Here is a 121,896-nt window from a genome sequence, read left to right on the forward strand (position 1 = left end):
TTTTCCCACTTGCCTCCATAGCAGCCGGATGCACTCAGAAGAGCCACAACCCCTCTGAATTGTATTATCAGGGGCTGGCAAAGCTTGTTTCCAGTTGCATGTGGCTAGATTTGGTTCCAATGGAAGAAATGGCAAGGGAACCTACTGGGCCACCAGAGTTTCTGCAAGGGGCCTTTCCCAGTCCCAGCACTGCTGGCCCCATGTTGATGCTTCAAATAATCAAGGAGAAAAAAGGCCCAGGCTTAAGAGTGTTTACTCTCACATTTCCCGTTGCTTGGTTAACTTGACTCCTGAAGCTGCCCAACCGATCTACAGTGGTTCAGTCGTTTAGTTGAACGTTTGGACAAGTAGAGACCTGAATACATTTTTAGATTTATTTCTTTGCATGTAATTCTCTCCCTTCCCGTTTCACTCCCTTGCACTTTCCCCCTTTGCTTCTGTTGATTATAATGCATTTTGTTTGATGTAATACACTATATTTAGTTTGGCGCTCGTAGGACCTTTTAAGTTATACAGTAAATGCTGTCCTGTTCACTCTTTCATTCAAGCAACACTTCTGTTACCTTGATTTCCTACTTTCGTGATGCTTATTAGATTTGGTGATCAGCTGGCAAAACTATTAACTGTTATTTCCCTGTATATTTACATCTAAACAGGGATAAATAATGAGTGGGTTTTTAATCTCCCACCTCCCTTTGTCCCAGAAATAACATTGATGAGACCTCTCAAACAGAAGCCCATAAAACAGGCAAGCCTAAGCCCTTTCAGGAGCTGCTGAACTACAACTCCCAGCAGTCGTAGCTTGGCAAAATTGGAGGAAGGCCTCAAGTTCTGCCATAAATACAAGGGATTTTTGATCAGGATTGTACCCTGTCCCTCACCATCCACGAACAATACTACATTCTGCTTGGACCTATGTAATGGTGAATTTTATCCTGTTGGTTTCTCTTGTCAATAATATTCCCCAACGCTAAAATAATGTGTAAGTATGCTGAACTTTGATAATGCCTGGAAGCTATTATTCCCTAACCTAGGGGTGCTGAGGGTGAGCTGTGATGATTGAAAGCATTCTGCACATGGTCAGGGACACTCTTATTTTTACGACGCCTGTCTTTTTAGACTGAAGCCTCAGTGCATTCTGTTTATCTAGGCTCAACTCCTCATATGCCCCACCTGGCTGGCAGTTAATATTTGGCAAACCAAGGCTCCCTTCTTTTGCAGCTGCTGCCTACAGGGCCTTTCCCATGGAGCAGAGCATGGAGATAACAAAATCAGCCAACTGCAGGCATGTTCTTACCCCGCAGGAGCTCCACTCCTACTTCCTCTGTTGCTGCTGCCACATATACAACCATTTCCTCATTCCAAATTGCAGGAGCTCCTGCCATCCACAGGAGATCTGGTCTCTCATTGTTCTGCCAAGGGCCTGACGGGGACACAGGACCCCGTGGCTCTGCAGGCATCAATGGCCTGATGCTGCTTCATCTTTCCACACTGCCCTTACAGGAAATCCTGGTTCTGGGAGACACCGTGTGAGGAGCTTCCTTGAGCAGATTCAAGTGCCCTTGGCCCAAGAGTGGTGTGTACCAGACCTTGATTGTAATGGGCTTAGACTTACCAGGACTGCCCCTTTGACATGTGGAAAGAGAGAAGAATCTTAGAATTCCTCTGAGCATAGGCAGAGTGTGTTTAATGACACTCAGGTACCGCAGACCACCCTTACATCCTGCCCCAAAGCTTTCAGGCCAACAGAAGATCCAGCGCCTTTCCTTTGGCAAATGAACCACAAATTAAATTCAAGATGATAATTTGAAAGAGGGACACTGGCCAGGCACACAAACAAGGTCTTGAAGTCTTTCCCTGAAACCAGCCTGATTTACCAGGCCAAGGTGAATTGGAAAAGTGAGGCAGTTTGCAGAACTTAACATTCTTGAAAATGCCACCAGAGAGCCTAATATTGATTTTAATTAGCCCAAGCTGGCTGGCCCAGCTCTCCTCACTTGGTCTCTTGGAATTATCAGCTCGTTTTCTGTGAATTGGAAAATTTCTAGGGAACATCTTTTAGAGCCAGAAGACGCAGCAGCAGAATTGCTGACTGATCCTTTCTCAAGCTGCTAGTTGAGTGAAGGTTCAGATCAAGAAGGTTGAAGAATACAGTTTTTTATTGTGCCCACCTTTCAAGGCCGAGGCCTCCTTAGTTTCTAGAGCTGAAACCTGATTAGGCTCCACTCCCATTCTGCTCTACCTGGTGGGCAGTCAATATTTGGCAAACCAAGGCTCCCTTCCCAAGCCACACAAATAAACCCCCTTCACACATCACACCAAGCCATGGTTTGTTTCGAGATTTCTTGAATGAATCACAGTTGCTTGAGTTAACAGGACATACGAAAGCAACATTATGAACTTAGTAGAGAGGTGTGAATCTAGCAAGGCTCATAAAACGTAGTGAGCATATTCAGAGCAGCCTGACGTTAGAACATCATCTCTGGGAATTCCAGGAGCAACAGTCCCATCCTGGCACATCTGAAAGTTGCCACATTGGGGAAAACCATCTGAGCTTTTCTTCCTGGGATGGATACAGTACCAAAGAGTGGGCCAATGGGGAAGAATCCGTCTAGTAGACTCACAGCTTCTACTGCCTGCAAGGCAGAAATGATATGAGGCCTCCAAATAAGCAGCTCCTTTCCAAAGTGGAAAATGCTAAAGTTGACGCTTGCCTTGGGAGTCCAGCCCTCCTCCCTTCTGGGGAGATGCCAGATGTTTAAGGACAAGGCCTGTGGCTGTTCAGTGACGTGAGCAAAGAACTGCACATGGCACAGGCTTAGCCCCCCCCCCTTTCTCCCTGATGGCAATTATACAATCTTTTTCACGAGGATGCGGCCTAAGCCTTGTCTTTAAACTGAGGGGATTGCGGGGGGGCTGAATTTAGCTGAAGTCTGGAATCAACTCCAAGAAAAGCTCCAAGAAAACTGAGTAGTGAGTTATGTGCTGGAGGAAGCAGATCCAATTTTCTGTATCCCAGTCTTTGGAGGAAAATTAATAGTTTAGGAAGGCTCATCCAGTCCTTTCCCTGGACGAGACAGAAGTGCTATTTAAGGTGAATCAGGGCTGGAGAAAGCCCATTAAGGCTTCCCCCCCCCCCCGAAAAACTCTTTTTAAAAAAAGAACTCTGAGTTTCTTTTAAGAAGCATATGACAGATTCTGAAGGCTTCTAGTCTTAAACAGTATCTCCTTTTGGGGAACTCTCAAACAAAAGGAGGGTTAGATACTGGAAGGCAATTCAGGGATCTCCATGCTATGGACCAGTGTTTCTCAACCTCAGCAGCTTTAAACTGTGTGGACTTCAACTCCCAGAATTCCCCAGCCAGCCATGCTGGCTGGAGAATTCTGGGAGTTGAAGTCCACACAGCTTAACATTGCTGAGGTTGAGAAATACTGCTACGGAGAATTTAAAGGAGGAGTCTGAGATCCCAGTTCTGAAAGACAAATGAGATCTCTCTGGACCTTATTTTATTTTAACCTGCTTGCCCAGTTATCTTGAATATTAATATGATCAGCAGCTACTTTTTTATGGGCAGGTATAAATAAGCTGCTTAGAGTCACTTGAATTGAAACAGCATAAGCATATTTTGCAAACATTTGCAAACAAACAAATAAACAAACCTGGCTATTTAGCTTGAAAACCTATATATGTATATGCTTACCTGAGAGAACATCCAATTGAACTCAATAGGGTTTCCTTTTCCTTATCTCCCCCTTGAATTGGCCTTTACTGAGAGAGAGGGAGAGAGAGGGAGGGAGGAAGAAAAAAGGAAAGGCTGTACTTGAACTTAATAGGGTTTCCTTTTCCTTATCTCCCCCTTGAATTGGGGAGCTGTAAGCAGCATTCAGGTGCCCTGTCTCATGGATGTCATGAGGTTCTTCTAACTAGAGAAAGAGCCATCGTGCCAGTTTGATTTAACTTACTTCCTGACCCATCCACAGTCATGTAGTTCCACTTAGAACAGTGGCCCAGTGCCATTCAGCCAGGGGAAACTGTCATGAGAGGAGGCATAAGGATCCTTGGATCCGGGGGCAAGGCCCTCTCTGGAGGGCTTATCTTGGAAGACACAAGGCACGCAGATCTCCTGCCCCAGTTTCAGAGCTCCTTGCCTGCTTTGTGCTGCCTGAGACAGCCAAGCTCTTTGGGCAATGCTAAAAGGACAGGTTTGCAAAACAAAAACACCACTGGCTTTGTGTCATGTGCTTTTATATTAAGCAATACTGACAATCCTTTATTAATGTTCAAGCCCAGGTGAACATTCATATGGCAATCCTAACAACTCAATAGTGCTCACAAGAAACAGTTGCAGTATTGTAATGCAATGTCTGTTGTTTGTAAGCCACCCATAGAATGATTGGGTGGTATAGAAATGCAAGAAATAAATACATAAATCTCCACATTTTTAACAAGTTTAGTTTCCCTGAGATGTTGACACACATATCAGGAAAAGGTAATTGGTTGCTCTTCTGCCTATCATAGTCTTCAGGGATTTGCCCTCTCCTTGCGGATGCCAATTGGCTTCCTATACACTGCTTGTCAGGCAGATACTGCAAATACATGATTGATTGATTGATTGATGCTCTCTAATCCAAACAAAACCAATTCCTGCCTTTGCACTTTCTGCTGCTTGACTGTGGAGGGTGTGTGCAATAATATCAGATCAGAAAATTGGTGCAATGTAGACTAGCCTCCTCGTGGTGCACCCCAGACGTGACTTGTCACAGCTCAATACTCTACACATCTGGCTGCTGGACCTCACAAGGATTTCCCAGCAAGGGAAAAAAAGCAGCATGAACACCAAACTGCTATGCCATATGATTTAAAAAAAAAAACAGAAAATGTTTGAATTAGACACAGGCAGGATCTGTTCTATCTCAAACAGTTGAGCTGGTCCTCACTCTTCCAGGAATTATTATTTTTTAATTGCTGAGCATTCTTGGGCCATAACCTCTCCATACACAGCACAAAAGTCAAGGATAGGGAGGGCGATTAATTCTGCTTCTGCTTCTCCTTCTCCTTTGGCAGCTTCTCTGTCTGGTGAGAAGTGGGGTACTTTCAGCTCTGCGAACTTCTTGGTGTCTTGTCATTTGGCAAATGTTCCCCTTACCAAGCTGCAGCCAGGTCAGTTTTGCCTGCTCGAAACTGACAAGTAACAGCATGAAAACTAGAAACAGAAGGTGTGAAGAGGAAAACTCATCCTGATAGCTCGAGGGATAAACAAGAAAAGGATGCAATAACCATTTAATTTATTGATGGAAATTTCAGTTCTGTAGCTTCTCACGTTTAACCGTCCTTTGAATTCTTTGTTTGCTTTCAGTATTACAACATTAAGGTCAGACATAGAAGAGTTCTATGCCCTTGTATATTTGGCAACACTCCTGTTGTTTTTCTGTTTTAATGGTTGATTTCTGAAAAGGAGGGCACCAGTGCTTACATCTGCCTAGAAGTTTTACCTTCTTCAGTTAAAAATCTACCCTTAATCTGCAGTGTGCACTCTGCTTCAGGTTACTTAGAAGCTGCAGAGAAGTGACTTTGCACATGTTGTTTTCAATACATTATATGATTAACCCATGTAGTCATCATGAAGTTGAACCCTGGTTCAAATTCTGACTTTCTCCTCACATTCCACCAAAACAAGGTTAGAGTGTCAAGGCAGCAGTTCACACTGAAACTGATTCAGATTTTTGTACAATACTCAATATTACCACAATATACAGAGAGAAAGGAAGCCAGTCGCAACTCCAGGATGTGTAGCATGCCTTATATTTGCAATCTTAGATTATGCTTTTCTTCTGAGTGTCTTGCTCCATCTTGTGTCGAGCTAGGAAACAACAAATAACCATAGGATGCAGCACTCTAGGATATCCCTGTTGACCCCTTGGAATTGGGATGGCAGTACAACTTTTGAACTTGCTTGTCGTTTGTCTGCTCCTTGGGCTATTGTATGTACTCTTCCATTTGAATAATGAGTCCTATATTGAACTTAATAGGGTTTCCTTTTCCTTATCTCCCCCTCGAATTGGCCTGTACTGAGAGAGAGGGGGAGAGAGGGAGGGAGGAAGAAAAAAGGAAAGGCTGTACTTGCACTAAAATGGATTCCACTAACCTAATGGTGAGTGTACCAAATCCCAGTCCCAAGGGATTCACAAAGCTGAGGTTGGAGAGGGAGCTGTAAGCAGCATTCAGGTGCCCTGTCTCATGGATGTCATGAGGTTCTTCTAACTAGAGAAAGAGCCATCATGCCAGTTTGATTTAACTTACTTCCTGACCCATCCACAGTCATGTAGTTCCACTTAGAACGGTGACATCAAGAGAGAGCCAGTTTGGTGTAGTGGATGTGGTGCTGGATTAGAAACCAGGAGACCATGAGTTCTAGTCCCACCTCAGGCATGAAAGCTGGCTGGGAGACTTTGGGCCAGTCCCCCTCTCAGCCCAACTCACCTCACAGGGTGGTTGTTGTGTGGAAAATGGGAAGCAGGATTATGATCTACACTGGGTTGACTTGTGCAAGATAAAGGAGGGATGTAAATCAGATCAACCAATAAATATCAAAGCTGTGTTTTGATTGGTCTTGTAGAACCCTTTAAGCCTGCCTTCTCTGACCTTGTACCCTCCAGATATGGATTGCCACACCCAGAATTCCCAAGTAATGCAATCTCTCATCTGGAAAACACTAACTGAAGGCTATCCTTTCTACTGTACATCTGCTATGAAATTCTGTCATACTCAGTTTTGTCTTGTTTTGTCCTACCTTGTTCTGTGACCTTTTTTGCTTTTGTTAAGCACCAAACATGTTGTACGAGCAGTTTTTTGCACAGGCTTGAATTGTGCCAAAGTGTTCTCCAGTGCCTAATAAATCTAAATACCTTCTCCTATCATTTTAATTCAGGATTATGCAGATTAATTATTACAAAGCCATTTGGGTATACTGGCAAAAAAATCGGGAGTCTGGTAGCACCTTTTCCAACTAACACATTTTATTAAAAGGCAGAAGCTTTTGTCAGTCTTTTAATAAAATGTTAGTTGGAAAAGGTGCTACCAGACTGCTTTTTTGTCACTGTAGACTAACAAGGCTCTCCTCCTATAATGACTACAACAAGAAGCACCAAATTCAGCCAGCTGGGGTATACTGAAATTACTTCATCATTATGGGAACATAATTTGTATATGGACTTTCTGATGCAAATTGAAGTGGCCCCTTACTGGGAATGAATATTTGCTTCCAAAGGATCAGGTATTATAGTAATATGTACAATTACACTTTTTCCTTTGAATGCCTCACAAAAATCACCTCAAGAATTTGTACTAGGAGATTACAGGTATTAGATTTCCTCAGCTTCAAATTAATTTGGAGGCTTGGTATGGTATTCCACAACAATCCTGGGAAAAAAACTACTTTCTTCGACATTATTCCCTCTTCCACCTACAGAGTAACTATCCAGAAAGTCTCTCCTGATTGTTGTCATACATTTTGTTGATTGTTATGCTAGATTTATGACCTCTTCTCCCTTAAAACAAAGTATTCCAGATCCTCACTGGACGCAGAGACTTTCACTATTTGCACAGAAATTATCCACATAATTGCTGCAGGTCCATTTGATCAACACACGGGTTCACATGCTCTGGCAAAAACAGTCACACATTATAACATGCAGTGAAAAACTGTTAATTCTGCATTACCTCTGTTGGGATACAATTTGATAGTTCTTATATCATTGGACTTTGTTGCTGCACTATCTGTCAACATCTGCCTTCCTATCTTCCTTGCCAAGCAGCATGGATGTGCAAAAATGCCAAGCAGCATGGATGTGCAACACTGTCACTTTGAAACATTCCAACCTCAAAACAGGTCTTTTTTTACTGTTCTGGGTTCAATTTAAAAGAAGTGACGTTTGGTAATTTTGTTCAGAGATCAAAACAAGACCTACATGCAGCAAAACAAATGGTATAGTTTGCAATGGCTTCAAGGAAGATAGGAAGGCAGATGTTGACAGATAGTGCTGTTGCTGCTCCACAAGAACAAGACTTTCTGGATCAGAGCCTTTATGAAATACTTGAGACAGAATCCAGTGGTGCATTTGCATAAAAAAATAGTTTTCATGCATGATGCAGAAGAGACAAATCCCCCTGCCAAAACCTCCCCCAACCTTTGAGAAAAGATTGTTAAAGATCTATAGAGGGAGAGATAGAAATATTGTTGTATGAATGGAGGTCCATAATGCTCAATTTAATTCTTTCCTGATAAACTTTCAAAATACTTGAAAAATGCCAAGCAGCATGGATGTGCAACACTGTCACTTTGAAACATTCCAACCTCAAAACAGGTCTTTTTTGACTGTTCTGGGTTCAATTTAAAAGAAGTGACGTTTGGTAATTTTGTTCAGAGATCAAAACAAGATCTACATGCAGCAAAACAAATGGTATTGTTTGCAATGGCTTCAAGGAAGACAGGAAGGCAGATGTTGACAGATAGTGCTGTTAAAATTAGAGAGAATGAACTGAACTGAAAAACAAAACCTGGCTTTTAGCGCTGTGCTATGATTAGGTGGTTTTGGTTTTTTGTTTTAGCTTGTAATCAGATTGCTTTCTTCCAAACTTTAGAAAATACAGCCAAAAGTGGCCGTTGTTGACTAGCCACTACAACAGCAAGATTCAGGGAGAAACCTATCATGCCAGCTTGTCATGTAAATGCTGTTTGAAAAAAATAATTTCGTGAAGTTCATAGAAATAAGGTGAACAGATTGTGTTATGCTTTATTTTGTAGGCAGATAGCCAACCCTGGCTAATCCCTCCTGCCCCAAATACACAAAATCAAATCTGGTTGCTGCTTAAGTGTGAGACCACCACATTGCTGCTAAGAGCACTGTTGTGTTTCAGTAGTCACAGGGTGAGTTTGAGTCTTTACCTTAATGTAAAGATCTGTGCATGCATGTGCAGTATTGTGCCTCACATACAAATGTTGCCAACAGTGTTCAGGTAATGTAAATGCAATGACTATTACATATTGGTTTGATTTCTAGAGATCTGATGTACATGTATGTCTGTGCATGCGCATACACACTCTGTGCATGTACTCATGCCCTCTGCTCTTTGCATTACTTTGGGTGGTTGTTGAGCTATGGAAGGTGCTATCTGCAAATGTTCTTCAGTCCTGGTGAGTTTCCAAAGGTCATTTTAAAATGCCCAAACTGAAGAACTGATATTGCTTTGGGACTGTTGGTGAGCCGGTTCTGTTTTCTTCTGTGCTGTGCAGAGTTCATTTAATTTTTCATGACTGAGCTCTCCGCATGTGCAATTGTTTGTTTTCTCTTGTGAGCTCCATCATGTGTTTCGCTTGCTGACTGTAGCAGTAGTCTGTATGTTATTTCTACTGTGCTATAGTGCCACAAAGATATATTCATTAACACCGAAATTAAATGTAAGGTGAGGTAAGGTAAAGATTCTGTGTCTCTCTCGTTGAATTCCCAGCAGCTTAAATCATTGGCTGTGTAGGCTGACATTAGAATCTGATAATACAGGACATGTTACCTGCCTTAGCGAAGAACAATGCTGGGCTGGCCCACTCCTGTAATTCACAAACCAAATCAACAAGCAACAGTTCTTTATTAAGACTTTCATACCTTTATCATATTGGCTTTTAAGCAAGAGTAACAAAAGTGTCTTGAGGCCCAGAAGGAAAAATGACCATCTGAGTTTAATGATAATACATTAAGAGGAGGTAAAATTGGAAAATAGTTACACTAGTATATGAGCCAAAAAAAAAAACGTTTACATGAGAATGGCACTGTCTAGCATGCAACAGTATAAATGCCTTGTCCTGAGGAGGTAGGGTGAAGGCTGGAAAAAGAAAATGAACTCTAAAGGTCATACAGCCTTTCTCTGGTCACTTCCTTAGGCCTGCTTGCGATGACCAATCCCTGATCCACTGAACCCCAGAAACTGAAATCATCCTATCCCAGTGGAATGAACCTCAGGGACTAGGTTATCAAGAATATAGGTTAGAGGTTTCTATCTTCTCAGCCCGTTGTAACAACTTTAAACCCTAACGTTACTAAAATTCCAGGGCTATATACAGCCAAAATATTTGGATGCCTGAGGCAGGAACTCCATGTACCACCCTTCTTCTCATTTATAGAGGGCAGGATGCACTGGGAATACTCTGGTGCAAACCGCAAAGGAGTGAACTGAAGAGTTCCTCTGTACTCCCATTCATTTCACAGGTGCCTGAACTGGGGAACTTCCCAAAACTTTAGGTACAATGGGTCAGTTGTTTCCCCCAGCTCTTTATGGCACTGAAGCACCTCTGCCTGAGCTGGCCCTCCTTTATATACCTTTGGCTACACACTATATTTGGCTGCCTTCTGCCTTTTCACTGGGAACCTAATTTTCAGAAGGGTTTTCCTCAACTTCTCTAATTTGAACAAACTCACTATCTTTTTAAGACTCCATGTAATGCTATAAAGATATTAGGCCAAGCATGCGAGCACTGGGCTTCTGGCACTCACAAAACTTCCCTTTAAAGCCTTGGTGCTGTCCACAAGTCCCTGTTACAAATGTAAAGCACCACCACCACCACAACAAAAAAAACCTTGGGTAAATAAATAGCACAAAAAGAATACAAAGGCAGGGTAAAAATAAACAGATATAAATATAACACAGAATAACAAACTTTAATAAATTAAAAGTCTTCTCTCAGGCATGGGAACAGAAGTGGAGGAAGGAAATCCAACAGAATTTGGCCACCAGCTTTCAAGTACCATAGGAGGCTCCAAAGATGGAGTCACGCAAAATAGAGTTTACATTTACATTATACACAGGGACTGGCTGACTATGTTACAGTTGAAACATAGTTCTAAGGTTATCAAATGGGGGGAAAACGAATTTGGAACTCTGTAATAAACCCCTAAGTTGTATCTAGCAGGACTCCCTCTTGGTGGATATCAAGAAGCAGAAATAAGGCCACACGGATGGCTTCCCTATTATCACCGCTCTTTCTGCTATTAAAGGGTCATGAGAAAACTCTCTTATGCAAACCGCAATGAAACCAACAAAGAGCACAAGAGAATTCTTGTTCATTTCACTCAAACTGCCAGCTGTTTCAATGAACTTTAATAGCTAGATCAGATCCATCTCCACGTGGTAGCTGCCTGATAGTCAGATTCTCTGCCTGAGAAACAAATGGGAGAATCTGAATTAAAAATTTTGTGTTAGTGATAACAGTAGAGGGAAGGAAACCCAGAGCAGCAGGTAAGGGATTACAAGGCAAGGAAAGTTCAGGGATATCTCAACAGTACAGAGAGGGCCTATTAAGGTATCTTCTCCTCCTCCCACTGATAAAACCAATTATTTTTGCAATATAGTGTTAGTCAATTGCATTATTTGTTTCAGAAAACTGGTTCAGCACAATAAAGGAAGTAGGAGTGATGAATAAACAAGAAGAATGATATAGAGATTTGGAGAAGCAATATATTTTAGGCTTAAACTTTAGATGGTCACTGAAGTCAAGCAATTATTTAAAAGGAGCTGAAAATTATACAAACACAGCATCACTGCCATTGCATGGAGATTTGTTTGTTCTGTTCCTAAGCATTTCTGGTTAAGAAGAAGGTCTTGCATGATTTTGAAATAAAGCAAAGATTTCTTTGATCAAAAACAGTATGGTGTATCCTCAATTTCACAGATTCCCATTTAGCAGACTTTGGATGCAAGAAACCAAATTTCAGTCTGGACATCGCTCTGAAATAAGAGACAAGTCTGTTGCATCTCAGGTAGTCTGGAGGAGGAACTTAAATTCAGGTTAATTTTACATAACTCACAGTGATTTTCCTCATAAGAGATAAATCATGGTGTAGTATATAATTTGTGATTTAATTGACATCTGAGAAAAAATGGACACCTCCAGCTCCCAATCAGTCCATTATACCAAGATTTAAAACAAGTGTACACATACAAGCTATTATGATTGCATCTTACCTCTGTATTCAAACTTGGTGGCAGGTCCAGATCTAATGCTAAAGAAAGTTTTCTGAGCATGGGAAAAGGCAGAGGTCAAGCCCATCCTGTCCTCATAAGGAGGGGAAACACTTAAAAAACTATCCTGATTGTATACCAGCTGTCAGGAAGTTAAACAAATAACCAAGAGAACCTGGCTGAGACACAGCGACTCCAACAGCACCATGGGGAAGCAAATCACCAAGGGGGGTCTGTGATCCACCCTCCACAAGTCAGACGAAAGGTTCCATATGTTGCCTGCAATGTGCTTACTGATGAAAATCAGACAGTGAAAACTAACGCAACAGATGTGGTTCCAACAGTCACTGTTTTGCACTGAGAGCCCTGTCAGCAATTTCATCTTAACTGATTAAAAAGAGGCGGGCTAGAAAGAGAAGGGGTTCCTATCTGAAAAAATGACATAGGCTTGAACACAACAATATTAGCCCCTTACCTACACATCAAGAATTAAAAGCGCAAAGGTTGGCTTGGGCCAAATAAACTCAACTAAAATGCCTCAGTATTTGTGTTGATTAAAATGTATGCCCAAGCCAAATTAAAATAGAAAATTAATCTCACACATTGGAGGTTTATGCAGTAGCTACTACAGATCCTTTGAGGAAGTCCATGACCTTTGTCTATGTAAAAGTATTCCACTCACACACAATACTCCACACCACTCAGTATCACCTGCAAGATATGAAATTTTCATTGTTAGGGAAGCAGTAAGATGTACCCACCTCTCAGTGATACTTTGAAATGTGCAGATAAATATGGCTAGAGGCTTCATATCTGGTCTCAAGTCAATCTGGAGCATCTAAGGACTAGCACAATATAATATCATTTGACTGCTCTTAAATGCTCAAATGTCATGTGAGAAGGTTAACGTATGGCTTCAAATTCCAGCCTCAACTAATTATAGGTTATTACATGCATGTCTTCATGTAAACTCCTGGTAATGCAACTCTTACTGCTTTCCTAATGGCAAATCATATTATGGAAATACCAATTGATTCTTAGGCAGGACTCTTCTCCAGAAGAAACAAAAAATTCATGGAGAAGCATTGTTATAAACTGTATCCACTAGATAGGAAGCTAGCTTAGGCAACATGGAATGCAAGGAAAGGTGGTCTTGATATTTTGGTATTCCCACAGCCAGCCTGGTTCTCTCCAACTTCACGAGCTATTGCTACCCAAGTTGGAGCATCATCGACAACTTACATCATGAGACTTGAACTAGCGGTCTGAATGGATTTAAGGTTTCAAGACCACTAAAACTAATGCAAGAGAGAAGTTTGGTTGGAGAAAGACACAGAACTCTATAGAAAAATAGGATATAATAAATGTGTGCAATGAGATGGTCCCAGATCATACTATTACACAAAAGAGAGGGGAAAGTGGTAAGAAACTCATAATTAGGAACGTTAATTGCAATCCATAATATCTGATTCACTTATGACCTCCAAATGTTGTGTCCATAACTCATATTGTTCACCCAGAAAACAGCTTAGTAAATCAAGAACGTGATTGCCTTAAAAGCAAGAGATGCTGTTTTCTGCGTTGTGGTGGATGCACCTCATTAATGTCTCAAAGATCGTAAGGCACCATTTGCAGGCCATGAAACAGCAATAGCACACTATGAGCAATTCAAATGCCCTTCTCTTGGCGTCTGCTCTCCAAAAGGCTTGGAGCTTAAACCTTTTGATTAAATGTCATATCTGCAATTACTCCAACTTCGTAAATGCTATCAATCAAAACAGATAAAGAATACTCTGCAGCAAGGGCTGAAGTCTTCCAGATGTTACAAAATCTCTTTTGCTCTGGCTAGGAAGGCCAGTGGCAAGGGATTGTGGATGTGGCCCAGAACATCTGGAAGACGACAGGTTGCCCGTCCCTGCTTTACAGACCTGTTTCGCTGTTGCTTCATAGTTTAGCTTAAACTACATTACAGCTCCTTCTAGTGGCCATTTAATTAAAATGTTTTTAAAAAACTGCATGCCAGCTAATCTATAAACAAAGGCTGAGACCAAGGGAAGAAGTCAACAGCCGTGTGCTCACATCTCCAGCATTACTAAAGGGAGACAATTCCTTCTCCCTGTATCCCAAAATAATGTATTAATGGATCCAGAAAGTGCCTAACTTAAAACGAGAACTGAACCAAACATGTGGATTCAAACTGCCTGATGATGTTACAGGTAGAAAACTGACCTTAAGGAACACAGCTGGTTGATACCAGAGAATTTCCCTTTCTGTTCAACTGATGAAAGCAGAATGGGGAATAGGTGTTCTAGGCAAGATGACTTTGGACCTAAAAAGAAAGGATGCAACCAATATACCTCTGATTTGACATAATTCAGCATAGTCTAATTTCAAGCTTTTATGACCTCTCTCATCTAGTTTGTCCCTAGACAAAACACAAGAGCAGGTATCTATTTTCAGCTTAACCCTAAAATAGCCAGAGAGGAGATTCAGGGATTCAAAAACCCCTTTTGTCTCTGGCAGGAAATCAAATGACATGTTCCTCCTTGGTGTCATGTTAGCAAATAACACTGGAAATGACTTCTCTCTCTAGCTGTATGATACAGAATTTCCTGCTACATATTCTAGAGCTATTATGACAACCGGCCACTTTGAGCAAGGATCTGAATTTCAATAGGAAGGCCAGCTAAAGAGCCTGAAAATGGAACTCACCTATCCAGACATGGTTATATTTACAGAGAGTCAATCTTGGATAATGTATCATTGGGAAGACAACTAATTAAAAGGCACGTGCAAGTACAGTGTAAAGTACTGCACACCTCAAATTTGTTCTGTAAGGGCACTTTGGCATTTACTCTCTCTGTCCAACCCCTTGTTAAACTGTTGACTCCCCCTCAGATAGTTTGTTCATTTTTTTTTTTTAGATGGCCTTGTTGGAAAAGAGAATGTTTAAAAAAAAATTCTGCCTGTAAGGGCAATGGGAAGTTGCCAGTTTGTTTTCAAACACATCCAGTGTGTTTTGTTTTTGTTTTTACCTGCTTATGGATATTAGGGTGTTTTTTTTTAATGATCAAAAACTGTACAAGTGGAACAAAAGCCCCAGAGAAAATAAAGTGCTTTTAAGAAACCAGAACTTAGGCCAAAAACACTGGAATAACTTAGCATAAGAGGCAAATTTTTAAGCCAAAGCATCTTTGTAGAACTTCTGACAAGCTCAAACTGCCACATTCTGCAGAAAATAAAAATACACCATGATGGAGCATTAGAAATGCTTTTGGCAAGGCTACGTAGAAGAAAAGATCCTGGTTCCAGAAGGATTACAAATCAGTCTGGGTCTCTTAGCAACCAACGTCCTAAGAAATGAAGTGGACAGGTAGATAAAGGGAGAAATACCTGGGAAATATTGATTAGGGAGGGGAAATGGGCAGAACCTGGCTGCTCCAGGGCAGATCTTCCTAGAAAGATTATTAGCACTTGGAAGGAAAGGGGGCACCGAAATGGATGGGATATTTGCACAAATAGTTAAAAACAGAGTACATTGGATACAGAAGGTGTATTGAGTGTGGCAACCCAACTTAGTTGCTCCAGACCATCTTCCAAAAGGACTGCTGAATGACTGAGCCTAAATTGGATTACTCCACTGACCACTCTTCCACATCGATGCTTGCACCATAATGACTGCAGGGAACCTGTCCCCACATGTCAGGATGAAAAGGGGAATCATGAGACGGCAGGAGATTCAGCAGCTGCCTCATCCCCCTCTTCAGAATCCCAGACTTCTGACTGCAGGTAGTTAGCAAAGAGGGCCTTGGCACGGTGAAGGATCTTGTTAAGGTTGTGCCGGCGGACCAAGCGATCAAAATGCATGGCTAGTTCATTGTAGTCCATGTTGTTTTTGATTATATGGTCTCGATGCTCCAAGAGAATGGCAAGGCATAGGAAGAGCACAAAGGGGTTGCCTTTGCCAAATTCCTGCGGAGGTGGGAGGCTGACTAGAGCAGGAGGAGTAGGAGAAGCAGCAAGTCCATGGGAGGGAGAAGAAGGGGTATTAACTACCGAGTCTCCCTTCTCCTCGTCTGATTGACTTTCCTCATTGCCATTAGTTGAGGAAGAGACAGATTCTCGAGAGGGTGGTGTCAAGGCCCGAAGAGATGGAGCAGAGAAGGATTTAGCCATGTTAGTTGTCTGAATCAATGGATCCTGCTCACTGCTGCAATCCTCCTCCTCATCCACTGAGTGCTGAGATCTGGGTGATGGGTCATCCTCCGAACTGTCCTCATTATGAGTAATGTAGTACTTGAATTCCCCAAAACTAGACTGTTTCACTAATACCTTCTCTTCAGCAACTGCTCCCTGGCATGGCTGATCCCCAGCTGCCTCAAAACTACAAGCTGGCCGTAGCATGTGTCTCCTTCGAACAGACTGGCTGCTGTCTCCGGGCCTGGCTGGTGGGCCCACCAATTCCACTTCCTTTTCTGGAGGATCAGGAGGAAAGGAGCTCCATGTGATCTCCAGCATGCGCAAGGCATCCTCAAATGCAAACTCTCGTTTCAGCTCCAACAGCAGCCAACGATAGCAAAAGAAGAGGTCATCAGCACCCCGAGACAGGAGGTAGGAGTAGAAATCTGGATCTGAATGGCGGAGGAGAAGCTTGAGATGGGCAAATTTAACTGACATGACTTCACCATCTACCTGGAAATTACCTTCCAGGCGTTTCATGATGCCACAGAAACAGATGAAGGCATGTGCCTCACTGTCCATTACAGCCAGGATGGGAGAGGCAATGTCACTCATACCCTGACAGTAGGAAATCTGTGGGTGGGTTACAGCATAGGTGGTCAGCAGATCATGCAGGGCTGTCAGGTGAGGATTATCATCTGAACCAGCATAGTAGGGATGGGTGCGATCTGTTCGCAGAACATCCTTCAGCACGTTACTACGGATGAAATCCAGGTCTTCAGGGTTGGTCCGTGCTTCCCATTCCCCCTTCAGCTGCTCATACTCACGTGTCTTCTGCTTCATGTAATCCATACGCTCCTGTCCAGTCAACCCATCAGGATAGACATTTAGCAAGTATCTCCAAACAACCTGCAGAGATAGGGTGGATTCAGCTTTAAAAGCAGCTTTCTTCATCAAGCGTGACTAGCTGGTGGATCAGCTACAGGGATAAATCCTTCCCCTTTAAGAAGGGGCTTACAACTACTTGATAGGATTCCCATCACTACTAGCACTTAGGAAGGCCAAGAGACTATTGCTTCAGAGTGAAAGCAAAGGAAAAGAAGGTTCTCCTCTTACTCATTAAATCTCACATCCCTCTCTCAAGATGAATCTTGGTTCCCCAAAAGCCCATTCTCACCTTGCGCAATGAGGGCTCAACTCCACCATGGAAGATCCGGAGGCGCAGTTCTGCTGGTCTTGTCAACTGGCCTTCATGATTCAGATATGTATGGAATTCTGAGTCACTCAATGGGGGTTTGAAAGGTTTGACATCCTCCCCATAGGACCAGCTGAGTGCCTGCTGGACCTTTGACAATGTCCGTCCCACCTGACAAAAAGCAAAAAGAAAGCTGAGGTCAACAACAACAACAACCCTCAGTGACTTAAAGCTGGAAGGAAAGAAGCCAAACCATCCTTCTCAAATAGTTCCATATTTTACCCTGTAGCTACTTCAAGATTTCAGGCTAACTCTCCTTAGAAATTGGGGGTAGGGTGGGGGAAGGGTAATTTAAATTTTAATTGGCCAACCCTTTCTCCCAAGGGCTCTCTGGTAAAAGATATTTTTGACAGACTGCCATCAGTTAGGTTGGTGTCATGACTGATGGCAGTCTGTCATAAATACCTTTTACAGTCTGTCTGTCCATCTTGAGTTTTTAACTCTTCTGCTAAGGACTTCTCCCTTCAGCTCAGTTCTGGAAAAAAAATAGAAAAGAAGATGCTTTAGCTTTTCCTTTCCAAGGCTTGAAAGACAAAAATTAACAAACCTTGTGCCAATCCCAAGACACAAGGGGGTTCAGAGTGCATTTCAGAGAGGGTGATTGAAAAGAGATCATCTGGGCCTCTGCTTAGATGTTGATAGGCAGGCCTTTGATTCTCCTCCTCTCTTTGCACAGTAGGCTCATTTTATATAATACAGAGGATAAATATAAACCAGCTGCTATGGGGAAGCTGAGTGTTGCTCTGGCCAATCAAGCAAAATCTTCCACCACTTACCTCCTGACCTAGCTAGCAGATTAGAAATTACTAGTGGCTAAGCACACCCTCCAGTGTGACCAGTGCTGAAATCATAAAGGTGCAGTTTAGTTTTCACCTGGGTCCCACTGTATAAATGGGATTACATGAAAAACTAAAACAAAAAAAGAGCTGAATTCCATCTATTCAAGCCTCCCAGCATGGCATCAATTTATAAGATACTTGAGGGGGTGCTGCTGTGCCATACCAATAATTTGGTTCTTGTCACGCTGTTAGAAACAGCAGCCTGGGAAGAGAAACTAGTCTTCGGGATTTATAAACTTCTGAAAATAAATGGACTCTTATCATCACCCATACTATTTATTTTTATTTTGTTTATTTATTAGACAAATTTATATGGCCGCCCAACTCACACACTGTGACTCCAGGCGGCCTACAAGATATCTGCCTGGCCAGTTAGATCTGGCAGGATTGGCACGCTCTGGGTTCCACTGATTAAACAGTGTCATCTTTCAGGACCCTCTGGAATGAGTTTCCCCCCGAGATTCAAATGGCCCCATCTTAGTGGTACAGTAGACTCTCAGTTAACCAGCACCCATGGGGATTGGTAGATGCCAGATAAATGTAGTTTCTGGTTGCTTGAGAGTTACTATTAAACTCTAATACCCACTAGATGGCAGCAGAGAGATACAGATTTTTATCTGCCAGTTGCTTGAGAATGCCCAGTTTTTTGGGGGTTCGATTTTTGTGCTGGTTGCTTGAGAGTGCCAGTTGCTTGAGTTCTGGTTAACTGAGAGTCTACTGTATTTCAAAGGTCCCTAAAGATGTGGCTGTTTGCCCAGGCCTTTGGTAAGGACAAATGATGCCCCTTTTCTTCCTTTCCCTTGTTCCCACCTGGGTTTGTTTTCTCTGCCATCTTTGTTCCTTTGTTTTGTATTTCTTGTACTGTTACTTGCTTTTAAATATTTTTAACAATTTGTAAACCACCCAGAGTAGCATAATAAATAAAAATAATTATTATTATTACTGCCACTACTATTATTGCTGTGGTTTATGGGTACTGTTAAACTGGAGGATAATAAATGGTAGTTACAATTGATGGTTTATCCCTTTAGAACCTAAATTCTTATTTATTTATGACATTTACACACTTCCTCAATCTGGCTGTACTCTAAGTAGTTAATATAGTAACACAGAATAATAATGCAACAATAAAAAAGTAGAAAACAGTATTTTCATAAAATAAAGCTTATATTGAGGGGTTTGAAGATGGTGACCAACTAGCAGCTCCTGAACAAAGGTCCTGACCTGTGACTGGCCTCACCCCCTCTGGCTTAGCCCTGTGGCCTAAAAATGCCATCCGGAGGCAAGAAAAGAACCCAGACCAGCCCCAGGAATGATACTGGAACCTATAAATCCAACAAAGCAGAGAAACAGATGAGGATTGACTCCTACCTTCCCACCGCAGAGACAACACAAAGCGTAACAGACCTACAGCTTCAGGACCCCCTTCACTCCCAAAGAACGCCACAATAACAAGCTGGCCTCCTCCCCAACCTTCCAAAGCTTCAGCCCAAGTCACTCCCCAGAGCAGGGAGGCAGCGGAGATAACCTCTTGGAACAAGCCTCCCGCACTTCCCCCTGAACTACATTATTCAACCCTCCCATGAGATCTGCCTTTTGTCTGCAGAAATTCTGATCTTTATACTGAAAGGGCTAAATAACATTGCATTCAAGGTGGACACGTTCTTGATCTGCAGATCCTCCATGGCAATCAGGGGGTTAAAATGGATGGCCACGTTGGCATTCTGGTAGCCCATCCCTCAATGTCCATAAGGCATCTGGAAGCAGTTGCTACAGCCAACCACCATTGTATGCTACAGAAAACACAACTCCTCTTAGAAATCCATCAGAACTCCCGCAATGAAACAACCACAAACTTAGCGTCTCCTTCCTATCTCAGCTCCTAAACTGCCAAAATAGAATTGATTTGAAAGATTTTCATCATTTACCAAGCCAAAAAAAAGTTAAGCATATACTCCTGACTAAGCTTATATTGAAGGCTTCAGAATCAATTCTGAAAGGCCCTCTGGAAAAGATAGCTCCTTTACAATTTTCCAGGTGGCCATAACAGCAGGGTCCATCCTCGCCTTAGAGCGTAAGCTGTTCCACAGGACAAGAGTCCTACAGAGAATGCTGTTGTCAGGCCCCTCCCACTGCACCTCCTCATAGATGGGGACCCTGAGCAGACTTTCTTTGACTGTTTGGGGCAGGTAGGCAGATTTTTACCAGAGAAAGGCTAACTCTTAGTTACCCGGGCCCCAAGTCATTAAGGGCTTTAACGGAAGCAACCAGAATCTTGTGCACAGAAACACATGGCCTCCACAGCAAGATAATAATATAGCAATATTGAGAATGACTTGTAAGAATGCGGGCCACTGCATTTTGCATTATTAAATCTTGCAAATACCACCCAATGAAAATTTAAACTAGCAAAATTCTTCCACTCCCTGAAGGCCCACCTGGGAAATGATGGACTGGGTGAAGGGCAGGGCTGCAGCCGCTAGAGACCTCTTCTCCACTAGCAGCAAGTCCGTACTGATAACATCCTTAGGACTGATAATATCCCAATCTTCTAGCAGGGGGCCTGAAAGAATATGACATTGTGAGCACATTCCTCAAAGCAGTTCTGCCAATCCTTCTCCCCACTCCCTGTTCACTTTCACAGGGACAAAGATGTTGAGAAGGGCTACCAAAAGGAATCAGACTACAGTGGATATATCTCATTACAAGAAGAAAATAATTTAGGACAAAGTTAGTGCAACTACTATGACTTACTAAATCATGCATTCACTTGCTTTGGGTCTTCTGAGAAAAATAATATAGGGAGGGTAAGCAACAGGAAATCACTGCTGACACTTTCAAGCTTACATTTCAGTCTAACATTCTAAGTGCATTCTAAGTCAGCTTACTCTTCACCCCATTCCAGAACTCTGAACTTGTCTTTGGCAATTAGAATGCACAATGTTCTTAACTGCTTTGATTTTTGTGTGCTACGCGCTGGAAAGAGGTGCTGATAAACTACACTGGTCAAAAAGGGCCTGGTAACACAAGCAATGGGTGGGATGTACCAAAAAAACACAGTTTTACCCCTTCAACCCTATCACTGTTTCCCCCATCCATGACTATGCCTAACAGTGTTGTATCTGTCACTACTGTGATTTATACCTTCTCTTCTACAACGGCTATCAGCCACCATCCCCACAAGAACAATATTAATGGAGAAGCTAAAGATAACTAGGAACATAGGAATGTAGGAACTAGGTTGATGGAACATGCCCCCTGCAGTAAAGTGTACAGAATGAGAACAAGGTGTGAGGGAATAGAACCATTATTGTTTGCTCTCTAGTTAACAACAACAAGTAGAAATTACTCACTGTCTTCCAAGGGCTTGATGTCTATTTTTAGCTGTAAAAAAGGCTTAGAGGCTCCAGCAAAGGCCATCCCCAGATCCCAGTCTGACATCAACGACACGTACATTTCTTGGTTTTGCTTGTCTCGACTTAAATAGCTGATGGTAAAATTCTTCTTCCTGAGGTAGGCAAAAGGTTTAGAGTTCTTTTCACTGAAGCTGAATACCGTTTTTGCAACATGGTACATAAGTAGATATTTATGTAGAAAATGAGATGCATGCAATCCCGCAACATGTGTACTGTGAAATAAGGCCTGGTTTTTAAGTAGGACTTCAGGGCAAAGTTCCAGCCAGATCAAATCCTCATCAGAGAATAATACAAGACTAGACAACATTGCAAGGGCTGTAGGAGATCATCCAAAGAAAGGAGAAAGGGCTGATTTTTTCCCAGCCGGTTATATTCAGTTTTTCTGGAGATAAAACACTGGAGAGAGGAAGCCGTTAGGAAGAAAACTACCCCCATCCCATGATTAAAAATAACCAAAACCTGAAAAATGTTCACCACTTAGGTTGATTTGGGAGGCTAGTGAGCCATAAGGATGAGGATGGGTTAGGAGAGAATGCCTCTCAGGGTCATCCCACCATTAATTTTGATTATAAAAACACTGCAGTACCAATATTTGGTCACTGTCTTGCTGAACTCCAGCTGTTCCGTTTGGGATCCTGGGAAGCCACAACTGATTATTGGGAGTGGGGTGCATAGAGAAAATCTGCTTTCATTAATTGGTGAAATCGCAATGGGAGCTGAAAGACAGACCACCCATTTCCATCCTCCCTCACTGCACTCGCTTCCCAGAACTCACCCATTGAGGTCAAAAGCCCTGATAAGAATGTGCTGCAATACATCCAATGAAGTGATTTGTGGGTCCACAGCAAAAGTACGGAACTCAGGTTGCAAGAAGCCTTCACATTTCTGCAGAAATTGCATAGAGTAGGTAGGATTAAAAAAAACAGTGCTAACTGGATAGTTAGCATTTCCTGAGAAGAACAAAGAAATCTTATTCCAGTGCTTACTGTTTTACCATACAAGGAAGATTATGACCACACTTGATCCCATATCTGTCAACAAAGTTCCATTAAATTATCTTGTTACTATTTCATTTCCTCTCCCTGTTTACAGGCATGCCTTCTGAAGAAGAATCACTATGAAAAGGGAAGGGGAAATAAATCAGAAATAGCTTGCTATTGACTCTGACTCTAACCAACTTTGAGTGATAAGTAAACAAATTGGACGCTATACATTTCCCAAAGCAACAGATAAACATCTATCATTAAACTACACTGGTTAAGAATTCTGGGAACTGACAGCCAATAAATTTAGAAGAAATCAGATTATAATCTATAAATATTGAGGCTATAAATATTGACAGCTATAAATATTGAGGGCCAGGCTCAAATGTAGGTAACTATTACTTAAGGTTGTGTTCTACATATATCTAAAAGTTAGGCAAAAAACCTTCAACAGAGAGAAGAACTAAAGAGGACAAAATGGCTTTTGGCTTCATGTAACAAGAATATAATTGCCATGTCTTAATGGAATCTAGAATATCCAGGTTATTATATTTATTGATCAAAGTCATGATTCTGGCTTGAATCAGAACAATAGTGTCCAATTCAAAAACCAAGAGCACAAATCCCACCAACTCAATGGACGCATTTCTAAATAAGGAAGATTGTAGTTGCCAGTCCACATTTTTTAAATAGTTTAAATAGTTCCATATAACATGGAAGAGTCTACTGGAGTGGGCAGCTATATTAAATCTAATAAATCATAAGAACAACATAGTTAGACTTATTTCTAAATTATTTATAATCAGAATGCCAGAATAATAACTCTAATATTAAATTGAGTATTAGTTAAATTTAGAAAAGTTTAGGGTTGGAAAACAAAAGCACATAATACCAATCTGGAAGTTCAAGTATAGTCTTGTTTCCAAGCTACAGTTATAAGCCAAAGCTTAGCATGATGTCTGAACAGTCAGTGAGTTGTTAGCATATTTTATGGGGCAGTGAGAATTTGAATCTATGCTTTCCTGAATAAAAGAGCAATGCCCCAGCCACCACAACAGGCTACATATTTTACAAGGTTACCTTGGAAATAAACAGATTCCCATGCCAACTCCATGTCCAATTTCACAGCTAACTACTCTGCACAATTAAATCTACTGTGTGCGCATTTGACAGTATTTTTGAAGCAGGCTTCCTTGCCCTGCTTTCCTCTGTTGTTCAACCATTCAATAATTTCTTTCCAAATTATTATCCATCCGCATTCCATCCTGCTGAAGGTTCAGCTCCAACAACCATGTGGTTACCCTCCAAGCCCCCCATTTTCCAGACAGCATTCTAGTCTCAGCAATCTGGAGACCCCAGGTTAGGGAAGGATGCCCTGTGACATCACCACGAGGAAAGGTCGTTTCGTTTGGCCACTAGACCCACCCTCCTTGGGAGACCCCTGGGACGCACCTCCACCTGTGGCTTCTTCCTCCCTCCCCCAGCCGGAACCCCGCCACTTCTGGCCTCTTCGCCTCCGGTCGCTCACCTTGACCCGCACACGAACCACTTCGTGTTCTTCCTCTTCTTGGGGCTGCAGCCGTGGCCCTGGTCCGGCGCCGGCCCCACCCCCTCCGGGAGCTGGCAGCGGGGATGCCTCTGTTCCCCCCGGGGCCGCCACCGCTGCCATCCCAACCCCGCCACCTTCGCTCTGGGGCGGAGGCACCGCGCGCCGGGGCAGTTACAGCCCCCGCCCCCGTTACGTCACCCACCCCGGGGGCGCCTCTCGTGCCGTCAGCCGCTCAGTTCGCGGGTGCTCTCGCGCAAAGGGAAGGAGCGGGGAGAAAGCACCGCTTCCATCACGTTCCCCCGCCCACGATTTCCGCTTTCTCCGGCGTGTAGCCTCTGCGCTGACTTCATCAACTTCATCTTAAAGGCGCAGGGCAGAAAAGCGGAAGCGCTGCATCGTGCGTAGGAAGGATTTGAGCCAAAGCTCTCGGCAGCTCATGGGTTAAGCGGCAGGATTTTGCCGGACGGAACAAAGGGCGGGGAAAATGACGACCAGGAGTCCTTAAAAAAACACTTCCGACTGAGACGGAAATAAGCGGCAGAACAACGGGAGCTGAGCCCCGTGGAATGGTAATCGGGTGGTGCTCCTCCATAATACCCAAGCATAAAGAAGTATTCCCTTTGACGTCATGATCTCCCTCGTGTTACTATATTGCCATAATATAGTCCCAGTGGGAAAAAAAGCGGAAATATGTAACCAGGCTATCCGATCTGGGGGGCAGACGATCACAAAAAGGTGCAGAAAACTGTATTGCTATCTAGCGCGGAAGTCCGGGTATTTGCAGGCCAGATCGGATAGCCCCGCTTCTGACTACCAGCTGCCGGAGGAGATGAATGACCTCCCAGGCTTCTCAGAGGCATCTAACTGGTCCCTGGGAGAACCAGTTGCTTACGAGGCGAGGCACTAGCGATCTACGTGGACGCTAATCGCGCACAGCTTTCGTTTTATGCCATTATCATCCGGGTCACGGCATAGTTCCGTGACAGTGCCTGCCGACTGCGTTGGGCGGAGAGGCGAATTCAAAGCCAGATAGAAAAAGGCGAGAATGATGGAGTTGCTGGTTTGGATTATGACGTATGGCAGAAGTATACAGTATTGCAGTAAAGGAAGACGCTCCCTGTAACCAAGCGTGGCGCTTGATAAAAGCCAGGGTCACCGGGGGGAAGGGGAGAGAGACACTTGATGTTTTTGGGGCATCACAGTCATATGATAATGAGGTATTTGGGCTAACAGACTCTTTACCAAACTAAGCCTTTTTTCCTGATGTCACTATGCCAAATTATGTGTTTCTCACGAGCAGTAGCAATGATCCCGCATCCGTTTTCTGCTGCAAGGCTTTCGCTAACTGGTTAGCTCGGATCAGGAAGCGTTTGTTTCTGAGGGGCCTTCTCCAACCTGGTGCCCTCCAGGTCTTTGAGATTTCCCAGCGGCTGTGACTTCTTGGAATTGAAGGGTCAACAAATCTGGATGGGGAAGACTGGCATACGGGTTATTTACACATGATAAACAACAGGCCTGTCCTTCAATACATTATTACCATATACCCAAGATCAAACCACAATACAAATCTGTAGAATTCTTTAAATAGCTAAAAGTGTGTTTGAGCAAACTGGATACCACACATACAGCCATCTTTCCCAATCTTTCCCAATCAAGAATTTTTACTGACACACAGAGGATTGAAATTATTTATTTTGGGAATAGCAAAAATACAACACATTTTAATCTCTTTAGCTGTGGGAGTTCAGTAAGTCAGTGGCATGCAGAATCAAAAGCAGAAACAACAAGCACACGCACTCCAAGAACATTGAAGTGAACGTACCTGACAATCTTGGGTTGCTTTGGCAGCTTGGGGGGGGGGCTTCAGTAAGGGAGAGTGAAAACCCTCACTTCATTGTGCTTGCTGTATTTTTTTAATGTTTTATGAGAAATTTATTTGTTGTGAGCTGCCCAAAGTTGAGAGTTGGGCAGCATACAAGTGTTATTATTATATGATCTCAAAGGCATATTATCATCTGGGCTATTTCTTAATTTCTTTGTTTCTCATGTTTGCAAAGGAGATTGCCAAAGTGTCAAAATTCTACAAAGTCAGGAATCAGTATGGAGCTCAGCAGAGGAGATGCTGCTCTCTTGCCATCCTTCCCAGGGGCTTCAGATTGTCTAACTTTTCTAAGGGTCCTCTTGCAACTATCTAAAGCAGTGTTTCTCAACCTTGGCGACTGGAAGATGTGTGGGCTTCAACTCCCAGAATTCCCCAGCCAGCATAGCTTTATGGGAGTTGAAGTCCACACATCTTAAAAGTTGCCAAGGTTGAGAAACACTGATCTAGAGAGTAGCTAGGAAGCACAGGCCACAAAATAATAGTGGGCTCAAATGGATGACCACAGCACTATAAAGCTCTGGGATTCTTTTTCCTGCCCTTCCTTGGCTAGGATCTCACTAGAACATGCTTGTAGTAATTGTACACTGTAGCCCTTCAGAAACTTCCCCCATTTTGTCTCAGCAGCCCCGCTTGGTCCTTCAGACAAGAGACAGAGACTAGTGTCTTGGAGCAGAAGGTAGCTGTGGTTCTATCTTGGAAAAATGGGAAATTCTCTCTGGCGTACAGGAATCTCAGTTGTGCCATGGCTTCCAAGAAACCAGTAGTCTGCGGCTTCTCTCAGTTTCTCTGAAAAGAGCTTTGGGATCCTGGGCCATTTACTTTCGCTTGGCAAAAGAATGGTATGTGTGGGGGGTCACCTAAAGAGGATAAATAACAACCTGCTAGGACAGTGCAGTTATATATGTGCTCCATAACTCTGGGTGGATCACAATACCCTCCCCCCAAAATAAAAACAATAAAACCCAAACCTGGCACCTTAACCACACTCTTCAATACATCCAGCAGGACAATCCCCAGGCTCCAACCTCACCCCATCCCAGCACTTGGGGGAAGCGCCAGCTCTTTATATCTTTCCAGAAGACTAGAAGGATGGGGCCTGCCAGATCCCAGGGGAAGGGTGTTCAATGGAAAGTCACACTTCCCAAGTCCCACCAGATGGTAACATCTGAGGGAAGGGAGCTAGAGTAACCCGATAGAACAAGCAGATACCCTCAGGGAGAGGCAGTCCCACAAATAACCTGGCTCCATGCCATGTAGGGTTTTAAGGGTATAACCAGCACCTTAAATTGCACCCAAAGAGACCGGGAGCCAGTGCAGCTTGTGCAACAACAGAGTAATATGGGCAAATTGAGGGGCACCAAACACTGCGGACACTGCCACACGCTGGGCCAGTTGTAACTTCCAAGGGCAGCCCCATAAAGAGCACGTTGAAGTTTTCCAACCAGAAAGTGACCAAGGCATGAGTGATCATGCATAAGGCTTCCCAGTCCAGGAATAGATGCAATTGGCACACAAGATGAATCTGTGCCCTCCCTGCTATGGCTGCCACCTGCTCCTTGAACAGGAGGCATGAGTTCAGGAGGACCCCCAAACTGCACACCAGCTATCTGGGGAATTGCTACTCCATCAAGAATCAAAGATAAAAATACATCACCAGATCCAGGGGAGGCAAATACCCAAAGCCATTGCAAGGTCTGAGTTGGAGCCTGTTCCTCCCCATCCAGGCTCTCTCAGCCTCCAGATACTGGGTCAACACCAAAATAGCATCACCTGCCTAGCCAGTATTGATACTGCACTGCCTGCTGTCAAATGACCTCACCCAGCGGTTTCATGTAGATGTTAAAGAGGAGTGGGAGAGCTCTGAGCCATGCCATCACAGTTATAAAGCTCAAGGATTAGCACATGATCAAGATAACTGATAAGGCTGAAGGCCAGGTGTCTCCGGAGAAGTATGCTTGTCGTACCTAGGTATTCAGCGATGCATAAAAATAAACTGGGGGTTGTTATTTCCTTTTCTAGAAGTAGCAATTTAACATTAATTTGGAAAGCACGAAACTTTTTCATTAAGTACTTCTTTTAATTCTTAGAGCTTAGACAAAGTGACCTTATCACCTCTTCAGTGCTCTTTTCCAGAAGCAGGATGGAGGAAATTTTAAAAATCCAAGGCTTTTACTTAAGCCCGGTTGTGTTTTGTACATATACATTACATTTTCAGAAAGGACGTACCCTTCACCAACTCTTTTCCTGATCACTCCAATGACATCTACTCAGCCTACTTTGCAGTCTCAGATTTTATAAATTGGTCTTCTAACACTTCCAGTGTCTGCCCAGTTGCCTTCTATTCTCGCAAGCCAGTGCCAACAAGCATAGCACAAGGAGATCTGGAATATTACAGTCACGACAGCAAAATGCAAACCCAACATTTACTACTTTAGACTTCTCTACTCCAGCCAAAAAGGAGTTCAGTTGGTCTTCTATGCCTTATACATCACTGCTTCTCTTTCACCAGAAAATTATTGAAATAAATTTTTTGTAGGATAATACAATGAAACTCTACAGTTAAAATCACATCCTAGTATTACAGTTTGATTACATTTTTCAAAAGATCAAATTATTTACCCATTTAATGTATCTTTTAAACAGTTCAGAGGAAACACAATGTTCTATGCAATTTGGAGAGAAAATTTCCACCAAGATTTTCTTGTCTTTGAAGCCTTACCCAACTCATACAACATGGAGATTGTTTATTAAAATGTCACACCTCAGTTTACAAATAAGGGAGTATAGCACTGTACAGATGGTACTCAAGGGGGTGGAACTTGGGATACAGTAAACTGGAACATTGTTTAGAAAATATTTGTCCCTAAAGCAAATATCTGTCTGCTTATATATAAAACTTTATGCTGGATTTTCTGCTGCAGACACATGCTGATGTCTGAACATCCCAAAGCAGTTGAAAAAATTAAGTGGAAAAGGAAAGAAAAGGAAAAGGAAAAAGTGGTGATGTAATGGTTGCCTATTCTAACAGACTCAGTCTCACAAGCAGGTGCTTGAGGATAACTGTTTTACTGAAAGAATAGTGTGCAAATACAAAGAAAGCTGAGAATGAGCAACAGCGCGCCAAATACAAACTAAAAACCCTCGCTTCAAACCTGATCCTGCCCAAGCTCCCCCTTAGCAACCACCCCCTCCCAGGTGTTGGCAACCATCGCACATCAGCCTGAGAAAGTAACCTTGAACACATACAATAACCCAAACATACATTCCTCAGTTACAGTAAGGAGATTACAGCCTGGCATGGCTGAAAATCCCCTCCCAGCAAACGTGAGACACGGATCAAAAAAATGACATGCGAAACGTTACGATGTATTCAGTACATTGGAACGATGAACATGACAGGTGATGTCAAAGTATTTTCTACTATTCTTCCACTACACCCTTAAGGACTTACTCCAGCAGTTCCCTAGGGACAGAGCTCAGGTGTGGAGATCTAATAGCTTCTTTGTCCTACCTCAAAGCATTTGTAATTCTTGAGTGACAGTTCCCAGTTCAAGCCAGTCGCTAGCTATTTGTTCCACATGGGAAGAAAAAATCTTCACGGCAAGTAGTTGAATCCCTTTATATGGACAGGAACAAGTTGTGAACTCCTGTAACGCTACCTTCTGCTTGGTCCTACGCTGAGAACAGGAAAGAGACTGAATGTTTCCTGCATAGCCTCCATATTCCAGTTGTATGAATACTAGATGTGGGGCTCTCACTGCAGGCTTAAGCGATCATAGCTCCAGGTATCAAGGGAAACAAAGCTACGTGGTCTGTAGCAGTGCTCTGTTCAACACTGACTTATACTATGAAGACAGTATTAGCTGAGCCACCTGACCCTAATGACATTTATTTAGAAGTAAAACCTCCTGACCACAAAGTCACATGAAGACAAAATTGCAATCTTAACCTTAGAGCTATGAACACTTAAAGAAGTGGAAGAGAATGGCCACCATCAATGGTGCTGTTTGTCTATCAATTCAATATAAAACCTGAACGGGGGAGAAACCACAGGAAATATCTAGACAAGTGCAGAGGGACAGGAGGAGGAGCATAACGTATGAGATCAACCTCTGAATGGCTGGAAGTACCAATATGACCTTCTGTGCAAGAGATCAATGTTCCTTGAACTTGCTGGCATCCACTACTCTCTGGCAAGCGCTGAGATGTTTCCAGGCATCCCAGATGAGAAGAGAGGGAATGATAATCCACAGGCCATTCATGAAGACAAAATAAAACCAGAAATAGAGCGGGTGCCACATCTCACTATGGCAAAAGCCATCACGGTATTCAGTGTAGAAGTACAGAATGTCTCCATATAGTTGACCTATGGTTAAAGATACAGACGCAAAATGACCAATTAAAGTAGGATGAAAAGAAAACATCAGAAGTAGCCCAGCCAAATAGGAAATGCAGTCAGGTGCATGGAAAGTTATGAGAGAATAAAAATGTTAAATTAATTGCTTTTGAAAGATTGGATAAGCATTTATATACCCTAACATATTCTCCCACAAAAGAGAGTGTCTTAGGAGGAAGAGCAATATGATCATAAAACTGATCATCATACATGCTCTTCTTATACCAAATTGTGACACAAGGACATAAGTAGCAGCATTTGCATGTTGACTTCCATTACATGCATCATCCTTTGCTTCTCCTTGCCTCCTTATAGACACCCAAGAGAACCACAGGCTTATTACTAGAGCGTGTTGAGGGGTAACTAAGAGTCAGAATACTTAGGGATTTGGGCTTGCATTTGCCTTGCGTACCTACCCAGTGACACCACTAGCTGCAGCACATATCGATGGGACTGGCCTGAAAGAAATGCTACTGCAGTCCAAAGACTGAGGGGACCCCAAAGATAGGCAGTGACGGTCTCCATACAAACTATGGAATTGTCAGCTCTGCAGATACAAAAATGAAATTAAAGTCATTGGATGTCCCAAAACATCCCAACTTTCTTACGGTTCACTACTTTCAAACCTGGATGGAGGGAGAGAAAGAGCATGGAGGGAGGGAGGGATGCCAATAGGAGAATGCTTCATTTTATTTGATGAAGTAGGCAATGGAATGCACATTATCTTAAGCCATGAATCAAAACTTACAAACTGTACATCATGCTGAGCTAAACCAAGTTAAGTGACATTCTGGTTACCCTGAAACATTAAACTACACAAGGCAATAAACACATCATCAGGCCAAACTGCAGAATCTGCTCATAATAGGAAAGTGAGCTGATGCAAGTTCTTCCTGTTCAAGCCTTCCCATTTTATTTCCCTAGGCTCAGCTACTTCAGCTGAGGGGGAAAGAGAAAAAAAGAATGGGAAAAAATGGGGAAAAAACAGGATTTAGCCAACCCTTGCCAATAAAATAGCCATGCTCACCCACCAGATCTTCCACTGAGATGGGGGAACCCCACTGATAATGCTCATCCCAAATGTTTATGAACATGAGACTGGAAAACAAATTTCATTCTCCTATTTGCTCTTTTAGAGCATCAGTAGAATTCAAACCATTATTTTTTTCTAAAATACTTTAGAAATCTAGAAGATTAGAATCCTTAAAAAGCAATGCAGGGGCCCTTATAATTTTGTTGTGCTGTATTGTACTCAGCCTGTTAAAGAATTGCCTTAGCAACTGGAAATATATTACAGAACGCATGCAAACATTTGGACATCTCAGCTATACTTATGATTGTATTATGTCAAGTCATCCTTTCCCTCCCCACCACACTGAGGCCAGGTACCTGTGTTCAAAATTGCTTAGTGCTGGGCCTTTGCAGAAATATGTCCTTACTCATCCATTTAACAAAGACCAATGCCCCTTGCCTGTCATTTCAAAGCTGATACTTACATGATATATCTGCTGTCACCTTTGGCGTATTCCTTCCCTGGAATATAGCAAGAAGATACAAAATAAGGGGAAGCATTGCTGGGTAGAGAAATGAAGAATTCCTAAGAACTGTGGTGGGAAGGGTTTGTGAATTTCCCTGTATTTTTCTTAAATATTCATTAATTAACTAACTATAATTAACTAACAGGGTTGTGCAGCACTTTAGATACAAAGGCAAATAGGTGCTTTGGAGCACCCAGAGGTGCAAAAAAAGACACCTGTCTGCAACTCCTTAAATCAAACACATCTTTTCTGAAGCTTCCAAGCACTTCCTATCCTAGAAGACCAAACAAATAATTAATGAGTGATTGTTTAGACCACATGAATGTTATGCCAATACAATTTTTCTAAATACATGAGGAGTTACTTTAGACCTGCCTAAAATCATACTTGTTTGTTAACAAATGCAAATGTTTGTTCTTAGGAAATGCAAATTTTCAGCTCTTGCAGTTTTGGTGATACTGGCAGGATTCAAACTCTCTGTTAAATTCAGATGTAGTCACTGGATTTGAAGGAGGTGGTTTTAGTTTAGTGTTGTATATGAACCCATTCATTATGGCTTATTTAGCAAACCATGGCTTAGCTTGATGTGTGAAGCAGGTCACTGTGACTAACGAAGAACATAAAGCTTATCAGTCTGATTTCTGCTTGCCTTATCATTACACTTCCAAAGCATAACACTATATCTAAAGTATTTTTACCTAGATTTTATGGGGTGAAGAGTTTTGACCTGCAGATACTGTATTGCTGGCTAAAACTCCCAGCAGCCCTTATCAGTAACGGCAATGGGACAGGATGCTGGGATTTATAATTCAAAAAGATCTGAAAGTTTGATGGCCTTTCAGCTGATGTCGTTATCAGCTATTATCACTCCTGCAAAAATGACAGCTTTCTAGGTATATATGTTAATGTAAATATATAAACCAAACTTGTCCAGTCTGGTAACTTTCAGGTGTGTGCTGGATTTCAGTTCTCATTCCCTCCCTCTTATCTGGAGAACATCAGGTGGAAGATGCTGCATGGATTAATCTCAAATAAGCGGTAATCTGTCTCCAAGTAGACTTACTCTATCTACAAGAGATAGTGTTAGATCTTGTTGGTGATATACATGATATATCTAATTGGACTGTATTCTACATGCTGGCTAATTCTGAGTTTAGATAAGGCAAAGGAAATAATTAGGGAACAGATTGGTTAAGGTGTTGGTGTAGAAACCAGGAGACGATGAGTTATAGGTCTCCCTTAGGCATGAAAGCCGGCTGGGTGGCTTTGGGCCGGTCACTCTCTCAGCCCAACCCACCTCACAGGGTTGTTCTTATGGAGAAAATGGGAGGCAGTGCTGAACGAGGGGGATTTACAATGGGTCCTTGCAGTGGTCACGTGAGCGTGATTCATGTGCTTGGCAACTAGCTCACAGTTATGACATCACAGCATCCCACAGTCACACAATTGCCATTTGTGACCTTCACTGCTGGCTTCCAACAAGCAAAGTCAACGGGGAAGCCAGCAGCAGGTCGCAAATGGCAATCACATGACTGCGGGATACTGCGACCATGCAGGATTCGCCTAACGATGGCAACTGGGACTGCTGTTCTAAGTTGGTGTTGTCGCATGACATTGCGCCTTACGACCATGTTGCTTAGCGACAAAGTTGCTGGTCCCAATTACCATTTGTAAGCAAGGACTACCTGTACAAGGATGTTGTCACACAAATGCCACAATCACATACTTGTGTCCTGAAGTCTGACCCAAGTACATAATAGAGGTATTGACAGGATTGACAAACATGTGTCATTTGCCCCTATTTGTGCCTCCTGCAGATGTTCCTGCCTACCCCCCAATTTCCTCCATGTTAACCTGCTGCATCATTTTTTCCAAAGTCAGAGACCAAACCCAGACAGACACACATCTTACAGAGCTGTGAGAGAAAAGATAGATCCCCTGGGATTTCCATGTAGTAGAGGCAAAACCAGCCTTCAATGACACCATGAATAAAACCACAGATGGTAAACCAGCAAATGACCAAGGAGCGCCAGGTTCCAAAAAGGCCTGATCTCTTGTTCTGCCAGCCTGCTATGAACCAAGCCAGTATCAGGAGAGTTCCTGAAGCAGAGAATAAGAATGTCAGCATATGCCATAAGGGTCGATCATTTGGGACGTAATTTTGGAGCTCCAAATTCCGAGGCCAGTACGGGTGGTGGACAACAACAGGCTTTGCTTCCATAGCACTCGAGAAAGCTTGTGTTAAGCCAGTGAAAAAGCAAGGGCGTCCTCTTCTTCTGGAAGAAAATGATCCACCTGCATTGAATACAGAGAACCAGCTAAACACAACCTATTGTCAGATTCATTTGGCTGGCAGCCCAAAAAATAAAAACAGAACTTATCCTAAAATCCAAAATATACAGAGTGTCCCAAAAGTCTTTGTCAGTGCCACAATTGGGGGGGGGGGCAAGCAGGGCATGTGCCACAGGCACCATGCTGGGGGAATGCCAAAATTAGCGCTGGGGGGGTGCCAAAATGGGTGTGGAATCCATGTTTGCCCCGGGTGACACAGACCCTAGTTGCAGGCCTGGTCTTCATGCAGTTTTAAGCTTTTAGAAGTGTCCTTATAAAAGCTTGCCTGCCACTGGTTTTAAATACATTTACATCTAGACCATTGTTTCTCAAACTTGGCAACTTTAAGACGTGTGGACTTCAACTCCCAGAATTCCCCAGCAAGCATGGCTGCCTGGGGAATTCTGGGAGTTGATGTCCACATGTCCTAAAGCTGCCAAGCTTGAAAAACACTGATCTAGACTACTTTCTTACTCCAGAATATTTTCCCCTTCAAAGCTTTGTTGCTCAACTTATTTATTTATATAACTTATACAGTAGTTCCTTTCACACAAATGACTCCAATGGATGAGTTGATTCCAATGGGTCAGTGATTCCTAGAACAAGCATGTTCCTTGAGGAAGCAAGAAATGAGCTCCAGGCAGAGGCTTCTCTAGTCTACCATCCTAAAATGCGACAGTTCCACTCAGAGGGAGAGTTATCTTTCAGCCTCCAAAGAGCTTCAAAGCAAGACCGTACTTCCCAATATTCAGTGCCATCCCTACACCCAAAGTGGACATTTCCTGAGGGCTCCATAACTGGTTTTCAGAACTGGGAGCAACCTACTTGTTAAGACAACATCCACAGACAATTTCACAGCAGTGAGATTTCTCATTCGCTGATAGCAACTTAACAGCTACTACTACAAGCTGGAAGTTACTTTATGTTACTTATCCTTTACCAGCTGACAAACTTTTTTTTTCAGAATTATCCTTCAGTTCCAGCTTGAAGAAGAAAAATGGCCAGTACTTTTCATTTCACGATTTGGCAATCGTCTGTCCTCGCACAAAAGCAAATCAGCAGGACGGTCTTACCAGCACCTGGTGCAGAAACTCCTAACACCGTGTGCTGCAGTGAGGCACTCTGCAAATACAGTACACACTAAAACAGTTCTGCCCCATAGCATACAATTACCCCATATACTCTTTGATCATAGGGGAAACATCAAAAAACCTATCAGTCATCCAGGAAATCTTACACTCAAGTCAAGTTTCAAACCTTACCCAACGTTTCACTCGCAAAAGCTTTTCTTCTGTTTTCTAAATCCTAGCACTAAATCCCGTAAAACCCTCGGTGGGTATGGAAGACGGCAGATACGTCAGCCAATCACCGTCCCCTAAGATAAAAGGCGGGGCTCCTACTAGAGCCTTTTGCTTTACGCGCACAACTAATGGGAGAGTAAACTCTGACGTCACAAAGTATTCTAGCAAACCGATTGGTGGAAGATGGCTGAGGCCATATCGGACGATGGGTGCTGTTCTCCGCCTTCTCCCGTCTGTTCTTGTACATCGTTTATTAATTCTCTAACAGATAGATAATAAACAAATGATACCCGCCCATCTACCCAAGGAATTATAATAAGTCATGGTTTGAGTTGCCATGGTTTATTGAATAAGCCACTATGGCTGGGCACCCAATACATTTAAACATCACCCTCCTGCATATCCACAAAGTGCTAAATCACAACAAATTTTGCTTCAACGTAGATAAACATTGTGTCTAACTAAACCATGGCTTAGCATCTTGTATGCTTTCAGCTAGTGTGGTAAAAAAACTGCAGTTAGCCAAATCGTGGGTTAGTGTATTGTATGTTTTCTGAGCGTTTTCTCTCAGGCTGTATTACCTGCCAATAGAAATTGATGAAACGGAGTGTGGAAGAGTCACCCCCTCTCCATTATTTCACGGCGCTCGAACTACACGTGAACGAGGACGGGAGATTGCAAGCCAAGCCGTTGGTTTGAGAGGCTAGGGACAAATTCACCTTTTCCTTAACAGAAATTGCTGGGAGAAAAATAATCGTGTTCTCACTCATTGGGGAAAAGAGAAGGTGGATGATTTTAATTATCAGAGTGCCTGCAATCACACTTCCTTCTTGCTGTAGCTTCTGCAATCAATGCGTTTACCTCCTAGCTGGAGTCACACCTCATTGGCTATATTAACTGGAATGCAGTGCAGCCTTCCTTTCTCCGAGATCTCTCCTAGCTCAGTTCTATTAAGTCATCTTAATCACAGGTTAATTTTGGCAGCTGAAGTCCACACATCTTAGAGTTCTCAAGGTTGAGAAACACTGAATTGGGGTGATCTGAACATTAGGGTTAAGGCCAGTACCTTAAACTGTATCTGATAGGGAATTTTCAGTGCAGAATGATTGCTGTACCTAGCTGCCATATTTTGCACCAACTGCAATTTCCAATGATTCTGCGAGGACAGGCTCCATGGAAAGCATGTGACAGCAATCAAGATGGAACGTAAGCAAGGTGCTGGTAACTATCACTAAGGGTCAGAGTTTGTATACTAGCAGTAATTGTACAAATATGCTCCTCACCTCTCAATTCCCATTCAGCAGCTCACAAACAAGAACGTAAGAGTTTCACACAGATTCTGAGTAGGCAAGTTTATTGCAAAAGTGTTAGGTTACAGAATCTTGGACCCTAGATACATGTACCTTGGTCCTCATTTAACAGGAGGATGTTTAGGCAGAGCTTTTCTTTTGCCTTTGATCCTTTTTCTGCCTGAGTCTTGGTCTAATGGGGAGGATGCATTTCACTTCTTCGACATCATTAAAAAAAAGTCTGTCTGTTCTTCTCCTGCAATATTTTGGAAGGACCTATTTTTATTCCCAGGCTCAGAGAATTCCATCACATCTCCATAGCCATTATCTGCAAATCTAGTGATGGGAGTTGTGGTGTTGGTGTGCATGTGCAGCAATGATCACACTGAAACTTTGAACTTGCTCTTTTGGAGAGCATGCAGTGAACTCAAAGCAGGCTTCTGAAGGACTGCCAAATATTAACTCACACTGATATCCCAACATGTTGATATAACCTGATTTGTAAGAGGTTAGAGGCTCTAGTAAGAAATCAGTTGGCCAGCCATGGATTATGTAATATCCAACCCAAAAACTGATTGGGACATTAGTCCACTTACAACCCCCCCCCAATTTGGGATAACATCTGGGGATTTGGGGAGAAGATAAGGGAAGAGGGAAACTGTTTTGTATTAAGGGAAGAGGGAAATGTTTGCCTGGGCAAATAGAACCTAAGGTAAGATTTATAGTTTGAACCATGATTAGTGGCTCCTATCATTTGTGAAAGTAAAATAACTTCAGGAAGACAAATTATATGTCCTGTGTGAAAAGTATTAGATGATAAATTAATATCCCAACAGAATGAATGACAAATAGATGTAACGAAAGAAGATGTGGAAATTGCTTGGAACAGAGCAAAAACAATTATGTTAGAAAATGCCCCATAAGTGTGTGAAGTTATGCCAATGAGAAGTATGAAAAAAGATGCTTGGCAGAATAATGGGAATAAACTGTGGATAAGGAAAAAAAAGGCATATTAGAGAATGATTTCTGAAAAAACAAGGATCAGAGAAATAACTTTTATCTGCCGCCTCGCTTGGGTTAGGAGGAGCACCAGTTCATCTTGGGGTGGCTAGTATCATAGATCTCTCCCCAACAAATACAATCTTCACTGCTTGGATTTTATATCTATTTTATTTTTATTTATTGGTCTATTTATATTGTAATTTATATGTTTTAATTCTGATTTTATTGTAAACCGCCCAGAGTCCCCTTTTGGGAAAAATGGGCAGTGATAGAAATTTGAAGAATAAATAAATAAAGTTAGCAGAGAGAAGAAAGATAGTTGCAGACAATATACTCTAAAGAGTAAGAAGTAGATAAGCAGTTAAGGAGGCAGAGAAAACGCAGAATAATTTTGAATGAAATAAAAAAAATTCAAAGTAGGGGAAGAGGGCTAACCAAGGAGCTTCTGCCAGAGTGAATAAATAGAATTTAAAATGAAAGTGAGGAAAGGATTTGGAATGAAACTAAAGTAAGGGAATGCTGAAAAGGATAGAGATTTGTATGGGAATTACAGTGATATGTGAAAGCGTAGAACTGAAATGTTATAAATGTTAGTTTCCAAGAAAAAAATGGTGAAAAGGAAATCAAAGATCCTGTGAATGTTAAAAAAATGGCAAGGCTGAAGGATTAGAGAGTGTAACTGGAAAAATGCTAAAAAAATGGGATGCTTATGGAATAGTGTAACTTGTTTAATGTGTGTGAGGAATACATGATGATTAGGGGAAAGGTAGCAACAATGAATGCAGAAAAAACAGAGGGATTAGTTTTTTAATCTAAAAACTAATAGAAAAGGGGTTGAGCCAAATTCTGAATGGGTACAAGATGTGATAAGGAACAAAATTTGGGAGTGTATCGTACCAGGGGTGGGGGAAACCAGATTTTTTCAATGGGCCATTGAGAAATGTGTGAACGTGAAACAATTTATTGTATGTTTGTTTAGAGGAAGTGTATGATAAAGTGAATAGGCCTGGATTATGGAAGGCTTTGCATAAACATAGAGGTTAATTGCTGAATGCAGGAAAAGTAGTGTATGATGGAAGCAAAACACGTATGAGAATGTTTTGTGAATGGTTCAACTTTGAGCAGGTAGCAGACAAGTGATGTCTGTCCCTTTGGTTGCTTAACATATTTTAGATATATGTATAAAAAATGTTTGTAGTGATATTAGAGGTTTGTTGGTTGGTGATGTAAATGTATGCATAATTTTGTATGCCCAGAACCTGAATGGTTTGCCACAAATGATAGGCTCACTGTATGATGCATCAAGGAACATGGATCTGAAAATTCATGTATCAAAGACTAAGGTAGTTGTATCTGTTAAGGAAAACTGGGCAAATAATTGCAAGTTTTATACATAAATGATGAAAAATAGAGCAAATAGGTGAATGCACATATACTGGTCATTGAACAGAGATGGAAAAAGAGCTAGAGACTTTTTAAGACATGAAAATGTTGGAATGCAAGTAGTGGATAATACATGTTCTGTTATGAGAAATGAAAATTGAAAGAACCAACAATGGCTGTATATCAGTATGTGTTCCTGTTCAATTTGTTACGAGAAAGTGAGAGCTGCGTTACTCTACATTAAGAGAAACAGAAAAAGAAGATGAATGCCATGAGAACAGATGACTTAAGTGTGCACACTGCAGTAAAACAAGAAGAGCCGGGATCAGGAATGAAGAAGTGCTGAATAAATGTGCACGAAGCGACTGACCAGTATGCTCTTACTAAGCAACTCGGAATCAGACACCTTGCCAATCTAAAGTACTGCAAATCCTCGGCCAGCAACACAGGCCTACCCTATGTGCTACCCCTAATTGAAAGAGCTGACTCGAGATTCCCCACCCAAGCTCCCCTCTCACACCCCTTGTATTTCTGTGGGGGAGGTGGGAAAGCCTACTGGTCAGGATTTCTCCAGAGCAGGGTTTCTCAACCTTGGCAACTTTAAGGTGTGTGGACTTCTGAAGTCCACACTTCTTAAAGTTGCCAAGGTTGAGAAACACTGCTCCAGAGGATGCTGTTGTTTATTCGTTTAGTCGCTTCCGACTCTTCGTGACTTCATGGACCAGCCCACGCCAGAGCTTCCTGTCGGTCGTCAACACCCCCAGCTCCCCCAGGGACGAGTCCGTCACCTCTAGAATATCATCCATCCATCTTGCCCTTGGTCGACCCCTCTTCCTTTTGCCTTCCACTCTCCCTAGCATCAGCATCTTCTCCAGGGTGTCCTGTCTTCTCATTATGTGGCCAAAGTATTTCAGTTTTGCCTTTAATATCATTCCCTCAAGTGAGCAGTCTGGCTTTATTTCCTGGAGGATGGACTGGTTGGATCTTCTTGCAGTCCAAGGCACTCTCAGAATTTTCCTCCAACACCACAGTTCAAAAGCATCGATCTTCCTTCGCTCAGCCTTCCTTATGGTCCAGCTCTCGCAGCCATATGTTACTACAGGGAACACCATTGCTTTAACTATGCAGGCCTTTGTTGTCAGTGTGATGTCTCTGCTCTTAACTATTTTATCGAGATTTGTCATTGCTCTTCTTCCAAGGATTAAGTGTCTTCTGATTTCCTGACTGCAGTCAGCATCTGCAGTAATCTTTGCACCTAGGAATACAAAGTCTTTCACTGCTTCTACATTTTCTCCCTCTATTTGCCAGTTATCAATCAAGCTGGTTGCCATAATCTTGGTTTTTTTGAGGTTTAGCTGCAAGCCAGCTTTTGCACTTTCTTCTTTCACCTTCATCATAAGGCTCCTCAGTTCCTCTTCACTTTCAGCCATCAAAGTGGTATCATCTGCATATCTGAGATTGTTAATGTTTCTTCCAGAGATTTTAACTCCAGCCTTGGATTCCTCAAGGCCAGCTTGTCGCATGATGTGTTCTGCATACAAGTTGAATAGGTAGGGTGAGAGTATACAGCCCTGCCGTACTCCTTTCCCAATCTTAAACCAGTCTGTTGTTCCGTGGTCTGTTCTTACTGTTGCTACTTGGTCGTTATACAGATTCTTCAGGAGGCATACAAGATGACTTGGTATCCCCATACCACTAAGAACTTGCCACAATTTGTTATGGTCCACACAGTCAAAGGCTTTAGAATAGTCAATAAAACAGAAATAGATGTTTTTCTGAAACTCCCTGGCTTTTTCCATTATCCAGCGGATATTGGCAATTTGGTCTCTAGTTCCTCTGCCTTTTCTAAACCCAGCTTGTACATCTGGCAATTCTCGCTCCATGAACTGCTGAAGTCTACCTTGCAGGATCTTGAGCATTACCTTACTGGCATGTGAAATGAGTGCCACTGTTCGATAGTTTGAACATTCTTTAGTGTTTCCCTTTTTTGGTATGGGGATATAAGTTGATTTTTTCCAGTCTGATGGCCATTCTTGTGTTTTCCAAATTTGCTGGCATATAGCATGCATTACCTTGACAGCATCATCTTGCAAGATTTTGAACAGTTCAGCTGGGATGCCGTCGTCTCCTGTTGCCTTGTTATTAGCAATGCTTCTTAAGGCCCACTCAACCTCACTCTTCAGGATGTCTGGCTCTAGCTCACTGACCACACCGTCAAAGCTATCCCCGATATTGTTATCCTTCCTATACAGGTTTTCTGTATATTCTTGCCACCTTTTCTTGATCTCTTCTTCTTCTGTTAGGTCCTTGCCATCTTTGTTTTGGCAATATTCTGTAACACTCACTCTCCTTCTAGAGAAGGTTTTCAAAATAAAAAACTGGAAATAGCAGCTATTGTTGCTGGCCGCTCTCGCGGTTTCCTTTTCCACGGATTTTTGCGCATCGTGACCTTTATCACTGAAGCTTTTCCTGGGAGACAAAAGGAACTGCCGATTGCACGCAGGGGGGATTCGGAACATTCCTTTCTTCTCTCGCCCCGCCCTTTCCCATTGGCTGCCCTTTTGGGCCTACCCCCCCCATCTTTTCCATCCGATTGGCCGTTCAGCAGCTTTAACTATTCCTCTCCGGCCTTCTCATTGGTATTTCCAGTCGATCCACCTCCAACTTTAAACAGGAGAATCGCACCCCTTCCCCACCGCCTACCCCTCCTTCCTTTTTTCCAGCCGTTGTGGGGGCGGGGACAGAGAAGACCGGTACCCCCGCAGCCCCGGATTGCTGGGGAAAGAGTGGTGCAAATAGAGACGCATCGGTGAGTTAGCAATAACGCTGCGCCTGCCTCTTTAAGGCATGCCGCTGGAACAGCTGGCCTAAGAGGAGCTAGAGGGCCGGAGCTGGGGATGGATCCGAGGCATTAAGGCCAGTTCTGCGAGGGAAAATCAGAGCAAAGCTAAGCAAGGGGACGCCGAGTTTTGGTTTCCTGCAATGCAGCGTAAGGGACAGGCTCTCCAGATCTACGTCTCCGAATGGCGGGATTTCCCTTTTCTCTCTCTGGCATGGCGCGATCGCCGCTGTTTCCGTGGGATGCCCAGCATGAGCTCTTTCCCTTTTAAGAATAGCGCTGTTAGGAAAACGGGCTAGCATCCCGTGGGGTGCAGTGAGGAAGAGAAATTAGCTTTCGGGGGGGGGCGTTATTCCAGAAAGGAAACGAGAAGCGGCGGGGTCCTTGGCTCCGCAGGACGGCGCTCGCTAGATTTTCCTTTCGGATCCTTTTGTCTGAAGGCAGGTTCCCCTCCTCCACTCTGTGCTCCAGCGTTTCCTTCCTGTCTCCGTACCTGCCTGTTATGCCACTGACCAGCAAATCCGAAGGCATCTAAACGGTTCCCACTTGATGCTAAGCCATAACATGCTTTGATTGGTCTTGGCTTCCTGTACTGGGTGGCCCTGGATTACTATGGTGGACCAAATCATGGTGAAATAATCCGGTTTAGTGCAACATGCTGTTCCAGCCACCTCTTCCTCCCTATGCAGTGCTCCATCAGTTCATCAGCTGTGTATTACTACCAGCCATTTCTCTACCACTGTATGTAACCATGAATTTACCTAGTCTTCCATCAGCATCCTTCCATCTGTCTGAAGGCTTAGTGTTAATTCATTCTCAGAAAATTAAAGTAGAATAGAATTTATGCTATTATTGTGGGACTGGTAACTGGTCTTCAGTTAATGATGATGCTTTTTTCCCCCTGAAGGATCTGTTTTGGAATAAGATATGCTGTTATTTTTATTCCTAAATCTGGCCTACAAAATAGTCAATTAAGAATTACTTCCAGATAACAAGGTAGAGAAAGAATTTGTGTCAATGTAGAAGTTGTAGTTTGCTCGGCTGTACTGCAGAAACAATCACATTCTGTGGGTTTTAGCAGAATTTACTTCCAAACAGTAATGTTGGTGGGTTTATTTAGTAGATTTATACTTGTGTCTCTTCTTTCATAGAACTTGAGGCAGCAGGGATGGACTGTATTCCCACAATACGCTGAACTTACCAATCACATTTTAGTCCAGTACGTTCTATGATCTCAGCTTGCATTGTTAACGGTTCAGCATGTTTGGTGTACTCACAAAATGGGACTGATTGAACAAACCATAGTTAAGTTAATCATGAGAAGCACAATCCTGCTATAGTTATGTGGTTTCCATACTCATATCTGCTAAGCTACTTTATTTATTTTCTATCCTGCCTTTATTACTTTTATAAATAACTCAAGGCGGGGAACATACCTAATACTCCTTCCTCCTCCTCTTTTCCCCACAACAGCAACCCTGTGAGGTGGGTTGGGCTGAGAGAGAGTGACTGGCCCAAGGTCACCCAGCCGGCTTTCAGGCCTCAGGTGGGACTAGAACTCTCAGTCTCCTGCTTTCTAGCCCAGCACCTTAACCATTAGACCAAACTGGCTTTCAAACCAAGATAATGCTTAGATTGACTTTTCATGCTGCTATTTCAAGTTATAGTTCTAAAATCAAAGGGAAGTAATAGTGATAAAAGGGAACATTGGGTTACATTGTACCATTTGGGTGGCAGGTGTGTCTGTGAGATGATGGACATGGTTACATAGGGTCTATGTCAATGGCTACTGGACCTGTTGACTGGCTGACTTTGGCATGCCACAACTGGGCTCACACCATACACTGAACCACAAATGGCCTAGCCATGCTGTAGGCAGTAAGTTGTGTCAATCTAGCATGTGTGATTGGTTGATTTACAGTTCAGTGTGTTGTATGAGCCCAGAAAAGTGGGCTGTAAGGAAATTATGGTTAAATAAAACATGAATAAGTGCTGTATAAACACAACTAATATCTTTGTGTAAGCATGCCCTGGAACTACAATCTTTCTCCCGGTAGCGGGAAGTTCTTCCAACTAGAATAACCCCAGTTTAGGAGCAGGGCTGGGTGTAGCTTATGATTCCAAAGTTTACTGAATTCTTTGGGTTTGTATATGATTCAGAATACAGAAGAATCTTGCCTTGCCTCCAGAGCTAACCATATCAGCTTGCTCCACATCTCTTTCTTTCTTCTGCCAGGCTGGGGCCATGGCCACCTTTACCCGGGAAGAGTTCTACCAGCAGCTGTTGAGCAGTTGTGTGTTGCCGACTGCTCAGCAGGGTTTTGAGCAGGTTTGGACTCTGCTGCTCTTGTGTCTAGCTTGCCGTCTCCTATGGAGGTTAGGTAAGTAGAGGCTGAGTCTCCACACACGCAAGGTAAAATTAAATTAGCTAGTTTCCCGCTCAGTGATTGTTTGCAGACATTTCATTACCCAACTAGGTAGCATCATCAGTGTGAGTGAGTGTAGGGTTTGCTGCCAGTTTATATACAGTAGCTTGCCCTGCAAGCTTTGGTGGGAATGTGGTTTCCTCTTTGGTGGTTCCTTGATTAGGGTATTGTTTTCTGCCTGATTGTTTGTCTGGTGTTGATCCCCACTTATCTGAATGGTGGCTGCTAGAGGGGATGTAGTCTAGTCCTTCTGTTTCCTTCCTAGGTTTTTTTATTGTCTCTTTTGAATGGTATATAAATGTGGTTTATCTTGATGTGTCTATTGATGGCTGATTTACCTGAATGCCAAGCTTCCAGGAATTCCCTAGCCTTTTTGGATTTGACTTGATCTAAAATGCTTATTTTAATTAAGAGCCTTGTGTGGTGCAGAGTGGTAGGCGGCAGTAGTGCAACTAAACTCTAAATAAATAAACTCTAATTTTAGCTATTGTTTGGTAAGATAAACCACAGTTTGTCAGGTTCATACAGCACAACCAGCCATCGAAACTCCAGATTCTTCTTTGTAGCTATATTGCCAGGAAGAAATGGGAACATATGAGCATGGGGCTGCTATGGCTTGTTCTTGTAATACTGAACTATATTTTAGACTTAGAAACTTCTCTCTCTTAAGTTCACACACTTTACTTTTCTTTTAACTTATCTATGAATCCTGGTATTGTTTATGAATTAAACTCTGATTTGAACAAATCCTAGCTAAGACAAATCATAATTTAGTGTAAGCCTCATGTGGCACATAGTGGTAGGTGGCAGTATTGCAACCGAAACTCTTCCCACGACCTGAGTTCGATCCCAGCGGAAGCTGGATTCTCGGGTAGCCGGCTCAGATCGACTCAGCCTGCCATCCTTCCAAGGTCAGTATGATGAGGACCCAGCTTGCTGGGGAAGGTGACGACTGGGGAAGGCAATGGCAAACCACCCCGCTATAGTCTGCCAAGAAAATGTCGTGAAAATGGCCTCCCCCCAAAGGATCAGACATGACTCGGTGCTTGCACAGGGGACCTTTCACCTTTTCACAAAATGCTAATAGTTTTCCAGGAGTTTTTGTCATGTTTTCTGACTACTAGTTGGTGTTCGGCAATGCACCCTGCTAGTTTCTGCCTGCCAATCCTACATAGTGGCTTTTGCAGTCCTTGAACTGTGTGTTGTGGATGATATGAAGGAAATAATCCAGGCAAAAAATTACCATTTGCATTACTTCAGAAATGCCCCCAGAGAACTAGGGCAGTTGTCAAGTTTCAAGTTATTCCTGGTGTTCTTGTTCCCTCGGCCTGCCTTGCCTTCTGCTGCAAAGTTATGGTGGCTTTCTCACAATCCAGTGAGGCTGAAGAGGTTCTGGATAAGTTAGGGATAAGGGCAGAGAGTGAGTGGGGAAGGAGAAGCCATGGCCTCATTTGCTCAGCTTAAAGTCCACACTCTCAGGAGGGGTCTGCGCATCACAATAAGCTGTGATTTATTGAATAAGTTATAAATGGCTGGGTTTGCATAACACAGTAAGTGATAAACTGGGGTGGACAGCTTGTTTCCTCGCCCCCGCTGAAATCCCTCTGTCAGATTGTCTGATTTCCAGCTGAACTGTTTTTCCAGCCCCCCCCCCTTCCCAGCAGGAGTGGGAATGACAGCAAGAGGCTTCTAGGAGACAAAATACTTCCATTTCCATTTTCAGTTCCCCCAGTGATTTGAAGTGTGCTGCTTGAATGCTTTTTTTTTCAAGGTCTAAAGGATCATTTAAGGGTGAAAATGTAAATTGTTTGCCTCTCAAAGGCCACCACCACTCCTTTTTCACCCTTCCCAAAACAGCATAAAAAGAGAACAGTTTCCAGTGACAGCATTTTGCTATAATCAGAAGACCTCCTGTGGCCTCCAGCTGGTTGGAGAGCCTCCAACTCTGGAGAAGTTGCCCACCCCTGCCATAAGCTATGGTTTACAAACTACATTGGCTGAGATCGTATGGCATGCTAACACCTCCCCGCCCCCCACAATCCATATTATGGCTAATAGTGTGGGGTGAATCCAGCCATGGTGGGCTTCTCTTTCTCTCATCTAAGCTCCCTGCCTCTTCCTTTCCAGCTCTGCCATCCTATGCCAAACACCTGAGCACTGTTGCTAGCGGCTTCTACGCCCTCTACCACTTTTTCCAGCTGCAGATGGTATGGGTTGTGCTTCTCAGCCTCTTGTGCTACCTGGTTTTGTTCCTATGTCGCCACTCAACCCAACGTGGAGTTCTGCTCTCCATCACCATCCTCATCTATTTGCTCATGGGGTAAGTGAGGAATGTGGGAGGCTTACTCGAGAGGCTGCTACAGCGGTGAGTAATCCTATGGGGAAGGGCTTAGCAAATAGCATGTTGCCCCAACAGGAAGCCAAGTCAAGGAGGAGGACACCTTTCATAAGGGAGCACGAAAGTAAACAAGCAGGTGTATAGTATAGATCAACCTTCTGACCCTGGAGGAACCCTTGAAATATTTTTCAGGCCTCGGGGACCCCCTGCACAGTCAGACTCAAATATAGGCCAGAAGTTTCAAAATTATTCATTTCATGCGTAGGCCTGTATTACAGGCATTAACAATGTTCTTAGACTAAAAGTAAAGAATAAAGCTTACTCCCTAATGTGTAGTTGCCTGAATTGGAAATATTTTTTTAAATAAATCATGATCTCCCAGGGAAACTCTAGTGACCCCTCCCGGAACCCTAGCAGAGAAACCCTGTGATAGAAACATTAAGCATTGGAGGCTGGTTACAAGAATGCAGGTATTGCTGTGCTGTATTAATCCTGTTCCGGCCAGCCCTGTAACCATTGTCTGAAGCTTACCTAAAGCTTAGTTCAGGGGTGGAAGCCTCCCCAACCACCCAAGTTTGTCCCAATGAAAGTAAGTTGAAAAACCCTTAGGGTTTAACAACACATTTTAATTTTTTTTAATTCAAAATGAAGGGTCACATTTGCAAACTTAACCCATCCAAACCACAAAATGGTCTCAAATCAGTCCCCATAATGGTGATTTCCAGAGGTGGGGCAGAGTTGAATATGTTGCTTTTCAGATACTGTGTGTGTGTGTGTGTATACACACACACACACATACAGTATATTTAGGTTTATATTCCTTTGGCCAGGCTGATGAGAATTGTAGGTTAAGTTGCCTGTCCCTGTGCCAGCTATTGTCCTCCAGATGTGTTATCATTGGTTATGCTGTCTGGGAATTACAGAATTATAATTCAAAGTATCTGAAGACCGCTAAATTGGGGAAAGCGGGGCTAATCTAAATAAGAATTTTTTTTTAAAGGTGGCTGAGGCATACTAAGCTAAAACTCTTTGCTAATATCCATACATGAACTGCCATTTTAGCTCCTCCCAACTTTGCAAGCTGCATTTTAATCAAGGTTTGTGATTTAGTCTGTTTCCAAACCTGAAATGCCCAACATTTGCAAGTTTCCTGAAACCAGTATTCATGCGAAACGTTGTTGGTTGCAAGTCCTGATTTCTGGCTCTTTGGGGTTTGGATGGCAGAGTAAGCCACCAAGTTTGGTTAAAATGCAGCATGAAGTGGAGGGGGAGGGGTTAAGTATCAGTATAGGTGCCCTTGTTGATGAATGGTTTTGGCTTGTACTGTAGAAATAGAGCCAGGGAGAGGTTAAACCAAGGGGCCAAGAAATCAGACAAATTGCTGTGAAAGAATAGGAACAGAGAAATGCAGGAAGGAGGGCATCTGGGTCAACAATTGGAGACAAGTATGGACAAGAATGGATCACTGGATGATTCCATAAATGTTGGAGTGGAACAGTTACATCACTAGGAAGAGGAGCCAGAGAACAGGGAAAGCAAACTAACAAGATGTAGTAGCAGAATTCCTGGGGTCAGGTGCATCTCTAGCCACCCAGCCCTTTGACATGAATGTGCTCCTTTTTATTGGAAAGCCCAGCAAAAAGGGGATCTTGAAACTTGTCTGGACCCAAGAGAGGAGAAAGATAGCAAACAAAGGACTGATACACGGAGATAATGGTTATTTTTGTTTTCTGCTTCCCCCTCCCCCTTTATAGAGAGATGCATATGGTAGACACTGTGAGTTGGCACAAGATGAGAGGTAAGTGACAAGCCTCCTTCTGCACCTGTCTTCTGGTTTTAGTGTGACAAGATGTATCAGAAAATCTACGCATGGAAGAAAGTGCTTTCAGTTTCAGTTGCAAAGTCTTTCCAACAGCAGAAAGTGCTTCTGCTCAGCGTGCGTGGAGCATTCACTGCTTTGCTGCTAGCAGACAATAGAGACCTAAGGAGTTTGGATCCAGGATGCTTATGGCTAGGCTAAGCAATGGTTTCCTTAGCCATGTTTTGCTAAATAAACCCTGATTGGCTAGGTTCCTGTTACATGCTAAGCCAGTCAAAGAAACCATATTAAGCGGAGATATAACGAACAATGTACACCTAACAGTGGCATGGGCAGTTATGAGCACACCTTCATGCGCCCATGTTATTACACTGCTCTGTGAACTGCACTGGCTCCCAGTAGGCTTCCGGTGCTGGTTATCACCTAGAAAGTTCTTTGTGGCTTGGGTTATTTACAGGACTGCCTGTCTCCACTTGTTTCTGCTTGGTCCACTAGGTCCCATCAGTTACGCAGTGCCATCTGGTGGGCCTTTTCGTTTGTAATGCCTACCCTTTGGAACATCATACCCTCCAAGAGGTCCTCACCCTGTTGGTGTTTCATAAATCCTTGAAGATCTGGATGTTCCCCTAGGCATGGGGATTTTATTTAGTTTCTCTGACGTGACTGTGGTCATGTGGCTTGAGTTTGGCCTTGGGTGCCGCTGTGCTATTATTGTGTCTTGTTATATCTTGCTATCGTTTATTATGTTTCTTCTGGTGGTTTTAATCCTGTGTTTGCTGCTCAGAGTTGCAATTGCGAGATGAGCGGCTATATAAATTGATATAAATAAAGAGAATGGAGCCTACTGTGAAATGTCTCCCAGGGTTTCTGTGAAGAAGCTTGGCTCTCAAAAGTGAACAAGTTAAATAAAGAGGCTAAGCTAAGTGCCAGGACCACTAAGTCTCATCATCAGGACATAGGAAAAGCCCAGGTCCTGTGGTTGTGTCAAGCATGGGGGGTAGCTAAAAGAATCATACTGAGAAATTGGAAATGTGGTATTATTCCAGATGGCAAGGAATAGTTGTTGAAACATTGTGATCTATCTGTTTTGGAAAACGCAATATTTTCTACTAATCAAAGGATGCAGCAATATGTGTTACTATGGCAGAGATTTTGTGAGATTTCACACTAATATTCTGTACTGTTTGTATTATAGAAGTAATTGGTGACTATTGAGAAACATAAAATATAAGGTAGATTTTTTCTCTTTTTTGTTTTTTAGTTTGTTTAGAATTATCTCTTTTCAATGAGAGCCAGTTTGGTGTAGGGATTAAGGCACCAGGCTAGAAACTGGGAGGCTGTGAGTTCTAGTCCCACCTTAGGCACGAAGCCGGCTGGTGACCTTGGGCCAGTCATTCTCAGCCCTAGGAAGGAGGCAAGGGCAAACTACTTCTGAAAAACCTGCCAAGAAAACTGCAGGGACTTGTCCAGGCAATTGCCAAGAATCGGACATGATTGAACAGATTAAAAAAAATAATCTTTTCTATTTGTTAAAAAGTTTAAGGATTGTTTTGTTAACTGTGTATGCATTAAATAAATAAATAATTAAAAAGGAAAAAACCCCAGGCCAGATGCCCTTCCATTTCGTTTTTTCAATAATTATTTAACAGATAACTTAGGGGAGGTCTCAAGCAGGGCATTAAGTTGCCATCTTTCTCCTGGCATTTGTCTTAATCCTCTGCTATTCAAATTTACAGGGGAACTGTAAAAACATGTTGCGGTATTTCTTTTCCCTCTTTTTCTTTCTAAAGTGGCACAGATACTGGCCAGCCACAACCTCCAGATAGGCCCCCTTCTTCCTCCTCATGTTTCCTTTCCCTTTCCTGCCTTCTGTACCCATAGAGCAAATCTGCTGGTCCTTGGTGCATGGAACTTTTTAAGATACGCCTCTTAGCAAATTTTGCCTATTAGCAGTTACTATTTGCACTTCTGCAAATGTTGGCATTCTCCCATCCCTTTCCTGTTGTTTCTGAGGGATTCTGCTTTGGCTGTAATTCTATCAAGGCTTATAAACTGAGTTGCTATTAGAAGGAATGATACTTTTCCTATATATGGAGGTTCAATTCATAAATCTCCTTGGATTTGAGTATCTTTGCTGGACCAAAAAAAAATATGTGCCAGTAACCCTACTTTTAGACAGTTAATTCTTTGAGTTGCTTGTTAAGAATGTAAGCACTGACCCTCTCACATTTCTGTCTCCTCTCACTAGGTGCCCAGATGATTGTGGCAATGAAGGCTGTGTCATTGGGCTTTGATCTGGATCGGGGTGAGGTGCCAACCATCCCATCCCCAGTTGAGTTCATGGGGTATATCTACTTTGTTGGAACGGTTATATTTGGACCCTGGTTCCGCTTTCGCACCTATCTGCAGGCTGTGGAGAGCAGGAAAATAGTGAGTGTCCTCTAATGTCTTTTACTGGCAAAGCATGGCAGGCAAGATCTGGTTGGTAGGCAAGGAGTAGGCCACGTTTCAAGTTTGAAGATCCCTTAAAAATGACACCTTCAGTGGAACTTTGGATTTTTTCTCCAAGCTTCCTACAGTTGCAAGTGATCAAGCCACAGCAAAGTTCTTTAATTTTTCCACTCAGACTCATAGCCATAGCCAAGTTTGGTCCATGGAGAATGAAGGGCCTCTGTATTTTACAGAAATCATACTACCTTTATGTTTACATGAAAGCATTTTTAAATAACTATTATGAATTAGCTGATCATTTGTTTTCTTTCATTGGCCAGAATACAGGAAGCAGTCATATTTTTTACTGAGGGGTTAGATAGAATTCTGCCTACATATTTTAGCCTTTCTTACAGAGATGTAAGGGGGAGACATTTTTTTTTCCTAAAGTGGAATGTTGAGCAATATTCCAAACCTCCAAAGATACATTCATGAAGTATCCCTCTACAATGCAACCCACCCTCTACCAACTTGATGTCCCCCGTTCCGTTAAGACAGGATTGTGCCAACTTTGGGGGGAGGGATGAGGGATGTACTTGGCCTTTGAGTGACATGCTAAGGGCCCCATTCCAAAAAGCAGGTGGGCTGGGACAAAGAGGTAAGTAGGGACATGCCCAAAATTAAATGTAAGTGAACTTAATTAAAATGTAATTAAATCTTATTTACATATTTATTTATATGCGACCTCCACCACTAGAATAGCTCTAGGCAGTACTCAATTTTTATGTAATTTATATAAATAGTTTATATAATTTTGCAATTGTATTTAATTTTAACTCGAAAATGGTCCTCCCATGTGTTCAGTAATATCCCCCTTCTGCCAATGTTTAATTCTGGGAGGGATTTTATGAATCAGATCAAGGTTTTTGTATGTGTGTGTGGGTGTGGGGTTGCATGTACAACTGTGGGGCCTGCTTTACGGCTGATGGAGATGTGTGTGAATGAGGAAGACCTGTCCTGCCTTTCTGTTTGGATAGTGACTGGAATCCATGAAGAGGACGCTCCTAAAATAATGCTTGGTTTTGACTCTTTCTTTCCATATAGAGTTTCTCCTGGTTTCAGAAGGTCTGTCTGAGCTTCTTCCTCTGCCTTGTGTGCCTCATCATGTCCACTTGTGTGGCTCCCTATCTTTTCTCATACTTCATACCTCTCTACAGCTACAAGCTACTCAGGAAGTAAGTGCCTTGCTTTGAACTGATGCTCTAAGGCTCAAATTCCCATACATTCCCACAGCTGGAAATGAGTTTGTTAAGGAAACTTGCTGGCAGAGCTAAAGGAGTTTTCTAACACCAAACTGAGTAAAACTCAAGTAGAACTTTAGAAAAAAAATGAGAAATATAAAAATGAGTTTTTTAAAGCTCCTTGTTCTTTGCCTAAGTTAATGCCTCCATCAATCCTCTTCTGGCCATACCTCTGCATTTTTAGCTGTTGCAAGAAACATCTTGGGTTTAATACTTTTAAAAGGACTTTTAGTATTCCCTTGACTTATTTTTGGGTTTGCCTTATGATGCCATCAGCACCGGTAAAAGGAAGTAGAGTAGAATGAACTGTACAGCTATGCCCTTGAGACAAACTTCAGTTCATTTTAATGCAGATCAGTAGCCATACATGGCTAGTTTGGAGGCAATGACCCATTTTAATCCTAGTTTCAGTCTTTCACTCTAAAAAGTTCTGTTTGTGGTTATGCCAGTATGTTCTGAAAGACATCTGACTGTCAGAATGTTTTTAATAGGATGTCCATCACGGACTTGAAGATTTGCAATTAGACAGTTTGGGGTGGTGGTGTTGGGCTGATGTTGGGTCTCATGAAAAAAGAAAACAACAGATTGTTAGCTGTTTAATTTACCATTTCTCTTTACCATCAGGTAGAGATCCTTGCAGGATTTTATGTCTCAGAAGTAAAAAATGACTTGAGGGAAGCACCATTTATCACTGTTCTTCCTCAGGCAAAAAAATACATTAAGTTGGTTAGGACAGAGAAAATCTTTGTTTCCTGCTGAGGGTTCTTACACTAAACAGCTTAGATTGTACTTTTGTCATCACACTAAATATAGTTCTGTAGTAGAGGGCTGAGCATTTGTCTGTGTTAACCTTTAGACTGCAGCAAATCCACTTGGAATTTCCTACAATTGAATTGTAGGGCTTAGATTTTGTCTACGCCGATTGTGTGTTTCTAAACCACTTCTTGCTTATCTAGTCCTGAGAAAAAGAGGATAAGAACCATACCTTACTGAAGCTTGTAGTTCTGTTACCCAGTAGTTGTGTAATCCTACAGAGCATGGAGCAGAAAACCCAAGGAATACCAAAACATTTTAATGCAGGAGTAAGGAATCTGTGGCTGTTCAGAAGTGGCTGAACTTCAATTCCCATCAATGCCGGCCAGCAACAGGGAGAGATTCTGGAAGTTGTAGCTCACCCACCTCTGTAGGCCTCTAGTTTGGTGACTCCACATTTTGAATTTAACAGCTGAGAGGTCAAAAGAAGCTCAGCAGTTGCACCATCTTCCAACAGCACTGGGAGAAGTTGTGCATGCCATACTTTTCCCTCACATAGTTATCTTTCTCAGGAGGTGCTTTTTCAGAACAGGTATTTTAAAAACACAGTTCAGAATGTACAGTGACTTAATGAACTTTTTTCTCTCTTTCTACCAACTTCTACTTTAACTTCCTTTAATCCTTCCTCTCTCGTCCCTTGCTTTCTCTCATTGGGATCACATCCCTCATGACAGGAAGCGCAGAAGCAGGTAATATGGCTTAGGTGACAGCATTTGGGTTCTCGCTGTCCCAGTCAGACATCTCATTCACCATTCCTTACATCTACATGACTGTTGTCCACATCTCACTGCCAGACCATTTGTTCTGTTGCTTTATTGGGCACACTGTGATACGGGATTTCTTTCAAGCCTTCAGCCTCATGTCAGAGCTATTTGTGGCCCAGCAACTGTGGTCTTGTAGCTCATTGGCATCATTCCATTATGGCTCATGTCTGCAGAGGTCTCTAAATTTGCCTTGTGGCACGTATTGCTGCATTAGTACCTTCTGTGGTAGCTTTGTTCTATCAGCACGTATAGAATCCCCTTTTTAGGAGAGATGGGTGGTGATAGAAATTTGAAAAATGGATGGACGGACGGACGGATGGACAGACAGTTCTGCCTTATTACCTTGGAGTCATTCAGGGGCTCTATTAATCCGTTGCCAAGGTGTTATCTAAATTACACAACAGCCAGCTTTAACACTTCATCATGTTGGATAGTGGGGTGACAAAGATCTGAGCTACAATCAGTGGACACAAAAAATTACTCTTTTATTCTTAGTGTGCTACCACACTTCCTCTGACATTAGAGAAATTTGAAAGACATTCTTACTGAGAAGATGGCTGAAAAACAGATAACTCTTTAGCAGAAGAAAACTGCTGAGAAGTTGTTAGGCAAATTTTTGGAACAACCACTAGTTGTTAGAGAAGAAGAATGGCTATGAAAGGACAACAGGTTTCAGCAGCAAATAGATTCCTAGCTGGCTATAGGAAATGTTTGGAAGCTGTTATTTCAGCCAAAGGAGATATTACAAATTCTAAATGTGACTTTTGCACCTACCATGTTTGCTGTTTTCTTATTTTGTACCTGTAAACAATGTCATATAAATAGTAATTTTTTGCAGAAAGCCGTTATCTTTAACTTTGTTCCATGCAGAGGGTGTGCAGTTTCTGTTCACTTAGAGATTCATTGAAACATACAATTTGACCAGGGGTAACTAAACTTTTGCATGCAATTCTGCATGTTGAAGAACAGGCCTATTTATAGAACAGGGCTATATTTTTAGAGACCTATATGACTTATGACAAAAAGAGCATCAGCATGCAAATTTGTTCTAATGTTTCATGCTGTGTAGCCTATGAAGGGAAAATTGGGGGCCATAAAAGTTATGCTCAAATCCATCTGTTTTTCCTGTGAGATTGCATCATCCATTATTTCAAAATATTGGGGAGGGGGGGTACAACCAGAACCTTGCTTTACTTCCTTTCTAAATTCTGCACTTAGGCACATTAGCATACTGTAATTATGTGGAAGAGTCTACGCCGCATATTGATTTATTTCTTTATTTTCTGTTTGACTTCTCTCCTTTTCCTTCCTTTCTTGTGCATGCCAGAAGTACTTTGATGAGGTAAGTCTACATGGGGCTTTCAACTTCTTCTCTTGGAAAAGCGGGTGTGCAAATGTTTCACCTGTTTTTAAATGTTCGTCTCTGGTTACATGCAGGTGGCTCCGGGCTTATGAGAGTGCCAGCTCCTTCCATTTCAGCAATTTCTTTGTGGGCTTTCTGTCTGAGACTACAGCCACCTTGGCAGGATCAGGTTTTACGGAGGAAAAGGAGAATTTGAAATGGTGAGTGCTGTGGAAGAAGGTGCCTGGAATCCTTTGCTTAAAATCTTAAAATTCCCAAAGCCCAGTTGGGAACAAGCTAGGCAAATCGGAAACATATTATTAAAATATATGTGCCTAGCCTGGTCTCCTGGAGAAGTTTTTAATATGATATATTTTAGGGATGAAGTAACCCTCCCCTAACCCCTCCCCCCAGCATGGACACCAGCAAAACCTCACTAGAGTTGAAAGCCCAGTGAAATAAATTACAAATCTTCTAAGAGAATAGACGCAAATTTATCTGTTTCCTTTTGATCTTGCCAGCAACAGTGAAACTAACAGGAGCATCTGCTCCCACCAGCGTCATTACTCTCCAAGTTACTGAAGCTGCTGAAAAATCCTGCCATGTTAATTTAATTAGGAAAATCAGCCAGGGCAATGACTGGCAGTAAAAACTTAATTTTAAGAGAGAGAAGGAGGAAGTATTATAATAATATCAATAATATTGCCTGCTTAATTATAAAAATATTATTGTTCTTTAGTGCATATTTAATTAATTGTGAGTAATACATTATTTGTATTTCATAAATTGTAAATAAATTGAATATAAAGTTAACTGCAGTGTAGTGGGAGAAAGCACTGAATTGATCCTGGTGCCCTCACATAAGCATTGCCACTCAGTGGCTTCAGGAGACTGACCATAGTCCGTGACAGGAAAAAGGCTGCCCACCCCTATCTCTTACCTATTCTTCATGATCTTTGGGGGAGATCTCCATGGGGACCAGAAAGCTGGGTTCTTTCACTCCTATTTTTAAGACAAATGTCTTGTTGCTCCAGATTCTGTAGCATATGACTTTTTATACTGAACCCATTTTCCTGGGATAGCCATCTTCAGACAATTTCTGGAGTCCTGCTGAGGTAGAAAAGACCCCAGGGGCTTCAGGTCTTTCCAAACTTGCCAGCTGGATAGTTCTACACTTCTAGCTCAATGGATCCTGGATATCAGAGAGACCTTCCTTGCATCATGCCCCAAGTAATTGTTCATTCATTTCTCCTTTCCAGGGACCTGACAGTGTCTCGTCCTCTGAGGGTGGAGCTGCCCCGTTCTATGGTGGAGGTGGTAACCAGCTGGAACCTGCCCATGTCACAATGGCTAAACTCCTGTGAGAATGCTTAGATCTGTCTTCTCTTTAGAACACTCTGTGGAACACTTAAGGTGTTCTGGGTGTTGCTCTTGGCTTTAAATGCCTGTGCCTAAATCCCATCAATGACTCATCAAGAAGGGAGTCATATTTCCCTTGAAATTTCTGGCTCTTCTTTTATTTTTATTCCCCTTCCTATTACTAAGGGAAGGTTTCAGATCAGTCTTTTTCCAGTTGTTCCCCAGATATGTACCCATAACTGGTTGCATTGGCTGAGGGTGGTTGGAATATATCTAAAAAAACCAAGGTGGAGAAAAGCTAAGCTAGATGCTTACTATTCTTTATGTATCTTTCTGTGGGTACAGAGGTAGACTGGGGGTTGTTTTAACTTAGAAGTATAGACTTTCACATGCTTCTAAGTGAATTGCACTTAGATGGTTTATTCAGCCATGGTTAGGCCAGGATCATATACACTCTCTGCTATCACTATGGTTGAGTTCATAACATGTTAAGTCAAAATTAAACAAAGGACATTATATCTCAGTGCAATAGGTAAGCCCTGTCTTTGAGTGGTGACAATTTGGAGTTGTGAGTTATGGAACGGATAAAAAAAAATTATTTGTCTGACAGAAGATGGAAAATGGGCTGCGCTTGCTAGCCCTGCCCCTACTGATGCGTTGCGGTCATTGGATTTTGCCCCTCACTTACATGGTTTGAAGCTATGGGGCTGCCCTTTCTGGATGTCACATGTGATTTAGAATGACTTCTGGGAAGCCTGCTTCTGTAGGGCAGTGTCTCTGTTCCAGCATGTGGGGAACTGTGAAATTGCATGACATAGATACCCCCCCAACACACACACACACACACACACACACGCACATCCCTGGTTTTGTGATTCTAATCCCATAGCTGGTAAATAACAAACAGCCTAAAAGTAATAATTTTTGACAAATCCCAAATAATATTGCCTGTCCTGCTAATTTGTGTCAAGAGATGCAGGGCCTCCTGTTAAGTCTGATCTTTGATCAGCAACATCTTCAGGTCAGAGACAGGGAATAATTTTTACAAGGCATAATTAACCTTGAGGATTCATTACCATGAAATGTGATGGCCATCAGCATAGATGCTTTTAAACAGCTTGAACAAGGTCATGAAGGCCATGTCTACAAACTACTACTCCATGAAATAAAACTCTGAATTCAGAGGCAGTATTTTTTTATGAATACCTGATGGTTTGAGAGATAGCAATAGCTTCCAAAAAGATGCTGTCTAGTTCACTCTCATATAGGAGCTGGATATATAATTTCTTGGTTGGAATGGTGGCCAGGGGTTTTTGGAGAGAGCAAGAAAAACTACTCAGCTGACCAATTCCATCTGTTTTCAGATGTCTTTAAGAACTCCCTGAAATTGGGGACCTTCTCAGCAATCATTGTAACCTACGCAGCCAGTGCCCTCTTACATGTAAGTATCCCTATATAAACCCACCCCCAGATTCCATCTTTGCATCTTTTGTGGCATGAACAAATTTTTAAACTCAACTTCTGAGTGACACTCTTTAAATGCTGCCAAATTAGTACTGTGAAGAGATCTCAGTGCAGCATGTATATAATGACCTACAAATTCTGCCGATGATGGAGGTCCCTGTTTTATTGATTTATTTAATTAAATTTGTTCTATTTACTCATCCCATCTCCCCATATGTGCAGTAAGAGTAGGGTCAGGTGATATTTAGGTGAGATGGAGCAAGATAGAATGATTGGAAATATACAAATCCCTTTTTAAAGTAAAGGCCACTATTTTCTTCTTTTACTCCCTCTGGAATTTTTAACCAAATTCTTTCCTTAAAGGCAAATTCTTTCCTTCTAGCTTAGACTTCACCCCATTTGTACATGCCAACTATGTGAAGGTTGGATTTCTGGGAGCTTCTGGGTACAGCAGATTTATTTCTTCAGAGGAACAATAGTGTACATCCACTAAAATTTCCTCACTGCCTCACAACTGCAAGAGGAGGTTTCTGTAGACCATCTCCTCAGTGCTCTGGCCCAGCTCACTGTAGTGGGTCTTAACCTTTCCTCAGACCATATTGCTTTGCACTGGGCTCTTGGTATCAATGGGGCAGATGGGCGGTGATACAAATTTAAATAAATAAAATAAATAAATCAGCATGGACTTCACCTTTAATCTCCCAGGACCTCCTCTTCCTGCCTGTTTCTTCTTTCTCTAAATCTGCTGAGTAAATCTCCTGGTGATCTATTCCTTGAAGTGCCCTCAGATGCTGGTCCCTATATTCAGTTTTCTCACCAAACCCAACTCCATGCTGATCAGTGGCACCACCTTGGATTCAGCTATTTAACTGGTTCTGAGCACGGCTATTCAAGTTGACCGAGATGCCATTGTCCATATAGCCTTGCTTTTCTGAAACATCTTCTCCTTGGCTGCCATTTTGGATGTCTGTAAACCGCACTGTGTAATCTGTGTTTCCAGAGTTTATAAAGTCTGGCTTCTAGACATCCAGATGGTTACTGTTTTGGATTCACAAAACTGCTGGCATTATCTGCTGACATTACAGCCAGTTTGGTCTAGTGGTTAAGGTGCTGGGCTAGAAACCAGGAGACTGAGAGTTCTAGTCCCACCTGAGGCACGAAAGCTGGCTGGGTGACCTTGGGCCAGTCACCCTCTCTTAGCCCAACTCACCTTGCAGGGTGGTTGCTGTGGGGAAAATAGGAGGAGGAAGGAGTATTAGGTGTGTTCCCCTCCTGGAGTTATTTATAAAAATAATAAAGACAGGATAAAAAATCTAAAAAAATATTAAGGTTTATACTTACACATAATAAGGGTATAGCATGGTAATGCACATGTATTCATTAACAGAGATAATGTGTTGTGAAAATAGCCAAAGATTTACTGCCTGGGAACAGATTCCTGTCACTAGCAGACTTAGTGAGATAGGACTGTTTTGGTTTTTTTTGTGGGGGGGGGTGATGTGGGGGAGCCAGAAGTCTGGCTCTACATACTGTAGATGTGAATTGCTTTCATTCATAATGATTCCTATTCAGTTCTGCGCAGTGAAGTAAAACTTCCTGTGATTAGCAAGAATTGGTAGGGTGGGGGATGCTCATTAGGAAAATTATGGCCTTCCCTTGCATTTTAAAGCTTCTTCAAGGGGAAACTCCTAGAGAAACACTGCCGAGGTTGTTTGGAAACTAGACCTAAACTAGTCCTGCCCACTATAAATGAGGAGCTCTCTGTATGGATTATGTTTAGCGGGTCTGCTTTATTTATTGGTGCTTTGATTTATTTAAAAGCATTTTTGTCCCACCTCTCTGACACCACATTGGGTGCTCAGAGCGGCTCTGGTTGCCTTTGCATCTTTTTGTATCATTTATTGATCAGCCAAATGGAGAACAAAAACAATAAACCAAAGGGATGGCAAATTGTAACAAGCCGAAGGAGCAAAATAGGCTATTGCTTGTATTAGTCTGGCTGGCCTTAACCTGTATTTCCATCCCCTGTTTTTCCTGGCTATTTCCTCTTGGGGAGACCTGCTCGTACATGAAGAGTTGCTGCCACGTTTCCATGGGGCATCCTTGGAAAGCAGTACATTTAGGAACAGTCTGCTTGGTGGCTGTTCTGTGCACTCTACCTTTAAAGGTGGCCTGGTGCAAAGGGGGTTAGATGTGGCTGTCTTAACTATATATCCATTTCTTCCAGGGGCTGAGCTTCCATTTGGCTGCTGTGCTATTGTCACTCGGCTTCATCACTTACATTGAACATGGTGAGTAATTCACAGGTCCCTCTCTCCTGCTGAGATGTTCTGGTTCCCTTCCCTTCCTTTCCCTTCCCTTCCCTTCCCTATATTCTGATTTCTCAGCCAAAGCAAGTCAAATAAAATACCATTTTATGTATTCTATTGCTGCTTTTATTATAAATAATAAAAGCCACAATAAAATATATAATAAATAAGAATTAAGATAGCATCCAATGAAACATACTCCTTAAAAAGATGGAGAAAAGCATTCTTCCAATATTCATACTAGGAAGGTACCAATCAAAGTGAATATTTGTAGCTCAGGGTTGAACTGTGGAGTCCTTGGTGCTCTCTCAGCTTTGTTGTTTTCTTGCAGACGTTTCATTGCCAGACTAGGCAACGTCTTCAGTGCGAAGAGGGAGTGGGCCTTGCTCTCTGTTTATATACTGTGGTTTGTCCAGCTTGTGTCGGTGGAGGTGTTGTTCTCTTCTTCAAAAAGTGCCTCACCACCCAACCCACTACAACCCAACCAATAGAAGCTATGAAAAGGATAACACTACCATACATCAGAAATATCTCAGAAACCACCAACAGACTGTTACAACCACACGGCGTCACCGTAGCACATAAACCAACTAAAACTCTTCAAAACATCCTAAGTAACCCAAAAGACCCAGTAGCCCAAGAAGAAAAATCAGGAGTCATCTACAACATACAGTGTAAGGACTGTAGCAGCCACTATGTAGGACAGACAGGCAGAAGACTAGCAGAGCGCATCCACGAACACCAACTGGCAGTCAGAAGACACAATGAGAACTCCTTAATCTCACAACACATGGACAGACTCAACCACAGTTTCAGCTGGGAAACTGTAAGCATCCTAGACCAAGCCAAATCCAAAAAAGGCTATGGAATTCCTGGAAGTCTGGCACTCAAGTCAGCCATCAACAGGCACATAGAGGTAAACAACATTTACATACCATTCAAAAGAGACAAGAGAAAAGCCAAAAGACCAGAACACCTCCTCGCCAACAATCAACACCCAGATAAGCAAAGATTAACACCAGGATTAACACCAGAGGAACAATCAAGCAGCACAATATACCCTTAACTCAGTCAATCAACCAAGCAGCAAACAACAGCCCAATCAAGGAACTCCCAAGAAGAGAACAACAACAACACAAGCTGGACAAACCACAGTATACAAACAGAGAGCAAGGCCCATTCCCTCTTCACACTGAAGATGTTGCCTAGTCTGGCAATGAAATGTCTGCAAGAAAACAACAAGGCTCAGAGAGCACCAAGGACTCCATACTAGGAAGGCTTGTGACAATAAGTCAGTTTTCAACCAGGACCTAAAAGGTGTGATGATAATGCCCCACTCCTCCCCTTCCATGCAATTTCAGTGGGAAGAACATTCCAGAGTTTGGACACCACCACCACAAAAACCTCTGTGAGTAGTTACCAGATGGCGTGTAGCACCTTTTGGTGTCTGTAGCAGGACCTCCCACTGTCATCAGATTTTTATCCCATCTTTCTCATACACACACGAGTATATATAAATATAAATAATGCAAGGCAACGAACCTAATACCCCTGCCTCTTATTTCCCCACAACAACAACCCTGTGAGGAGGGTTGGGCTGAGAGAGAGGAACTGGCCCAAGGTCACCCAGCCGGCTTTCATGCCTGAGGGAGGCCTAGAACTCACCATCTCCTGGTTTCTGGGCCAGCACCTTCACCACTACACCATACTGGCTCACTGACCAACCGGATCTATAGCTAATTATCCTGAAATGACATAATGACAAATGTCATTTTGCAGTTCTGTGTACAATCTGTGGCCAACCTTGGGTTTCTGCATTTTTCCCTCCTCCATTTGGGAGGGAAAGGATATTCAAAGTTTCGGTCGCAGCAGGTAACAGGTCGGAATGCTGCACTGAATCCTAATGTAGGAAAGTTGTTTGACGCAAACATTCCTCAGTTAAACAAACCAAGATATCAGAGCCAAATCTTGAACAGCTTTGAGCACAACTTTGCTTGCCTTATCCATGCTGGTTTCCGTCTAGTTCTCAGAAAGCGGTTGTCCATCATCTTTGATGCCTGTATACTCTCCAAGAAGTGTCAGCCAGGATGCTCACATTGCCACAGCACGGTAAGTGTGCTTAAAACCCAAGGGAGCAAAGCCCCCCTTGTTTACTCCCAGAGCAGTGTTCTAGCATGAGGTTGGCATCTTAGGGGTTGTAGGGCTGCATATGGCACTTGGCTTCGTTTTACAACCATCTCAGGCTGCTGTTGCACGTTCTCTCTCCTTCCAATACAGCAGAGAGGAAAAGCAGAGCTTCTGTCCTAATAGTCAGGAACCACGCTGAGACAAGGAATAGGCCTCTAGTGTTTTATTACTGCTACATTAGACAGAAAATCCTAACAAACTGAAGAAGCGTGGGAAAAACCCAGACAGATGAACCCCAAAGGTTGAGGCGGGTCTGATCTGTGTCTCTTTGAATGGCTGCTTAACTCCTTAGTACTACGCATGCGTTTTCCCCCTGGATAGGGGCCCCCTCCTGCTCACCATCAGTGTTCATGACAGCTTCAGTGAAAGGGTAAGTATTCCCACCCACTTTTGACTCTGGCCCGGTCTGCTCCCTGCTTCAGCCCCGTCCCCCACAGCCTCCTACCGATGGTGCCACAGTTTGCCTTCTGCATCCTCGGGGTCTAGCAAGTGTACTCAGCCTTCCTGGCCCTGAAATCCCTTTTAACTCTTGGGTCTGGAGACCATACGCCTGATGCAGCTTGTTGCTTTTTACTATGAAGCTTCCTGACTAGGCTGTTTGTGTGTGCGTGGCGGGGCAGGAGTCCTGCTTGTGCACAGCTGGGCTGAACTCTGATGCTTCTTCTGCTACCACAGGGTCTCTGGGTTCGCCTCCTCAACCTGCTGTTTGGGGCTCTTGCTGTCTTCCACTTGGCCTACTTAGGGTCATTATTTGACATGGACGCAGATGACTCCGTGGAAGAACAGGTAAGGTATCCAGAACGGGAGTGAGTGGCAGAATAGAAGCTTTATGTGATACTTGTGCTGGCCATCTTATTAGGAGCAGTCCTAAAAAAAAAGTACAGATAGTCCTTGTTTAATGACTGCCTCATACAGCAGTATGGGGATGAAAAAGTAACACTGTGACCAATCCTCACATTATTACCTTGGCAGGTCTGCAAAGCAAAGGAAAGCTGAAGTAAGATTTTAAGAACAGTTGTGGTTTCACTTAGTGACTGCTTTGCCTAACGATTGAGTTGCCGGTCCCAATTATGTTCACTAAGCGGGGACTACCTGTGTTATCTGAGAAACCCCCCACTCCTTTATTTTAACCTAACTGTCCCTGATATACTAATTTTTGGATGTGCTACACAATAGCTAATCTCATCTCCTATCTGCATGAGGATGGCAGCAGATTGAGGGACTGTCCACCAGGGCTTAATGAAACACATCTTTCCCTGCAAATTCAGAGGAAGACAGAATCGCTTCTGATCTGCCTTTCTCATGATGCCTGAAGCCAAATCAAAGTGAAGGTAAAGCAGACGGTGACAGTACTGAATAATGGTGGGGATTATCAGCATCATCCAGACCACAGACAGGTATAGGTAGTCCTCACTTTCCAATGGGAAAATTGGGACTGGGAACTCCGTCGCTAATTGACACAGTTGAAAGGCGCAATGTCATATGACCACACCGACTTACAATGGCAGTTCCAGCAGTCCCAGTTGCTGTCATTAGGTGAATCCTGCGTGGTCACAGTGTTCTGTGGTCACATGGTTGCCATTTGCAACCTCCTGCTGGCTTCCCCATTGGCTTTGCTTGTTAGAAGCCGGCAGCGAAGGTCGCAAATGGCAATCATGTGACTGCAGGATGCTGCGACATCATAATTGCAAGCTGGTCACCAAGCACCCGAATCACAATCATGTGACTGCAGGGACACTGCGTTGGCCGCAAGTATGAGGACCCATCATAAGTCCCCCTCTTTCAGTACTGTCGTAACTTAAAATGGTCGTTGAACGAGTGGTCATTCAATGAGGACTAGCTGTAATTAAAAAGAAGGGGGAGGAAATGGAGTACTTTTGTGAAGTCTTCTGTTGCCACCAGGCCACCTGTTTGAGTTAAAAATGTTTGTTTTAGAGCATTGTTTGTGCTCCACACTGGAGGACAAATTACAGCCACTTGGGCTGAGTGTTGCTCCCTTTCTGTAGTGGTTCACACATAAAACAAGCAAGCAAACTGGATAGCTTGTTTCCCTCCGATGTCCCATCTGTATGAACAATTATCTTTTTCATTCCCAATGCTTAATGCTCAGTTTTCTTTTACACACTTAGACTATTCCCTCTTAATGCTTTCTCCTTTTACTTTTAAACTGCCCACTCTTTAGCCAAGAACAATGCTTGTGACTCAGATGCAGTGGCAGAAAAAGGAAATCCCACAGCACAATCATGGGAATAGGGGAAAATCTCATTGAGAAAGGCTCAGCCTTTCTGAACTTCAGTGTGTTGGATTTCAGTGCCCATCACCCCCAGCTACATCTGGAAACTACCAGGTTGACGACCAATTTAGGGGAGCTTGCCCATGACAAAATAATAGGCCTGCTTATTGGCTGGCTGGGGAATTCTGGGAGTTGAAGTCCACATAGCATAAAGTTGCTGAAGTTGAGAAACACTGACCTAAACACTTCCCTGCCTGAATGAAATCCTTTCCACCATCAAGAGTTGCCTGTACCAGGATCTGACTTGGCCTGATGTGCTGCTTTTCTTTCCAGGGCTATGGCATGTCTTATACCATCCACAAATGGTCTGAACTGAGCTGGGCCAGCCACTGGCTGACCTTTGGGTGCTGGGTCTTCTACCGTCTCATCAGCTGAAGCAGGGCCTTCATGTGGATGGAGCAGGGAATGGGTAGAGAGGCAGAACTGAGGGCCTCCTCACCTTCAAGAACGTTGGATGCCTACCATCAACTTGACTGCCCTGGACACTGACTGATTCCTTTTTTCTCTGGGATGCTGATGGAGGGAAGGGGCTCTCCAGCAGTTCGGTTGTGCCCCATACTGAGGGCATATCCTGATCCACTTTGCCCTGAGTGGGGAGGAATATGCATCCCATGTGGAAAAGTCTGATACCTATAAAAATCTCCTCTTCCTTTTCCCACATGGTCTGGACTATAACACCTATAATACTCTTCCATTGGCTGCCTGGGGCTTGTGGGAGTTATTATCCAGAGGGCACCAGATTCGCAGTTCAGATCTTGTACAGTAACAAAACCTCTGTCCCTTGCTCTCTGAGAAAAATCTGGCTCCTGCCAGGTCCTTTTTGACCCTCCTTCTAGTGGCCATTTGAAGAAACTGCACCAGCTTTTCTCTCCCCTCTGAATTATTTTTATCAACTCACTGACCGCATGTTTTGCCTCTTTCTCCTCTCTTGTGGCTGCAGGTGGGAGCTGCACTCCCTGTTCCCGAGGTACCCCTTATGGGATTCTGTCTTTACTGTCAAGTCTGATGACTAGCCAACAGGAATCATGATTCTTTAAACTGCATTGAAGATACAGTTGATTGTCTTTAACAGTAGGGCAGTTTGTGTAGATGTAGCTTTCTCTGTTTGCTTCTAAAGCCCTTGGATTTTTCGGACAATCATGGCGGAAGTGTTGTTGAGGGCTAGAAAGGATGGGAAAGGGTGCAAGCAATCCTCTAACTAGGCACAATCCTCAAGAGGATCTGAACCTTCTGAAATTTTCTCCATCAGAATCTATGGAATTCCTGTTCATTCCAGTTCTTTTTCACTATTGTATGATATGGACCAGAAGCTGATGGCATTTTCTTAATCAGAGCATAGCTGCTCAGGATATTTAATTCAGTGCCAAATTCTGCACAGAAGCTTAAACTATACCAGTTGTAGCATACAACTGTTTTGGATTTATTAATCTGGAATAATCCTTGTTCCATGGTTCCATGCGCATATCGTGGAAAAAGCTCCCACTAGGTGTTAAAAAAAAGAGGAAGGCAGGGAGAGGAGAACTGTTGTGCCTTCTTGCCATATGTTACCCTCCCTTCTCTGTGAATAGATCAAAAGATTATTTGAGTGGCTTGGGGGGTCCCCCGATCTCTGTTATGCAGTTACAGGCTAAGGATTGCATTGTTTGCTCTTTCACACACCAATAAGCCCATGGCAGGATCTGTCCTGAAATGCATATGAGCTGTTTAGGTGGTACACTTCCTGTTAGAAATACCACCCCATCATTGCAGCAAAACATTAGTCTTTAACCTGCTTTTGTCAATAGGAGGCAAGGTCAAGACTGGGAACAACAGGATCAGAACACTCAACATGGACAGTGCCTAATAATGGGAAGTTGGAACAATCCTCTAACTTGCTTCTCCTGGAAAGCTTAAATGCAGACAAGCCTTTAATGCGGTACTGTGGAATTTAGTTGTCCCAGTCTGCAGGCGCAGCAGAAAGAGGAGGTAGAAGGCCCTGGACCATTCCAGGGGTGAGGAAAGTTGTCCTTTTTGAAAATGCTGCTTTTTAAAAAAAAGATGCACATACTTTTTAAAACCTTCTATTTAAACAGAAATGAGCCCAGCAGGATATAAGCTGTGCTTTTAAAGTGGTGGGGTATGCGTCATCGAATGCAACCTGGAGCAGTGCAGTTTCTTCTTCTACCTCAGGCATCTAGAAAGCAGATCTAGCCTGCAGAACAAGCTAGTGGAGACAGGTTTCTTGTGCTGCGTGATTTCAGATGGCATAGGAGGGTTGATGCTGACTGGCCAAATGAATTCAGTTCATGAGAAGACATGCTACAGTAGGCACCACGTGGAGTTTTCTCCAGTTTAAAAAATGATTATTGAGTTTTTAAAAGTTTGGAGAGCCATGTTCTGGAGGTCTTGTAGGGTCACCAGCAGAATCAGGACAGGTGAGACACACACAGGGCATCTGACTCATTATTGGGTAACAATATATGTTCCTGGCATGCTAAAAGTAAACAATTTCAAGAAAAGCTGACTATCACTCACATGCTAGTTTATTATGTGCACTGCAATTTTTAAAAGGGGTGGTGAAAAAATTGATCCATATACCAACTACAAATGGAAGTATTAGTTTTTTCCCCCTATGCAGATGTCCCCCAGAAGTGCTGGACTAAAGGACTCCTCCCACAACATCAATTCGTTGGCCGAAATGCAACGCAACAATAAGGAAAGTTGCATTGTGGGCTGGGGTTTGACCACCTTGCTGCTGCTTCTCCTGGCCTCTGTAAGGGCATAGCAGATGGAATTTGCAACCAGATGCAAAAGAAAAGGTCAAAGAGGACATTTCAGCAGATGATGCTTGCTTTGTGTGACATTAAGTATTGTTACGTGTTGAGCCTCTCTCTTCCACCCAGCTGTTAAAAGCCCTGGATCCAGATTCCTTCTAGCATTTGTTTATCTGCTAATTTTCCTTTGGTTTTAGGGGAATTGAGACCTTGCTGGAATATAATCTAGCACTATTCCAAGCCTCCTTAGGGACTCAAGTATGACACTGTTAATCCCAGGATATCTCTTCTGCCCCTTGCCTTGGTGAGGTAGAAGATTCCATGTACCATATGTGGACTATAAAAAAAAATGGGTGTTCTTTCTAAAATGCCTTTGATTTGTTTATAAAATAAATATTCAGTGGAAACACATGGATAGTTTTCGGATGCCTTACATGTTTTGCTCTTATGGATTTGTGTGATATTTTCCTTTTGAGGAGAAGGGTTGGAATGGAGAGTGGACATTATAGAAGGGTGAGTGGAAGTCTAATTAAAAAAAAATTACGTTCAGATAAATAGTAGCCAGCAAGTAGAGCTCTACAGGACATTGCTTCCCCCGTTCCTGGCAATGAATAACAGGTCAATTCTCTTTAAAAAGGGTTATTTTGTACCAGGCTATGCTAATGCTAGCTATTTATTTATCTATCTATTTGTTTATTTATTTGATCATTTAAATCAAGTTGTAAACCCACCCATCTCAACAAGTGACTCTGGGCAGCGAATAACAGAATAAAATCATCCTATATGCAAAAATTAAATACAAAAATTAAAACACACAGCAGCCGAGGAAAGCAACAATTACTGAAAGATGTTGCTATTGGCACTCTGCTGCTAGGTTTGAAGAAAATTAATGCAAGATCTGTATTTATTTTCCTAGCAACAGACTTATGTCAATTATAGGCATGCCTAGAACCATGATACTAGCATGACTGCCCAAATTATGCTGTTGGTTGTAACCAGTCTGATTTCTCTGAGAAGCTAGGAAACATATGTATTTATATAGTCAGCCTTTTAAAAAAAAACCTCAGGATGACAATTGCATGATTTATCCATCTTATGCTCACTTCATACCAATGAGAAGCTGAATACTTAAAACCGCAGTCAAAATCAGACTTGAGTTCTGGTGACCTCATGGATATATCCATGAAGTATTCTTGGCAGCAATAAAATGACGCCTTGCTATTGGCTTTTCCCAGGATTTTTTTTTCAGCTATCCCCTGAAACCCATAGTCCTGCGGTTTCCTGGTGTTCTCCCATCAAGTACCTGTCCAAGCCTGACCCTGCCTAGCTTCTAAGGAGCAACCAAGTGCCATACCTGCTAAGATGTAAAGATCTAGAATAGACTGAAGTTATACATGATTGTGGCAGATGCTATTTGCTTGAATCCATGCTGTTATATAGCCAAGTGTCAGATAGGTTGGAATCCTGGTTTTCAGAGCAAAAGAGGATGTAGGGACAAGGAGCTAAATCTTCTCTTTCTCTCTCTGGCTTCCACCTCACTCACCTGTTTCCCCAGATATTTGCCTTCTCAACTGGGAAGGGACACAGTGGGCCTCCTTAGCTGCGTTTGAGGTTTCATATTTCTGAGACAGGCCCAGCATCCCTGAGTGAGCACCAGGGCTGAGCAGGAATCTTAAACCAACTCTCCACCCTTTCTTCCACAAGGAAGTTTTCCTGCATTGAGTGGTATTTCAAGGCAAGCCCTATTCTAGAGGCCAACTGTAGCAGCCCCAGAAGTCCCCCTCCCAAACAAGCTCATTCTCCACCAGTGTAGTGGAGGAAACCGTGAAGCATAACTTAGGGCTAATCCAACCATTTGTTAGTTCACTTGCAGATGAGGAGAAGGGGGCAACAAACCCACAGGTTAGACATCATAAGTGTCATTTTTAAAAATTAGTCCATGAGTCAAGATTCAACGATTGTGGTTGACATTCACAAAAAGTCATTCTCCATGCTGGAAAACACATCTTTCCCAAAGTCCTCTCGGCTGGGATGACCCCACGTCATCTAGGATTCTGTTTAGGGAATAGGCTCAAGATAGTGTATAGCTTAATCTATACATCTATACACTATGCAAGAATCTGCTCTACAAATGAGACCCGTTCACCCTCTAGAGGAAAACCCCAAGCCCAAGAGCAATGTTTTCTACTACAGATCCATACTGCTAAAATATGAGGACTCTAGCCAGTTTATCTGTCAGATGCATTCAGGAATTCGTGGCAGATGAAGAAAGCTGGACTTGGCCCTGTTGCCAAGACACCCATCTTAGCCCATGTCAATTATTAATTCAGTGACTAATGATGGGGCAGGAGGAAGTTATTATTGGCTGGGAGGTGGTACCTGTCCCAGTGAGAAGAAAATGGCGCGTGACGCAAACTGCTCCCTTGTCAGCGATCAATTGCCTTTGTCGTCCGAGATCTTCCAAGGTGAGGATGGGGAATTTTGTGGAAAGCTATAGCCTGGACAAGTTGAGGTTCTGGTAATGAATGGTGAAAGATGGCCAGAAGGAAGAATAAAGGCATCATTCAAAGTTCCCCAGAGTTTAGCCTCATAAATACAGTTTTGTCCATCATGGCAAAGTAATAACAGAGAATTCTGATCAATGCAAAGTCTCTCTTTGTTATACCTGGGTAAGCCAGCTCTACAAACATTCTGGATTAGAATGAAGGGCTTCCAGACAATATGATTTACAACAGGAATTAGAAACGGAGATTGAAAACTGCCCTCATTATCTCTCTGAACCACATCTGCCTGTCTCCCACAGTTATCAAGGCTCAGATCTGGCTTTTCTTAATCCCAGTATTCCTGGGTCTTGTGCAAGTTGGCCTCTTTCTGGAACAAACAGGCTTCTTCTTACGTCATGGCAAGAGTTCCCACCGCACCAGCGTCTTACTTTGGATCTTGGGAGTTTATCCGGTAAGGATTGGGAGAAGAAGCCCTGTGATTTTATCTCTCAGTCTTAACTTCCCTCACTAAGCATACAGTCCTGAATGTAAGGCTTACAAAGCGCACTGAACTCCTCCATAAAAGTATGACTAGAATTAGGCCATTCAGATGAGATGTTCAATATATTCAGGGCCATCAAGCCTCACCCAGCTGGCCAAGATAAGCAAGAATGATACAGACATTCATAAGATGTTTTTAAAGCTAGAATTAGGAATAAAACAAGAATCTTGGAAACTGCAAGAGGAATTTCCAATCCTCTTGAGTTAATTAAGGTGGAGATTCTTAGGACATTTTGAACAATTTCTGTGTTTCTTGCCACCTGGACTTAGTCCCCATTTATGGGATGAGTGACCAATTGACTCCACTTCTATCTCACAGTGTCTAACATTCTTTCTATTACTCTCCCTGTCTCACCACAATCTTTTACAAGGGCCGATTCAAGAACTGTTTGTACCTACAGTTGAAAATCCAAAGGGCACCACAATGCCATCCACCCCATGCCAGCACTGCCTGTGCTTCTGGTTCATATTCAAACCACTCACCGTACAGGTCTCTTTGTTCTGGCAACAAAGTGCCTTATTACAGCTGTTTCCACAATCTGTTGCAGTAAAATGTGACATAACATTTTTACATGCAGTAAAATGTCACATATAGGGACGCGGTGGCGCTGCGGGTTAAACCGCTGAGCTGTCGATCGGAAGGTCGGCGGTTCGAAACCGCGCGGCGGGGTGAGCTCCCGTTGTTAATCCCAGCTCCTTCTCACCTAGCAGTTCGAAAACATGCAAATGTGAGTAGATCAATAGGTACCGCTTCGGCGGGAAGGTAACGGCGTTCCGAGTCGTCATGCTGGCCACATGACCCGGAAGTGTCTATGACAACGCCGGCTCCAAGGCTTAGAAACGGAGATGAGCACCGCCCCCTAGAGTCAGACACGACTGGACTTTACGTCAAGGGAAACCTTTACCTTTACCTAAAATGTCACATAATATCTCACATATGTCAGGCAGCTTTAGTAATTTTCACACACTAGAATTCATTTACTTAGGAACAAAGTGAGAACTTAATTTTAGATACAGGTATATAAGAACTGCTGAGGTTCAGTGACAATGAAGAGGTTTTTTTTTTTAATGTGACCATTCAGTTCAAGCTTAAGAGAGCCAGTTTGGTGTAGTGGTTAAGACTCCAGGCTAGAAACCAGAAGATGGTGGGTTCTAGTCCTGCCTTAGGCATGAAAGCCAGCTGGGTGACTTTGGGCCAGTCACTCTCTCTCAGCCCATGATGTAGAGAGCCAGTTTGGCCTAGCAGTTAAGGTGCTGGGCTAGAAACCAGGAGTCTGTGAGTTCTAGTCCAGCCTTAGGCATGAAAGGAGGCTGGGTGACCTTGGGCCAGTCCCTCTCTCTCAGCCCAAGTGCAATGTAGACTAGCCTCCTCGTGGTGCACCCCAGGCAACGTGACTTGTCACGGCTAAATAATCTACACATCTGGCTGCTGGACCTCACAAGGATTTCCCAGCAAGAAAAAGCAGCATGAACACCAAACTGCTATGCCATATGATTGAAAAAAAAGCCCATGATGTCAGGCTCAGGCGACAAGCCAGTTGGTCAACCAACGGATCAACCAACGGATCAACATTCAGTTGATCCAAAAAAGCAGACCCTGTGGGAAAAATGCTAGGAAGAAAAAAAAATCAGTTCAAGCTTAAATGGAGGAAAATTAAGCACTACAATCATTAAAAGAACAGCAGTGGCTTCCAGTACAACTGGGACATAGCAGAGTGCTGTGAAAGTCACCATGGATCTTTTCCTATAAATCAGTGTTTTTCAAACTTGGCAACTTAAAGATGTGTGGACTTCAACTCCCAGAGTTCCCCAGCCAGCATGAAGTCCACACATCTTAAACTTGCCAAGTTTGAAAAACACTGCGATAAATAAACTTGACTTGCCATGCACTGTACTTTCACATTTTATTGCACTTTTTCCTCTAGGTCTCTGCTCTTAAAATACGTATACAAAGTGAAGGATAACACTTTATGCATATGATTAAATCTACTGTAGTCCACAAAAGTGCATGTGTCTCCCTAAGTCATTCTGGTTGTTTCCAGAGATGTGGAAGCTCCAGTACCTGCATGCTGGTTGTGAGTTATAGTTGAAATCCAACCTATGTGGGGGACATCAAGTTGGGGAAAGCGGACCCTTTTAAATTAGTGCTATTGAAATCCCAAAAGCTACTTGTAATTTTCCATCATCTTTAACCCATTTCACTATCCACAGCCAACAGTGTAGACAGGGCATAGTGCATAAACAAAAAATGGTTGTTAAATAAAAGCAGTTAAACCAATTACAATCTATCATTCTGTTTAGCTGAGCTTTTTCTAACCCAGTGTTTCTCAACCTTGGTGGCTTTCAGATGGGTGGACTTCAACTCCCAGAATTCCCCAGCCAGCTATGCTGGCTGGGGAATTCTGGGAGTTGGAAGTCCACCCATCTGAAAGCCACCAAGGTTGAGAAACACTGCTATATAGGAACATGTGTAGGTTGTCTTGCTGGCTAGGGACACGTTACAATTTAAACAAGGTACAAATCTATCCTTCCCTATCTTCTCTTCCAACAGGTATTCAGCCTCACCTCCCTCATCAGTTTGTTCATCCCACGAGCTTCCTTTGTGTGTAACTTTGTGGCTTCCATGTGAGTTTCTCTGCATGGGGACAACAGAGCGGGGAGGAACCTGGCAGGCTCTAGCTGTGCCACAACTTCTGCTTCAGCTCATCAAAGGAGATGCTATATTAACAGCCTTTACCTTTGAAAACAGATGCAAAGAACGTTGACGTTCTAACTGCAGGCACTGAATTAGGCTGTGCTGCTTATCTGGGCTAGGCCTTGTGGTGGTGTGATCCAGATTTCACTCTCGATCCTTTACAGTAAGAGCAAGGAACTGAATCCAAACAAAGCCTTAGATTCCCACTCATTTCTGCCACACCCTTTGTACACTGGAAAATATGGAGGGGAAGACTTCTTCCTCTCCCTGGAGCCCCATCCCTTGTCCAGCCCCATCCCTTGTCCAAGCTGCCATCTCCATAAGAAAGACTCTGAGAGTCAAACTAGCTTCCATGAATCCCATGCCTCCTCCTTCATTGCAGGCAACTGAAGCACAATCAACACTTGTCGGTGCTCTCAGGCCACCCTCCCTTATCTTGGGCACCCTCTAGAGGTATGGTTCAACTCCTAGAATTCCCCAGCCAGAAGCTCTTGGTGAGAATTCTGGAAGGCACCCAGTCTGGAAAAGTACAAGGACCTCAGTACAATGCTTGCAAGCATTGTCTCTCAGTGGCTCCACACATTCTTTGCCTTTCTTTGAGGTGTGGAGTGGAAGCAGTGGACTTCTGCAAGAGGAAATTTGCTTGGTATGAGCCACCTGGCCAACCTGGCAGGACAAATTAGCCTTGGAAACGTAATGGTTCTCCAATCCTAGTCAAGAGTAGCCTTTCCCAACCTTAGCCCTTTCTAATGGGTAGGACCACAGCTCCCATCACCCTTAACTACATCACTCCTGATTGTTACTGCCCATCAGATCTGGAGAGTGCCATGTTGAGAAGGGCTGCCCTTGTCTATTGGTCTTCAACTGGGTGGTTGTTACTCACCATAATATTGCTTATCTGGGCTAAGCCTTGTGTGTGTTTCTATCACACAGTAGAACATCTCCAAATGCATACTTGCATTAAAGGTGGTCCTGCCTCTAAGAAGGCTGGAAACCACTGCTCTCAAGAGCAGAAAGAAAAGCTAGCTGCTTCACAACAAGGGAAACTATTTGTCCACAATCCAAATTTTGCATCTTTTAACTTATAGGGTCTCTCCGGGTTTTCAAAAAGACAGAAAGCTGATTTACTGACATTATAGCTGCAGCCACTGATTCTCTGCAAATCCCTGTCTGAAGCTCGGTAACTGTAGAATCTTCTAATGCAGAAGTCAGGGTGTCCAGGGAGTCCCTGCATCTACTGAGAAGTCTCTGATCACTGAGTCTTGGGATCAGAGGCTTTCCAGGCACCTGCAAATGCTACATTTCCAAGTAAAGAAGGGATATGGGGCTTAATTTTCCATCCCTAGCAATCTCAGCTGGGTTAAAGTCACACAGGGTGGAAAAGTGGCTGTGTGTGCAGTTCCATGCATTAATATCTGTGCAGTCACCCAACTTGTATACATGTAAATATGAGCCCTGGCTTCTCACCGCATATAGCCCATCAGGGCCAAAACAGGTTGTTTACTGTTTTTGTGGAAGATGCTTGAGACTTTCTGCATGGCAAGCATCTGCTCTCGAACTGCACAATCCTTTTGATTTTTGTTTAACATACATAACAATAAAATTTATGGCTGGAAGTGGCCATTAGGGTCCAATCCCTTATCAGTATTAATGTCTTTCTTACCTTATCTGAGAAAAGGTCCATGCAGATCAACATTCACTTGAAATTAGTAATTGGGTTGCAAATGGACACACCACCAGTCAGTCATCCCAGTATTTTAGTCTTCATTGGGGGCTGTGTATTGTAGGGGGGGGGGGTCTCTCTTAGCCTTGAAAATAGGCGTAAGAGCAGAAGTCATAGAGTTGCATCCCAACTCTCAGTCTGCCATGTCAACCTTCATAACAAACATTGCTGGTCAAGAGGATAGTATTTTCTTTTCTGCTCTCAAAATGGGCAGCAGTCCATTGACATAAGTGTTGAAAATAAGCGTTCCAGGTTTCAGTCTGGTATCCCAGGGAAGCCAAACAGGCCACTCAGATCAGTGTTTCTCCACCTCCTATCTGATGTAGTTTTGATGTAATGCTCCTGTTCCTGTTGCTGCAGCTACCATTCCATCACCCTCTGGAAGTTCCTCGCGCTGATCCGAGACTTCTTTGGCGGCTCAGAACGCCTGGTCCAGCAACTGGCAGGGCAGCAGGTTTCTCCAAACCCCTTTCCGTGCTGCTGCTGTTGCTGCCTTCCTGAGATTGCTGCCAATCAGTAAGAGCCATCTTTAACCTCTCTTAGTTTCCCTCCTCTTTATAGCATAGCAAATCACTCTTTGACTTTCTTCTCACTGTCCCCCTCACCTTCCCTGGCAGAGCAAACTTGCGATGTATGACTGTGGCAGTGTATCAGCTCTCTCTCATCCGGAGCATCCTCTTCTTCATTACCCTTATCCTCTGGACCGACGATGAATATGACTACGGAGCTGTGAGTAATTTGGGCCCTGAAATTCACAGTCAGTGAGCAAAATAGATATTCCCGTTAAGTAGAGAATGGTCAAGTGGTATTTCCATGGATATTTTCCTTGATGGGTGGAAATCATTGTTCATCTTAGATGTTTGGTTGGTAATGGACATTTCCATTGGATTGAGGTAACTGGAATGGACATGGCATTATCTCTTGCGGAGCAATGAAGCTTGTCTTGGTTATCACCAGGGCTGAATAAACTTGGCTAAACAAATCAGCCTGAGATCAGCTATGCTTCTATGTAATGGAAATAAGTATTATTGATATTATGCATAATGTATACCTCATTTTGAAAGTAATGTATATAATTGACAAGTGTGGTTTGCAACAAAACATTGTAGTGTGGAAGGCTCCTCTTCAAGTTACTCCATTGCATCCCTTCTCGTATTAATAAATCTGCATCTCAAGGTCATTAAAGATGCTCAGTCCTCACTGAAGTTTTGCTTCCATCCCCTGGCAAGCAATCCAAAGAGGGTGAAGAAGGAAGGACCCACACAGGCTCAAGTGGTTGATTTTGTAATTGATCAAACAGTATTTAGCTCCAGTAAAAAGCTAAACAAAACAAAACAAATCCAACCTTAGGATGGATTTTCTGCTAAGATGTTATACAATTTTCGAAGAATTGCTTTTAAGTCTTAGCACGCTAATGTTAGAAAAGCAGATGTCTTTTCTTACAGAATCACTGCACACAATATCCTAGTGTTGTTCTGGAGAGATAATGTCCAGGAACTTGATCTTTCTTAAGCCAAGAGATTTTCCGCATGCCTTTCAAATTCAGGAGGGTTAAAACCAACCTACGCATTTCTGCAGGTCATGCCTGAGAAGGGCCTTAGCATCTGATGACTTTTTCTCTTCCAGGTGGGCTACACCAATCCCAATTCCTACATCAATGCCATTATAGGCATCTCCACCTTCCTCTCCTTCTATGGCTATTTGCTCTTTTACAAGGCCACCAAGCCAGCCCTCGAGGGCTACGGCCTGCGCTCCAAGTTTGTCTGCATCATTCTGGTTCTCGTCCTTTGTGGGCTGCAGAGTGGAATCCTGGAAACGATGGGAGCCGTAGGTGCCATTCCTTGCAGCCCACCTCTCTCACCTGTTACCCGATCCCAAAGTAAGTGTGAGGCGCACGATCTTTACGATCTAAATTCAGTAACTTACAACACAAGCCACGAGGAATGTGTGCAGCTCTTTATTAGATCAGCATCATGCTTCGCTAAAGCCACGAATGGGTTTCTCCTCCCCCCACGATCCCTCCTTTAAGCATTCATCTCTCTTTCCGTTTCGCCCCTCCCACTCAGTTCTTTTGTGTTGGTAGTCTCCTTCCGGCTTCGTGCCCGCCGGCGCTAGGGCTTGTCAATGGCGTCTCATGTTTCCCGCTTCAGAGGTGTTCATTGCTGTTTGTTTCGTGGGCTTGTGTTTCTCCCCCCCCCTTGTCTCTCATCCCTCCTTCTTCATTAACCCTGTGTAAGGTTAGAGCACCCAGTTGCAATTAACTGTTGCTTCTGGGTTTTCCATCCTTACAGTAAATCATCCTCGTGAGGTACGTGGTTTATAAGTGGAACAGGTAGACCCAGCGATGTCTTTCTGATAATATAGCAGCAAACAACCTGCAAAGACTTGTGCAACTGGCCGATTAAGACTTTTAGCAAGAGCGTTCTGCGCCTTCTCTGGCTGCTTGCAATGTAGGGTTATTTTTTATTTGGTTGCAAAACGGGGAGCCTAGACAGGGCCGCAACTAGGGATGGGGGCAAGCGGGGCATGTGCCCCGGGTGCCGCGCTGGGGGGGCGCCAAAATGGGTGCAGAATCCATGTTTGCCGCGGGTGACACAGACCCTAGTTGCGGCCCTGAGCCTAGACATGAGACATGAGCAAGAAAAAAAGTTCGAACAATAATTGAGGCTAGCTTTTCAGCACAGGTATAGTGAAGCATGACTTCCTTACCTAAATGGAGGTGCTTCCTCTGAGCCTCGTCGCTTTCTGCAGTGGCAGAGGTAGCAGCAATGTGCAAACTTCTGTGCTAGCTTGTCTTGTATCCTGGAGATGCAGAAGAGGCCTCTGGAGGTTCAATTCTGTTCTGTTCCAAACGTTATGGAGGTGCCTGCCCCATGATGAAAAGTTTGAGTGCAGCTGAAGCCTCTGGCCTGTCAAAGCTACACATATTGAGTAAATGTTACAACACCTTTTTTGCAGAATTTGTTCTAGTTCTATTCTGCAAGGCAATAAAGCCCCCTCTTGGTCTTTTCTGTTTTCCTTAGGCACTGCCCGCCCATTTTCAAAAGTATTTTTGCAGCTACTTTTACAAAAAGGAAGCTGACTTTTGCACCCATTGCCCCTTTTTCAGCATTTGTGCAAAATCATCATGTTTATTACAGCCCTAAGGCCAGACACAATAAAACTATACAATAGTAACAATCTTACATTAATACATACATACATACATACATACATAAACAAAAGCAATTAATATACTACAATCCAAAATTAATTAAGAATGAAAATACTACAATGAATTGAAATAAAATACTGTTAAGAAATTCAAAATCTAAGTGATGGTGCAGCATATTGTACAGATGGTAGCACAAAACTGGGCAACCTGGGAGGATATTTTTAAGTCCTTGTCCAAAAGAAGTAACATTGGATAGAAGTCACTCTCCCTCCTTGGAAATTTCTTCAATAATGGATATATAAGGATCTGTCTAGAATCCTTATATAGGGAACAGTATAATAACATATGGCTTAGGGTTTCTACTGAGCCATCACCACATGGACAGTCAAAGGTGCATAGGAGTACCCTTAAAATCTCCAAAAAGGACTGCTGAGGGCAGTGCGTCCAGCCTGGCTAAAGTGAAAGCTTTATGAAATTTCAAAATTGTGATTGATGATAGATAAGAAGCTGGAACGAACCCTTCTGGAAGAAAATGACAGATACTGGGGTGTAGCACCTTACTTAAATTTGTTTGGAGATCTATATCCCAGATTTGTTGTTTCAGGGCGGTTCTAGTATTATCAAATCCTAATGAGCACAGACTTTCCATAGAGAAGCCCAACAAATTTACTCATACTCTGGTTTCTCTTCAGATCGTATAAATTTACTTCGTGCAAAATCAAAACATGTAGACCAGTTTTCCTCAGCCTGGTTTCCTCCAGTGTTCTGATTATGCTGCTAGGGAATTGGGAGATCAGCATACATAACTTCCGTAGGCTACCCTATTTTCAAACTTCTCTTTTACCTTTGCAGTGATCTACTACTATGCTTTGGCCATTGAGATGTTCTTTATTGGCGTATTTGCCCACTATTCTTTCCGAAGAGTTGAACCTTCCTTGGAGGCTCAGCAGGTCATCCACAATCAAGCCTCCCAGACCCAAGACGGCCCATCTGGTCGTTGTAGCCCTGCTGATGGTATATCTGTCGAGGGAACAAACCCCAGCTACCTCTGTGATGAGGCTTTCTGTACAATTGAGCATTCTCCCCTGGACCACTTTGATTTCATTGTAAAGGAGCCTGTGAACAGACAGCAGCAAAATTGGGGACTTGGCTGCCAGAGAGTAGGAGCCCTGAAGCCAGAAGGACTTAAGTTAAGCCTACAGCAAACTGGAACCAAAGCTTCAAGTGAAATCCAAATCCAATCCCAGGTTGGCAAAATGGATGCAAATGGAGCCTCTGCTGTATAGCCACCATCTTCAGAGAACGGAGAACACAGCAACAGCTGGATTCAGAAGGATGCATGATATCAAGGCATACTGGGGGGTACTGAAACTCCCGGTATGACCAGGCAAGAATGTGCACCGTGTGGAGATCTGCCCAGAAAAATAATCCTGTGGAAGATTTCACTGCTTAAGGTGGGGAACCTTTGTTCTAGCCATGGCTAAACTGCCTCAGGGGTGGGTGTGAGGAACTACTGGTAGGCAGGGTTGGACATGTGGGGAAAACAGAGCTATTATTCCTTCCCTCTGTAACACCCTCCCATCTTTATACTTCTTCTCTTACTCTTTCCGGAAGCCCAGCCTGTTTTCTTGTGGAGGACTTTTCAAGTGGCACAGGAAATTAGGGTGAAGACCACCCCCGTTCAATATCACAACCCTGTTTGCAGAACTCACTAGACTAAAATATGGTTGGCTACTTCATGACCTCATGCATTGTACAAAACCAGACACTATGGTTAGGTTTTGAGTCAGCACACTGGGAAAACCCAGGAATTTGAATTTATTCTGAAAATCATACTTTTGTTATGTGCTTTGTTTAAGAGAAAAAATAGCAAACTGTCCACGGTCAGTATAACTAAGCTGGGAGCGCTTAAAACAGGCCGAGCAAGAGAAATTAGGAACATCTGATAAATTCATGAAGGACGCTGCTGATTCGAAAGGTCTCCACCACACGATGCTCCAAATATCTTCTTGGAACCTGTTAAGTTACTTGGTCTAAGAAAGTCCCTTTACAGCCACACAAGAATTTCAGGAGTGGGGGAGGGAGAAAAGAAATCTAGGCAGTTCTGTACTGAAGAAAGCATTGAAGAAATTATAAGATTTTATTAAAATAAATGCTGCGGTTTAAGCAAGGTGGACTTTCCTAGGCTTTTTGAGCAAAAAAATAGGAGAAGCCGCAAACTAACCAGGAATTAAGTTAAGTGGCTTTTAAACTAACAAGAGCAAGCTCATGTGCAGTTTTTATCCTAGAACTGACATTATATTGTATGAACATCCAGGTTCTCTCTCACTTTAGAGCAGAGCTGACAAGGATGTTATGGCTGTTTGTATAACACACTTAACCCAGCAATGTTTCATTTACCCCAAACAGGCCTATTATCGCCTGGGGTGAAACTACACTCCCCTCCCTCCCTCCCAGTATCTGTGATTGAGATGAGGAGCCCTGCAAAAATACTCCATCTCTGTGGTTGCTTCAGTTTTCACTTTCTTGCAGATTGGGGGGTGGGGAGGATGGGGAGAACTGAAAGGGGGACAGAATAGGGTGGGGGTAAGGTGGTGACTCTGATTTCAACCATCACAAATTCTCCCCCTTGGAAGGGGAAAAAGGGCAGGAAGTGGGTAGGGAAGAGACAACTTCTCAAGCTGCTTCGTAACAGCCAGGAGGACTAAAACGACAGCCCTGCATGATAGTCCTGGTCGATCTCTGTCATGTGTTGCCTGCTTCTGAAGTCTGAGTCTGTTTCTGGAAGAAGAGATGGCCAGGTTGTCTGTATCATGGGACTGCAACCTGTGAATGTGTGTATGTATTTGGGGGTGGAATTCTTTTGCATTTCAATGTGCCTCCAAAGGCCTGTTGTGGTACCAACGTGCCCTGGGACACGCCCCCCCACAAGTCCAACTTTGGAGACAAGTCCATCATCCCCACCTTTGCTTCTGCAGAAGATAAAATGTAAAGTCTTTCAACCCGGCATATGCATATTTCTCTCTCCCAAGTCCTCTGATGTTATACTGACAGTTCCTCCAGAGCATCCACGACCTCAGTCTCTAGAGGGAAATTCTGAGGGCCCTGCTCTGACAGCCGAGGGTGGGGCACTTGTTCCTTGGTAAGGAGGTTGTGTTTCTTTAAGAAGCAGGCTTCTTCGTAGGCAGGATGGATGGGTGGCTGGGCTGGAGGCACGTAGGCATACTCCTTCTGGGGATCCAGCTGACCCAGTGGCAGAAAGAGAAAGGCTCACATTAGCTTGTCTAGGGACCTGCCCCCAGTTGAAACACCAGGTCCCCAACATCCCTCCTTTTCCAACTTTCTCTTCCCCTGCTCTCTGGTTTTCTTGCCAACCGTTCTAAGGCACCAGGGCTCTTGTCCAGGGAACTCCCAATGGACTCAAACACTTTGCACCAACTGTGGCCACCTCCTGGAGGAAGGGATTGCTAATGCCACTACAGGGGCTGGCCAAAGAATGAGACTGCCTCTACTTATTCAAACAACAGAGCAAGCCTGCGGCTTAGTTGCTGGCTTAATGTTTTTCCCAATTAAGACCCCGGCCAGTCCGGTACGTATTAAAACGCTTTTGGATGACCTGTTCCTCCTCATTTCCAGATCGCCTGCTGTGCCAGCAGGACACCAAACCTTACCTGTAGTGGGTAGGTCCGATCAGAATCGTAAGCACTCAGATCTCCACAAGCCAGGAAAGGGACAATGACCCGATTGGGACCCTCCAGCTGATTAAAATCCACATCTGTAGTGGAGAGATTTCATAAGGGCAAGAAGACAATTCCTGCTGTCTTGCACACTTGCCTGCCACAGGACCTCCCTCTAATTATTATCCCCACCTAAATATTCCCAGACTTGTTCTATTCATGCTTCTCTTCCACAATTCAGGAAGTTTCTTGCAATCCAAAAATATTCCTAGGAGGCTTCATTTTTAGGGCAGAAGTATTTTCATATCTAGTTATAATGGTGTTTCAACCACCAAGTCCAGTCTCTGGTGCTTCTTAAAGCACAAACAGTATGGTGCTATGAAATAGAAAACAATTCCACAACTTCAGAACCAAAGAGGTGTACAGAGATGAACAAATGTAGGGTTTAAGCTAAGGGTAACAAATGAAGTGAATGAACTGGTAAGGGAAAAATGGGCAGAAAGCAGAAATTCTATAAAGCTAAGAGTGAAAAATCCCATCCGAGAAATTTCTTGTTCCAAGATGTTCCAACCTCACCAGAAGTGTTATGATTCTCCTTAAACATTTCAGTCTGCAAATGGGCCATTCAGCCCACTTTTGATAAGGCCAGAACAGGCTCTTCCTGTATCAGAAAACTTTTGGGGAGATCACAGTTGAATGTTTTGGGATATTCCAGCTTCAAAATGTTTTCCACACCTCTAAAAGATTTGCATGTATAAGCACCCAGGGCACAAATAAAACAATCCTATACATGTCTGCAGAAACTAAATAGCTTTAAGCTCAGTGGAGCTTACACCCAGATTAGCAAGTATAGCCACATTTTATCTAAGCTTATCAAATTTAATGTAAATTACTTTATTGCATTCCAATAGAAGAGAATATATGTAGCTCAGGGTTGAACTGTGGGGTCCTTGGTGGTCTCTGAGCCTGGTTGGTTGCTTGCAGACATTTCATTACCCAACTAGGGAGCATCATCAGCGCTAGTGAGTGTGGGGTTTGCTCCCTGTTTATAGACAGTAGCTTGCCCTGCCAGTGTTGGTGGGGGTGTGGTTTTTTTCCATGGTAGCTCCTTGATTAGGGTATTGTTTTCTGCTTGATTGTTTGTCTGGTGTTAGTCCCTGCTTATCTGGGTGTAGGCTGCTGGAGAGGATGCGTTCTGGTATTTTTGTTTCCTTCTTAGCCTTTTTATTGGCTGATTTGTCATCTCAGAAACAACCAACAGACTATTACCATAGCACACAAACCAACTAAAGCCCTCCAAAATGTCTTAAAGTAACCCAAAAGACCCAGTAGCCCAAGAAGAAAAATCAGGAGTCATCTACAACATACAGTGTAAGGACTGTAGCAGCCACTATGTAGGACAGACAGGCAGAAGACTAGCAGAGCGCATCCACGAACACCAACTGGCAGTCAGAAGACACAATGAGAACTCTCACAACACATGGACAGACTCAACCACAGTTTCAACTGGGAAACTGAGCATCCTAGACCAAGCCAAATCCAAAAATGCTAGGGAATTCCTGGGAGCCTGGCACTCAGACAAAGCAGCCATCAACAGACACATAGAGACAGACCACATCTACACACCAGCCAAAAGAGACACATCCTCTCCAGCAGCCTACACCTAGAAGCCTTTAGAGAATGAGAATCTGCCATTTCTCAAGGCAATAGCATTGATCACTCCCTGCATCCCATCACTTACAATGTTTCTACAAGTAACTTGAACCACCCACCCCCTTTTTTTGAGCATCCTTCCCCAACATTTCACAGCATATCATCAACAACACCCTCTTCCCTTCACGGTTTCTTACCATAACAATGATCCAACAGGGGATTGGACATGTTTGGCACGTAGCCTTCAGGGGGACTGTAGTTTTGGCAAACAACAAAGGCTTCTGAAAACGGAAAGGAAGTTAAAGCTTTCGATACCTCTGCTTCAGTCCTCTGCAGTTCCCTCAATTAAGTCACAGAAGAGGGCAAACACCCTACATCTACCTGCCTAAAATAAGGCTACACTCTGCACTGAAGCAGTACGTATACAATCAAAGACCGAACTCTCACTGGATAGTACAGTGATCAAGAAAGCGTACAGGGCAAATTGGCCTTTCTTGGAAATGGTTCCTGTGGAATTTTTCAGAGCAGAATGAATAGGCTGACTTGAGGTGCAGCAAGAAAGGGAATCTGGCTGTGGTTGCAATGCATACAAGGCTCGCTAATGGCAGCCCATCCATAGGGAACCCCCTTCATTTCTATGGGTTATCCTCTTAACTCAGATCTTTCGGCACTTGGGAATTAACCAAAGAGTGAGACTACAGAAGTCAGATGTGATGGTAACGCTAAACAGTAACTCTATACTTATATGTAAAAGTTAATTAAAAAATTATACATCTTAGAAACGGTAGGTAAAATTTTGTTGTTGCTTTTTTTGCATTGAACCAGACAAGACTTGCACCAAAGTCACTAAACTAAATCCAGAAAAGGCTATTCAGAAAAGAAAGGATACAGATACAAATTAGGCCTCAAAAGAAGAATTATATGTTTTGCATTCAGAATTGAATGCCAACACATTTTTTTTGCATTTAAGTTCTCAGTATGTATGCTTTATTCTACACCCACAAAATACTTCTTTGCTTTTTTCATTTTAGAAGTACAAAGAGGCAGAAAAAATACGGCCAGCTTATGAGTAATATGAATATGTGATTAGGAGAAAATTCACAGATTATTCACAACACCAAGTTGACATACTCCAAGCAACAGAAGCTTTCCAGAACTGCTCAGTCTTTCAATTATTTGCCTGGGAATAGATGGACTTTTGTTTATTTTGAGATGAAAACTAGGATTTTAGTGATTCCATTAAAACTTTCCAATTCTGTCAGATTTGATGCATGATTCCCCATGAACAGAAAAAGGCCAATAACAGGCATGCAAGAAACTGCCTACTCACCAATGCTAGAGTTGCGGCTACTTCGGGGTTTGGCACATGTCACATCAGGGAAGAATATTCTCAACTGGGAATAGAGGAGAGTGACATCCTTTCCTCGGAATATCTAAGATAGGAGAATAAAACGCCAAATCATGTCTGGATTAGCTGCATTGTTACATTATCACTTAAGCTACAGAAACTGAATGAGAAGGAGTTCTCAGGGGTCAAATGAATCCAAAAACATCACAGGCACAGGGAGAAATCCAGGACATCCCCAGAAGAAACTCAACCTCTCACCTGGGTGCAGTAACTTAGTTCTACTAGCAGTAATCCCAATCTGGAGTCCTCTGAGTCCAAATCACCAACCCATTTCTGACAATGGAAGCTACAAAACACAGTACTGACACTTTCATCCAACAATGGTGGGGCAGAATTTAGAAGTGATATAGCTACAGCCTTCTGGACATTGCTGACCAACAGCTCCCAATAGCCCAGCCAGCATGGTCAACTGAGTTTGCACATGATCTGAAGTCCTATCAAAGTTACTTTGCTGGCCAAGGTTTTGTACCTTCTGTTTCCCAGACCATTGCTGAAATAGGTGACATCCACTTTGATCAGACTGACATCTTAGCAGATTCATGACCTGCATTTGCCCACTGAATCCCAGCACCTTTGCTCCAGCACTGAATAAGTTAATAGCTTAAGGCGAGAACTGGTGTTGGAAAACTACTGTAAGGTGATCACTTTGGTGAGCTGCTGGGTACAAGCAGCCTTGAATAGGTGATGCTTAGAAGTGCTTTGCTGTACCCATTGATTCTTCATTGATCACCTACATGGCTCACCTTAGCTACAAAAGTCCCCCCCTTCTTTAGGACATGCGTAGTGATGTTCAAGGCCTGGAAGAAAGAGGAAAAAAGAGCATCACTAGGATGGCTAATTAAGATGAAATATTTTTAAGGACTAAGATCTGCTGCTGTTTCTGTGGCAAGACAAATGAAATATAGAACCATCACTGCCCCACAGTACTTTGGGAAAAAAGAGAAAGAGATTTAGGAAAAAAGGTCTTATTATCCTCTATTTTTTCCCCTTCCATTAACAAAAAATTACTTGTCAAGGAAATGGAATGGGATTGCCTAGACTATCCATTCCCCTTCACCATAAGGATTGCTCACCACCCCTAAGGAGGCCAAATTATCACCAAGACAGAAAATCAGTATCAGTCTGCAGATGGGGGCTTCCCTGGATGGATGGATGGATATAAAACATCCCTTCACAAAGAAAATAGCATATCTCTGAGAAGACCAAGCTAGAACTATGTTCCTGGCCTCTAGCTTTCTATGCAAGGCATTTTAAGTTTTTGTATATGATTGCCTGAGTCTTCAACTTCAGTGTAAAATGGCATACTGTATTGTGGATACTGGTTTACCACCTTGCTGAAACATTTTTTTTAATTGGTTGGTGGGAAATAAGGCATACTTCTCCCTCAGTCCCAGGAACCCAACTAGGCACTGGGATGGTAATAGCAGTATAATCAGTAATGTGGGGCCAGTTCGGTATTGGGCATAGCCTGCTGTCATTCTTCCCTCAAAATCAGAGCAGGATTCTATGATTCACACAGTGAGTAAAAACCATGATTATGTCACACAGATCATGATATCATTACACAAATGATATGGAATATGTAACTTACATCAGTCACATCATGATGAAAAGGGCATAGAGTATTTAATTTATGAAATTCACACAATGATTTTATGACACTTGTGGCACCACTTGCAAGCTCTCTCTCTCCCCCTAGTAGACGCACATAATCTCTGAAGTAAGACTCCCAGATCTGCTGCCTTCACTCAGTCTGGGCAACTTGCCACAGAGAGGGGCCAAACCTCCCCACCCCAGCATCTCATGTGGTTTACTTTGGTCATCAGACATGGGAATAAAACTAGAAGATACTTACAGCAAGCAACAGCTGGGCCTGAATGTATTCATCTATATCATGGAGTCCAGTCACTGCAAGAGCAAAGGAAACATTAAGGCTAACAAATGCAGCTTTCCCCCCAAGAAAATTAATGTCCGCCTGCCAAAGTTACCAATCCCTGATCAGATTGGGTTCAGACCCACCATCAGGGGCTCCATCACACACGACCAGGTCAGCTGGCTGCCCCTCAAAATGGTGAATTATTTCCTGAGCTGTTGAAACCTAGAAAGAGAGGAGGGCAAGAGGAACAATGGAGAGGTTTTTTTTAATAGGGCTCATATTCTGCCCTGGGGGTTACTTCCTGTATGGCTTCATTAGACAACACATACCTTGGTGATGTCCCCTTGGATTTGAATGACTCCTGGCAACGGAGCCATGGCTTGCAAATCTACAGCCACTATTTTGATTTCTGCATTTTTAGGATCTTCTCCTCTGGAGGGAAGGAAAGAGAAGAAAGTAGGATGATGTTGCTCTCTCCATAAGGCCATAACCCACCACCACACTGGAGGCAAGTTGTTTGCTTACTTGAGCTTTCGGCTCAGAACTTGACTCCAACTCCCAGGTGCTGCACAGAGATCCACAGCCCGGGAGACACCTGGAAAGGACAAAAGAAGAAATAATTGCATTATTGCAATACAACTGACAGGAGGAGAACCACAGAACCGAGCTTCTGGTTTGTCTTCTTAAAAGTGACACAAAGTATGCTTTGTAAAAAAGGCTCCATTCCAGAGGTCTTACCTGTGCCTCCCAAATATCATTAGTTTTTCTATGAACAAGCAGCATTCTGCACATGTTCAGTGCTAATATTTCTTTCCTGGCTAGCTTGCTTATTTCAAGGCAATCATCACAGCTAATACATGAGAATGGAGGTACAAGTTCCTAAATCTTGAAACAGAAGGAATGATTGATAAACTATATATATTCTGTTCTCTGTATCAGTCTTAACTCCATGAAATTAAGACCAACAACATGTGGGAAATCCATTAATCTTTTAATGGAAGGTATCAAAGCAAAATGCTAATGATTATAGTGTTAGAGTAAGAGTGTAGAGATCCAGGTTCAAATCCCCACCTGACCATTCCTGGATGAATTTGGGTCAGTTACTATCTCTCAGCCCATACTATCTCCAGGACTCATGTGAAGATAATATGGATCATGTATGTCCCTTAAGTTCTTGGAAAGGTAAGAGCTAAGAGTATTAAATAAATCTCTTTCACAGGTTCATGGGATAAGCCATGGCTCGAAAAATGTGTCTGTAGCCTCAGTGCTCATACAGATCTTCCAGTGCAGCCCCTTCAAAATTCTGGTGGTAGATGGGAATTATCGTACCATACATCTGGAAAATACGCTGCTTTAGCAAAGCAATAAACACGAGTGAGTGACCAACTCATGATGTAATTTGCAAGCATATTTTCTCACCTACCTTGAAACAAGTGATATTCCTCATCCAGCTGCAGAAGTTTGAATGCACTACGAGCTCGCCACCCTTCTTCCTTGGCCAGACGGTAGTAAATGTCACGCTTGTCTTTGGAGGAGCGTCCCATCTTCACTTCAGTGAACGTGATGCCTGCGCTATCTCTTAAATTACCTTCGGATTTTGAATACTGGTGGGGAGGGGAAGCAAAGCAGGATCGCAAGACGCGCGGGGATGCTTCGCCCCGCGCGCACCAAAGGACACCAGTCCGTACGTCTCGAGCGCAGTTTAGACAACAGGAATCACCTCAAGCATTCCACCCGCGCTATGCCGCAAAGCGCCGTGAAAGTCGTAATATTTACAGCTTCATTGCCCGGTAACGGGTTACTGTATTGCGCTGCATTCCGGGAGTTGTAATTTCTTACCCGCTCGGTTTCGGGCGCTCAATGAGAAGGTGACGTTCTAAAGGACTTCGTTTCCCATGATGCTACCTCGTGGGAACCTCGTGGACGGAAGCGGGGCCGGGACTAGGCAGTGAATGGAAGATGGCGGAGGAGACCGAGAAGGCAGCCGGTGTGCCAGCAGTTCCGGTGTCGTTCAGTTTTTCTCGAACTAGCGGACGGAAGCGGGTTCTCCATGTAACTGGGCAGGATGGCAGCGAAGGGAAACAGGAACTCGATTTTCTCTCTGCTATTGAAGGGAGAGAATTGCAAAGGTGTGGATTCGGTGGGGGCATCGGGGGGCTGTTCGGTTCGGATTAAGCAGACAGATCTGTGGTGCGGAGGCGGCTGCGTGTCCGGGCTTGGCGGTCTCTGTGTCTTGGCCCTTTTGCGGGCTGATCGGGCTGTGTCCCCCTGCGGAAATCCCCGCACATAGACATAGAAGATGGATTCTGCCGTGGGTCTCTTCCCGGAGTGACACTGTTGTGGAGGACTGTTTCAGTTTTATGTTAGAAAAGAGTTTTCAGTCGTGTGAGCTCCGGTTGGGAGGGTAGGCCAGATACGGTTTCACTACTGTAGTGAGGATCATTTAGCTGCTGCCAAAGAGATCCTGTAGGTTTAAATTTCATTCCGTTGTATAGTCTGGACTTCTTCCTGCCACACTGAGCGGCCCAAAAATCTGTTGTTATCTGTTGCTCAGATAAACTTCCAACTTATGCTTCAGTACTGTAACGTGCAGGACAGGAAAAGGTTAGAAGGCATCATAACGCAAATAAAAGGTATCATTTGTCTTCTGGGGGACAAGAATGTTACTGTAAATGCAGTGGTATTAGCTGCCTGTCATTTCAGCAAATCCAGTAAGAAGTGGTTCTTATTTCTTTTTTGCCTACCAAAAAGTTTTTGCCTGCCAGTGAATTTCACACACCAATCAAATACGTCTGCTTATTTTGGCCTTCTTGCGCTCTTTTTCTTGCCAGACATGTTAGGGTTATCAATTGATACTTGACAGTCACCTCTGCAAGTTTATGTACCCATGCCATTATTTTTTTTATTATAAAGCTTTATTATTTTTCATAATATAATTAAGATACAAAAAAGAAAGTATAGAATAGATAGAAAACAGAGCTGAAGAAAAAAGAAAAAACTATAAGAGTGTCAATAGAAAGAAAACAGAAACAGAAAGTGACTTCCGACTTTCTCCAGTACAGATGTAGATAAACGTACAAATCTAATCTCTTACCATTAATTAACGTATCATAACATTATTTCTATCACAACAAATCATTTAATCACTATACCCATGCCATTATTCACAACAAGGATATTACACCAATCGGTTATGTCTGTGGCCAGGCAAAAACTTTTTGGACATGAGACTTTAAGTGTAGTGGTGGGCAAAAAAGGAACAAAAGCCGCAGAAGTTCCTCTCAGCCACTGTAATTCTTCTTTTAGTAATTCATTCTTACACATTAAGTAATCATTCCTTTCTTCCCAAGCCTGTTGCCTAGGCTTCTTTGCAGTGTGAAGCAATGAAAAAGGGTGCAGATTTGTAAAGTTTTTACTGTATGCTCATAACGACTATGTATATTTTTTTAAATGTTACAGAATATTGACATATCAAGTATTACTTGGGAACTTGGGTCTCCATACTGAACACTCTGTTTGATGTAGTTTCTTTAAAATCTGATTTTTTTTCCTGCTGGCATACAGTAAGGGCCATAGTTCTGTGAGGGGATAGTGCTTGACTAGTTTTGCCCTCTTGAAACTTTCCACCAAAGTATATGAAAAGAAAAGCCCAGCCACAATTCTTTTTGACACTCTTTCTTTCTCTGCAGTGTTCGACCCGCCCTTCAACCAAAAGAGCTTATCATTCCCTTGATCCGGAAGAACCAATGGAAGAAGCCAGAGGTCTCTGAAACCCATCAGGAGCAGGATGGGGTTAATGGTGTGGATGCACAAGCAGTCAAAGAGCTCATTGAAGGTGAACACTTGCTAATTGTTCCATTCATGGTAGAACTGCAACTTTGTCCAGACCGCAAGATGCTCTTTTTTCAATTTATAATCTTAGGAACCTGGTGTGGCAACTTCTAATGGGCTAATTCTGAGGTCGTGGAGAAATCAATAAAATGTTTGTCAGTGATGTTGGTGGAAAATAATTCTGACCTCTGTTACAACATGGAGCAGGGATACCATAATGGTCACTAGTATCTCGGAGTTTTAATCTGAGCCTCCTCTCCGTGCACCTTCCATGCCCCCATCCACTACAAACATGAATTGGTTTAATTGAGAGGAAGTGATGATTTGCAGTTTTCTTGCTATGATCAGTATGTCCATAGTATGGAGGTTCTGAGATTCTCCAGTTGGTAAAGTTAAGACTAACACTGCTGGCCATTATCTGATGAAGGTATTTTATTCCTGGCCATCACCGACCCATTTGTTATTTATTAGCTTCTGTTCTGCTGTGGCAGGAGCTCAAGATAGCACACATAGCACTCCCTATTTCTTTTTTTATCAACAACAAACCAGTGAGGTAAGTTAGGCAGAGAGAGAGAGAGAATGTCTGTCTGTCTCATAGTCACCTACTGAGTTTCCATGAACGGAGGTGATTAGTTTCCCTGCTTTCAGTTCCTCACCTTAAGCACTACATCATACAGGCTTTCTGCTGACCTGTGCTCAAAAGTTCTTATAGTGTCTCTTGCTTCATTCTCTTTTTCTCTTACAATTTTCACTTTAAAAAAACCTCTATTGAGATGTATTTTCGTTTCCTTTTCATTCCATTTCATTGTTCTTCTAGTTCCTTTTTTGCATCCCAGCCCCTCTGAATACCCCAAAACGCAGATCCGGTGACTTTTTTCTTTACAGTAATTCCCATTAATAGTAATATCATTGTATATCCCTCTCTTGCTCCATATCTTTCTTTTTCTTTTATGAGTATATCCAAATTGGGGATAGTTTTTTTGTTGTTTTATTGTATTATTATAAAACATAAGTAGTGCATTACATTATTTGGATTCAGTGGTATTTATACAGTGTTGTAGAGATTAACACTAATGATTAGATAACTTAAATATTAAGCTTGGGGAATGTTGACTATGTTTAGAGATATTCTCTGTAAGTATGCAGTTGAACTATAGCACTGTATATCTTAGTTTGTGCTTGCATTTGATACTAACTTTCCTGAGTACCAGTGGCTGATGAGGCATTTAAGTTAATACCAATGCTTCAAGACCACAAACAGAAAATCTGTTGAATGCTGCAGGGGCTGTGAGGTATGCAACCTTATAAAATAGATACTTCACTGCTACTTTCCTGGAAAAAGTCTTGTAATGAACATCCAGGTCTCCCTGGTTTTGAGTAGCTCTTAATTTTCCCCCATGTGACCTAGGAAACAAATACTGGACTCTGAGTTTTCTTTACTTAACTCATATGCTTTGGTTAACTGGTCTTGCTGTTTAGAATCCAAGAAATCACAGGACCAATGGGAAAGTGGAAGCAAGGTCGACCCCAACTTGGTAATTCCTCTCCTCATGGTGAACCGTGTGCCTGATGGCTTTGAAGATGGGGACAAGGTGGATGTCAGCCTCCGCCCAGAATCAGTAAGAATAAAAGTGCATTACTCTAGATAACTCTTAGAATTCCTGGTTCAGATGGTTTAATTCCTATGCTTTCTCTCTCTTTCCCTCTGTGTATCTTACCTTTGGTAGTCAACTGAGGCAGATTATGAAGAGGTACCAGTGGAAGCTTATGGTGTCGCCATGCTGAAGGGCATGGGCTGGAAGGCAGGAGAGGGCATTGGGCGCACATTCAGACAGTAAGCGTTCTTTACATATACGCTCATTATTAATTGTTGCATTATTAATGTGTAATGTTATTTTTTTAAGGAAATCTAGTTGAAATGCTTTAAAAACTCAATTAAAAACTATTTTAAAAATAGCAAGTGTCCCAAGACGTTGGAAGCAGTATTATTAGATATAATTGTAGCAATAATATCTGCCACTGCTTACCTACAAAGTAACTTTACAGAATGAAAAAGAGGAATCGTGAAGGTCAGGTGAAGAGGATTGGAGAAGAGCAAATGTGTTCCTGTCTTCAGAAAGGGGAAAAAAGAGTCCTTGGATAAATACAGACTGGTCAGTCTGATGTTACATATTAGGCAGTTGGTTTGTGAACATTTAGAAAAGAATGCATTGCTTGGCAGAAGTCAGCATGGATTATCAGTACAGGTAGTCCTCGCTTAATGATGGTAATTGGGACCAGCAACTCCATCACTAAGCAACACGGTCTTAAAGCGCGACATCACATGACCGTGCCGACTTACGATGGCAGTTCCAGCACTTCCAGTTGCCATTGTTAAGCGAATCCCGCATAGTCGTTAAGTGTGACATGTGGTTGCTATTTGTGATGTCCTGCCAGCTTCCCCATTGGCTTTGCTTGTGGGAAGCCAGCAGTGAAGGTTGCAAATGGCGATCACATGACCGTGGGATAGTGTGACAGTCATAAGAACAAGGACCGGTTGTAAGTCCCACTCGTTCAGCACCATCATAACTTTGAATGGTTACTGAATGAGTGGTTGTTAAGCAAGGACTACCTGTAATGAATCATGCCAAACCAGTCTGTTCTCCTTGTTTGATAGAGCGAGCAGCCAATTTATTTAACCACAGGAAAACGATAGCCATCGTGCACCTTGATTTCAGCAAAGAATTCCACAAGATCTCCCATGAGAGTGTAGTAGAAGCAAAGGAAAGAAATACTTATGGCATTGGAGAGGAATTAAAGCATTTTACTGTAGAAAAGTCATTTGACAGAATGGGCAAGCTTTGAGCATGGAAAAAGTGGTTGGGCCATGTTCCTGGATGCAAGAATGGATTCTTTCCTTTCTACCCTGTATGTAATTGTATAGCAACACAAGCTTTGTTGCCACCAGTTTTAAACTCTTACAATTAAATTATTTTGTATAAGCCTTTGAGCTGTTAACATTGTAGGAGGAGCACGACTACTTTTATAAACCTCATATTTCCTCTATAAGAACTTCCTTCCAAGGTATCAGGTCTGTGCTAGGCTTTGAACCAGGTGCTTCCATGCCTAACCTGGGATCTTTCTGTTAGATAACATAATTTTGCATTTTTGCAGGTACAAACAATGACCCCAGCTTCCTCCCTTTCATCCCATTGTTCTGCCTTGGTTGCCTGTATTAGGGATGTAAAGCCGCCAGAAAACCGTCTTCGACCCAAGGGCTTGGGCCTTGGAGCAGACCGCTCAGCAGCCCAGGATTTGCAGCCCTCTCGATCCCGGCGACCCCTGAAGCCCGGCGAGGAACCTTCAAAGAGCAAAGATGAGCCTTTGGGGTTGGTTCCAGGAGGTGCCGTCTTCATTGAAAGTGGGCCTCATAAGGAGCTATATGGAAAGGTGAACTATCGCTTTCCTTGAGCTATTCCCTTTTTTGACTCTGAACTGAGATGAGTAGAAGCACCCTCCTGAGAAGATTTGGGAAATGAGTGGAAGTTGCAGTGGCAAGCACTGACCACCCCTTCATCCTTCCACCCAGGTCAATGTTTATATTTGACGGAATAGGAAAACAGAAAATGGCTCCTGCCTGCAGACCCATTCTGCACTGCCAAAGAGAGCTGGCACAGCTGACTTTCCAGTATCTTACTGCTTCCTTGATTTTTTTTTTGGTGATCTAGTAGCACATAAATGAGACCCTCTGCTCTTCTTTTGGAATGGGGGCTCAGCATTTCTCTGCAACCTCTCGACCTTTGCCTTAGGTAGGCAGGCTCAGCCTGTTTGTGTCCTAGTGATGAGTTTTGCTGCAGCAATACTGGATAATTTTTTTTATTTATCAAGTTTGTGTACCACCAATTTAATTACAACTCATTTCCTTGTGAAACTGCTGTACAAACATAGGCTGTTCCTAATCTTTGCTTTGCAAGCTACTGAAACGTTTTTTTAAATGAGGAAACCCTGATAAAACAGGGCTTGAATCAGTCTGCAAAGCAGACATAGCCTTTATTTGCCCCAGATACAATCTGTCTTTTATCAGCCATCCATATCTCGTAGCACTTCTTCTTATTTTGTGTATTATTACATTTACTTTTCCACTAAGAGTTCACAGTAGTTAATATGGGGAGTTTTACTCTTATTCTCCCAATGGTGACCCTGTGAGATAGACTGAATTGAGAGAGAAATTAATACCCCCAATTTTTTCCAGTGAATTCCAGGGTCAACTGGGGACTTGAATCTAAGGCTCCTAGTCTCAGTCTGGCACCAGAAGGATTATACCACGCTCACTTAGTTACTGGGCCCTGCCCTGTGTCTTCTGTAGATTGAAGGTGTTGATGGAGATAATGCTCGCGTCATGGTGAAACTGGCAATTGGCAGCAAAGTGGTCACTGTGAGTCAGCATGGAGTTCGGCCTGTTACCCAGAAAGAATACGATAAGCTGGCTAAAGACTTAAGTAAGTTAAAGTAGACTTCCCCAATGCTCCCTCGTGGAGCCCAGATCTTCTCCTGTTCTGCTCTGGGGAACGTTAAGTGATAATGCTGGCTGCCCTCTCACAGTGGCCCTCCTTGTCAATACAGAAATCAAGTTGTCTTGATTTCAGAACTTGGGGTAAAAATCTGCAGTAAATGTCTGCTCCCCTCATGAGTTGGAGACTCCTGTCAACTATTTGATTCTCCCCAGTACAGGTCGCCTCAGCAAGGCTCACAAAGAGAAGGAGGAGGAACAGAGGAATGGGACGAAGGACAGCTCTGAGAACAGGGCCTCCAAAGGCAAAAATGAGAGCAGGGACAAAAAAAGGAAGCACCCAACAGGTGCGGACAGGTAATGTGTCCTGCTGTGACAAATGCTGGATGCCCTTTCAAAGTCTATAGCTATATGGTTGCTGGTGGTTTGATTAAGCATTTGCCAGAATACAGCTTCTAACTGTGGTGAAGGGAGAAATGAGAAAAGACCTCATTTGGCTCATTATACATTTTTTAAAAACATAGTGTATATTAGTGCAGGAGTACCTATTCTTTGGGGATCAGAATGTCAACTCCAAAATATATATTTGCCATTTCTTAATCAAATCCTATTTGATTACTTCTCACCCCACAACCTGTTTCTCTTGTAGATTCAACATAAGCTGGTGTAGTTTAGAGAAGAGATCTTGCAAGTGAGTGAGCAAACAGGGAGAATGATCAGGAAATCACTTCAGTTGGGGAGCCTTAACCTAGTTTCCCTCTAAGTCTAGAGTTTGTGCTTGGTTAACTTGAGAGCATAAAGAAGGAACAATTTAAAAAATGAAAGCCTTTCAACAGGTGGTACCCTAAGAAGCAAATGTGAAAGTAAATAGACAAAAATTTGCAATGGTGAGTTGTAGTGCTTACATATTCGTCTTCCTGCCCGGAAAAAACCTGGCATGTATTTGCTTCAGATGCAACCTCATAGCAGTCCTTGAAGAAAAAGCCAAAGGGTTGGAGAAGCAAATGGTCCCACTTCAGCTACTGAGAAGGGGCCAGGATTTACCAGTTCAGAGAAAGAAAGTGCTGCTGCAATAACTGACAATGGAAGCAGTGGTCCCTAAGGAAGACAGTTAAATGGAGAAGCAAGTCCAGTGGATGAGAGTAACAGCTGCAAGCAGGAGACCCGGAAAATATTTTGTATCATTGGAGCTCAGAAACAGTTTTCAGGCCCTGCAGATGAAACAGCCTCTGAGTTGTTCAGGGGAAGGGAAGAAGGAGGGAGGGAGGGAGATTGCAGAATGAGAGATGGTTCTGGGCATTGCACTTTAAAAGGGATTCAGAAAAATTTTAACAGTTTCAGAAAAGGATAACAAGGATGATCAGGGGAGTAGAAACTAAGTTGTATGAAGAGATTTCGAAGGATCTGGGTATCTTTAGCCCTGAGGAAAAAATGACTGAAGGGAAAGGTAGCCCTTTTCAAAGCCCTGGAAGGACATTACACAGAAGGCGGCCAAGACCTATTTTTTCTCACTCTGGAGTGTAGGATGTGAAATAATGGACTTAAGGTACAAGAAGGCAGTTTCTGGTTGAACATCAGAAGAAACGTCCTGACGGTGGAGACAGTTTGACAGTAGAACCCAAAGGGGTGCTGGGCTTCCCTTCATTGGATGTACACAAGCAGAGGCTAGGCAGCCATCTGACTGTTTACATTCAGGTTGCTTTAATCTGAATTCTTGCACTGAGTAGGGGTTAGGTGATTGCCTAAATGACCTTTTCCAACTAATAATTCTTTAATAACTTCTCTTGTGCCCACAGAGAGAACCATACCAGGAAGCAGAGTAAGTGTGCTGACAGTTCCACTTCCAGAGCTTCTCACTGGTTGCGCCAAGATCTGCGAGTCCGTTTTATAGATAAGCTCTACAAAGGGGGCAAATATTATAATACTAAGGTACTTGCAGAAGTCTGCTCCTCGGCATCTATTGATGCAGTATTAACGCCTGAAAATAACCTAGAGTGTACAGATCATACATCAAATGTTATAGCGGTGCAATTATTTTTTACAGTGTGAGTGAAGACGAGGATAAATCGCTGTGCCAACAAGCCAACTGTCCCAACTGGTGTCTTCCAGATATGCTGGGTTCCTAGAATTTCCATCTAGCATGGTTGTTTCCTAGGAATTGTGGTGTTGTAGTCCCATTGCATCTGGAGAGCACCAGATTGGTGAAGGCAGATCTACACTGGGGAGGGAAGATAATGAAGGACCACACAGCAACTCTTAAACTCTGCCATTCCAAAACTTTCTGAGAATATAGTATAAATGCCTTTAAAAAGAACAATTCACTTCTCTTAGCTATGAAGGAGAGGTGAAGTTATTATGTAGACAATTGACAGAGCTGTGAAGTCAAGTCTGTTCAATCTACTCATAAGGCAGCAGCAAAATGGAGGGTTGCTTTGCATCTTTGTCAGAACAGCAGCATTCAACCTGCATTCAGTTCGCCTCACGGCGTCCCATCCTGAATAACAATCTGCAGAACGTAATGGTTTCAAAAGTGCTTTGTCCTGCATTGGTAAAGATCTCTCTCAAGGTTGTACTCTTCCAGAATTTTGCTTGGGAAGTTTGAAAGCAATAGAAATGGGGAAGCTCACCAAAGCTCTTCCCCTCAGAAGAGCTGTCTTTTTTTCTTGGAGCCTAATTGTAATGTGGTGATGGGGCAGAGGCACCAAGTACGGGCCAGAATAGCCAGGTAGGATATTTATCAAATGAGTAACTAATGACTCTCCCTATCAGAAGCTGAAGGCCTGTTTTTTCAGAGAGAAGCCTGTGTCCTTTCAGGCTGTGAATGTTTGCAACTGAGGGCCAATTCCAGGCCAAGGCTGCGTATAAATACTTACTTGACCCTGCTCTTTGGACACAGAAGGTATGAAATCCTGTGTTGTTTTTTGTCCCCAGATGGTAATTGAAGATGTCCTCAAGCCGGACACATGTGTTTGCCGAATAGAAGAGGGACAGATTCTGGATGGTGAGTGTGTTAGTGCTGCTGCTTAACTCTGAGACTCAAGACTTGTCCTTTGATAGTTAAGGAACATTTTTGGGTTGATGGTTAGGAAGGGAAGCATCCAACTGCAGGCTCTAGTGCTTCCTAGGAGGTCGTGCGTGACTTGGGACCCCAGGTTTCTGAAGGAAGATTTGCACCGATGTCAACCTGCCCAAATGCTAAGCTTGTCTCTTACTTTTGCTGCTCTGTCCATGATCTCAAGATACTTAAGGGTTCTTGCCCTGCTTTTAGAGTTTGTTTTAATACTTTTATGGATTAACATTACTCTTTGAGTATGTGTTTGTAATCCTAAAGCCATTTTCAAATCTTACAATAAAGAATGCTGTATGCATCAGCATATGCAGATTCAGGTAATAATTAAATAGTACAGCTTCATTGAAGAGAGCTTCAATGCATAATATTTTTATTTTTTTTTACAAATATTTTTATTTAGTAGGACAGTAAACTGATTGTTCATCTGCATTTTGCCTAATTAAGCAAAAAGTTATGTATATTTCATTAATTATGAGAATTACCAGAACTTCAGTATATCTGCTTTAATTTTTTTGAGAAATTGATAGGAATGTGACCATTTGCAATGTTTCTATAATGCTTGCTATTCTTTGGTAACAGAATTACTTTAATATCTAGTTTTTCAGTTCCAGCTGTGGTAATGAATATGAGCAATTATTTTATAATTTCCCCTGTTTCTGTTATGGAACTGAAATTCCCACCCACCCAGATTTCATTTGCTCTGTCAGATTAGGTACTGCAGTTATAATTGTATTGGTTCTATTCTTAGGCAGCTTATTTTGAATAATCCTGGACACTTTTTTAAAAACATGGTAGGTGAAGGCAGAACATGTATAAATTCACTTTTTAGCACAAAATGCTTTATATCACTCCACTGGAAGTCTGGCTTTGGTTTGGAGATCTATCAAAAATTGGCACAAAGCTTCCAGTCTATCTACTACCTGAATAATTGGGAAGAAAATGGAGTGAAATGCAAAGTGCTGCATAAGAACCCTTCCATAGGAGGGTAAGAGGATCCCCATGTGATGGCCAGGTTCTCAGTTTCACTTGAAATTAGAGAAACTATGTTTGAGAAATTATCTTTTACATGGTTTTTCAGGTAGATGTTGAAAGAGTGATATTTCAGGTGGTGGTCTGGATGATTGCAGGTTCATCCTTTGACCTCTTTTACAGGGATCCATGAGTCTATGCTGGAGACTGTGATTCCTCGGAATGATTCAGACTGGGTTATGGTGGTGCTGGGGGAGCATGTTGGAAGGGTAAGTCACTAACCCAGTGAGATGGGACCTGATTCATTTCTCTAAAACCATTGAATTCCATGCTACAGGGGCATGGGGTTATTTATTTATTTCTATGTATCGTTAGACTTGTAGGACACCCAACTCCCAGGGGTTAGTTGCAGATATGATAAAAAATTGTTATTTCAGATGCAGGTGATCCAAGGTGCAGTTAGTCTTGCTCTCGCTATGGTCAAGATGTTGGGTTACATCTTGCATCATCTTATAATATTTATCATGCAGATTTAGGCAGATAGTAGTTGGAAAATAGTGAACCATGCAATGGCTACAGGCACTATATTGCTCACAATACTGTAAGGACACCCATTTACTTCCACTATATGTATTTTTTTTTAATTTACAAAGTAAATTAAAATGCTGAAAATCTCATGTGAGAACACAGATTTTATAAGGTTTTGGTCATTTTTATTTTCTTTTGGCACTGCAATATCACATGAAATTGAGTAGTTATGCCCACTACTTGTACTGGTTGTTGTTGACTGGAATACCACAGTATCTGGAGCTCTACAGCTTCCTTACTCTTGGTATTCTCAGATGTATTGTTTTCTTTGGGAAAAGAAATGGAGTCTCATTAATGCTCTTTCTCTCTTAAATTAGATGGGTCGCATTCTGCGTCGAGACAAGGAACAGAGTCGTGCTGTGGTGCAACTGCAGCAGGATGAAGAAAAGCTGCTGACCCTGGACTATGATGCTATCTGTCACTACGTTGGTGGCTTGGAGGATGATTGAGGTCCACAGCTCCTCCAGAAGAGAACATCTGCAGAACAGAGGAACTTCTCTTCTGAGGCTCAAGATAGAAAGTCCAGTCCATAATGTGTCATCTTAATGGAGCGGTGTTGGAAGTACTGAGCATGACAGAGGACACTGCTGGCGGCCTGCATATGGACAGCAATCCATGATACATATTCAGAGTTATTTGGCTGTTTTTTTTCTAATGAAAGTTAGATGTGCTGTTACTTTTTGCTAGTGACATGTACAGATCTCTGAACCAAATATGGTGCTCCAGAACTGCCAAAGGCAAGAGCTATCTAGTAAAGGCACTATGTGGCATAATCAACCAGTTGCTGGTCAACTCTCGATCTATAGGAGTAAAAAGTAAGCCACTCCCAGCACAAAGAGAGTCTGTATTTTTCTGATTTAGAACTAATAGTCCATGGGATTCCATTATAAATTATTCTTTGGCGTGTGGAGTTTTAATCTCTCAGTTCCGTTCTAAAGAATAGCTACTGCAATTTGTGTCATCTGCTGAAGTTTTGGGATGAAGGCTGGTAAAATGTAGGTGAAAATAACTTTCTCTTACACTAAAATTCTGTAAGCATTCAAGGATGAAACCTAGAATCAATGTATTTTTCCTGATTTTTTCAGGATGGTCCTTTTTTTTCTGATGAACTTATGTTCGAAATGTCCTTGGGACAAAATCTTGAAGCAGTTAGTGGACAGAAAAGAGAATTGCTACACTATACAGAAGTTTGTGCAAAAGTTCTTTTGTCAGAAGAAACAGACAAAATTACAAGACATTCCCGGAAAAAGGACATAACACTCATCTTAAATCATCCTGGGAAGTGGGTTTTCATGACAGACCTCAACATAAATAAGCATCAGAAATGAACACAGATGAGTCATCTTTTAGGGGTGTCTGATTATGCTAAAAATGAGTAAGATCTTGTGTAAATTTCCCTTTCAAAGTGGCATGTAAAGACACTGTCTTGTTTATATTTCCTGCTGCCTGTAAAAATGAATACAGCCCCAACTACTGTGTGTAATGTAACTTTCTTGGATTTCACTGATAGTTTCCTTTCTTTTTGGCTATAATATAAGTAAAGCCCATATTTTTCCTATTCTTTGTATGATTGTTACTACAGCTATGATCAGTAAGCTGCTCTATCTAGGATGATCTTTAATTTCCGAAGCAAATAGTTTTAATTCAGTTTACTTGACAGTATTGTAGTAACCTAACACTCTTGGGTTTTACTGTCTTCTACAGTATGTCTTATCTCAAAACTTATAAAACCACATGCAAGCAATGAAAGAATAGGATGATCATTGAGAAGGAAAAGGATCTCCAATATTGTCGAAGAACCTTAGTTCTTTACTCTGGTATAGAAATAAAAAGAAATGCTTCTCTCTCCTTGCCAACCTCTTTGAGGATTATAGGTTCTCTGCTCTTAAGAAAATGCAAATAAGCCTAAAGGGGATTCATATTTATTTGGGGCCTCCAGCAGTTGTTTATTCGTTCAGTCGCTTCTGACTCTTCGTGACTTCACGGACCAGCCCACGCCAGAGCTTCCTGTTGGTCATCACCACCCCCAGCTCCCCCAGGGACGCGTCCGTCACCTCTAGAATATCATCCATCCACCTTGCCCTTGGTCGGCCCCTCTTTCTTTTGCCCTCCACTCTCCCTAGCATCAGCATCTTCTCCAGGGTGTCCTGTCTTCTCATTATGTGGCCAGAATACTTCAGTTTTGCCTTTAATACCATTCCCTCAAGTGAGCAGTCTGGCTTTATTTCCTGGAGGATGGACTGGTTTGATCTTGCAGTCCAAGGCACACTCAGAATTTTCCTCCAACACCACAGTTCCAAAGCATCTACTTTCCTTCGCTCAGCCTTCCTTATGGTCCAGCTCTCGCAGCCACATGTTACTACTGGGAACACCATTGCTTTAACTATGTGGACCTTTGTTGTCAGTGTGATGTCTCTGCTCTTAACTATTTTATCGAGATTTGTCATTGCTCTTCTGCCAAGGATTAAACGTCTTCTGATTTCCTGACTGCAGTCAGCATCTGCAGTAATCTTTGCACCTAGAAATACAAAGTCTGTCACTGCCTCTACGTTTTCTCCCTCTATTTGCCAGTTCTCAATCAAGCTGGTAGTGCCTCCAGCAGTACTTATCCTGAATGCAGGGGTTCCACAGAATTAATGTGTGGTTGGGATTCTCCTAAGTTAAGATTTTGAGCAGTTCAAGAAGATCACAGTTCCCAAAATATTTGTAGCCCATGTGTCAAACTAACTCCAACTGCCAGTCGTTCTAGGACTGGAGAGGTAGGAGGAGGACGCAGTTAGGCCTCTGTCCTTGGCTCAGAGAACACTTTCCTGAAGACCGTCAGGGCAAGGGAAAGACAAATCTGGCCCTTTCCATTAGCCCAGCCTTTCTCAACTTTTTGACCCTGGAGGAACCCTTGAAATGTTTTTCAGGCCTTGGGGAACCCCTGCACGTTGAGGTTCAAATATAGGCCAGAAGTTACAAAATTATTATATTCGTTTCATATGTAGGCCTGTATATATACATTAACAGTGTTCTTAAACTAGAAATAAAGAATGAAATGTATCTCTTTAATGTGAAGTTGCCCGAATTTGAATTTTTTTTTTAAAATACATCGTGATCTCCCAGGGAATCACTAGTGATCTCTTGCGGAACCCTAGGGTTCCAGAGAACCCTGGCTGAGAAACCCTGCATTAGCCAGTGAAGCAGCAGCTGCTTTCCACTTCCTTATCCATGCTTTTTTTTTTTCTTGATTCTGGGGACCAGCGCTGCTGCTTTGTGTTTTAACTGCTTTACAACGTTTAGGCTCTACAAACATACTCACATTTTATCGTAAGTCCCACTCAACTGCCGCAATAGAACGGCTGAACGGCCTCTCTTGCCAGTTTCAAAAATGGCCGCCTTGAAAACAAGCCCTGCCCTTCCCCTGCAGCAAGGAGGAGAATCCTGGGTATTCACTGCTCACGGCTCCCTGCCAGTTTCCGACATGGCCGTCGAGACTTTAGTGCTTCCTAGATTACGTGAACTCTCTGTGCCTCGTCTCTGTGGTGTGACGGAAGTAGGTTGGGTGCTTGCTGTTGTTTACCGCTTGGAGAGCTGATGTCCATGTAAATAAAGTGGGGAAAGGCAAGGAGTCTTGCAGGTAAAGCGGAGGGAGGAAAGGGGGGGCAAACGGATGTGGGGGCCTCTTCAGTTGATTAGAAAAGACACCAAAGTGGCAGGTTCCTGTATCTCTGCTATTAAGGCTGACTGAGTTGAGGGGTGTTGAAGGATTTGGGGAGGGGAGGACGGAGTGGCTGCAGCCTTGCCGAGGTGGGAAGTGGGGGCATGTTGTTCGAGAAGACCACGCAGGAGTGTCGGGTATGAGCACTTGTATGGGAAGAGAAAGGATGGGGGGAACCCAGCGGTTGTGACTATGGGGTTGATAAGACCAGGTCCCTATTAGGAAAGTGGATCGTTTTAGAGCTGGTGGGCTGCAGTAAATAAGAAGAGGTCCTGAGAACAAACACGAGTCAACCCAAGAAGAAAGAGTGTCAAATAGGTCGGTAACTGAAGGAATTGAGGATAGACTGAAACAACTGCACAGAGGTAGAAGTTCTTAAATGGAGACAGATATGAGTGGCAGAAACAACCCAGTGCCCTTATGGTGTGGTCGCTTCAGCTGACATGACAAAATATATAGGAAGGCTAGCATGTTCTCAGGACCTGCTGAAAAATGTCATCACAGCTGTTTGGCCTTCCACTGGCATTAAATTTGTGTGTTGATTTTGTCTTTCTGCACCATGATGACTACCTTATTGGGTAACAGAGAAAAAAACCCAGAACACTGTGTGCCTGCCTCAACTGAGGCTGCCCCATCAAGCTCATATGGCACAGCAACGTGGAGTTAATAGCCTTCGCTTCAATCAAGATCAGAGTAAGTTATCTAATTTTACTGAATATGTTCTTCAGGAGATCTAGCACTCTGATTAGGGAATTGTGACTTGAGGGTCATAGGTCCTTCAAAAACAGAAATTTGAGATATTTTCAGCTCATAAGGTGATCTGTAATCTCAGCATCTGAAGGTAGCTTTCTTGTTGGTGGAAATATGCTTTCTAATTGCTAGGAAATGTACTTTTTATTTCAGGTATTCTTGGGCTAGTAGGCTAACGTCAATAGTAGATTACAATCTTTATTTTGGCTCAAGTGGGTCATGATACCACACATTTGCTCTATGCTCTCTCATAATAGGCTGCTTCTGCTGTGCTATGGAGACAGGAGTTCGGATCTATAATGTAGAACCTCTTATGGAGAAGGGGCACCTCGGTAAGGAGCAAAGAGGGCTGAAAATGTAGGATTGTGGAATATTTCTACTCCTGCCAAGTGAGTCCTATAATAGCACCTCCTGTTTATCTCCTTTTGCTAGATCACGAACAGGTGGGCAGCGTGGGGCTGGTTGAAATGCTACACCGATCTAATCTCCTTGCTGTTGTAGGAGGAGGTGGCAACCCCAAATTCTCTGAGATCTCAGGTGGGTATTCTCAAGGAAGTGGGATCAAAGCAAAGAAGTCATGAGTTGTAAACTTCATGCTATATCAGTGATACAGAGAGAAGCAAATATGATCTCTCATTGTCTCCTGACAGGGACTGGTCATCTTCTCCCTGTTTCTCTATGAACTTGTTGATCTATGACTTCTGTGTCCTAATGCTTCCATTGTAGTCTTGATCTGGGATGATTCCCGTGAAGGGAAGGAAGGCAAAGACAAACTGGTGTTGGAGTTCACCTTCACCAAACCAGCGTTGGGTGTTCGTATGAGGCATGACAAGTATGTTTGACATTCATTCTGTTTCTGCTGGGTCCAGAGCATGGGTGGGGTGCTATAGACTTCTGCTTATCTGAGTTTGGTTGTCACAATATATGTTTCTCATCACAATATTATATTTAAAGTCCGTTATATCGATGTGATTTGGTTACAATAAAGTCTGTACTGGCATCATTGACTGAAGCAGGTGTCTGGAATAATTTGTCAATACTGACAACTTTAAGATAATAAAATCAGGGTAAAATGTATCAGAAGTCAGTATTTTCTTTGGGGGGAAAAAAAATCTCCCAATTAAAATCAGAGTATTGTTGAATACACAAAAGTGTTTCCCCTTTTTTGGGGTAACAATTGAAACAGAAAGATCAATTTCATGGCATATTTTCCCATACAGTAATAGTTAAATTTTTGGTTACAGTTTTAAAAAATTTGGACAGTGTCAGGTTTTGTTTAAAAATAGGAAATGAGGGGTAGCAGCAGTGCATAGGTAGGATATCTTGACCAATTAATGAGAATATAGATACTTGAGGCACAGATGTTCGGTTCCTGAAGGCTGCCTGAAATTTGTTCATTCTTTTCATTGCAACCGTAGAGCGTGGGAACTTGGGTTGTTTAAGTGATTTTCTCCCTGCTATTTAAAGATGTGAAAGCTGTTTTATACTATAGTAGAAATTTTTTTTTTAGATTTTTGAAAATATATACAAATAAGAATGTGTATCAGTTTATATTCTTGGATCAAGGATTCTCATATTGGTCCAATAGCTGGAAATAAAAATGAGTTTGTAAACATATAGAACATATACAGTTGCCTATGCAGCAACCTAGTCAATGCAGCAATATTCACTAATACTCTTGTACAATTTCTGTATTATAACTGTATGTCCCTGTATTATCTTTGCAGAATAGTAATTGTGCTGCGGAATCGAATCTATGTGTACTCCTTCCCTGACAACCCCACTAAGCTCTTTGAGTTTGACACTAGGGACAACCCCAAAGGTAAAGAACCTCTGCTCACCCACTCAGTGACTCCCTCATTTCACTCCTGTTTTCCTTCACTTGCTCCATCACAAGAATCAAGTCCGACTCTGACAGATGCCCCTCTATTTTTTTGTCTCCCTTTCTCTCACCTCAGGGCTTTGTGATCTCTGTCCCAGTTTAGAAAAGCAACTCCTGGTTTTCCCTGGGCATAAATGTGGCAGCTTGCAGCTTGTGGTGAGTGTTATGTGATAGGGTGAGGGGGATGAGGGGATAGACGTGACCAAATCCTTGTACAACCCTTCCTTGGTCAGGACCCCTGAATGAATGCCAGTATTTTGTGGTACCCATAAACAAATCTTACTGCACCCAATATCAAAGGGAGCCCATTTCATCTCATGTAAGATAGTGAGGGTGACAATATCTCTTCATAGCCAGTTCATAAACAGGGTTGTGCACATTTGATTCTGAAATCCTTCAGTCCCCTGCCAGTTAGTCTGTTGTGTAAGACAGGACAAAGAGCAATGCCAGGGATTGATCTTAGTGTTGGAGAACGGCTCAGTCTTACTTATTTTAGACCCAGGATTGCAGTACACACACTCAAACAAGTGTGTGTTCTTTACATTTTACTTCCTTCCATATTTGCTTGTATTTTACCCATTTTGCCCTGTAGTTTTTAAGTTTTTTATATTGTTTTTACTGTTGTGCTTTCAGACTCTGATATGGTATTATTTTATTTTTCTAATATATAATTTGTTTCATTGGTGCCTACAGTTGCAAGTAACGAGCAAACTATGATTCAGGTGTTTATGCTTAAGTCTCTGTCTTGCTTGGGCCTCTTCCTTCATCTTTTCCTGTAGTCCGACCTTAAATTCCTAAATTTATAAGCAATGATTTGCTGCAAACCAGCAACAGACCTACCTTCAAAGCTTGCTTTTCTAATTTTGATTTGCACATGTACTGTGGCTGGTGAAGGGAGGTAATGGACTGCATTGGACTGAAGGGAATATGCAAGCAGGTGTTTTTGCAAACCATGAACAAGGAACATTCTGTTGGAGTCAGAATCAATTTTTTTGTTTTGTTAGTTCTTAATTATGATTTGTCCTCACCTTAGGATCTTTCCAGTACCAAGCCTGGGACCTCATCTGCCCCATTCACCATCAATGCTCATCAGAGCGAGATTGCCTGCATTTCCCTCAACCAGCAGGGCACTGTGGTGGCCTCTGCCTCAAAGAAAGGAACCCTGATCCGCCTCTTTGACACACAGACCAAGGAGAAGCTAGTGGAGCTCAGGAGAGGGACTGATCCAGCCACTTTGTATTGGTGAGAATTCCCTCTGTTCCCACGTCACACAGGTCCTCCCTCGCAAACTGCACCTCAGCTGTGTCTTTACGTGGGCTCAGCCAGTGAGGTAGGAAGGCTGCATTGCACCTCGGATCCCATTCCTCCATTGAGCTCTTGCTTAACCCCCACCCGGTAGAGCAGGCCTGCACAACTCATTGAACGGAAAGGGCCACATGGATAAATTAAAAATCCTTGTGGGCCGCTAAGAAATACCTGGAGTGCTGATCAGCTGTTCTGCTGCTAATGGAGCTGTGGAAGCACTGGAGCTGGCAGTGCTGAGACTTGGAAGTGCTCAGCAGCATCTTTTTTGGGGCAGTGGCAGCAGCTATAAATTTACTACCTTTTAAAAAAATGTTGGCAGGCATGTGGTACAGGCCTGCTGTAGAGAAATAAATAGTATTCTGCTAGTTGCAACTGCTGGAGACAAGTGAATGATAGGATAGATAGAGGAGTGAGCTGCATTGCTGAATTATTTACAGGTTTTGGGGTGAAAAGCTGATAGTCTTGTTAATGCCACTTCCTGGGAAAAGCCAGGCCCTGTATCATGAGCTACTGTGGGGAGATTCCTGACAGAGGCAAACCTCCCAGGGGGATTGTAGGGAAGGCAAATAATGGCACCAAGGAATTAAGATGGATCTTATTAACATCTGAGGGTAGTTTTGAATTGAGAAGGTGAGATCAGGTCAGACCCCATTGTTATAGAGATCACTGTTCTGGTTGGTTTCATTTTGTACCTTGTAAAATAAACGAAAAGCTTCCAGCTCAAGTTACAAACCTTTCCTGCTTCTTAAGCTTCAAAATTTCTCTTTTCCTGGGGACTGGCCAGGAAGTTAGGTGAGCCTGTTTGTAGGGGGTTGTTGATGTGGATATGTATGCTCTCCCAGGCATGAAGTTCTAGTCCCACCTGAGGCCTGAAAGCCGGCTGGGTGACCTTGGGCCAGTCCCTTTCTCTCAGCCCAACCCACCTCACAGGGTTGCTGTTGTGGGGAAAATAGGAGGAGGAAGTATTAGGTTATGTTTGCCGCCTTCAGTTATTTATAAAAATAATAAAGGCAGGATAGAAAATTAAATTAAATAAATAAATGATGTATTTCAGTTTTGCTGTTCTTATCATTGTTTTAAGCTTACTATTTACTGCCCAAAGTCATTTGTCAAGTGGAAGGGCCATGCAGATCAAATCAAGCCAATCAATCAATCAATCAATGCACTATTACTGGAAGTGCAAATACTGCAGGGTCACAAGGTATTTGTTACAGAGACTGGTTTGTTCTGCTAGCTAAAAAAACAGTGGATCTCCAGGAGTTTGCAAACAAGTGAGGGAACCTGGGCTGCTCCTCTACCAGTAACATTGTATAGCAAATGAAGCAAGTGAAGCATTACATAGCATGGACAGACAGTATAATCTGCTAAGGACAACATCCAAGGGGCGTGGTCTAGTTTTAACAACCCTACAAAACAGGTGTCATTCCCATTTCTTGCTAATGTGTATTCAGAGGTTTCTTCCCGGATGCTGGTACAATTGGTGTGCTCTTGGCCCATTCCAGTAGGCCTTTCCTTATGGGTTCTGAGTGTCAGTGAGATGGTCCTGTTCAAGGCTTGGTTGTGCTCTCAGAGGCCCCAGTGATGTGGAGTCTGCAATAACCTAACAGCCTTAGGAACTGCTAAGCTCCTAAGATCAACCTAGCTCAGCCTAGATTGGGGCTGCAAGTACACTCCAAACGTTGTTGAAGACAGAGCTATTCACAAGACCATTTTAACCTGTTTGGGACCATCTTTTGTTCCGTTATCGTTTTGTTCTTATTTCACTCTTAGAAAGTTTTGTTTTACGTCTTGTAGATGTTTTGTTTTCTACTGAATAGGCCACCAAGGGTTGAAATGATTGTGGTGGGGTATCACTATAATAAATAATGTCCATAATTCCTAGTCCCTAGCCATGGAGGCTAGGAATTCTGGGAGTTGCATTCCCAACATTTCTGGAAAGAGGTGGCTCAGAGTCAAGGGATATTTTACCAGGCTCCTGTTCAGTAGCAACATACTGACTACTGAATACAGGGCATTTGGTAATACAGAGACACGATCATAGGATGAAACCTTGAATTGTCAGATGAAACTCCTTTCTTCCCCACAGCATTAACTTCAGCCACGACTCTTCATTTCTCTGTGCATCCAGTGACAAAGGGACTGTCCATATCTTTGCTCTGAAAGACACCCGATTAAACCGCCGCTCAGCGTATGTAGCGGGGTCAGGGAGGATGGTGCTATGAAAAGGAAGAGATGGTCATCAGTAGTACCTTAATCCCATCCTTTCTCCTGCTCTCTTGCAGATTGGCCCGTGTGGGAAAGGTTGGGCCTATGATAGGTCAATATGTGGATTCGCAGTGGAGCTTGGCCAGCTTCACTGTGCCAGCGGAGTCTGCCTGCATCTGCGCTTTTGGGAGGAACACTTCCAAGAACGTCAACTCAGTCATTGGTGAGTGGCATTGATGAGAGGCAGTAGATGCTTTGGACCTCTTGAAGTACACCTATGGGTCAGATACAACCATGACCCAGGGCCAGTGCTGCCACTGAGTATGGTGCAGCAGTCTGCTTTAGGTGGTGCATGCCAGATGCTGTTAAGACCCCCTCCCCTCTTTCCTGCTTTGGTTTTTCCTTATATTCATTGGGGGCATCATTTTAGATTTTCTGCCATGGGATCTCTTCATGTATTGAATCCTCATGAATCCCATTCTTGGTGAAACACCCACATTCAGTTCTGTTTCCTAATCTTACAGCTATCTGTGTGGATGGTACTTTCCATAAATATGTCTTCACTCCTGATGGAAACTGCAACCGTGAGGCCTTTGATGTCTACCTGGATATATGTGACGATGATGACTTTTGAATGTAGCTTTGCTCCCTTTGTTCAGGCAAAAGCATGTGAGGCTGAAGCATTGAAATCCAGTGTTACGCAAGCAGCAACAGGAGTTTCCTTTCTTCTCCACCTGTGCCCCCATTTGCTCCAGAAGGTTCCCTAACAAATTTGGAGGTGTGGGGGGAAGCTGCAGGGGATGGGAATTCTACTGGCAGAAGACCATCATTAGATATAATGTGAAGGTTTTTAGCCAAGGATGAGTGCTGAGATAGGAAAGGCTGAAAGAACCCTGCAGAATGTTGGTGTAGGATGGGCTGAATTCTTGAGAACAGCTGGATTCTTTATTTCTTGATGCCACATTTCCAGAAGTGCTGTTCTTACTGCTGCTCTAGCTCAGCTGCCCTGTTCACGTAGGACTGAGAAATACACACCGACGGCTGTGTTTTGGCAGCAAGAACACGTCAGAACTCTGCTCCTCCTATATCTTGGAACCTCAGGAGGCTGCCTGATGTTGATGGACATTTGGGGAGTAGAGAAAGGGCAGAGTTATAATTAAAAATCAAGAACAGATGTTTATGTTCTTTAACAGTCTGTGATCAATAAAGGCTGGAGGGCAGTCTGAAGAACTGAAAATCTGATAATAATTGTTTGTCTGTGTTTATGTGGGAAGCGTCATTCTTAATGTATGTAATCCTTCATTGGGGAAGGACGGATAGCAACCCATCCTCATGGAGGAAAAAGCTAGAGTAGACTAGACTCCTTTCTTATTACTTCTATAACAGCAGGAAGATCAAGAGCAGAAAAATCAATCACACAGATTTTTTGCTCCTCCTAATCCTGTAATTTAAACTATACAATCCGATAACATCCATACATCATGTGAATTGTGTGACTATAAATTATTTCCCTTTTCTACTAATTGTTTTCAGTGCTGCCTTCTTTCTGATCCTCCTATATAAAAATATTGTTGTGTTTGTTTATCCAAAGACAGTGTAGTACCCATAACTACCATTGCAGATGCTCCCCTCCCCTCCCCCCCACACATTCTAATTAATAAACAGTGGCCAGAATCTCCTGAGATCACTACATCCCCTGAGTGTTGTCTTATGAGAATTTTTGTAAAAGTAAGAACCAATGAGACCTGGTGAGATTTTGGACTTAATTTTTTTCAAAAAAATTGTTTAGCATTTTAGTCGTATATTTTTAAATTCATTTCTATCACATCGCTAGAAATCTTACAGCACTGTTCACTGTCTGACAATGTTGCTGGCTCTTTACCTAGCACTGGAGGGACAGGGACATTCAACTTTGGATGCATGTAGGAGAGTGGTTGTGAAAAAAAGAACAAGAACCTCTGTAAGAAATAATGGGAGCTGAGAGTGATTATTGACATGATTGGGCTCCAGTATAAGCTAAACGTGAGTACCTTACAAATGGAATGATGTTTCTGGGAGGAGAAGGACCAGGCAGGAATGGGACTGCAATGACGAAATGGAAAAACACGTCCTTCCAATCCAAGCATTGTCATTTGTTTGGTTCCTGGCCTGTTGTTTCTTTCCCATGCCTGTCCCCTTCCCTCAAGGGTCTGTTGATAACACAAAAAGAGGAGAACTAACACCTTAGCAGGTAGTATCAAGATTCAGGAGAATCTCCAAAAGCTGGAACATTGGGCAGAAACCAGCAAGGTGAATTTCAACAGGGACAAATGCAAAGACATTTGGAAAAGGAAAAAACAAAGGCATGAGTATAGGATGGAGGACCATACTGGGCAGCAGCACATGCAAAAAGGGATCTGGGAGGTCTTGGTGGATCAAGAGTTGAGCCAGAGGTAGCAGCTAAAATAAAAAAAGCAAATCTAGTCCTAGGCTTCATCGACCGAAGAACAGTGTCAGGATCAAGAGAAACAAGCCATCATCCTTTCTATTGTGCATTGATCAGGACACCCACAGAATGACAAACTGAAGCATGTCCAGAGGAGAGCAATCAAGATGATAAGGAGTCTGGAAGGAAAAACTTACAAAGGACAATTGGAGGCACTGAAGAGACGGCAACGGAGAGAGAATGGCTGTCTCCACATATCTGAAAAGCTGTCATGTAGAAGAGACAAGATTTTTAGACTTGTTCCAAAAAACAGGACAAGAAACAAGGTGTTTAAATAACAAGGAAGTAGGTTTTGGTTTAAAATCAGAAAAATCCTAACAGTGCCCAACAGTGGAACAGGCTGTCAGGACATGGTGGACTTTGCTTTACTGGAGGCATTGAAATAGAAGCTGGACGCCACCTCTTGGGGATCTGTAATAATGGATTTTGCATCTGGCAAGGGGTTGGAGTCACTGATCTCCAAAGTCTCTTCCAATCTGTACATTGTACAATACCTAATATTTAGGATAATGTAGCAGAGGAGGCAACAAAAGCTATCTCATTTTCTTTCATTTCTATTTATTTGTCCCGACCCAATTCCTCTCAAAAGCCACTCTGGGCTTTTTAAGTAGCTTAGCCTATTGTGTCAAGAGCAATGACAAATCTCGATAAAATAGTTAAGAGCAGAGACATCACACTGACAACAAAGGTCCGCATAGTTAAAGCAATGGTGTTCCCCGTAGTAACATATGGCTGCGAGAGCTGGACCATAAGGAAGGCTGAGAGAGGGAAGATCGATGCTTTTGAACTGTGGTGTTAGAAAGTTCTGAGAGTGCCTTGGACTGCAAGAAGATCAAACCAGTCCATCCTCCAGGAAATAAAGCCAGACTGCTCACTTGAGGGAATGATATTAAAGGCACAACTGAAATACTTTGGCCACATAATGTGAAGACAGGACACCCTGGAGAAGATGCTGATGCTAGGGAGAGTGGAGGGCAAAAGGAAGAGGGGCCAACCAAGGGCAAGGTGGATGGATGACATTCTAGAGGTGACGGATTCGTCCCTGGGGGAGCTGGCGGTGTTGACGACCGACAGGAAGCTCTGGCGTGGGCTGGTCCATGAAGTCACGAAGAGTCGGAAGCGACTAAACGAATAAACAACAACAAAATCAATGCCTACAGGCCTTTGCAGAAGTCCTACTGTTTCCTTAGAGGAGCCGTATCTTTCTTGTTACCATGAAGCAATTAAACTTCAGGGATACAGAAGCCAAGGAAAAGAAAGCAACTCCAGAGGCCGCTAAAGGCAACGTCGTCCTCCTCCGCCCGACTCCACTTTCCATGTCTTCCTGCTGGCAGGTCTACCGCTGCGATGCATTATGGGGACGGTAGTTCCCCCCCCCCCCGCCGAGAGAGCGAAGATGTCCGAGGTGCGGCTTCCTCCCGTTCGGGCGCTGGATGATTTTCTTCTGGGCTCCACTCGCTTGGCTGCCCCCGACGTGCGGGACCTGCAGCGCTGGCACAACCGCTTGATTAACAATCTGCTGTACTACCAGAGCAATTATCTGCTGCTGCTGGGCGCGGGGCTGCTGCTGGGCGGGTGAGTGCCACAGCGGCTGGCGGGGCACGGCCGGGAAGAGGGTCCGATTGCGCGAAGACCAGCGCGAGGCGAGAAATGTGGGGGGACATTCGGTTATCGAACAACATGCAGGCTTAGTTGGTAGGGGCGAAGGGCCGAAGTAAAATGGGGAAGGTGTTTTTTTTCTTACACTATTATTATTGCAATCTGAGCTCCTTTGGAGAAAACTTTTCATAATCCAAGGGTGGGGTACGGAAGCCAGGGACAATCTCCGCTTCAGCCTTGGGAGGGGGAAATGTGATGTACGCGGGAAAGTTGCCACTTTTTGTTTTATTGCTCCTAAGACTTTGAACACCAACGCGATGGGCAAATGCGAAAAGGAACAGGCTTCTGTACCTTTAATGGCTCTGGAAAAGAAGAAAAATGCAGGCGCTGGAACCGGCATGGCAAACAAGTGGAGATTCTGGGAGTTGTAGTCACAATGCATCTGGAAGACGGCAAATTGGGGCTTCGTGCTAGATCAGTGTTTCTCAACCTTAGCAGCTTTAAGATGAGTGGACTTCAACTCCCAGAATTCCCCAGCCAGCAATATTGCCCAGGTTGAGAAGGTTGGTTTTGGTACTTAAGTTGAATCTACAGTTGTTGTTTTTCCCTGCCCATTTGTCTTCCTCTTTTTGTGTGACAGGCAGCAGTTAGCAGAGGATGCTTTTCACCTGGACTGCATTTCCATTTCCATTTCCATGTTCATGTATTTTATATTATATATTGTATATATGTATGTATATATAAGCCGCTTCAGTAGTCCAAGCAACATTAGGTGATGTATGTTAAAACAATAAAACAAGTAAGAACGTGGTAATAATACACACACACACACCTTGAATTTCCCTGCTATTAAACTAAGAGATGGTGTGTTCTGTGATTAGTGCAATTCCATTAAAAAGAAAGAAAACCTGCCTAAATGAGTGGCCATCAACACCTGGTTAAGACATTTGGATCGTGTCCAGCCATGTAGCCTATGCTGGCTAGGCCTGATGGCACCACACTGGGATGCCGTTTAGTTTTGTTGGTAAAGTGTACGTAATTTTTTCTTGCACATCTAGGAGCAACTCTTAGTCCCAATGTGAAGTAATTGTGAGTAGTCTGTGGCCTGTTTTTCTAAGCCTTTCATCTTATAAAGGATCTGTTGCCTTTTTCACTACTGTGATGTATAAAGAACTCATCTGATTTAGCTGTATTCAGCTGCTTCCTTTTCCTTCCTTGGACCTTGTCCCTGGGCATTTAATAGCAGGTGTTCCTTGGTGGTGGGAGCAAGCCCAGGTAGAATTCTTCCTTCCTTCCTTCGATTGTTTTAGCTTTGGCTTACACTTAATTTAAAATTAAAACAGAAAGTCAATAGCATAACTATAACAGGAAAGTCCTCATGTGTCCCCAGGCAGTAGAATTTTCAAGCATTTGCAAACACCCCTCTGAAAAGGCATGTTTTCACAGCTCTTCAAAAATGTAATTTTTGTCAGAGTTTAGGCCCAGGCATGCAACTGGAACAGTTTTGGTCCCTGTCCCCGAGACAGGGCTAATGCATCTGTCGTGGCCCTTTTGGACCTCTCAGTGACCTTTGATACCTTCTGGACTATCTGCAGCAGACTGGAGGCATTTGTATGGTGGTTCTGCTCCTTCCTTAGTGGGTGGTGCATTTTTCATGGTATTTTGGTTAAAAATTCTAAGGTTAATTTATCCGTGGATGGATTTATCCTTGAGTATGTATAAGGTAAATTAAACCCATGCATTACTCTGGAAGGAGCAGGTCTTCAACTTGGGCATCCTACTGGTGGAAGCTGTGGCTTGGTGAGGCTTTGCCCAGCTGTAGCTTGTGTGCCAGCTACACCCTTACCCAGGATGTAAGGACCTTGCTACAGTGCCTCATTGCCCTCATCAGGCTGTTTGGACTGCTGCAGTGAGGCTGCCTTTCAAGAACATCCAGAGCGGGCCACACAAAACATCTGGACTGAATGCATATCCCAATTGCATATTGTACTCCCATTTGAGCTGAAGCAAAGATTGACTCTCATCCTGTAGGTACTTCCAACCCATGCTGATTCTGCTAAGCTGCATACTCATCAGTCTGCTGTTTGGAGGCTTCATCTGGGCAGCTGAGAGCAAAGCTCCCATGCGGCGCTTTCGGCGGAGTTACCCTGGCACATGTTTCTTTGCCATCCTCGGTACCGCATACTTCCTGGTGTCACTTTTTGAAGGCTCTGCCACCTTCTTGATTTTCATCGCCCTGCCCATAATGTGTGAGTTCCCAGCTGGGGTGCATGTGGGAAGGCTGTGCAGCATCGGTGCATCCAGAGTGCCTGGTGCTCCCCGCATCTTTTGTGTCTCTCCCAGTCTGTTTATGGCTGCCCAGAAGGTATGCTTTATTCCCAGAATGTGGCAGGCAGGATTTTGCAAGCGTGGACTTTGTTATGACATGCAAGCAAAGAGAATTAGTTTTCACTTAGCATGAGAGAGCAAATTTCTGTTTTCCTGTGGTAAGGACCAATGTGAAAACACAGAGGCAGTTGCTGCCAAACACTCCTGCACCCAGGAGATGAAATTTGGAGCAGTTCTAGTTTGCCCATCTTATGCTGCAACCCATATGCTGCGCATAGCTTCGTGTAGAGAGAAGACAAATTTTTGCTCAGGCTTCCAACATTAAAACAAGTTGCATGATCTGCAGGGGTGAAGAAACTGTGGCACTTCAGATGTTAGTGAACTACTTTAATCCCCCTTATTATATGCCATGCTCTCAGCCAGAAAATGAAGTTCAGCAAGATCTGAAGAGCTGCAGATTCCCAATCCTGCATTATCTCCTAGCTATGGAATTTGTGCAGACAGAATTTCCCTTGGGAGGACTGATCTGTTACCCTCAGGAGAATAGGGAATATGAGGATCTGACGTGTAGCAGGAGAAGGTTGTTCTACCTATTCCACTGTTACTGATGTGCACCACGTTCCCTTTCAGTGAGCCTCATCCATGCCTCCCTGCGTCTGCGGAACCTTAAAAACAAGATTGAGAACAAAATTGAGAACATTGGACTCAAGCGCACACCCATGGGGCTGCTCCTGGAAGCGGTTGGGCAAGAGCAAGAAGCTGGATCCTAGACCATCAGCATTGGCTGCCCGTCCCTCTGGAACTACCCTCTTTCCTTCCAACAGATGCCTGTGTGCTTATCTTTCTGCTTGCCCGTCTGGCAACCTGGCTGTGAGTTTCTGTGGAAGATACAGTAGCCTCCAACTTACAGCAAACTTACCAGCAGAATTCCCTGCCACCGGGTAACAGCAACATCAAAAGGGAGAGGAAATCAGCCCAACATTCCAGTTTAACATTAAGTATTCCCCATTGGAATCCATACCTGTTTTGCTTTAGAAAGGAAGGAATAACAATGAAAGAAAGCTGTAGTTTAAAAAAAAACCTCATAGTAAAATTCTGGCCTAGAATGCATGGTTGCTGGTTGAGAGAAGAACAAGAATTGAGACCAGAAGCAAATGAAGTCAATGTTGTTCTAATTCAGTTTTCTCCAACAAGGTATGGTCCAGATGTGTTGGGACTACAATTTCCAAAATGCTCGTTAGCTGAGAATTTCCTGGGTTGCAGGAGGCTGTTCCAGGGGAGGTTGGTTGGTTAAGATATGGTATTATTCAATACTTACATAACGCCACTGCTCTAAAGGCTTTGGAAACAGTATTAGGACTAATCTGTGTAGCAACCCCATTGCTTAGGTCAGTCTCATTTATCACTACATTGCACCTAGAGGGCTGAGGCTTTGGAGAGCAGAATGCCTCAGCCCCCAATACCTTCATAGCAGAGCTGACATTGAGATGGAGGTCTGGATGGTTATTCATATTGCTTACTCTTGGACTGCATCACCTCTTCTGTAGAATTTCTGGGCTCTTGATGTTTAGATGGAGGCACCAAGGAAAGCAAGTTGGATGGGGTTTGGCAGAAGAAGAGTGGAAGCCACTTTGGAGAAGATCTAGCTAAACCTTTGAATGAATGATGGAGGCTAATCATTCCTTAATCTTGTGAGGATTCTTTTCATGAATGCTTTTGAGCAGAGGGGAAGGCTAACTCCAAGTGCTAGAAAAGTACAATATTAGGTTTCCAGAAATTGGGAAAAGCACAAAATGGCATCAAATGGTAATTTATTTTAATCCCCTTACCAGCATCTGCAGGTTGTCTGCATTTTTGCAGCCCAGATCTGGTAGCCCTAACATGATACTGCAGACTATACATTCAGGTTCAAAGGTACAGAGCTGCCCCCTCTTTTGAATGTATTTAAACAAGCAAAAGAACTTTTGTCTCATTCCAAAGCCAAATTAGGCAACTTCAACACCTCGTCCTGACAATAAACAGCAATGCAATTTGTTTGCTTTTAGATTAGCTTGATATGCAGAGCTACCCATAATGACTAGGATAGGATGTGTGAAACAGGCTATTACGATTTGTTAACAAACCATAATGCTAAGGCTGGCTTTGCAGTATGTGTGAATGCAGCTGTTTTATTTCACAATAGTCCTCCATATTCAAGTTATTTGGAATTGAGATGGTTCTTATCCAGAACTTAAGAAAATAGACCAAACCTGGTATTGTGTATTGTTCTAAGTAGTATACAATATATACAAATGAGGTATAGTTGAGGTGTTCCAATACTGATCACATTCCTTTCTTTATAGAAGCGCTGTTTCGAAAATGAGGCGAAAAAGCAGTAATTAAACACACACTTTTGCTTAAAAAGGACTTTCTAAGACTTTTAAGATCATCATTTAGCAAGAAAAGGGTCCTTCTATACTTCCTGGTTTGCAGAGCTTCCAGGAAGAAAGGTATGCACCTTGTTTGCTATTGGCAAGATATAGCAACCATTAACACCACTTCTTCTGACCAAACTTTGACTACTTGGGCTGGTTCCTTCAAGTCTCCTCAAGGCTGGCTGGAGGTTTGGGGAGTTGCTTCTGGCACTGCATGTGGGCAGCTTCAATTTGCCTTTGTATTTGGCAGAAGGTGTGTGATAGGCCAGATACAATTTTTGGATCCCATGACATCTGCTAACTAGCAGTTGGGGGTTTTACTTTCTTCATACCAGTGTCCTTAATAGCTCACTTCAGCTGTCAAATCTCATTATCTACACCACCTCCAGAGCTCCTCTTTCACTGATGTAGTGCAGGAGTTGGCAGACTGCTGGCTTTCCAAGTATTTGGAATGATTTTCATACTCCCTTGGCTGGGGCTGAAGGGAAGAAGCTCAAAAACCTGCAAGGTGTGGGTCATAAAGTGACCCATACAGGTGTAGAACAAGAAGTCTCTTTGAATTTGCACAACACATTTGCACCATAAAGTAACCACTTCAGCTAGATTCATACAACTCTTTGGGATAAAAATGCAGTTGACTAGTGGGTGTAGCCAGTGATGCTTCAGTTGCTCTCTGGGCTCACCCTTTCAGTCCACACTTCAATACGGTGGGGAAATTTGGAGATATTAAACAAGATAGACATAAGTTTGCTCAGACCGGGACAGCTGGAATTAGAGTTCTCTTGATACGGTCAGTAGTTAAGCAGTATGAAGTATAATCAAACCCAACTGGAGGCACCACATTGGCTATCCCTTGAGTAAGCTCATAGCAGAGGACTTCCTGGTACATGCATAGTTTGCAACTCTTAATCTAGTCATTAGTTGCACATGTTCTGTTTGTGAGGTTCTGGTCTTTTAAATCCTAATTAAATAACTTTCAATACAAGCTACGAAAGATACAGTATATGGAGTTTTTATTTAGGACAAGCACTGTTCTCCACTTAAGCCATGAATTGCTTCCTCCAGCAAAGGTTTTGACTTTTAAAAGGTCTCAGCTTTCACCCATCCTGCCCCTCCCTCTGCTTCAGTTTCTGCCTATTGAGAGTCTTTGAAGCTCATCTTGTCTTCGAAGGGATCACTCCCATCCCTTTCCCTAGGTGTGCATTGCTGCCTGGTCATTTCCCTGCAGAGCTGAGTGTCTCTCCTTTCTCTTTGTTCTGTTTGCCTGTTGCTTCCTGCTGCCTGTGTCCATCTCCTAATCCCCTCTCATACTGTAAGAACTGACACCATTAGTTCCAATAATGACCTGCCTCATGCACAATTGGAATATGCAGAATTCTGGTTTATTGAAATTCAGTGTATGATCAAAAGAAAAGCTGCAATTGAAAGCTTCCCACCTGAATTAGCTAATTAAAATTTTCCAGTACCCCGCTCCCCCTTCCTCTCTTTCCCACCTAAGTTCTAATGGTCAGCCATACCAGGCACAGATACCATACCTGGCGGTACGACCTTGACTCTCCCCCACCCCGTTCTAGCCCAAATAGCAAAGATTCACACTCCTTGCAATTCCCTCCTTGTTCTTGACACGCGTTAACTCATCATGGCAAACGAACACGATCAGATGATTCAGCAATCACTTGATTGTGGGTTCTGACTCATACCTAACCTATGTTAAGATGGTGCATCCAGATGCACTTAACTATTACCTCTGGAGTGCTCCATTCTTACGCTGTTCAGGACAGAGATATTTACACTCGTCTTCCTGCCCACAGAGTTTTGTAGTAGGTAAGAAAATATATGGCACAACTTCCTACCAAGTTGTCATGGGCCATTATAAATAAGGCTTTTTCCCATAAGTCATACCTAGATTAATCAAAGTCTGAAGCAAGCCTCTGGCAACCTTACTAGAGGATGCAAAGCTTGTACGCCAACATTTGTAGGCCTGCATGCTGTACTGGATGGGTGGGGAGAGATTCACAAATGCTTTCTCCGAAGTGGGAAATTGCAATTTCTGAGTTTTTCTGAAAGATCTTATCACTTACAATCCAGTAGAATTACGTAGCAAGTAATTGCTTTTTCAGTTCTGTAAGCCATGCAGCCTATAACGCCTACCTATGACAGCATCCAAGTCACGTTGGTAGATTATGAATGTTCTCTTATGACACTTTAGAGGCTGCCTTCCTCACATGTAGAACATGCATGTGTAAACCCAACCATCTAATTGAAGTTGAAGGAACTAAGTGTGCAGTTAAATGTGTACGGCTGCAGTTTGAAGGGATTGCTTTTTGTTTTGGGATTTCGTCCCATGTTAGTGACAGAGGTCCAGGCTTAGAAGGGAAGCATCTGATATTGGAAGTGACTTGCCCTCCATTTGCTCTGCTTGGAGGTGGCCTGAGAAGTTTGCCAGGAAGAAGCCATGAATCTGGTGTGAAGAGCGTCCCTCCATCAAACAGTATATTGAAGGATGGGGAATGCTGGTTTCCTAGCAGCAGAACCAAAGGTCTCTGAGGCTTTCAGCTTGGAGATTAGAGCGCTGAACTGCAGGCTCACTCTGCTTTTATACAGTAGACTCTCAGTTAACCGGCACCCATGGGAATTGGTAGATGCCCGATAAATGTAGTTTCTGGTTGCTTGAGAGTTACTATTAAACCCTAATACCCACTAGGTGGCAGCAGAGAGATTTTTCTGCGGTTGCTTGAGTTCTGGTTAACTGAGTCTACTGTACTTACCAAAATCACTGGGACATCTTTCCAACCAGCAAAAGAATTGCAGAATGGCTTTCAGTTGTTTGTAATCATGATAATTTAGATTAAGGTTCAAGATGTTACTTTAGCTTTTCGTAGTGTTGTGTTACTTCATGTAAATGCAGATTAATATGGAAAAGTCAAGTTTTGGAAACTGCTCCGCATGTGGAAATCCAGAAACACATTTGACTACAGGAGCTTTTCAAAGATGTACAGAAATCTTCGATTTGCCCCAATGTAAACAGTGAACATTCAGATCCAGATGCATATGAGACAGACAAGGAACATCATGAGTTACTTTTATCTCAGAAACAAAACAAACAGTATTCTACAACTTAAGTGTACCATTTTAAACTCTCTGCATGTGGGAAATAAAGTCTTGTGATTTTCATGGCACTGTTTTACATGTAGCCTTACATTTCTTGTCTGTTTTGCTCTACAACCACTTTGCTGAGACAGACAACCAGGAGCAGCT

At 43.0% G+C, this 121,896-nt stretch overlaps 8 protein-coding genes across 12 annotated transcripts; 5 read left to right on the top strand and 3 right to left on the bottom strand.

Annotated features, from left to right (window-relative positions):
* Window positions 1-14,967: 14,967 nt before the first annotated feature.
* TBC1D25 (TBC1 domain family member 25) lies at window positions 14,968-24,527 on the bottom strand. 2 transcript variants are annotated; one of them, XM_063294094.1, is made up of 6 exons: window positions 24,211-24,527; window positions 22,475-22,584; window positions 21,637-21,791; window positions 20,722-20,846; window positions 17,367-17,555; window positions 14,968-17,098 (listed from the first exon to the last, which is right to left on the bottom strand). In XM_063294094.1, the coding sequence occupies exons 1-6, from the start codon at window positions 24,349-24,351 to the stop codon at window positions 15,731-15,733; spliced, it is 2,088 nt and encodes a 695-aa protein (XP_063150164.1). In that variant the 5' UTR covers window positions 24,352-24,527; the 3' UTR covers window positions 14,968-15,730. The 2 variants fall into 2 exon arrangements, with proteins under 2 accessions (XP_063150164.1, XP_063150165.1); XM_063294095.1 differs by lacking the exon at window positions 21,637-21,791 and having other exon boundaries at window positions 24,211-24,317.
* A 4,609-nt stretch (window positions 24,528-29,136) lies between these two features.
* EBP (EBP cholestenol delta-isomerase) lies at window positions 29,137-35,689 on the bottom strand. Its single transcript, XM_063294158.1, has 5 exons — window positions 35,641-35,689; window positions 33,959-34,342; window positions 32,006-32,042; window positions 30,926-31,056; window positions 29,137-30,479 (listed from the first exon to the last, which is right to left on the bottom strand). Exons 2-5 carry the CDS (start codon window positions 34,266-34,268, stop codon window positions 30,268-30,270), a joined length of 690 nt encoding a protein of 229 aa, XP_063150228.1. The 5' UTR covers window positions 34,269-34,342; window positions 35,641-35,689; the 3' UTR covers window positions 29,137-30,267.
* A 6,405-nt stretch (window positions 35,690-42,094) lies between these two features.
* PORCN (porcupine O-acyltransferase) lies at window positions 42,095-68,201 on the top strand. Its single transcript, XM_063294096.1, has 14 exons — window positions 42,095-42,162; window positions 44,429-44,573; window positions 46,746-46,938; window positions 48,711-48,754; window positions 51,024-51,205; window positions 52,310-52,440; window positions 55,521-55,646; window positions 56,685-56,785; window positions 58,149-58,225; window positions 60,476-60,539; window positions 62,581-62,666; window positions 63,420-63,530; window positions 65,311-67,736; window positions 67,805-68,201. Exons 2-13 carry the CDS (start codon window positions 44,438-44,440, stop codon window positions 65,410-65,412), a joined length of 1,353 nt encoding a protein of 450 aa, XP_063150166.1. The 5' UTR covers window positions 42,095-42,162; window positions 44,429-44,437; the 3' UTR covers window positions 65,413-67,736; window positions 67,805-68,201.
* Window positions 68,202-70,154: 1,953 nt separating this feature from the next.
* On the top strand, window positions 70,155-79,761 carry SLC51A (solute carrier family 51 member A). Its single transcript, XM_063294097.1, has 7 exons — window positions 70,155-70,255; window positions 70,594-70,745; window positions 73,386-73,459; window positions 75,613-75,768; window positions 75,870-75,981; window positions 76,879-77,131; window positions 79,259-79,761. Exons 1-7 carry the CDS (start codon window positions 70,189-70,191, stop codon window positions 79,690-79,692), a joined length of 1,248 nt encoding a protein of 415 aa, XP_063150167.1. The 5' UTR covers window positions 70,155-70,188; the 3' UTR covers window positions 79,693-79,761.
* A 1,665-nt stretch (window positions 79,762-81,426) lies between these two features.
* On the bottom strand, window positions 81,427-88,828 carry FTSJ1 (FtsJ RNA 2'-O-methyltransferase 1). Its single transcript, XM_063294098.1, has 10 exons — window positions 88,444-88,828; window positions 87,546-87,615; window positions 87,350-87,452; window positions 87,164-87,242; window positions 87,000-87,052; window positions 85,888-85,941; window positions 85,067-85,169; window positions 83,934-84,017; window positions 82,078-82,181; window positions 81,427-81,649 (listed from the first exon to the last, which is right to left on the bottom strand). Exons 1-10 carry the CDS (start codon window positions 88,562-88,564, stop codon window positions 81,449-81,451), a joined length of 972 nt encoding a protein of 323 aa, XP_063150168.1. The 5' UTR covers window positions 88,565-88,828; the 3' UTR covers window positions 81,427-81,448.
* Window positions 88,829-88,956: 128 nt separating this feature from the next.
* Window positions 88,957-100,797, top strand: GPKOW (G-patch domain and KOW motifs). 2 transcript variants are annotated; one of them, XM_063294099.1, is made up of 11 exons: window positions 88,957-89,149; window positions 90,710-90,855; window positions 92,331-92,470; window positions 92,579-92,685; window positions 94,070-94,280; window positions 95,197-95,329; window positions 95,562-95,697; window positions 97,137-97,269; window positions 98,272-98,341; window positions 99,563-99,648; window positions 100,285-100,797. In XM_063294099.1, the coding sequence occupies exons 1-11, from the start codon at window positions 88,980-88,982 to the stop codon at window positions 100,414-100,416; spliced, it is 1,464 nt and encodes a 487-aa protein (XP_063150169.1). In that variant the 5' UTR covers window positions 88,957-88,979; the 3' UTR covers window positions 100,417-100,797. The 2 variants fall into 2 exon arrangements, with proteins under 2 accessions (XP_063150169.1, XP_063150170.1); XM_063294100.1 differs by lacking the exons at window positions 98,272-98,341; window positions 99,563-99,648; window positions 100,285-100,797 and adding an exon at window positions 97,385-97,734.
* A 2,682-nt stretch (window positions 100,798-103,479) lies between these two features.
* On the top strand, window positions 103,480-111,014 carry WDR45 (WD repeat domain 45). 3 transcript variants are annotated; one of them, XM_063294101.1, is made up of 11 exons: window positions 103,486-103,589; window positions 104,258-104,363; window positions 104,678-104,752; window positions 104,853-104,957; window positions 105,147-105,252; window positions 106,148-106,242; window positions 106,379-106,458; window positions 107,336-107,544; window positions 109,694-109,795; window positions 109,890-110,035; window positions 110,337-111,014. In XM_063294101.1, the coding sequence occupies exons 2-11, from the start codon at window positions 104,315-104,317 to the stop codon at window positions 110,444-110,446; spliced, it is 1,077 nt and encodes a 358-aa protein (XP_063150171.1). In that variant the 5' UTR covers window positions 103,486-103,589; window positions 104,258-104,314; the 3' UTR covers window positions 110,447-111,014. The 3 variants fall into 3 exon arrangements, with proteins under 3 accessions (XP_063150173.1, XP_063150171.1, XP_063150172.1); XM_063294102.1 differs by having other exon boundaries at window positions 103,501-103,563; window positions 104,256-104,363; XM_063294103.1 differs by lacking the exon at window positions 104,678-104,752 and having other exon boundaries at window positions 103,480-103,589; window positions 104,256-104,363.
* A 2,647-nt stretch (window positions 111,015-113,661) lies between these two features.
* Window positions 113,662-117,379, top strand: PRAF2 (PRA1 domain family member 2). Its single transcript, XM_063294104.1, has 3 exons — window positions 113,662-113,872; window positions 115,928-116,145; window positions 116,855-117,379. The coding sequence occupies exons 1-3, from the start codon at window positions 113,694-113,696 to the stop codon at window positions 116,992-116,994; spliced, it is 537 nt and encodes a 178-aa protein (XP_063150174.1). The 5' UTR covers window positions 113,662-113,693; the 3' UTR covers window positions 116,995-117,379.
* Window positions 117,380-121,896: the final 4,517 nt, after the last annotated feature.

This window comes from Candoia aspera, chromosome 2 (assembly GCF_035149785.1).
Source record: "Candoia aspera isolate rCanAsp1 chromosome 2, rCanAsp1.hap2, whole genome shotgun sequence".
Classification (NCBI taxonomy): Eukaryota; Metazoa; Chordata; class Lepidosauria; order Squamata; family Boidae; genus Candoia; species Candoia aspera.

Excerpts from the sequence above, each read along its gene's own strand:
- TBC1D25 (XM_063294094.1), bottom strand. The coding sequence starts at position 24,351 with ATGGCAGCGGTGGCGGCCCCGGGGGGAACAGAGGCATCCCCGCTGCCA. Across the intron at positions 21,792-22,474 it reads AGGGCTTTTGACCTCAATGG|GAAGAAGAATTTTACCATCA; the intron begins GTGAGTTCTGGG and ends TGCCTACCTCAG. Across the intron at positions 17,556-20,721 it reads CCCAGTCCATCATTTCCCAG|GTGGGACGGACATTGTCAAA; the intron begins GTGGGCCTTCAG and ends GCTTTTTGTCAG.
- EBP (XM_063294158.1), bottom strand. The coding sequence starts at position 34,268 with ATGGAAGCAAAGCCTGTTGTTGTCCACCACCCGTACTGGCCTCGGAAT. Across the intron at positions 32,043-33,958 it reads ATCTTTTCTCTCACAGCTCT|GGAAGGAATACGCCAAAGGT; the intron begins GTAAGATGTGTG and ends GCTATATTCCAG. Across the intron at positions 30,480-30,925 it reads GCAGCTAGTGGTGTCACTGG|GTCAACTATATGGAGACATT; the intron begins GTAGGTACGCAA and ends CTTTAACCATAG.
- PORCN (XM_063294096.1), top strand. The coding sequence starts at position 44,438 with ATGGCCACCTTTACCCGGGAAGAGTTCTACCAGCAGCTGTTGAGCAGT. Across the intron at positions 51,206-52,309 it reads CTGTGGAGAGCAGGAAAATA|AGTTTCTCCTGGTTTCAGAA; the intron begins GTGAGTGTCCTC and ends CTTTCCATATAG. Across the intron at positions 60,540-62,580 it reads CATCACTTACATTGAACATG|TTCTCAGAAAGCGGTTGTCC; the intron begins GTGAGTAATTCA and ends GTTTCCGTCTAG.
- SLC51A (XM_063294097.1), top strand. The coding sequence starts at position 70,189 with ATGGCGCGTGACGCAAACTGCTCCCTTGTCAGCGATCAATTGCCTTTG. Across the intron at positions 70,746-73,385 it reads GGATCTTGGGAGTTTATCCG|GTATTCAGCCTCACCTCCCT; the intron begins GTAAGGATTGGG and ends CTCTTCCAACAG. Across the intron at positions 75,982-76,878 it reads ATGAATATGACTACGGAGCT|GTGGGCTACACCAATCCCAA; the intron begins GTGAGTAATTTG and ends TTTCTCTTCCAG.
- FTSJ1 (XM_063294098.1), bottom strand. The coding sequence starts at position 88,564 with ATGGGACGCTCCTCCAAAGACAAGCGTGACATTTACTACCGTCTGGCC. Across the intron at positions 87,453-87,545 it reads GTTCTGAGCCGAAAGCTCAA|AGGAGAAGATCCTAAAAATG; the intron begins GTAAGCAAACAA and ends CCTTCCCTCCAG. Across the intron at positions 87,243-87,349 it reads TCCAAGGGGACATCACCAAG|GTTTCAACAGCTCAGGAAAT; the intron begins GTATGTGTTGTC and ends CTCTCTTTCTAG.
- GPKOW (XM_063294099.1), top strand. The coding sequence starts at position 88,980 with ATGGCGGAGGAGACCGAGAAGGCAGCCGGTGTGCCAGCAGTTCCGGTG. Across the intron at positions 92,471-92,578 it reads TCAGCCTCCGCCCAGAATCA|TCAACTGAGGCAGATTATGA; the intron begins GTAAGAATAAAA and ends TACCTTTGGTAG. Across the intron at positions 97,270-98,271 it reads GCAAATATTATAATACTAAG|ATGGTAATTGAAGATGTCCT; the intron begins GTACTTGCAGAA and ends TTTTGTCCCCAG.
- WDR45 (XM_063294101.1), top strand. The coding sequence starts at position 104,315 with ATGGCACAGCAACGTGGAGTTAATAGCCTTCGCTTCAATCAAGATCAG. Across the intron at positions 104,753-104,852 it reads TATGGAGAAGGGGCACCTCG|ATCACGAACAGGTGGGCAGC; the intron begins GTAAGGAGCAAA and ends TCCTTTTGCTAG. Across the intron at positions 110,036-110,336 it reads GAACGTCAACTCAGTCATTG|CTATCTGTGTGGATGGTACT; the intron begins GTGAGTGGCATT and ends CTAATCTTACAG.
- PRAF2 (XM_063294104.1), top strand. The coding sequence starts at position 113,694 with ATGTCCGAGGTGCGGCTTCCTCCCGTTCGGGCGCTGGATGATTTTCTT. Across the intron at positions 113,873-115,927 it reads GCGGGGCTGCTGCTGGGCGG|GTACTTCCAACCCATGCTGA; the intron begins GTGAGTGCCACA and ends CTCATCCTGTAG. Across the intron at positions 116,146-116,854 it reads CATCGCCCTGCCCATAATGT|TGAGCCTCATCCATGCCTCC; the intron begins GTGAGTTCCCAG and ends GTTCCCTTTCAG.